This window comes from Acomys russatus, chromosome 6 (assembly GCF_903995435.1).
Source record: "Acomys russatus chromosome 6, mAcoRus1.1, whole genome shotgun sequence".
In the NCBI taxonomy this organism is placed as follows: domain Eukaryota; kingdom Metazoa; phylum Chordata; class Mammalia; order Rodentia; family Muridae; genus Acomys; species Acomys russatus.
In genome coordinates, this window is record NC_067142.1 from 33,568,816 (window position 1) to 33,710,956 (window position 142,141).

A 142,141-nucleotide genomic window follows, 5' to 3' on the forward strand; every position below is an offset into this window, starting at 1 on the left:
GTAGGAAGGAGGAAGGGAGGAAAGAAAGAAGGAAGGAAGGAGGAAAAGAAGACGGCACCTGCAGAGATAGCTCAGTAACTAAGGTACTTACTCTTGCAGAGAACTGGGTTTGGGTCCTAACACCAAGAGCGACCTGGATGACCTGGTTCACAGCCTGTAACTCCAGGTCCAGGGGATCCAGCATCCTCTTCTGGCCTCCATGGGTTCCTTCACACGTATGGTATAAGCACAAACATGGAGGCAAACACTCATATACACAAAACAAAAGTTAAAACAAAAAATATTGTCAAACTGACATTTGTGATCTCATACTTTTGTTTTTTGTTGTTGTTTTGGTTTTGGGTTTTTGTTGTTTGTTTGGTTTTTTTTTTTTTTTTTTTTTTTTTTTGAGACAGGTGTTTCTCTATATAACATCTCTGGCTGTCCTGGAACTCCCTCTGTAGCCCAGGCTGGCCTCAAACTCACGGAGATCCACCTGCCTCTGTCTCCCAAGTGCTGGGGTTAAAGCCACCACCGACTGGCCCTCATACTTTTCTGAATGGTGTTGCATGTTCCTAACTAAAACATTTTCAAAATGAAGTGGAAAATGCTGCACTGATCATTCTTATACCAGAAGATAAATCTAAATTACCCAAAATACAGTTCAGAGAGGCAAGGAGATAGAAAAATGAAAGAAAGATCAAATTGGGCTCTAGGAGACCAGAGGAAGTTAAAAGGTGGAGGCAGTAGGTGAAAAGTAAATGGCCGAGAATTTCTCAGAATGGAAAAGCAGGTAACTAGTGATACAGTCTAACCTGGGGACAGGGGGAGCAGTGTAAATAAAAATCAGTACCCAAAACGTCACAGAGAAATGTCCAGGATGTCTAAGAGAAGATACTAAAAAGCAGTAGGAAAGTAAAGTACCCCAGTATGCATCACTCCAATGGGAAGGTGTTTTAGAGGCTGTATCACTAGGGTGATATCATCATTGTGGGACTTTCACAAACTACCCAATATGCACCACTCAGATGAGCATGTGCTCTCGAAGGTATATCACTAGGGGTGATGTCATCATTGTGGGACCTTCATAGCATTCTTGTATACAAACTAAGTGTACAGGTCAACCACATGGCATGGCCTTCTGATGCAAAATTCACTTGCGGTTTTAATAGCAGATTAAAAACAGTGAAAGAAAAGATTTGCAAACTGAAATATGAATCAAGCTGGGCGTGGTGGCCCACGCCTTTAATCTCAGCACTCGGGAGGCAGAGGCAGGCGGATCGCTGTGAGTTCGAGGCCAGCCTGGTCTACAAAGTGAGTCCAGGACAGCCAAGGCTACACAGAGAAACCCTGTCTCGAAAAACCAAAAAAAAAAAAAATAAAATAAAATAAAATAAAATAAAATAAAATATGAATCAATAGAAAATATTCAGATTAAAATCCATAGGGCGCCTGTAATCCCAGCACTCTGGGAGGCAAAGGCAGGCAGATCTCTGTGAGTTCAAGGCCAGCCTGGTCTACAATGTGAGTCCAGGACAGCCAGGGCTATACAGAGAAACCCTGTCTCAAGAAGAAACAAACAAACAAACAAACAATAACAACAAATCTATAGTGAGGGGCCTGGGGCAAAATGTAGCTCAGCTGGTAAAGAGCCTGCTGCTCAAATGTGAGCACCTGAGTTCAAGGCCCCAGAATCAACATAAAAAAGCCAAGAATAACAACACACACTTGTAAGCACTATGATTCAGAGGAGGAGGCAAAAGGATGCCCAGGGTTCCCAGGCTGGCCAGCTAGCCGCTCAGCAAGCTCCAGGGCAATGACAAATATTCTCTAAAAAGCAAAATAAAGGCAAAAAGCTCCCAAGGAACAAAATATACAATTGTCCTCAAGCTGGTACATACACTTGCACACACACACACACACACACACACACACACACACCACACCCATACACCAAAATAAATAGAATACACAGTGAGAAATATGAGAGAGACATGACTAAAAGCCCAGCACACACAGATAACTGGAATACAAGAGGAGAAGAAAAAATACACACAGGATTTGGAGATACCTAGAATGTTCCAGAATGAAACCATAGGTTCCAGAGTATCTGTAACACCCTCCCAACTAAACACCTAGGCCCAGCATAGTGAGACGAGGAAGAACCCAAAGGGAGAGACTTTCTTAAGAACAGGAAGCCAGGTGCTGTGAAAGAGAGAGACTGACCGGTGACTTTTCAACAGAAAAGACAATGAAATCCAAAAGAAATAAAATAGCAGCTTTAAAATGCTCAACAGGGGCTGGAGAGATGGCTCAGCTGTTAAAAGCTAGGCTCACAACCAAAAATATAAAAGTTTGGTTCCCAGCACCCACGGCTATCTCTCCAGCCACCAAAATAAATAAATAAATAAATAAATAAATAAATAAATAAATAAATAAACAAAACAATAAAATAAAATAAAATGCTCAGCATGAGCATCACGCTGGGCTGGAGAGCACAGGGCTGGGGAGATGGCTCAGTCGTTAAGAGCACTTGCTCTTGCAGAAGACCCAGGTTTGGCTCATAACTGCCTGTAACTCCAGCTCCAGGGTGTCCAGCACATGCTGCTCATACAAGCACATGTAATATAAAATAAAATAAACCTTTAAGATGCTGACCACCAGTAGCCATAAACATGGAAAAGAATAAACAGCCAAAAAGAAACCTTTAAAGATCTCCAAACAAAGTAATTACTGTTTATCACTATCCGGCCGACACTTAAAGCACGCCTGAGAATAAAAGCTAACAGTCTAATATGGAATCTGGCAGTGCAGGCGAAGACACCCAAGGCCAAGAGGAATAAAATATGAGCACAACTTCATGTAAAAGCGTGGTCTGGTGCCTTGTATGTGATGCTTAATTATTTTGCTCCCCGAGGTCTGCTTGCTGTCTTTTATGAGCAGACACTCACGAGACCCCAAAATGATGTTTGTAACCTTGCCTAAGAAATGATTACTGATTGGCTGAATAAAAGGCCTCCACCTGAGCTGGGCAGAAGTGAAGGAGGGGCGGAGCTAAGGTTCTTGGGTCTTGGGAACAGAAGGATCACTGGAGAGAGACAGGTACCAGAGGAAAGGGAGGAAGCAGACAGCGGTGGGTTAGTGTGGAGAGAAGCACACGGCCGGATCGGCTTGCATGGGGGAAGAGGACCAGATGAGAGGCACAAGCAAGTTTTTGGGTATTATGGATGGGAAGTAGCCCAGATAGAAATTATTAGAGCAGATGGCCTGGGATGGGGGCTGGGAGAAAACGAGATAGCTTAGGTGAACATATCTGCCCAGCCCTAGGTAAAATAAGGCTTATTCTAAAATATAACAGGTGTCTGTGTCTTTTATTGATTATGATAGTGGGTTAGATAACACTGCCACATTAATTACAGGCTATTTAATAATAAACGTTATTAGCCATTTTTATTTTCTACAACACCCTTACAAATAGTGCCTGTGAAAAAGTAATGTCTTGGAAGCTGTTACCATGGTGAGCTGGCCGAGGGGCCTGTAGGTTTGGTCCTCAGTGACTCCTCGTTCTTTCTCTCCCCAGTGCTTTGCACTGCCAGAGCCACTCGGAGCCTGTTTACTCTGAATAGGGCAGAGAAAAGCAGTTGCCCTACACGGTTCCCCCAGAGTGCCGGTTCTTTAAGGTCCCTATCTGGTTCTGCTGCGGCAGGGGATCACCAGGCCAAGCTTTCCACTCCTGAGCGTTCACGACTTCCTCGGGCCAAAATTCCCTAATATGTACCTAAAAGCCATTATATCTTGTGTGGCTTCATGTATGTACATGTAGACATAGGACACGTGATAATGGCATAAGATGGGGGTACCTGACGTGGCAGATCTCTGTTGCCTTGTTTGAAAAGCATCAACACCACTGTGGCAGGCTGGAAAGATGGCTCAGAGGTCAAGAGCGTGGGTGGGGGAATGGAGAGCGGTGCATGTTTTGAAGTCTTGTCCTCTAGTAAGTGGCAGTGTAGAAGAGGGATAAAGAATCTTGGGGGGGGGGGGGTAGAGTAGCTGGAGGAAGTGCATCTCTAGGCAGCCCTGGTCCCTGGATCTGGCCCCTGCCCCAGTGATCACCCTGTCCATCTGGTCGTGTAGGTATGCTGTAGGATAGGCGGGGCCTCCAGCATGTGCCTGGAACTCCACCAGACCAAGCCTCTCAGAGGCCATGAGTCAAAACAAGTGTTTCCTTCTTTAAGTAGGCATTCTGTCATGGTGACCCAAAGCGACAAATACAAACATCAACTGAAGGTAATAGTAAGCCAAAGATGTGAGCATACCGTAATCCAAGAGAATAAAATAGTACAAAACTGATAAGCCATATGCAATAGAGAATAAGGAAATAAATTGATTAAAAAGAAAACAAGAAATGTTTGTACACACAGGAGAAATAGAATACATATATATATATACACATGATAGAGTTTAACTTCATATCTGCAATTGTTTGAATAATAATGAATCAAATGCTTCAAACAAAGACAGGTTTTTAGATGCTATGTGATATGCTTTGTAAGTTCAAAGAAAAATTAAAAGGATGTAAAAACCAAACCACACAAACGCTAATCAAAAAAAAGTTGGGAGGCCAGGCACAAACAGTCCGCTCCTTTAATACAAGCGCTTCAGAGGCAGAGGTCTGTGAGTTCAAGACCAGGATGCTCTAAACAGTAAGTTCTAAGCCAGCCAGGGCTACATAGTGAGAGCCGGTCAAAGAGAGAGGGGTTGGGAGGCAAGCTGGTGTAGCAATAGTAATACCAGACAAAGTAAGTCTTAAAATACAATAAAGAAGTGAACGGACATTAAAAGAATAAGTTCAACAGAAATACTTTAAAAATCTGCGTTTCTGTATCAGTAATACAGCCTTGAATACACTAAGCACTACTCATCTCAAATGAACAGATAAACAACACAACTGTAGTTAGAAATTTTGCCATCGCTCTATTGGTAGGTGACTTTGCTCGTTAATTTTTATGTCAACTTGGCCAAAGGCTAGACCTATTCGGGAAGTGAAAACATCAGCTGAGAACATGCCCCCACCAAACTGGCCTGTGGGCAGGCCTGTGGTACACTTTGTTGATTGGTGATGGATGTGGGGAGGCTCAGCTCGTTGTGGGTGGTCCTGGCTTGTAGAAAAAGAACAAACTGAGCATGCCAGAAAAGCAAGCCAGTAAGCGGCATTCCTCCACGACCTCAGCATCAGTTCTGTCCTTGAGTTCCTGCCCTGACTTTCCTGGATGAAGGACTATAAACTGTAAGATAAAACCCCAAGTTGCTTCCTGTCACGGTGTTTTCTCAGGAAACCTATTATACACGTAGACCATATGTGTGTGTGTGTGTCTGTGTGTCTGTGTGTCTGTGTGTCTGTGTATATATATATATGTACTATAGGATATATATATACATACAAGTAGACTTAAGATGGATGCCATTGTCATACCCTAACTTAAACAACAGTAAACAAAAAAGTTAAAAATACTACAAAGCTTAGAGAAATTTTGAGTAGAATGATTAGCAATCCTGACGTACACTCTAAACCCAACAGCTGCAGGATGCACTCTTCGAACACACACAGGGCAGCATATTCTGACCAGTGAGGCAGGCCTTAGACCATCTGCTGCTGTGGCAACAGATTACCGCAGGCTGGGGAAATGATAAATGAATTCTTTACTATGATCTAAAGACGAGGAAGCCCGAGATTTGGGGGGGTGGGGGGGGGCCTACTTGCCAAGGGCCTTCTTGAAGCTTCCTAACACAGTGGAAGGCATAACGAGGAAGGGGAGGAAGAGGAGCAGGGCCACCCGTTATTAAAAACTGATCTAACCAGGGGCTGGAGAGAGTGTGCAGAGGACTCAGCTTACGTTTCCAGCACCCACACCAACACTAATGTAAATAGAAACAATGATTCATTCTGTTTCTAGAAAAGAAACAAATGTTAGCAAAACGTTCTCACAAAGAGAACGGTGGAGGATCCAGGCATGCTAGATGGTGCAGTACCCTCGGCACTCCAGAGCATTGGCCAAAGGAGCAGGAGTTCAAGGCCACCCTAGGCTATGTATGGATTTCAATGGCAGTCTGGAGAACAAGATCCGCTTCCCAAAACAAAACCATCACCAGCAAAGCTCTGGCACCACAAGGGTTCCCAGGGGGAATCGTCTGAAGAGTTGATGAAAGACTGAGCATCAACCTGCTTAACAAATTCCCAAGCTAATAGAGAGCACTTCTAAATTTATGAGAGTAGCACACTCATGGTACTAAAACTTTGGAAGAAAGGAAAATCACACATCAATCACTTATGCACACATAACTGAAACCCTAGATATAATATCAACTTATCAAACACAATGATATATAAGATAAAGATTATAAAAGTTATGGGTGAACGTGATTCAACATTTAAAACTCAATGCACTCATGATAATAGAACAAAACAAAAGGGGCACATTCTCAATATATGCAGAAAATTATTTGATAATATCCAAATACTTCTCCCTCTCTCACTCTTTTTTTTTTTATTGGTGTTTGAAACAGGGTTTCTCTGTGTAGCCTTGGCTGTCCTGGACAAGCTTTGTAGACCAGGCTAGCTTCAAACTCACATCAATTGGCCTGCCCCTGTCTCCCGAGTTGCAGGTGGATGTGAGCCATACTATGTGGGTGTGGGAACCAAACTCAGGTCCCTGGTAAGTGTGTGTGTGTGTGTGTGTGTGTGTGTGTGTGTGTGTGTGTGTGTGTGTGTGTGTGTTTTGACTGCAGGTATGTCTGTGTGAGTGTGCTAGATCCCCTGGAATAGAAGTTAGAGACAGTTGTGAACTCCCATGTAGGTGCTGGAAATTGAACCCCGTGTCCTCTCGCAGAGCAGCCAGTGTTCTTAACTGCCCATCTCTCTCTCCAGCCCTCCTCCCCCATATCTCATTTATAAAGTACAATCACTATAAAATGGAGCTAGAAAAGAAATCCATTAATCTGATTTTTTAAAGTCTCTCTATAAAAAACAACATCAAATATCTTGCTCAGTAGTAAAATATACAAAGATTTCTCCTCTGAGACCAGGCATAACACGAGAGCCAGAAGCAGTGCAATAAAGGAATACAAAATTAAAATGGGTAAAACCAAAAAGTAATGAAATGTGGCATGTGCCTTTAATTTCAGCACTTGGGGAGCAGAGGCAGGTAGATTTTTGTGGAGTTCTAGGCCAGCCTGACCTACATAGTGAGCCCTCGGCCAGCAGGGTTACATAATAAGACCTTGTCTAAAAGAAAAAGAAATAAAGAAACAGATAAGAACACTCAGACAATAAGAACACTTGCTGTATAACCATAAGGACCAGTGTGGAGAAAATGGGAGCCTCAGACTCAGGGAGAGATCCTGCCTCAAAGCACTAGGCAGAGAGGGATGGGGAGGGCACCTAATGCCCTCTTCTGGCCAGACGCACACACTCACATGTACACACTAATTCTTAAAAGAAAACAAACATTTCTTTTAATCAAAGAAGGAAAAAATGGGATAAAAATGTAAAAGGAAAATCTTGACTGTTAACATAATGTTTCCAAATACTGTGTATGGGAACTACTAAAACTTGCAGACTCGTGTAGAAATGGGATATGTAAGCCAATGAACTCTTCCTTCCCAATGATGCCTTTGGACATGGTGTTTCATCACAACTATAGAAAGCAAACTAGTACACAGAGCCAAAATGACACTTTCCTCCACTTAAGTTTCGTTATCTTAGGTCTTTCGTACAGTGGCAGAAAGTTCAAACCAATAAAACTAAACAAAATACTTTAAAATGGATTTCACAGAAAAATCTCTATGACCAATGAGCATCCAAGCAAAAGCTTGGCTAGAACATTCAGCCAAGAAGTTACCTTATTCCCTTTGGATAAGTAACAACAGCGAAGATCTAAGGCTGGGGCTGGGAGATAGACAAGATAGCTTCGGGGGTTGAGGTCTGCCCAGTCCCAATGTTTAAGGCATACTAAAATTCTAACAGGTGTCTGTGTGATTTATTTATATAATAGTGGGTTAAGGAATAGCCACTGTATTAATAATCCTATGAATCAATATTAAATATCAATAATTCTTCAACAACCCTGCCTCAAAGAAGCAACAACAAATCGAAATGTAGTCTGACAAAATCACTACCAATAGGGTCGTTGGGACTGGAAGATGCCTCAGCAGGTGAGTAAGAACTTGAGTTTGGATCCCCATCACCCCTAAAAAGTCAGACATGGCTGCACACATCTATAACCCCCAAAGCTGGTATGGGTGGAAACAAAAGGATGCTTGCTGACCACCAGACTTGATCAAAACTGGTGAGAGACCCAGCAGCTCCAGAATAAGACAAAGAAGGATAAAGAAAGACATCTAATGTCATCTCCAGCTTCCAGGCGTGGGTGTAGGTGCATGTGTGTGTACGTACTTTGATACACCACACACATGCACACATAAAAAGTACGCATTCTAAATTGGTAGTCACTCCAGGCAACAATGTCTACAGAGTCTACTCCAACACAGATATCCTAGATAATTCGTCCACACAGAAAATCAGGCAGCCTGAAACTGAATACTCACTAAAACACAGTGTCCTATATTCCAAAACTGGAAAAAAAAACCCTACAAAACTCAGTAACTGTGGGGTCATTCCCTTGACAGGATTCATCCCATAATATAGAAAAGAAAACAATTGTAACACACAGCACAGATGAAAAATGCTAGTCATAAGAGAAAACACGCTTTGATTTCCATAATAAATTATTTAGAAACACATCAACTGAAAAATACGCCATTTGGAGATAAAAATGGGGCAATCTTATAAAAGAATCATAAGCACAAAATTAACTGAGTCACCTCAACTCACAGAGAGGACAGGGAGAGAATCGTTCAAAAGCAACAGTTCTGGACCCTTTCTCAAACTGACTCATAGCCCCTACTGTGACCTGTGATGGTCCATCTTGAGTGTCTACTTGACTGAGCAATGCCTAGGAGACCAGTAGAGCACATCTCTGGCTGTATCCATGGGGGCATCTCCACAGGTGATTAGATCCTGAGAACACTGGCGAGATGGTTTAGGTCATCAATGGGTCCAGACTCTGGCTATGCTATTAGAAAGTAGGGAGTGGGACCTCTTTGGAGGGAGCCCATCATTGGGGGTGCACCCTTGGGGGCTATATGTTTCCTGAGTCTATGCTGTTGCTGTTCTCCTCTGCCTCCCATCCACCACCATATAAGCTGCACCTGCCACGCCTTCTCCATCTCATGGATGGAAACCTGACCTTACATCCCTCTTTCCCTGTAGAAATTGTTTCTCTTGGGTACCTGGTAATACCAAGGAAGAAGTTTAGTTAGACCGCGGTTATTCTTGACTTGTTGTTTTGTGTACTCTGACTTACAAATATCCTTTTCTTTTTAGTTAAACTTTTAAACATGTGTGGTTTCTGTTTGAGTGGCTCAACGTGGAACAAGAGCATCGCAGCCTCCACCATAGGCGTCACTAATGGAATAGCTACAGTCATCAGCACTGTGCCCAGGAAGCCCCCGATAGCATACTAGGAACACAGACTACTTGTCTGACCTGACTATTTGATTTCTAGAGTTATTAGTCATCTCAGACTGCCATAACAAAATACCAGTGACCAGGAAGCTTAAGCAACAGAAATTATTTTTCTCATAGTGCTGCAGCCTGGAACTGGACGTCATTGTGCCTGGACACTGAGGTCATGGGAAGGCTTGGGAACTGCTTTGCTTGCTGTTGTCTGCACAGCACATGCAGAGAGAGCAAGCCCCCTAGTGTCCCTACTTATTAGGGCACTAATCTCATCATAAAGGACTCACCCTCTGTAATCTTATGTAACTCTGATTGCTCTCCAGCTTTGCCCCTAAATACCATCACAGCATGTGGATTTGAAGGGTAGGTAACACATTCAGTCCTCAGCCTTCAGCTATTCACACCAACTAACTGTCCCTTTGACAGGTTGAGAGGGACCAAAGCACACAGGACTGCTTAAGGCTACCCTTGCTTAGTGGGTGGAGTGATGGGGCAGAAAGAGCCCAAAGATTTTTACCTCCCCTCCCATAAGATGGAGGAGTCACTTGGTTTTAGGGGCTCAGGAAGCCAGTTTCTGGGCCCTTTGCTGTGTGTGGTCCTTGTCTCACAGACCCTCGCGTTTTTCTGGGCACATTCCACCTACCTTGCAGCTGCCACCCTGCCAGCCATGGGCTGGGGGGGGGGGCGACACACATCACTTTTCTGTGCAATTTCTTTAAATGGGCACTTCCTTCCCGGAGAAGTGTTCCCGGGAGAGTTTCTCCACATCTGCTGTGATGAAACGTCTGCGCACAGAAAGCGGTGCGAGCAAGAGCTTTCCATCTTAAAGCAGAGAAAAATAAAAATCCTGCCAGGCACAGACTAAGAGGAGGACGGATGGCGGCAGGGATCTAGGAACAGTTTGCTTTAGGTCTGACTATTGGCGGTTCAGAGACAGAGAGAGATCTGTGAAGTGCAAGAGGTTTGGGTCCAGGGTAGGGCTGAGGCCCCCCACAGGACCCCTAGGAGGCAAGGGTTTCCCTGTGTGTGTGTTGTAGAGGTGGTGGCAGGGATGTGGGGTGGAGAGCACATGGGAACTGTCATAGAGCCCGAGGTCAGTCCTCCAGGCTGGAAAGTCCTGCAGAGAACCACTACCTTCAGGGATAGTTATAATTGCGCCAATAATAAATAATGGTTAACATTCTATTAGCTAGTGGTATGCCAGGCACCAAGCCAAGTGCCTCATTATCCTTGCTTCCAAAAAAAAAAAAAAAAAACCGGCCCTGATGGGAGTGAATAACCAAAGCAGGGCCTCATGGCTGTAAGCATGAGGTTCTCTGCCTGCTCTGTATGGGATGGAGAGGCAGCCAAGGGCCTGGATATCTTCCACCATGTCCCATTTGCTTCTTGGCACCTAACAGAGGCAAGATCCTCTGCTGTTTAATTGGATAAGCTTTAATTAGAGTGGGGTGGGGACAAAGATCTGACTCTTAGAAAGGTACAGAAAGGAGAGAGAGAGAGAGAGAGGGAGAGAGAGAGAGAGAGAGAGAGAGGAGAGAGAGAGAGAGAGAGAGGGAGAGAGAGAGAGGGAGGGAGAGAGAGGGGAGAGAGAGAGAGATAGAGAGAGGAGAGAGAGAGAGGGAGAGAGAGAGAGAGAGAGAGGGAGAGATCATGTACAAGCATCATCCAGGTAAAGGCAATGTAATTACTTGTGGAAGGCTTGAGCATGTCCTGGCTCTTAAGGACAAGGCAGGCCAACTGCTGAAGACCAATATGGCTCACCACACTCTACCATCTGTCGCCTTAGGCAAGGCACTCCCTAACCAGTTCTCAGTTTCTCCTTGTTAAAACGAGACAGTTGGTTTAAGATGTCTTCTGGCTCTGATGATTTATGCATCTATGATTTCACCGTGCTTAACAAGTGTGGGATGGAGGGTAACTCCAGGTGTCAAAGGCCAGAGGTTGGCTATCAACCTCCAAGGCCAGGAGCCAAGCCTTGGGGAGACAGCCAGCAAGAGCCAAGGCAAACAAGAGCAGGGCAGGAGACGCCATCTGCTCCAGGCCATGCTCAGGATAGGATGGGGGCAGGGAGTGAGGTTCCATAAGTTCTACATCCACCACTGGGGCCGCAGGCTCTGGCACCAGACTCCTCCTCTCGTGGAGGGAGGAATGTTCAGAGATTCACTACTCTGGAAAACTATCTGTCTCTGAACAAAGAAATCAGTTTACCCCCTTTTGAGGTGGCATCTCCCCCTAATGACCAAGGCACTGGTCCCTGACCCTCTTAGTCTACTGTTCTGTGACCCTCTGAATGACATCCTCAGTTTTTCTACTTGGTGAGTACCACCAAGGTCCAAAAGGCAGGAACTGACTAAGATCGAGAGCCAGAGGCTACCGGGAAGTGGGACGGGTGTTAATGCTATAGACTCCATCGCTGAGCTCGGCTAATTAGTAAATATCCACAGTGTGCACTTGCAGAGTGCCTACAGCATATGCACCCTGAAGATAAGCCGGTGACCAAGATTGTCCAAGGCTGGAAGCCGAACACCTTAATGAGGAGGACTGGCATTGTCCAGAGCAGTGGTTCTCGGCCTTCCTAATGCTTTGACCCTTTAATACAGTTCCTCGTTTTGTGCTGACCCCTTAACCACAAAATTATTTTCATTGCTACGCCATAACTGTAATTTTGCTACTGTTATGAATTGTAATGTAAACATCTGTCCTTTCCAATGGTCTTAGGTGACCCTGTAAAAGGGTCATTTGACAGCCCCCAGAGCGGTCGCGACCCACAGGTTGGGAACCACTGGCCAGGCTGGGCTGAAGCATGGATTCAATCTCCCATTAGCACCATTAGCAAACCTCCAAGCCGTGACTCTCAGTCTGAAAATAGTAATGAAACCTAACTCGCAGATTCACTGTGGGAACCAGCCAATGTGTCTAAAGCATCTGCCCTCATGTCCAGTAAACAGGAAAGCCCAAAATGATGATATAACTGTTGGTGATGACAAGGGAAGATGTCACATTGTCAGTGTCCCCTACCCCCATGCATGCCCAGGGTATTGTCCCTGACTTCCCAGCTCCTGTCATGTGACACCAGGAGGCAAATGCAGTCAACTCTGTGTTTAAGACTTCCAGAAACCCCTTGCACCAGGAAGTGTGAGTGCCTTCCTAGCCAAGAGAGAAGCAGCCCCTTCCAGCAGTCTGTGGACAGTGCAGGAACATGGCAAGCCGACCAGGACTCGGAAAGTGTTGGAAGGTCGGCAATTCACAGGCTAAGGATGCCAAAGCTAGGCCAAGGAGATGAAGTCAGGTCTGTGGAGAGATCAGGAGTGTGAGTGTAGCATCTGTGTGTGAGCGCCTTCTGCAAGCCTAGGAAGCAAGTACGGTCACACGCCCACGCCCACACCCACACTCTACCCGAAATACCAGGAGGCCATCTGCTCTCAGAGGCCAGCAGGCCTTGCCACCGGCCACCTAAGTCTCCTATGGAAGGGAATGCAGACAAGCAAGGAGGCTTGGGGAAAACACTCCAGACCTCAGAGTCAGGAGGGTGGAACGCAGCGTTCCCACAGCCAGCTATGCAGGGAACGCAGCAGATGGACTGCCCAGACTCCAGAGAAACATTTGGTCTCACACCGACTCACTGGAAAGGGTGGCAGAGAGGGACTAGGAGAGACAAAGGGAAGACTGGGGAAGTGTAAGGAGCCTGAGCCAAGAAGCTGAGCAGAGATTTCCAGAGATCTTTGCTTTCCATAAGCCTAGTGCAAGAACCGTCTAGAACACTGACTACAAGCTTCTCAATACACAGACCAGGAAACTGTGGACCCTGGAGAATCCCACCATGCCATGGAAAGAGGCTGTAGCGTCAGGGAGCTCTCCATGCAGTCCTCGGTAGCTGTGTGACTTGGTGCAAGTGTCTAAACCGCTCTGATCCTTAGCTTTCTCCTTTGTAAAAGGGGGAGCCTGGCATCTGCCCCACAGATACATTGTGAGATGTGAGTGAGGTGATGTTTGAGGGACGTTCAACTTGGCAGCCAGCAAGCAGTAAGACTCAATAATATCAGCCTCCAACTCGCAAGGTCACACAGGGGGGTTGACAGCAGAGCTAGATCTGAAATCCAGACCCATGAATTATGACACATTGCCCATTCCAGCTACCGAAGAGTCAAAGGAAAGACATGCCTGCCACTTGCCACGGGGGTGACGGTGACGCTGGATGAGATTTTCTCATGACCAGAGCTCAGGAATGCATTACCAAGGGTTCCATTTTGGGAACGTATTTAAGTGTGTGCCTGGGGTGGATTAAATGCTGAGAATGAACTAAATGTCATGTTGCTGACCTGTCCCACCCACGGACACTAGGATTTATCAGAGGCTAGTTAGACCACTCCCAAATTCCCCCAGAGAAAGGAAATAAATATGATTTCTTCCATCCAGCCTGCATTCACAGAGCACAGGATACCCCAGAGAAACAGGTTCTCTGGTTTAGCGTTTGGCCTGTGATGAAACAGGATTCCAAGATATTAAATTTAAAAAAAAAGAAAAAGTCACTCGGCTAGCAAGTGGTGGAGCCAGGGCTCCGTGGGATCCAGCTTCGCTGTGCCCGTGCCACTCAGCATGCCCTGTCTTCTGCACAGGAGTTAGATGTGAGTGGCCAAAAGGATCATGGGAGAGCGCTTCCTTTTACCCGTTCCCGCAGAAGAACAGCCCCTGGAGCAGCTCTATGGCTTGTGCGGAGCTGCTCAAAGGTGGCACTCTACTCTGGTCCCCAGGAAGTGCCAAGCAAGATAATTCAGGGCCCAATGAGAGAGGCAGTGCCTGTGTAGTTGAGGAGACATATGCCCTGCCGTCAGGAAATCCACTCTTTAGGGGAAGCATGGTCCCTCCCTCTCACCAGAAAGTTCCAAGGCTGACAAGAGCTACTAGTGTCTTTAGGACTGTCCCATCTGACAGAGGCCAGGGCAGGAGAATTTGGACCCACTAATGAGGAAACTAGCCCAGAAGGGTGGGGCATGCTTATTATTTCAGCCCAAGCAATGTGCTCAAGAGTCTCTCAAGTGAAATAAAGAAAAGTGGAGGCGCTAGACAGGGTTGGCCAGTGGGCAGACCCTCTGGCTCCTGGTGGAGTCCGGGTAACCAGGACCGCTTGAGTTGTCTGGTGTCTCAGGTCTTTCTCGGAGCTCAGTTCCTGGAATTAGGGTCTTGAGACTCTGTCTGGAAGAGCAAGCCTGTTGAGCTGGGAGTGGCCAGCCAGGAACAGAGGCAGTGGGCAAGACCCCAGGAGGACGGCCAAGACGACAGAGAGGAGGTTGGAAGGAACATCTAAGAAAGTCAGTGAGACAGCACGTGGGAACTGAACAAACATGGGCACTCACTGTGGGGAGCACCCAAGACACACATACACACACACACACACATACACACACACACACATACACACACACACATACACACACCCATGCACACATACATACACACACATACACACATACACACACACATACACACACACACACACACATACATACACACACATACACACACACACATACACACACATACACACACACACACACACACACACACACACTAGGAGCCTTTCCTTCCTTGGGGAGAGCCACTGGAGTACAGACCTGAGATGAGATGGCAGCTGGGGACCTGGTGCCCACACATCAGTTATTGGGATCCAGAACTCACTGCAGCTCCCGTGGGCATCCTCTCCAGGGCACTAGCTAGCTAAGGGTGGCATCAGAGTAACCTCTAGCTGAGCTCTAGCTTGACACAAATTTGAGTTTCTGCTCCTATGTAGACCACAAGGGTCACCCTGCCTGGAGTCATCAGTTTAACACAACTCTATTTCACCCTATTGTGGCCAGGACATAGTTTCATTGTTATGAATATTTAAAATTTACCGAGACCTGTTTTGGGGCCCAGCGTATGATCTTGAAGAGTGTTCAGTGTGCATTTGGGGGGGGGTAGTATTCTGTTACTGTTGGGTGGGATATCCTTCAAATATCAGTTGATAAAATGGGCAGGGCTAGCTAAGCCCTCTGTTTCCACACTTGCTTCAGCTACTTGCTCCATCAAATCTTGGAGGGGTACTGAAATCTGCTTATGTCTGTATCTGTCTGTATTTCCTTTCCTTTCCTTTTTTTTTTTTTTTTTAATATTTATTTCTTTATTTATTATGTATACAGTGTTCTGCCTGCATGTACACCTGCATGCCAGAAGATGGCACCAGATCTCATTGTGGATGGTTGTGAGCCACCATGTGGTTGCTGAGAATTGAACTCAGGACCTCTGGAAGAGCAGTCAGTGCTCTTAACCACTGAGCCATCTCTCCAGCCCTCCTTTCGGTTTTTGTTTCATGGACATTAAAGGCATATTGGACACAGAACCATCACATCCTATTGATAAGTGGGCCCCTTTATCATTACATAATGTGCCTCTTTATCCCTGGTGTATTGGGGATAGTGTATTCCTGTTACTGTTGGCCAGGTAGGAGCAACTTAATGGCGGAAGGCTTCATTTTGGCTCGTGTCTCAAGAGACGTCAGTCCCTCGTGCTTGAGAGGGCTGCGTGGTGGTGAAGCAAGGCTCTGCACATCCTCAAGGATTAGGGGACAGACAGAAAGGGGACCAGAAACAGAGTAAGGCTATGCCCTCAAGGCGGCCCACCCCAGTGGCCTGCAGCAAACCAGTTCAAAGAACCACCGCTGGGGACATTTCACAGTCAACCAATAACACCCTGCCGGCTGGAACCCTTCATCCTCAAGTCACCTTTTACCTGATACTAACAAAGCCACAGCTCTCCCGCTCTCACTTCCGAATGGTGTTTTCATTTTATGTATTCCCCCGTCCTCTTCCTCTCATCCCATCTACATATTTACCATAGTCTCTTATGGACAGCCCAAAGCGGGAGCCTGCTCTTTCAAATCCACCCTCTTCATATGTGTGCATTTACACAGGAGGTTGGGTTAAGCCTACCATCTCACGCGCTGTTTTTTTTTTTTTTTTAACTTGTCTCATCTCTCCTCCTCTTCCTATTCTAGGTGAAGTATTTTAATCATCCCTGTGCATCCTCAGCACGGGCTCCTTAGCTGTGTACGTTCTGCTTTTGTGTAGCTGCTCTCGTGTTAGCAACAGGCATCTTTAACTCGTCACAGTCTACCCTCATTTGTTACCACTGCCTATATAACAGAGAAATACAACCATAGCATACCTCCATTTCCCACCTTCTATTTTTTGTACTATTGTTATTTTATATGTGGGTGTGTGTGTAATAAACCCCTTAATGCATCATTATTATTTTGTTTTAAATATGTAACTATATTTTTAAGTGAATTTTAGAGTCAAAGTAATAGCCTTTTTTATTATTTATTTACTCATATCTACCACTTTGGTTGTTCTTCATTTCCTTTGGGTATATTTAAGTCTCTACTTTTTAAAGAAATCAATTTCTTCTTCTCAGGAAATTCCCTGTGACATTTCATGTAGTAAAGATCTGTTGGTGACAAACCCTGGCAACTTCTCTTGGCTGAAAAAGTCTTTATTCCATCACCACCCTCAAAAGCTATTTTCACTGTAGACAGAATTTGACTCGTTTTCTCTTCTTTCAGCTTTTTAAAAATTTCTACTTCTTCTGGCCTTCCCAGCAGTGAGTGAGAAGTTGGCAGACATTAATCATTTGTATTCCTCCATATAAGACACACCTTCATTTCTCCAGGTGTTCATACTTTTCTCTTAATCACTGATGTTTAGCAATTTGGTTGTGATATGTTTCAGCATGGTTTCCTTTGTATTTATCCTTTCAGGGGTTAATTGAATGCTTTAGATATTATATAAATCTGTCATTTTTAAAATCAACTTTAAAGATTTATTTATTATTATGTATACAGTGCTCTGCCTGCATGTACACCTGCAGGCCAGAAGAGGACATCAGATCACATTACAGATGGTTGTGAGCCACCATGTGGTTGCTTGGAACTGAACTCAGGACCTCTGGAAGAGCAGTCAGTGCTCTTAACCTCTGAGCCATCTCTCCAGCCCCATTTTTATCAACTTTAAATTTTTCATTTTTTTCTTCCTCTTTCTGGGACTTGGTTACATATATGTAAATCTATTTGGTATGGTATTTCCCATAGAACACTGAAGCTCTTTTTTTGGTTTGGTTTGGTTCTTTAACTTTTTTTTTTTTTTTTTTTTCTGTTTCATTTTATACAGCTTCCTCTGCTTTGTGGTCCTTTTCAGTAAATCCTTCTTTAGCAGTGTCTAGCCATATATTAATCTATCATTGAGTGACTACATATGCCCCACTCCCATTCAAGTTGACTACTTAACCCCAGTATAGAGATGGGGCCTTTGAGACACAATTAGCTTAATGAGAGTGGGCCTGGTCCAATGGGATTAGTGGGAAAGACACCAGCCAGATGTAGTGGCACACGTGTGTAACCCCATCACACAGAAGAGCCTGAGGCAAGAAAACCAAGAGTTCAAGGCCAGCATGGACTATGTATAGACAGTGAAGAAGGAGAAAAGGAGGAGGGAGGGAGGGAGGGAGGGAGGGATGGGAGTCCACGAACACACCAAGGACAAGCCACAGCAGCATAAAGGCAGCCATTTTATAATACAATGAGAAAGAGGAAGCCCATGGGAATTTGCCATCCTGGACCTCTGCTTTCAAAGTCAGCCTCCAGACCCGTCTGTTCACTGAGCTCATGCTCTATAAATATAATCATCAAGTATATCAAGCATATTTGTAACATTATTTATAACAGCTATTTTAAGAGGCCTGATTTGAATGAATTTATTCTTCTTCTGGGGTGGGGGAAATCACATTTTCCCCCTTGCTTCTTTGTTGTCGACTGCTTTTTTGTTTGTTTGTTTGTTTGTTTGTTTTTCGAGACAAGGTTTCTCTGTGTAGCCTTGGCTGTCTTAGACTTGCTTTGTAGACCAGGCTGGCCTCGAACTCACAGTGATCCGCCTGCCTCTGCCTCCCGAGTGCTGGGATTAAAGGCGTGCGCCACCACGATTGGCTTCGACTGCTTTTTATTCTAGTTTCACGTGTGTGCATGTTTTGCTGGCTTGTCTGTATACCCACCATACACACCCCTGCAATGCCCACAGTCACCAGAAGAGGGTGTTGTGAGCTGCTGTGTGGGAGCTGGGAGCGAATCCCGTGTCCTCAGCACACACCTTTAATCCCAGCACTCAGGAGGCAGAGGCCGGTGGAACCCTTGAGTTAGATAGAGGCCAGCCTGGTCTACAATGCAAGTCCAGGACAGCCAAGGCTACACAGAGAAACCCTGTTTCAAAAAAACCAAAAGAAAAGAAAAGAAAAAAGTAGAAAGTGCTCTTCACAACTGAGCCACTCTTGACCCTGCTGTCAACTAGTGTTGATAGAATGACCATCATTGAGAACCTCACACTTCTTTCTGACTGTTAGACTTTGCTACACTGCTTTAAAAAGTACTAGACATTATTTTGCAAGCAATGATGGAGCCTTTGAGGCTTGTTTTGTGACGTTTTAGTGCGTCCGGCGTCAAACCCAGGGCCTTATGCATGCTAGTGCTTTATCAGGAAGCTACATCCAGGCTTGCTTTTACACCTTTGGAAGGCAGATGTGGAGTAGCCTTTACTTTATTACTAAGGCATATCCCGCTGTGATCTCTGCCAAACGTCCATATTTTCAGTGAATCTTCTCATTCTGGTTAGTGGAAGTCGGTTCTTGGTCCTACGTGAATCAAGGAACTGCTAGGATGGAGCTTATTGAATGTGGGTGGATTTAAAAGTGAAGAGAGATTATTGGTGAACAGTGGCCTCAGTCAACAATAAAGGTAAAAGTGGAGTGGAGCAAATGTTTAACTTTAGGAGCCTGTGAGAAAGCTAGTGCCAAAACCATGTGTTCATCTGTGACTCAAGGAAGTGATGGGAGCAGAGGAGTGGCGGGGGGGGGGGGGGTCACCAGCCTGTCACAGTTAGGATAAGGAAGTGATGGGAGCAGAGGAGTGGGGAAGGGTCACCAGCCTGTCACAGTTAGGATTAAGGAAGTGATGGAGCAAAGGAGTGGGGGAGGGGAGTCACCAGCCTGTCACAGGATAAGGAAGTGATGGAGCAGAGGAGTGGGGGGGGGGGGGGTCACCAGCCTGTCACAGTTAGGATAAGGAAGTGATGGAGCAGAGGAGTAGGGGGGGGGGGGGGAGTCACCAGCCTGTCACAGTTAGGATAAGGAAGTGATGGAGCAGAGGAGTGGGGGGGGGGGAGTCACCAGCCTGTCACAGTTAGGATAAGGAAGTGATGGAGCAGAGGAGTGGGGGGGGGGTCACCAGCCTGTCACAGTTAGGATAAGGAAGTGATGGAGCAGAGGAGTGGGGGGGGGTCACCAGCCTGTCACAGTTAGGATAAGGAAGTGATGGAGCAGAGGAGGTGGGGGGTCACCAGCCTGTCACAGTTAGGATAAGGAAGTGATGGAGCAGAGGAGTGTGTGTGTGGAGGGGGGTCATCAGCCTGTCACAGTTAGGAGCAACTCACAGTCACAGGTGTGGTCTCTGAAGTCCCGGTGAGAGATGACTGCCAAGAGACACAACAGGAAAGAACAAGAATACAGTGATTCTCCTAGAAAGTGGCTGGAGGAAGAGCAAGAAGACGACAGAAGTGTCAGGAAAGAAGAGAGCAAGAGATAAGACGAGGAGAGCCAAAGATGGAGGGTTACAGGGGCGGACGCCACCGAGCAGTGCAATGAGGTGCAGATCGAGTCTCGAGCCGCCATCTGCCGAGGGTCTCTGCTCAGGCTGGGAAGGGAAATGACCCAGGCCGGGTTGGTAGAGGCCAGTGAGCAGGCAAGCAAACAGGAGGTGAGGACACGTTATCTGCTCTTTGTAGAAACGTGAGGAGGAAGGGAAGGCTAGTGAAGAGCCGCGGCTGAGGGATGGTAGTGGTGGATTCTAGCATATCCATCAGCTCAGAAGAAAGGGCAGCAGAGAAAGACATCCTCAGAGCAGACAAGAGTAATGGAAGATTTCTCTTAGTCTTCACAGGGACAAATTAGCGATAGCCACCGCCTCCATCTTAAAGACGGGAGGGTGAAGCCCAGTGTGGAAGAAATTTATCACAAACCACACAGCTCTGGAATTGACAGAAAAGATTCTACCCTGCCAACTTCATGGGCCAAAGATGCCCTTGGATCACACTGGAGCCCTAGGCAGCCCTGAAGACATCTAGAGAAAGCTAGTGTCTGGGTTGCCAAGAAGATAATGTAAGATGCATTCTGGGAAGGGGTTGTTGTCCGCAGAGGGATAGGGCAGAGGACAGAGCCAGGAGAAAGCAAAGACATCTCCACCCAGGCAGCAGCTGCTCCCAAATATGTCACAACTTGTCAAAGAGGCAGAAATAGAAGCAGTTTGGGGAGTGGAAGGGGGCGGGGTGGCATGCTATGGCTTCTGAAGTCATGTAGGGGTGGCCAAGAGGGAAGGGGGACAAACAAGGGGGCTGAGGCGAGGGAGGGCAAGGGTGGGGGGGTTGGAGGGTGAAGAACGCACGCCCCACAGCCACAGTGAGGTTGAGCATAGGAGCAAAAGTGAATTTGGGACAGTATACCTACCCTAAAGAGGCCTGTCCTTTCAGACCCAGGGGTTCACTCTTCAGGGCAAGACCTGCTTCAACAACATGTAGAACATTCCTCTAGTTGGGCGTGTAGCTCAGTGGTGGAGCACTTGCCTAACATGTATGCCAAGGCCTTGACTTCTGTGCCCGGTGCCACAACGGCAACCACAAAAAGACAACGCCTTTCTACCCCAAGTCCATGTTCCACTCAGAGAACAGTCTGTGTATCCAGACTTCCAGTTTTGAAAGAAAGAGGTTATCAGGTATGCTGCAAACCAAAGTTTAAAAAAAAAAAAAAAAAAGAGGCAGCAGGCTGGTGAGCTGGCTCAGTGGTTAAGAGTACTGAGTGTTCTTCCAGAGGACCCAGGTTCAAATCCCAGCAGCTCACGACCATCTGTGCTCTTAGAGCTGATGCTCATAGACATGCATACAGGTGAAACACTGATGCCCATCAAATAAAAGGTAAATAAATTAAAATTTAAGAAAAAGAACAAGTAACAAGAAGCAAAATGGTTGTGGAGTCCAGGAGAAAGTCATGCTGAGGTTCCCGACAGAGATTTTTTGGGCCAAGCAGGACATTCTCTCCGTGGATGTTTCTGGCCTCCTGTCTCCACTGGAGCATTTTTATACCATGGGATAAACAACAGCGGCCCTTGTTGGAAGCAGTTTGCCTTTAGCCATTCTCAAGGGCACAATGTTTATAACACCCTCAGTCACTTGCTGGACTCCTTGCTCACTGCCGCAGACCCAGGGGTCAGCCTGCTCTAGGATAAGGAGTTTTGAGGGACACTTGAAATCAACATGGGGTTTGAGGTGGAGTGGGGAGGCTCCTCGCTCCCAGAGTCTGCGCTAAACAAGTGCGAACACCATACCATGGTTTACCAACATGATTTCTCATACACCCATTGGCACTTCCTCCAAGTCTACTCATTGAGTTGAGGGAAAGCCCATTTGCTCAAATCGTTGGGTCCAGGATCTTGGTTTACAGATGGGCAAATGGAGAACCAGAAAGAGGACAAGCCAGCACCATATCTCCTTATCCATCCACTCTCCTTCCATTCCTGACAGCTTTTGCTCCAACCAGGAGGTAAAGGGGTCCATGCGATGGGAGTGTGGCATAGTCACAATCCTCATCCTTATTCCCTAAGGTCCACAGGAGCCAGGTCCTGGGTTCACACTGCCATGTGTTCTACTGAGCCCTGTTCCAGTTATTCTGAACACCAGCTCTCTGCTCTGTCCCCAACAGCCACCTCCCCTTGACCCCAAGCCTCCTGGGACCCAAGCTCTTCCGCCTCCAGGTCTGCCCCTTTCCCCACCCCAAAGCCAAAGATTCCTGAAGGATGATCCTGGCTCTGGGCTCCGGATTCCAGGCAAGGATGGGATTTCCCAGTGGTTACCTGATGCTTAGCCTTTATGGAAACAATGTGGTCCAAAAGCCAAGGTCTCTCCCCGCCCCAGCTCTAATCTCTGGTCCCATCCGCCTCCAAACCTCTTGTCCCAAGGCACCAGCCTCTGCTCTCATTTTCCTCTCTCCAGCACAGCTTCCCTTAAGATCTCCCTGAACTCTCCCAAAGTCCACAGGACTGTGTACCCACCTGCTGCACCCTCCCTCACTTACAACTTCACAGAGGGAGAGAGGGGTTCAGCCCCAGGGTCTAAGCTCAGGCCTTCCGAGGAGAGACACCCTGCTACTTACTCTAACACTAGTCCTCAGCGCTCTTGAACAAGTCCCTTTTCTCAGGCTCTGTTTCCTTCTGTATAGAAGAAAGATGGGCCGGCCGATCCTCAACCTGCCTTCCAGCTTTGACTGTCTCTGACACTGTGATCTGTTCACACCCTGCCAGAAAGCGACTGTCTCATAAACCGTGGTTTGCATGTTGTATTTACGCAGACTCGCTGAAGTATATACATATTATCAAGACCCAATCCCCACTTAGTGCCAATACATAATTCTCAGAGACCTTGCGTGGGAAAACAAAAGGTGGGCCTGTTTGGAGAAGCTGGAGGCTTTTCTCTCTAGCCCTTCTCACTCTGTTCCCCAGCACATGAGACTCTAGAATGAGAAACCCGCCTTGATTTTACCAAGCAACCTAGCAGCCCAGGCTGGCCCATCTGTAGGGACTAGAAAGGGGTGATGGCCAGACAGCCATGGCGGTGAGCAGCAGAAGGGGAAGGAACAGGGAGCAGGTGGCGGGGGATTTCTGAAACCCAATGCTACCATGCAAATGAGGTCAGCCCAGCATGCAAATGGACAAAGTCAAGTTGAGATGGGTTAGGGTGGGAGGCCAACAGCCTGGGTGTGAAGCCTCTGCAGGGGCTAGGGGCTTCCTCTGGAGAAAGCACGACTGCCTGAGGAGGCTACAGTAGGGGCAGGGGCCCCCTGTATGCCCATGCAGCAGGGGGTAGGGATTAGGGTTGGACGCCCTGCTGTCACGTCAGAGCTGATGGATCACCACTGATGGTGGAGGACAAAGGCTGCTCTGTGCCTGGCACCAATGTGTTCCCGTCCATCAGAGGGCAGCTTATGGGGTGCTGGGGTGTGCAGGGGAGGAAGACCAAGGACTAGGAATGCCTCACAAGTTGGTGAGAGAACAAGGTGTCTAATGGGCCAGCACTCCCACCCCTGCATTGGGATTTTGAAAGACACCACCACCTCAGTCCCAAGAGCATCATCTTTGACTTCAGTTGGACCTGGCATGACCTTTAGTGCTCCTACTCAGACATACTTAAAGGCATCTACGGACAAGGATTCACAGAAACCCAGACACACAACTCCCATCCCCACCTTCATTAGGCAGGGACAAACGTCCAGTAGTGTTTCCTGCAGACCAGAGCTCCATCCAGTCACTGCCCTCATACCCACTCAGGGGCCAACACAGAGTAGGGGTTGAACAGAGAAAGGAGAAAAAGCATCAGTTTCTCCTCTGGGTTAATCTTGGCCTCTCTCTCAGCCTTCTCTTTTGTCACAAAGCACATTCTATCTTGGTAGGGTGAATTTGGGTTCACAATTATCACACCACTGTGAGCACAGGGTGGTAGACAGATGGCATCCAGTTCGTGTCACCTGGTACCCAGTACAAGTTGACAGTTTCCTGATTGGAAGAACGGGAGGGAAGGGGAGCCAGGAACGGTGGTGCACAACTTTAATCCTAGCATCCAGGAGGCAGAGGCAGGTGGATCTCTGTGAGTTCAAGGCCAGCCTGGTCTACAGAGTGAGTTCCAGGACAGCCAGGACTATACAAAGAGCCAAATACTGTCTCAGAAAAAGAAAAAGAAAAAAAAAAAGGAGGGGGTTCCCTTCTCCAATCCTGATCCTGTGGCCAATAGGATCATTGTAGACACCTGATTCAAGGAGCATGAGACTAAGAACAGGTGGCGAGACAAGGACTAAGTCTTGTATTCATTGGACACACACACACACATACATTAACATACATACACATACACACACATACACATACACACATACACACACACACACACACACATACATACACACACACGGTACCTGCTGCCAACTTGAAACGTGCATGTCAAATCCACCCTCTTGTCCCTGAGCCAATGGTTCAGACCTTTTATCATCTCACCCGTGAATTACTGTCACTGGGAGTGGAGGGTCTAACATGGCTTCTTTGTCTCAGTCTCCATGTCCCTCCATGCCCAGTTGGGCCTTTTAACCTTACAGACCTGCTTTCAGTCTCCCTCTGCCACCAGGACCCTGAGATCCACACAAACTGCTCGACCCACTGCACCTTCCTCGTCCTGTCCTCGGTTCAGGTGATTGCTCAAGACCTGATCCAGTGCTTGCCTCCTCCCCAGCCTTCCTCAGGGGTTTAGCCTTCAGCAGCTCTGTCGTTTGTCTGTGATGGAGCCATGTTGTCCTAGTTTGCTTTGTGTTTTTATTTTGTTGGAGACGGAGTCTCCCAACTATCCTGGGACTGGCAATCCTCCTGTTTGGCCTCTCCAAGTACAGAAGTAAAGGTACGTGCCACCTTGCCCACCCAGCTTTCAGCCATCTCATTGGCTCCAGCATTAACAGCTTTGTAATGGAGCGGTCTCTGCTCAGGGCTCAGGATCACCTGCTGGGCAGAAGGGTCCTACAAGGCATCTAGGAGCAAGTCCTTCCTGCACCCACTTCAGAAGAGGAAGACAGATTGTCTAGGGGTAAGTTGGACTGGGTCCCACAAGGACAAAAGATGTGACATTCCTCTCTTTTTGGGGCTAACAGGACTAGAGTATAAATTGAAGCAAGGTAAATTTTCAGTTGTTTCTTTCTTCGTGTAGGGGCAGTGGGCAGTGTGTTGAATGTGATTATTCTCTGGCCAGGCTTAGGACCCACAATGCTGTACTGTACTTTGTATGCCACATGTGAAGTCAAGAACTGAGTCGAAGCCTCACTGTGTCCCAGTTTGCTTGGGGCTCTTTTATTGCTCAGCTTGTCGGTGTCGCCCACCCCCACCCCTGACATCTGTTTTCTCCGTCAAAGGGCAACAGTATTTTCATGGCTCTTCCCTGTGGCTTAAGGGAGAAGAAAAACCCAGCCCTTCAAACCACACACAGAGCTCACCTCCACTAGCAAGTGAGTCCCCCCTGAGACACCATCACATACATATTGTCCTGACTGATAGTCATAATGTGTCATCTTCCCCTCCACTGGAAATTGAGGATAGCAGGACGGACCACACTTAGGCTGCAGGGTTCTGGGGGAAATCCTGACCCATGGGTAAAATTTTGTGCCTCGAAAGCCAGAATTCTTGAAGCTACAGGTCATGTGACATCCACAGAAAAGGGAGTCAGGAATCAGAGATTGGGAGAAAACGTGGCCAGGGACCCGCACACTGCTCTGAGCACTGGTCCTCCCTGCCCACCAATGCCTCTGTAACTACTGACCGATGGAGCCCAAGATTAAATGGGGCTGGCCCCTTCCCACCCTGGCGTTCTAGAGTTGTATGGTGCATACAAAGGTGATGGCTCAGGCAGGGAGGGATAGAAGAAGCCAACCTGATGGCCCAGGATGGACACAAGCAATATAAAAGACTATTCTCTTTATCATCCCATCTGCAGAACGGAGTCAAGATGGCTCTAGTGTCCAAGCAGGGCAGGAGACGTCACTGAGGGGGAAAGCACAGGAGAGATGCCTAAGAGTGACCAAGAAAGGAGACAGAGGAATGAGTAGCTCTTGACTGGGGGAGAAGATGGCAATGTAGAGTCTGTGAGTTCTAATCCTCGCTCGACACTGACTTCCCCTTGACACTTGCCCCCCCCCTTACTTAGAAGTCCTCATGTCCTCTTGCCTCAATCTAACCCCAACTATGTAAGACCTAAGAGAACATATAAAGTCAAAGGTGCTATGGAAACCCAGAACTTGAATCCATTAGCCTTGCTGAGTTTCTGTCTTTTGCCTCCATAAACCCTAGGGGCACAAACACACACACACACACACACACACACACACACACACACACACACAGACATACACCAAATTTCGAGTGGTCCTGTTGTGGGGTGGGTCTTTCGGGATTTCATGGGACTGACAGTATGGTTTAAGGTGCTGCTGAGCAGATAGACGGACTCTGAAAACCCCTTCCAATGCAAGACAACCCGGTTCTTGTGGCCTCTTGCCTTGTCCACCAGCTGCCTTAGACCATGGAGGAGATCAGGCAGGCGGCCCGGGTAGGGAGTAATTGAAAGGAGCAGATGAGAGGGGGAATGCACCCACCCCCACCTTCCCTGCCCCACAGGGGCTGTGAAGAAATGAAAACTAATCAAATTACAGCCGACGGCCTCCCGACCCGTGCACAGGAGCCGCCTGGGCCAGGGGCAGGCTGGCAGGGTGGGGTGGGGGCAAAAGGAGAGGGAAGGAGAATCACATGTAATCCACTGTAAACGTCTTGATGTGCAGCAACAGCTTAGGGGGGGCTCAGGTTTCTGTGGCGTTGGCTATATTTATCTCTGGGCCCATGCCAGCAGGGAAGGTTTAAATGGCACCCAGCAGTTGGCGTGAGGGGCTGCAGGAGCTTGGGGGCCAGTGGCAGGAACAAGTCTTTTCCGACCCGATGGAGCTGTATGAGACATCCCCCTATTTCTACCAGGAGCCCCACTTCTATGATGGGGAAAACTACCTTCCTGTCCACCTCCAGGGCTTCGAGCAACCGGGCTATGAGCGGACTGAGCTCAGCTTAAGCCCTGAAGCCCGAGGGCCCCTGGAAGAAAAGGGACTGGGGACCCCTGAGCACTGTCCAGGCCAGTGCCTGCCGTGGGCGTGTAAGGTGTGTAAGAGGAAGTCTGTGTCTGTGGACCGGCGGAGGGCAGCCACGCTGAGGGAGAAGCGCAGGCTCAAGAAAGTGAATGAGGCCTTCGAGGCACTGAAGAGGAGCACCCTCCTCAACCCTAACCAGCGGCTGCCTAAGGTGGAGATCCTGCGCAGTGCCATCCAGTACATTGAGCGCCTACAGGCCTTGCTCAGCTCCCTCAACCAGGAGGAGCGAGATCTCCGCTACCGAGGCGGGGGTGGGCCCCAGCCCGTGGTAAGTGGCTGGTGCGCCAGTCCCAGGGATAGGGCCAGAGGGAGGTGCCTGGTCAGCCTCGGCCACCAGAACTGGAACAGGTGCAAAGCAGAGCCCTGGGGATCCCGGGACCCCATTGCTTGTCAGCTAGGCTGTCCAGCAACCTTCTGTGCTCATACTGTGTCCAGACCAGACAAAGGCAGTGGGTGGTAAATACAGATGGGGTGGGGGTGGACTGGCACAAGAGAGCAGAAGAGGCCCAAAACCAAACCTGCAGCAAGCTCGCAGGTGAGCCTAGGTGAAGGTGAGAAAAGGCCAGGCCGAGAGGCCAAAGAAACCTGCTTTGTCCCATGTAAGTCCACAATCTTCATATTTGAGCTGACGAAACACATTAGAATCCCTGCTGGCCTGCTCTGGGACCACTATAATAAAGTACTCTGGCTTACCACTCTTATGGCCCCCAAGGCAAAATGCTCACCCTAGCAGGCAGGAAAGACCTAGAAGCAGAGTGTCTGTGGTAACACTGTAGATAACTTACCTTGTAAAGCAGGCAGAAAGGTACACCTGAGAATGGTAGTAGACTTGACCTTGGACTTTGGTTTTGTCTTGCAAGCAGGTGCCCAGTGAATGCAGCTCCCACAGTGCCTCCTGCAGCCCAGAGTGGGGCAGTGCACTGGAGTTCGGTCCCAACCCAGGAGGTAAGTGAATCTTGACCCTAGTTAACAACAAGGCTCAAATCCCTTAGTCCCTAACCAGGCTAGGCTGTTCCCTGACCTTATTCCGTGTCCCAACCTTTTCTGCGGCTTTTCCAGGAACCTGAGGCCCCCAACGGGTGGGCTGGAGACCCTGTGTCTCCCTGTAGAATTGACCAGCTAAGGAAAGGAGTACTCAGAGCTTCCAGCAGCTTCCCAGCTGGTGTCCGACCTCAGGGAGAAGAGCCTGTCCCTGCCCCAGGGGTCCCTGGGAATTGCTGAGTCAATGTTGCAAAACCGGGCCCAGTTCCCTAGGATACACTATCCTGGCTTTGCCTTGGGGGAGCCACTTCCAAAACCTAACTGTGTTAGAGGCAGCACACAAGTACACACACACACACACACACACAGTATGGGGAGTGCTAGTGGCTGGAGAGTGGGGCACTACACAGCTCGTGAGTCTTTGTCCTGTGTCATCTCAAGGGTCCCAAACCCCTTGCCCAGGAAGCATTCCCTACCTTTTCCTTACAGATCATCTGCTCGCAGCCGACCCTACAGATGCGCACAACCTGCACTCCCTGACCTCCATCGTGGACAGCATCACAGTGGAGGATATGTCTGTTGCCTTCCCAGATGAAACCATGCCCAACTGAGATGGTCTCCCAGGCTGGGTGTCCATGTGAGCCCCCAAGTTGGTGTCCAAGGCCACCAGTTCTGCAACAGGGGCCTTTTAAGTGGAGTTGTCCTACAGCTCTGGGGCTGCCACAGGCCAGACTACCCACTCCCCATTCATAGAAGGCTAACACCCAGCCCAGCAAGGGAATGGATGCCCTCACTTAAATGGCTCCTTATAGCAAGGAGCATCCACTTCCAAGGAGAGAAAGACGGAGTTCAAAGAGCCCTCTTGTTGATGTCCCCCAATGGGGCACACTCAGGAGCTTCCTTTTTTTTTTTTTTTTTAATCATAATATGCCTCTTATTCCACACACACCCCCAAATGAGAGACAGTTTGAGGGGCGGAGACAGTGCCCTGACCTGGACAAGTGCGCACATGTCTCCCCCTGGTGTCAGTGGCTGGGCTGGGCCTGCCCTGAGTTAAGGGAAAATGGGGGTAGGGGGGGTGGGGAAAGCATTTGCAGTGGGTACTGGGGACCTCCCAGTGGTTTGTGTATTGTTTATTGTTTTGTGTGTTGTTTGTAAAGCTGCCATCTGACCAAGGTCTCCTGTGCTTATGTTGCCAGGGACAGGCAGGGAAAGGGGTGGGGGCCCTTGGGGTGACTTCTTTTGTTAACTAAGTATTGTGTGGTTTTGCCAACTCTTTTTGTAATTCTTTTGCTAACTTATTTGGATTTCCTTTTTTAAAAAAACAAATAAAGACCGGTTGCTATCAGAGTGTCTGCAATGATGTATCAGGAGGGGAGACACTGAAAACAGCACGCCTTCCCCCTTGGAGGTCCAGATACATGAGGGGAGTGGGGAAATTCATGGGAGTGGATCATGCGAGTGGAGTTGAAGTCCTGAACTGGTCATTAGCTGCAGAAACAAGACCAGATTCCTTAGAAGTCCTGAGCACCCAGGGGCAGGCCTGCAAAGCACTCTGTTGTAGTTTAATTTTAACTCAGCATCATTCACAGTCTGCTGTGTTCCAATTTACAGCCCAGTGGGCCCACTGAGCATGCTCACTTGCCTTGCGCTCAGCCCACAAGCTAGGGGTGTGGAGCTGGGTTTGCAGCTGGACTTCTCTTCCTCAGCTCTGTCTCTCCTGGATCCACATCACCTTAAGCTCTATAGAGAAGTAGGAAGTGACCACACAGAGCCAATGGGTGGGGCCAGACACTGTTATTTCTTCATAGGACCAATAGCATGTCCCCTTACCACTTTCTGCCCTTCCCTCCAGAGACAGAGGGATATTCCTGTTACCCCCACCCACCCACCCCCACCCCACTCCCCCCCTCCCGCCTACAGCTCAAAGATGGAGGGGGGGGGGAGTCTGCTGAGTGAGCTGGGAGACAAAGAACATTCAGAGGAGAAGGCAGGGTTCTCATCACTTGGAATGCTACTGTTTCAAAGACCAGCTTCCCAAGGGCAGAAGGTGGGTGGGGAACTGAGCGGGAAGCTCATGGCTGGAGACTGTGTAAGGTTCAGCAGAGGGGTTAAAAGGACCAAGGACACCAACTCCGTGCTGCTCGTCTGGTTTACTGTAGGATGGTCTCCAAACCATTGCAGACAGGGATTCAGTGCTTGGTATATCCTGGGCCCTCTCCAGTTCTCTTGGGCCCTTTGGCAACTGACCCGAGCCAGTTTAAGAGAGAGCAGTTGCTGATGGCCATTCTGCACTTGCTCGAGCTCAGCTGGGCCCCTCCTTACCTGGAGAACTATACCTAGAGAAGATGGTATGGGAAAGACTTGGCAGAACCTTGGGCAGCTTGAGAGGGTGAGAAGTTGGGTTGCCATCAAGGTCTGTTTGTCTCATATAAGCAATCATCCATCCTGCTTGTGAGGTTTGCTTTGCTTTGCTTTTTTCTTTCTTTCTTTTTTCTTTTTACTTGTGTGTGTGTGTGTGTGTGTGTGTGTGTGTGTGTGTGTGTGTGTGTGATTGAATTTAGTCTTCCAGATAGCCTGGAGAGGAATACTATCAAAATCTAGCCTTGACCTGCTTGTCCTTGGGGTGAACTACATATGTGCATTAACTCACTTTACCTCCAGTCTAGTGTGCTCCCTTAGGACCACCAAACTGCGGAACTACACAACCAGAAGGGGCTTTTCTCGGATTGCTGTCTTCTGTCCCAGTGCCTCCCAGTGCTCTTGAGTTGCTACCACCCCACTCACTGCCTTCAGTTGTGTCCTCCTAGGCCCCTACATGGTTCTAAGTGCTGGCCAAGAGCAAGGGCACTCAGTGAATACCATGGAGCTCCTGGGCTCTGGGGTTGTTGGGTATCCAGCGAAAGCCCACTCTCCTCGGTTATGTCAACTGGAAACAGATGTATATTCACACTTGAAAGAATAGCAGTGGCCGGTCACTAGAATCAAGTGACCCCTGCACTGGCAGGTGTCACCCACAGCTTGAAAGTCCTCACGTCAAACTACGGCAGCACAGCACAGATGTGAGTGACTAACCCGGCTGTATGGGAGCCCAGACTGCTTTCACTAAATAAATGCTATTAAGCATAAGGGTTTCCTTAGATTAACAAATTCTCGACCCTCACAATAGAATTACAGATAACAGCCAAACGTTAATGAATAACAAGGTGGAGTTCTTTAGGGAAATTAACCTAAATTCCTTCATCCGTGGAAGTAACTACAATAAATCAAACCGGGTTAATCAAATCTTGTCTAACAATGGACGCTAAGCACTCCACAGGAGTAAAAAGACAAGAATTACTTGAAATTGGCATGCCAAGTGTTAGTGGGGACACAGGAACCTGTGTTTGGCTAATTATTATGAATTATATGTCCTATCTGAGCCCCCTAGTAAACATTCTAAGGTGTAACTTCCCAGAAGATCCGGGTGGCAGGCCAGAAAACCTTTCCACTAGTGCTCGCAGGGATAAGTGACTGTCCCAAGTGGTGCAGAAGAGCAACAGTACGAGAGAAGAGTCCCCTCAACTCACGTCCACAGGTGAAATGCTACTCTACTATCCCTCACATGTCATGTCCCATGGACTTTAGTTCCCTGGCTTCTTGGGCTCAAGATGGAGTACAGATGCCTAAGCGGAGCGAGAGCTCCAAATGAGATTGGCTTAAGAAGCACAGTTCAGGCGTTGGTAGGGACATGTGTCGGCTCCCTTGGTAACACGAGATGTACCTCCTCCCTGCACTCTCTCAGCAATGGGTGACCATCCTGACGCAGACTCCTTGTCTCTCACTCTGTTTAGAACATTTTCAGAGAGAATAAAGGAAAATATTCTAAGGATCCTTCCTTGGTTTCTACAAATGCTGAAGAAACAGGATGCTAGGTCTTATCTGGAGCTCAGCATGCCTGAACTTCCATTTCCATACTGGACTGCTTTTCCTATATCCCCAGCCCAGTGGCTGGCAACACTGGGAAGTCACGGTGCTCTAGACCCTTCAGACCTCTCTCCGGCTACTAAAGTTCATCAGTTCCACCTTTGACCATGACCGGATGGGGCATTGAGAGGCTTGTAGACACTAGACTGACACACCTTACTGCTTCTTCTTGCCTTGCCTGGGCTCTGCCTCATTAGGTATCTGCCTTTCTTCCTGTCACCTGTGCCCATCGACTCTGTCGTTCCTGCTTCATCAGTGTTTGGCATGCCAATGGCTGTGGAAGGGACACAAGAGCGCAGTGTGTGTTGTGCCACATGGTTCATCACTCAGATGAGTAGACTATGGCCTCAGGATGATTGGCAGGTGCCAAGGGCCACCTGAGTGGTTACAAACAAAGGTGTGAGGAAAACAGAATTGGGATAGCTATAGAAATGAGGGTGCTCCCTCTTAAAAGCAGCAGCTACCTTCTGGGTACTGGGTCAGGAATTTACCATTTGCAGGTTATAGTTAGGGACAAGGCACTGGGCTCAGGCTGAGATTTGACCTCAGCGTGACAATTTCCTGTTCTTTAAAATGACAATGATCCCACCTTGATGGCTCTGAGGATGAGGCAAATTCATCTGTTTACTACAAATTATAATTTGGATGTTTGGGTTTCTCCAAATTCATATTCAATTCATGTTCAGGGCTGGAGAAATGACCAGAGGCTAAGAGAGCTTGCTGCTCCATCTATCACAAAGACCCAAGCTTGGATCCCAGCACCCATACCATGATGACACAGCTCACATATGCTATTCCTCCAGCTCTGAGGGACCCATGTGTCTTCTGACCTTCACCAGAACCCACACACACATGTGCACATTCACTTAGATTTTAAAAATTAATCTTTAAAAATACCTTATCCCTAATTGAATGGTATCAACAGATAGGTCTTCTAAGGCGCCTGGGACATGAAGGCTGTGCCCTCATGAGAGGGGTTAGTACCCTCATGAGTGGACTGACAGCCCGTCCAACCCTTGTTACCCCTCAACCTTTCTAGCATGCGGGAACACCTTGAGAGTACCATTTCTGAGAATTGGGCTCGTGTTGGAGATTAAGTACTAGTGTTTTGACCTTGGACTTCTTCAACTCTGACATTGTGAGAAACACATTTCTGCTGGTTAAAAATGACCCATGTAAGGCTATTCTGTAACAGCAGCAGTCAAGTGTCTGGCACACAACGGTGCTTGGTGACTTGTCGGTTTTTTTTTTTTTTTTATGAATATTAATCCTTTCAACAATTCTCCAAGACGAGGCCAGTCAACTCACTCATTCAATGTAGAGATGGAAGAGACTGACCTGAGGAGAGCTGTCGCAGCCCAGTGCAGTAGACAGTCAAGGAGACCACACGTGTGTGTGTGTGCAGCATGCATTGACTGTTCAGGGAGCTGAAGGGTGTCAGTTAACCTAATTCTACTGCAGTGCCAGCTACTGCCTCCCAGGAGAGACTCAGAAAGGAGTTAAAGGGTCAAGGCTCCAAAGGCAAGAAAAAAGAGTGGTGGAGCATTCTCTAAGCTAGGTGGGGAGAGGAGAATGCCAGGGAATAGCTTTCTAAAGGCAGGCAGTAGAGAGGAGCTGGACCCTGAACTAAAGCAGTGGAGACCTAACGGGGTGGTTTAAATAAGAAGTGCCCCCTGGGGCTCCTGTATTTGAATGCTTGGTCCCCAGCTGCTAGAACTGTTTGGGAAGGGTAAGGAGGTGTGGCCTTGTTGGAGGAGATGAGTCACTGGCCCATGCCATCTTAGGTAGCTCTCTTTCTACCTCTTGGTTGTCGTCTCAACATGCAAGCTCTCAGCTACTTCTCCAGCGCCATGCCTATCTGCCTGCTTGCCTGCCTGCCCTGAGGTTGCACCCTTCGCCATAATGGTCATGGACTCTAACCCCCTAAAACTGTAAGCAAGCATTCAAGCAAATAATGTGTTAATTTGGTTGGTCACGGTATCTTTTCACAGCAAGTGAAAAGTAACTACTGAAAAGGAGAGATGTTCAGAGGAAGTTGGGCGGCGGCGGCTACTCCAGGCTACTATGAAAGGGTCTAAGTAGAGTAAGCCTGGGAAGATGGATGAAAGAGGAAACTGACCGAGCCTGACAGCAGGCTTCTCATCCCTTCACCTTGTTCTCTTAACCCTTGGCACAAGCCACTCAACCCCTAACTTTCCCATCAACCCTCTGAGTGAATAATAAACAGAAGGGTGTTACCTATATGTTTCAAACGGATACTTCCTTCCCAGGGGATAGCAGCCCAACGTCCATGAAGTAAGCTGGAAACATCAAATGAACTTAGCATTGAAAAAAGAAACTGAGGCCATTTGTACATTGTCTTAAAACCAGGTTGTTTATTGGTACGTACACACCCATTCACCCACACCCACACACACTCACACTCACACACTCACACTCCTGAAGCACTGAGCCGATACAGTACTGAGAAGGGACCTGGTGAGACACAGGAGGCTGGCAAGGAGAGCTTCAGTCACTGGTGACTCTCCAGAAAAAAAAAAAAACAACCCACATATATATTGACAGTGAGGCAGGGGGTACACCACGACAGCAGCCTTTCATCACTGCATGCAGACTCCCCTATTTCATCCTTCCTGCTGACCCTGAATGTACCTGGATCCCCAGTTGCTACCTATAACATGGCAAACCATGAAAGGATTACATGGTAGAGGAGGGGTAGGGCTGACTCTCCCACATAGCTAGCCCCATAGAGTCCCTGGGAGTCAGATGGTACTGTCATGTTCAACTCCTTCCATCTTAGGATGCTGGCACTTCTCTGTAACTCCAGCACTTGGGATGGGGGGCGGGTTCTTTCTCTCTAACTGATTCATGGTCCACTCAATTGTTTCTCGTCTCCACTCCCAGCAGTCTCACTGGCGGGGAAGCAGAAACAATGGCATCAAGGACAGATGGTTGCCTGCCCCAGCCAAGGTGAACCCATTCGGTCACCTCATTAGCCAAGCTTTCTTCCACTGAGTGGCAGGCAGCACAAGGCCCTGAGTCCTTTTCAGACAGGGAGTTCCAGCTCATGTCTCCACCTGTTAGCCTAGGCGCTGCTCAGAATCCCAGTGGATGAGATGGTGAACCAGCTACCCCATCACCTAGAGGACAGCACTGTCCCCCACAGTCACAATCCAGGCACTTTCCCTTTCCTCTTCCATCAAGTGTCGGGTTCTATCAAGCCACCCTGATGGCAGGTCCTGAGCTTTCCCAAGATTAAGGAATTGGTCTGGAAGAAGGCTAACTGACAGTCCTCCTAAATCTGTCCTGCCCTGACCATCCTGCCTGAAAAGGCAGATAAAACGGTGGAGGAGCGGAAAGATCAAGAATGTCTTGAGTAGTTAGCTCTTTACCCCCAAAAGAACCCTGAAGGAGGAATGGATGGTATGAAGACACACAAGGGAGGCTGCCTCAAGCCACTTTAGATTTCCTGGCCCTGGGACATGATTCGCTAAAGGGGAAGCTGTTTTCCCCTCTTCAGGGCAGAGGCAACAGTTCACAAACTGATCCACTCGACCCAGTAGTAGTGCCATTTGTGGCTGGGGCTAGAGGCATTCCTACCACCCTTTGGGCTTAGGTTCCTAACCATACCTCCTACTGGGCAAGGGGCTAAGGCGATTCCTTTGCCCTCACTCTTGGCCCAAAGCTCTGGGGTCCGTTTTTCCCACATATTTGGGATTCTGCGTCAGCTTGGGCACAGTTCCTACCTTAGTCTTCCTCAGTTCCCCTCCGGGCTTTATCCTGGAGGGGCTAGGGTATGCTACACCTCTCCTCAACTCACAAGCAAGACTTGGAGGCATAGCGACCAACACTGGAGATCGGGTTTGGGGAAGAGGGAATGATACTTCGAGAGGGGGGTGCCAAAACCACTCAGACCATCCGGCACAGCCAGAGTGGGGGGCGGGGGGACGACCAGAAGGCCAAGTAGTCCAAGCAGGACGGAGTCCAAAATGGCCTTTTATTGGCAGGGCCATCTCAATCCTTAGTCGGGGATCCTGGGCCTGATGAGCCCATAGTCCAGACCAAACTAGATCCAGAAGAGGGAAGGTGGCGGCCCTTCTCTCCCTCCCATGGAACCCGGGTGCCGCCACACACAGGAGACCTTGGCCACATCCACTAGAGACTTACAACAGGGGTACGGAGTGGGACTCGGATAGTGGGGTGCCGAGGGAGTAGATGAGCATACTCTGAGATCCCGGGCAACTGGAAAGTCACAGAGGAGAGACTAGGAGCCAAAGGAGAAAGGGAACGAGCAGGAAGGGTGAGGGCCGGCTGAGCCTGCAGAATCAGGACACCGCCCTGGGGGCCGTGGCTAGTCCCGGAAGGCGGAGAGCATGTGTCCGTAGAGATAGTGGGAGTGAGCTACGAGAGAAGAGAGAGAGACAGGCTCTGTGAGTGGAGGTGGTCCCCGGGGCGGGTAGCGGGTAGGTGCGACATGCGTCCAAGCACAAAGCGAAGCGGGAAGGGCAAGCCGGGCGGTGCTGCAGCGAGGGTGCGGCGGCAGGGCGGGCCGGGGCAGCGGCAGGACGGTTGAGCGCAGCCACAGCCTGGCCCACTTACCCCGAGCCGGGGGCGCACCCCCGTCAGACCCGGGGCGGGAGGGTGGGGGGGTCAGCAGGAGTAGGTCCGGACCGTGGAGGGCTCCAGTCTCTGCGCCCCCGCCGTCCCGGCTGGCAGGAATCGGCAGCGGCGGGAGAACACACAGAGCGCGGGTTAGTGCGCGCCCCCACCGCAGCGTTAGTGCAGCTCAGCCTCGGCCTCGCCCCTCTCCAGCCCGCTCGGCCCCAGGGTGCGGGAAGGAACCCCTGGCCAGCCTGGCACTCACCTTCCGGCATGATCTTCTTGGGCGGAGCGGGTGGGGGCTGTAATGGGCCCAGCGTGGACACTCGGAAGCCCGCCGGGAGGGTCTCCGCTGAGGTGCCCAGCATGCCACCGCTATGGTGATCCCGCGGCCGGAAGCGTTTCCTCCAGGAGGGTGCTCTGCGGAACACCTTCTCTTCGCCCTGCACCAAGAGGCACATTGGAGTTGCCATCCGGGTCCCTGGAGCTCCAAGTAGTACTACTTTCCTAACCCTCCCTCCCTAGCCCTTAGTGTGTCTCCTGTAGAATGGATGGGGAGCTGAGGGGGGCTGATTACAGGAGGTCCCTCCTATCAGGTCTAGTCCAGCAGTGAACTCCATTGCTCTACCCACCCCAACCTCCCCAAACTGAGCTCAGAGAGTCCACTGCTCTTCCAAAGTGTTTTCCTTTTCAGGCTCCCTTTGGGCCAGTCCCTGTACAGCCCCGGCACTGCTCCCCTGCTCCTTCTAGGGCCTCAATAAGTGATCAAGACTTGTAAGCTGCCGTTCTTGGTTCAGCCACATTATTGCGCACCACGGCCAAACCCAGCTTCCGTTTTCTTATCTGCACAATAGAATCCCAACATTTGCCTCACCTATTTATTCTCAAGTTACCAACCCCAGTGGGAACAGAACACAGGGACAAGGGTGGGTCAGACAGATAACCAAGGGACATGCTCCTCCAGGGGGACTACAGGGAGCAACTCCCACCATCTGCTCCCCATCAATGCCAACCAAGTCTCCAAAGTCACTTCCTTTGCCAGTGGGCTCCCGGAGCCACAATGCCACAGGATGCCTCACTGCACGAGCCACACACAGCTCGACCTTTCAGAGGCACAGCTCACTGCCTTGTGGCCAAGCCTTATCTTCCACCCTTGTGTTTTCAGAACCGCACAGGACCCATGATAAGAGGCAGAATGAGCAGGAACAGGACCAAATAGCCCTGTTTTTGCCTCAAGGGCTCCTCCCATCTCTCTTAGGACCTGTAATCTGTGCCTTTGGGATGGCAAATGCTGTAATTACATTTTAACATGCCACAGATCTGTCCTAGAGGCATTTCACATGCATTTTCAAGATTATTTCATTACTATTTCTTTCCCCTCACCCTCTCCCCTTGGTCCCCTCAGTTCCTTCCTGCCTCTGCCCCTTCTGTTTTCTTCTTTTTCTCTATTGTGTTCTATGCTCCGTGGAGAAAAATACATGATTTGTTGTTGCTGCTGTTCCAAAGAACATCTCCCCTGATCCTGAGTAGTGTCTGGGAATGCTGTCTGCCTCAGTCACAGCTTGTTAAATGAATGGTTAGCAGGAGTCCCGTTCCTTAATTTAGCAAGATTGGAAGATAGAGAACCTAAAAATAAGCCTGGGGGGGGGGGGGTACACGCATGCCTCAGTCTATCCGTCGAAGTCAAAGAACAGCTTTGTGGAGTTGGCCATCTCTTCCTACCTTTACACAAGCTCCAGAGATCAAACTCTGGTCATTGCCTTGTACAGCAAGAGTTTTTACCTGCTGTGCCATCTCACCTGCCCCAGCTCTTGTTTTTTTTTTTTTTTTTTTTTTTAACTTGCTTAAAGCCAAGTCAGCTAAGGAGGCCCTGACCAGCAAGGTGAAGGAAGGTTGGTGGCAGGAAAACAGGGAGGGAGGGAGAGGAGGGCTTGCTGGGAGGGCCAGGCTGTGGCCTCAGAACAGTGAAGTCTTCCCTGAACCCAAGGGGAAGGCATGATGAAATGGAGGTCAAAGGGCTGTTTGTTTCTGAGACCCAGAAGGGCAGAGAGATAGCTTGGATGCAAAAGTTAAGGCAAAAGGGTGAAGCTACAGGGAGACTAGGGGTGACAAAAGCCTGAACTTCTGTTTAGCAGTGTCTGCCTGAGGGGCAGACAGCAGAGCTATCGCTCTGTTCCTCAGCAGAGCACCTGTCCTCAAATGCCACACATCTGGAGGACAGGCTGCTGCAATCTTCACCAAGCAGGAAAAGGGTCTGAGATACAAAGACGCAAGGACCATTCCAAGGAAGACTGTCAAGTCTGTATAGGTGAGAGGGCTGAGCCTTGAGGTTGAAGACGCTTTGAGGTCTTATGCTTTAAGTAAGTTTCATAGAGACTTCTCCCCGGCTGCCAACATGCCTCCCCACCCCTTACCTTCCCCATCCCTTCCGGCTTTCCTCCCTTAGGCTAGCCACCACGCACTACACCTGGGCTAGGAGAGTTCATGACCCTCAATCCAACCAGCCAATTATGACCAAGGCTCTGAATTTGTATCCCAGTACTCACGTCATCCAACTTCCTGTCTGTGCCTAAGGCCAACAGGTTATTGAACTCTCTCTCCATCACTTGGCGGGCCTGAAAACCACAGGGTGAGAGGGGAAAAGAGAGGCTCTAGTTAATAACATTTATGCTATCTTTTTTTAAATGTACATTAATTCAGTTTTTATTATTATACATTATTCAGTGTGTGTGAGAAAGAGTGTGTGTATGTGTGTGTGCGCGCGCGCATACGTGTGCGCGCATGCCCGTGCACACATTTGCTTCTGTGCACTGTGGAAGTCAGAGAACAACTTGCAAAAGTTGTTTCTCTCTTCACCATGCAGGTCCCAGGAATCAAACCCAGGTCACCAGGCTTGGTGGCAAGTGCTCTAACATGCTAAGCCACCTCACCAGTCCCATCTTTTTTTTTTTTTCCTTAAACATGTGGGGAAGAGCAAGTACACCACGGTAAATGTATGGGGTTAGAGGATAACACGCAAGAATCGGTTCTCTCCTACCATGTGTACTCTGGGGACTGAGCTCAGGTTATCAGGCTGGGTGGCAAGCACCTTTACCCACCCATCCATCTCCACCTCCCCCTTTGTTGAATCTTTCTACTGTTTCCTAGAGTCTAGGGGCAGAGAAGGGGCAGGCTTTAGTGTACTTAGCCCACTGGGAACCTCCTACCCTTCCCTGAGGCTGCTGCCTCTGGCAAATCACTAATATTTCGTATCCTACTAAACTGTTAACCTTGGGATTCTTTCATATGGGGCAAATTAGGAGGGAATGTCATTTTAAAGAACAGGAAGGCAGAAGCCATGAAGAGGCAGGCTTTACCTAAGTGGGGGGGGGGGGTATTATTTTCATTAACTGGACTCAGAGAGTAACCAGTAAGAAAAGACAAAGAGGGCACGAAGCTGAGAGGGAGGGTATCAGTAGACAAAGATGATTAAAATAAATTGTACAAATATATGCAAGTTCCTATGAATAAGTAAAAATTATTGTTTTAAAAGTCTATATTTTGTCTGTAAAGAAGGACAGGAGGAAGAGAAATAAACACTCACACCATGGGTAAGCAAAACTTCCTAGGAGTAAGTAAGCCTCGTCTGACAGAGTCCACATCACAAACCCAAACTAAAAGAGTCCCAGTCATGGATAGTGGGAACCCTGAGCTGCATGGCACACAGACACTTTTTCTAGACTCCTCAAAATTAACTCATTAAGGAAACTGCCAAAGTGAGCAGAGAGGTGGCTCAGCAGTTAAGAGTACTTGCTGCTTTTGCAGAGGACCAGGGTTCAAATCCCAGCAACCACATCAGGCAGCTCACAACTGCCTGTAACTCCAGTTCCAAGGAACCAGCAATCTTCTGACCTCTGCAATGCCTGCATGCATATGATACACCTACATACATACACACATACATGCAGGCACACACACATAAACTAAAAAATAAATAAAAAGAAAGAAGAAAGAAAGAAGAAATTCTGTCACCAGATATTTTCAACTACTGTCCATGGAGGATTCCATACCAGATCAGATAAATGGGTCAAGAAAATATTGGGCGGGGCTAGAGAGATAGCTCAGTGGTTAAGAGCACTGGCTGCTTTTCCAGAGGACCCAGGTCCAATTCCCAGCACCCATATGGCCATCTGTAACTCCAGTTCCAGGGGACCCAATGCCCTCACATAGACATACATGCAGGCAAAACACCAATGCACATAAAATAAAAATAAATAAATCTTTTTTAAAAATTTTTTTTAAAGAAAGAAAATGCTGGGCAGTGAAGGAGCACACCTTTAATCCCAGCACTCCTTGAGGCAGAGGCAAGAGGATATCTGAGGCCAGCCTGGTCTACAGAGTTCCAGGATAGCCACGGCTACACAGAGAAACCCTGTCTCAAAAAAGAAAAAGAGGAAGGAAGGAAGGAAGGAAGGAAGGAAGGTGCATTCTGGGATAGGAAGCAAAAGAAAGGAAAAGCCCAATTCTGGGGAAAGCATTAATGGCAGAGCTCTATCGGGACAATGTTTGTCAGAAGTGGGAATGTCGTGTCTTACAAATTACCTAAAAGGAAAACATTTCCTTTTGTTTGTTTGTTTGTGTTTTGTTTTGTTTTGTTTTGGAGACAGGGTTACTCTGTATGGCCTTGGCTGTCCTAGACTCGATTCGTAGAACCAGGCTGGCCTCAAACTCACAGAGATCCGCCTGCCTCTGCCTCCCTGAGTGCTGGGATTAGAGGCATAGGCCAAGACACTTGGCTGAATGAAAAGATTTCTGGGCAGTGAACGGTTAAACGGACAGCTATCAGCTGCAGAAACACTAGTGAGAGCCCTGTGCAGGAAGGAACCTGCAAATGAAATTAGAGGTGGGAAACTGTAGAGAAATTGCATTTGGAGGAAATCCAAACTTTTACTAGAAAAGAAAGGTTCCACGGGGTGTTTTGACTGGTCAGTAGGAGTCACAACAGACAGTCTGCAAACACACTGGCCCTCTGCTGCCAGTGGCCCCACGGCCAACACACTGTCTAGGACCAAGACACCACGGCCCCACCCTCCCTCAAGCCAAAAAGCATCTGCTCCCAGAATAGGGAGCACAGCTAGTGGCTGGATCTCAAAAGCAATCTGACAGCTGCAAACAGTTCAGACAAGGGCAGCTAAAATGATCAGGGGCAGCAGCTAGTCCACGAGGGAAGGCTAAAAGAATTAAGCCCATTCTGTCTGGAGAGACAAAGGCTTGGGCCCAGAAGCAATATAATCAGAGTTTATGAAATTCACAGTTCCTACAAAAGGGGAAAGCTGGTCAGATACACACATCCTCACCAACCTAAACTTGTAAGGAAGAAGCGGCTCTTTCCCCAGGGGGGGAGCCTGGCAGAGGCATATTGAGGACAACTAAAATCAGGAAGTGCTTTACACAACTGTGAGTGCATCTAGGATCCATTACCCACAGGAAGTCAGAAGGGCCAAAAATATAAATAGAGTCAAGAGAATTTAGATATATTTTTAGGTAACAGTTGAAGTAATAATTATGAAATGTAATTGAAGGAGATGGCTAATCTTTTCTGCTGCTGACAGGGAGACAAGGCCTGGTATGGCGAGTCTCTGGACTGTGCCTACTGGGACTGGAGCAGCCCAGGAGCCAAGAGCAGATCCCTAGGGTGCCAGACAATAGAGATATGGGCTCTCTGGTCTTGTGAGGCCCAGAGTTCATTCCTCCCTGTGAAAGTTGGGACAGAGACACAGCTTAAGGAAAAGGAAAATCCCAAGCCTCAGCAATGAAAGAGGCTTGGGAAGAGCTGGGGTAACCAACCCACAATGGTGTGGAGACAAGAAAACATCTCTGCTTGTGAAAGACACATATTCCACAGGAGCTTTGGCAATGCACGGGAACCACTTGAGGCCTGAAGACATAGCACCCCCCTTGAGACAGAAACACACACACACACACACAAGAGTTGGGCTGGGCGTTGACTGAAGAAGGGCTGGCTGGCTACCTGGGTGTTCTGGGTGGGGATTTGCAGAACCAAGGCCAGCGTGTTGTGGTCGAAGTTCTCATCCAGAGCCAGCAGGGCACCATGCACACCGCTCTCATGAAGGTTTCCTGCATAGTCCCTTAGCCCTATAGACTGGACCCAGTGAACCACCTGGTCATTGGTCCAGACCAGCACATCTGGAGGGCAGAGGAAGAAACAGACAAAAAGGAAACACGCGTGGTCCAGGCTCTTCTAGGTGTGGAAGTGGAGTTCTTGAGACGCAGGGCCTCAGTTACTCTGCTCTTCAGCTCCCACCCCATCCCTAACTTCCCACATCTTTCCGTCCCCTCAAGGCACCTGGGCTCCTGCAGAGCCAGCTCCACCTCACCACATCTCTGCCAGATGGAGTCCCAGCATGGCTCATTCCCCAACCCGAGGCCAAAGCAGTCTTGCTCTTTTCTCTTTCAGAGTCTTGTCTAAAAGCTGCCTCTTTCCCACCCAACCTTCCCCCGGCCCCCAGATCACCACACATGAACACATCAGTCAACAGCGCCACCACTGAGGTCGCACCTGTCTGGTTGGTGGCCACTGTCTGAGGGACGTGGACTATGTCTACTGCATCCGACAGGCTGCGTGCGGTTAGATTCGCTTCTCGGGTCTGCGGCTTCCCCAGGCTCGGGGTTGAAGCAGGCTTCCCCAGGCACAACCAGCTTACCTTTGATCTCATGCTGGCTCTCATCCCGCCTCTTCTCCAGCTCTTTCCGGTCATAGTTCAGCCTCTTCAGACACATGATGCCATACTGAAGACTGGTTCTGCAGGCACACAGCACCTGAGCCAGGGCCTCGGCGTGACCATATTCCTGCCCACACAGCCCCAGTTCTATACCAGCCACAATAGGTACAGTGCACTCAGACACCCTGCATCCGGCACGAAGAACACCCTGGTACCTCCCATGTTCCTGCTGCCAGGGCCTGCACCTGATCTGAGGTTACTTCCACCCCCTGCTGCTCACATTCCCCCCCTCTTCAGGTAGGAAGGGCCTGTGTGGCTTGACTGTCACCTTGGTTAGACCGTGACACCTAGTAGATGAATCAAATGCATCCCTGGGATGTCTTCGAGGGCGTTTCCAGGGGTGATTAAGGGAGGTGGGTTCATCCTGAACATGGGCAGCTCTATACCACAGGCTGGGGACCAGATGGGATGAAAGGGGAGAAGAAGCCAGGCAAAGAGGCCGGACATTCTCCCTGATTTCCCCTTCACAGTGGCCTCAAACAAGGAACAAAAATAAATCTGTCTTCTCCTAAGTTGTGCCAAGTATTCTGTTATAGCAAGAAGACGCTAACAAAGGGCCTGGCTGGTGGGAGGGCTTTGGGTGAAACCAGCATGTCTCTTCTTTGCAGACCTTAGAACGATAAAGACTATTACCACTCAGGAGTCAAAGAAAGAGGAAGTCCAAGATACTCCTTCATCTTACCATTTCACTCAGTCTTTCAATAGCCTACAAGATGCTAATGGATTTGCCCCCTTCCCTGCCCAACTTGTTCTCTCCGCTGCAGCCACGCTGACACCCACGTTGTCCCTCAGACACAGCCGGCTTCTGAGGCCTGGGTACCTCAGGGCCTTTGCATTACAGTTCACTTTCTCTCTCTCTCTCTTCACCTTTATGCCTTTGTTCAAACATCTCCTGCTCAGTCCAACTCAACAGTCACCTAAAGTAGACCCACACAGTCTCCACCTCCACCCCACGTGGACTCCTGCATTAACTTGCTCTAATTCCCTCCCCACTCCTTAACTGTCCTGTCTCGCCAAGTCATGGTGGGGAGGGGGAGAGACACTGTTATCTCACTGGTCACAGATCTCTAGCACGTCATAAGTGCTCAATGATGACGTGAAACAATTTACACAATTTACTAACTATACCAAAACAGCAGCAGACCATAATAAGCAATGAATAAGCAATAAGCCATACAGAGAACCTTGGGTTAGAAGGGACCCCAAAGCCCTTAGTCCAAGCCCCTCCGAATCTAGGACTCCCAAAGCTCTTCTGCCTGGACCGCTCAGAGGCACATGTCTAGGCTGCCTGTCTTTATTGCTTGAGCTGCCATGGTAACTTCTGGATGACTACAAAGAGACACAAGCCCACACAGCCCACAATGGGAACTGCCCCTGACATCGGTCTCATTGTAATCCTTTACACAGTTCCTGTGACTTTCAAAGCTGCTGTACAACACGGCAAAACTACGAAGCCCTTAAAGTTAGGTCAAGATAGGTTTGACAGCCAGCACTGCCACATCCTAAAAGAGAGCACGAGGCATCTGTAAGATGGAGTGCTGCCTCTCCTTCAGGGTTGTCGTGAGGATGAAAAGTGAGAATGACAGAAAGCACATGTCAGGGACTCAGAAACAGGACCACCATTAGGAGGCTAGGTGTGCTTAAAGTATGTGCAGGATGGGATCTACTCAAACAGCAGAGCCTGACTCAACAGAATACCCCCATTCAAGAAGCACGGAGTGAGATATCAGAAGATGAGGGTGTCAGCTGCACCTGGCTAAGTGAGCAGGTCGAAACAATCTCACCTGGATTTGCTACCTCTGTGGGTAAGACGTAAATATCCCTTTCTTGCCATAAAAGCAATGACTTGTTGCCAGGTGTGGTAGCACCTTTAATCCCAGCACTTGGGAGGCAGAGGCAGGTGCGTCTCTGTGAGTTTGAGTACAGCCTGGTCTACAAAGTGAGTCCAGGACAGCCAAGGCTACACAGAGAAACCCTGTCTCAAAACAAAACAAAAGACTTATATAAGCATCTCCAAAAGCGTCTCGGTCGTGCAAGCCTATAATGCAAGCTATTCAGGAGGCTGAGGCAGAAGGATCCCAACACCAATGGTTACTACAGAATGAACTCAAGACCAGACAACTTAGTGAGACCCTGCCTCAAAATACAAAAATCTCACAAGACAGCAGGGAGGCCCGGCACAGTGGCACATGCCTATAATCTCTACACTTGGAAGTAGAGGCAGGAGGGTCAGAAGCTCAAGGTCATCTTGGCTCCATAGAAAGTTTAAGGCCACCCTGGGCTACATGAGTCCTTGTTTCAAAAAAGACAGGAGTGGCTGGGGGCATAGTTCAGCACAGGCATGTCAGATGCCTGTTTAGAGACCATACACGCAATCCCACATGTTGCAACAGACGGAAAAAAAATCCAAGCCAGGCAGTGGTGGTGTACATCTTTAGTTCCAGCACTCAGGAGGCAGAAGCAGGAGGAGCCCTGAATTTGAAGCCATCATGGTCTATAGAGAAACCATGACTTGAAAAGAAAAAAGAAAAAGAAAAAAATATCCAAACCCAAGAGTATACTTTTGAGGCCAGGCATGAGAGTTCACATCTGTAATTCCAATGCTTGGAGGATGAGACAGGAGGAACGCTGTGAGTCTGAGGGCAGCCTGAGCTGCAGAGTGAGGCCTTGTTCCCATGCTCCAAGAAGAAAAAAGAATGTGTTATTGGGCTGTTGAGTAGAATAGAAGCAGCGTGAACGGCAGAGGTGAGTTGTGTGGGGACACCTCACAAACCTGAAGACCGAGACCTATGGTACTACTCTATACCCTGATGGCAGGCTGGCTTTCTTCCTGTTCCTCGCAGCAGGGCTGTAGGAGGGCTCCAGCCGTCCTGGCAAGTCTGGAGGGCGTGCTCCAGCAGTCTAGGCACATGTCAGCCTGGCAGAGGAGTAGCGCATCTCCCAACCTATCAATCACTCAGGAAGAGACAGGTGCAGCTGGGCCTGGCAACCTCCCAGGCCAAGACAAAGACTCCCTTTCAGCACCATCGAGGGGTGAAGGGCAGCAAAGACAGAGCTTCACTTCCCTGCCGCCCTTACAAGCCACTGTGGGGTCAGAAAGGCTAAGTAAGGGGCCCAGGACTTAGTGCCACCTGTGCTCTGCCATCATCCCTAAGCTACTGCTCCTTCCTGTGCCTCAGTTTCCTCAGCCATGAAGAGGTTAACTAGATCATGTCCAGATTTTCATTTCTATGATGTATCAACTGGAAGATGTCCACCAAGTCCTGGAGGAACTAGAAAAGCCACAAACACTCAGTGCCGCCTGCCATCTTACTATTTGAGACAACGCCAGGGTTTAAGCAGCAAGTGGAGCTACAGAAAGGTGGATAAGAACTTTAGATGCAGTCATCCCCAACCCCGCCAGCCTCACTCTCCAGTGCTGCTGAGACCAGACAGTGATACTGGTTGTTGCTAATGAGCTAGTTGGGAGGGAGGCTGGAGGGGCTCCTGTGTCCAGGCTGCAGCGTGCCCACAAAGCTTTCCATCTTTCAAAAGAAGGCAAAGCTGGGCATGGTGGCGCACACCTTTAATCCCAGCACTTGGAAGGCAGAAGCAGGCAAATCTCTGAGTTCAAGACCAAAGCCAGTCCAGGACAGCCAGGGCTATACAGAGAAATCTTGTCTTGAAAAAAAAAAACACACACAAACAAACAAACAAACAAAAACTCAAGAGGCCAGAACTCCAGACACTCAGAAACTACTGTTAAAACATTGGCAACAGGGGCTGGAGAGATGGCTCAGCAGTTAGGAGCACTTGCTGCTCTTCCAGAGACCTGGGTTCAGTTCCTAGCATCCACATGGTGACTCAACAACTGTCTATGACTCCAGATCCAGGGGATCAGTTGTCCTCTTCCGGCCTCCACAGGCAATAGGCACACGTGCGGTTCACAGACATGTATGCAGGCAAAACACCCATAAGCATAAAATAATAAAAATTTTTTTAAAAAATGCTGGTAACTAAATTCATGATTTAAAAAAAAACAACAAACACATGGGCCAAACAAAATGTATCTATCAGTCAAATTCTACTCACAGGCTGCCAGCTTGGGACCTCTACTGTGACACGTTTGGACAGATCTTTTCAGTCAAAAGAAGTTAAGGATTAGGTGGCATCCTGCATAAAGGGACATGGGTCCGAAGCAGAGGAACTCCCATTGAGGATGAGAAAGCGCAGCAAGCTCATTGCCCCTGTGACGGTGGCGGTTTGAACACTTGGTCTCCAGATGGCAGTACTGTCTCTAAAGGTCACAGCACTCTTAGGAGTAAAGATGAAGAAAGTTGGGGGTGGGAGGTGGGGGGGGGGGGGCATGGGGGGGTGCTGAGCTGAAGTTGTACAGCCTTGAGGTATGAAGGCCCTCACTAAAAGTGGGAACTACGAACCAAAGCAAGCCCTTCCTTCCTTCCGACGCTTTTGACAGGGTATTTTATCACACACCCTAGGAGAAACACTGTACCTAAACTCAATGCCAGATTCCCTGTAAGCCTTCTTGCTTAACACAGAGAACGCAGCAAGCCCAAAGACAGGCAAGGAAATCCAGAGTGAGAGGAAACTCAGACACGATGCTATTACCATCCAAAACAGGCCCCGGAAAGAGGCAAGGGGCCCCACCATCTCTGAAGACAGAGCCCCAGGGCTCGAGGGAATGCCACACACCAGGGAAGGTGGCCCCCGGCTCCAGCCTGGCTCACCGATGAAAACTGTCCACCATCTTGAGGTGGACCCGCAGGTCCTTCTTGGTGAGGTGATCCAGCATCCGGGCATCCACCAGGCACTCCATGAAATAGCTGCGGTACTGAGGGAGCCCCAGGCTGGGCAGCCACTCATTGCCGATCCACTCGTGGTTCATGTCTCCGTAGGCCAGGGTCTGCGGACGTGAGAAGGAAGAGAGCATGGGAGGCAGGGAGGCAGGGCCAACAGGTTACAGATGCTGTATCTATTTGGGAGAAACAGCAATCCACCGTCCACTCATGAGGGAACTGTTCAATTAACATTTCAGCTTGCAGGGCAGTGGTGGCACATGCCTTTAATCCCAGCACTCAGGAGGCAGAGACAGGAGGATCTCTGTGAGTTCCAGGCCAGCCTGGTCTACAAAGTGAGTCCAGGACAGCCAAGGCTACACAGAGAAATCCAGTCTTGAGAAGCCAAAAGAAACAAAACATTTCAGCTTATTTGTACAAAGGAGCTGGTAGTAATAGGAGATGAGAGACATATTTCAGGGTCTCAAAACAACCCAGCTCTACTAGGTATCAACGGCCTACAGCAGCGGCTCTCAACCTTCCCACCACTGCCACCCTTTCTAGTTCCTTAGGCTGTGGAGAGCCCAACCCCAAAATTATTTCTTTGCTATCTCAAAACTATAATTTTGCTACTGCTATGAATCATAATGTGAATATCTGATATTTGACCCCCAAAAGTGGTTGCAACCCACAGGCTGAGAACTTCTGGTCTATACCGATGAATGAGAGCATTTGTCCAAGGAGTAGAAAAGACAGAGTCCTTCCTGTCACCTCTGGAAGGCAACGTGTAGGGGGGTGTGGACAGCTTGCCGACTTATCTCCCTGAGCCTCAAACCTGCTGACCCAGCGCGGAGGTCAGAGCAGAGGGAATGTGCAGAAGATGACAGCCTGACTCTGGACAATGACTATCCCCGTAGCCCAGGGAGTGACTAAATGTTCACTGGAGACAAGAAAAACAAAACAAACAAACAAACAAGCAAAAAAAAAAAAAAAAAAAAAAGCAGAGGACAATAGCCTGTACCTGGATAGCCAGATTGTTTCCCTAAGGCCTGATCATCACTAGGAATTCTCTAGGTCCTTTGTTGATGTTTCTACTCCCACTGTTAACTTTTCTTATGAAGCCCACTCTACAAGGCATTGACTCTGGACGAGAGCAAGCCGGGGCTCCCTGACGTTCAGTTTCAGAAAGGCTCAGTGTGAGCAGCAACCCTCTACTACCTTTCCCTTGCCCTGCTTGATGTTTTCAAACTGAAAAATCCTATTTTATAAGGAAAATTTCCCCTGCCCCCTGTTCCCCCTGCCCCTCCCAACACAAAACTGCTATGCTCTATTGTCTACCATGTTTCTACTCTAAGAAAGAAGGCTTTAGCCAGGCGGTAGTGGCGCATGCCTGTAATCCCAGAACTCAGGGAGGCAGAGGCAGTCAGATCTCTATGAGTTCAAGGCCAGCCTGGTTTACAGGACAGCCAGGGCTACACAGAGAAACCCTGTCTCAAAAATACAAAAGCCTTTACAAACTTTGCGTGTCTTTTGATTTATCAAATTCTATACAGCCATCAGGATTAGCTTTTTTCACTTAACGTTACATTTCTGATTCCTCTGCCTCATTCTCCACCATAGTAGCCACAATCCCACACTGTCCCTGTGTTTGTAAACATTGTCCTTTTATTCCATTAAACTGTTGGTTAATGTCATCCCTTACTCGTTTAGAAAGCTTAGAAAGGCCAATCCTAGTAGACGCCCAGTAAATATTTGTTCATGGGGTACATGAACCAAAGACTCATTCGCCAGAGTGTCCCTTGGAAGGATTAGAAATGGAAGAGGAGCGCATAAATCTAACACTCATCATTCATGAACAGCGGCAAATCGTGAAGGGTCCGGCATGCTGGAGGCCCTGCCCCCAAGCACTCCTCACCTGCCATCCTATGAAAGCAGAAAAGGATACCAGGCACGGTGGCACATGCCTTTAATCCCAGCATTCAGGAGGCAGAGGCAGGCAGATCACTGTGAATTCGAGTCCAGCCTGGTCTACAAAGTGAGTCCAGGACAGCCAAGGCTACACAGAGAAACCCTGTCTCGGAGAAAAAAAGAAAGAAAGAAAGAAAAGAAAGCAGAAAAGGAATGAAAAAGGAGTTTGAGGTGGTAGCGGGGTGGGGGAGGGGAAGGAACTTTGTTCAGGGATTCACATGTGACAACAACACACACACACACTGGGCTGAACCAGCTGTGTCATTCAGAGAGCCTGGTGGAGCCATGTTGCCCTGACCTTCTGAGAGTAGTTCTAATGAGGGAGGGAGAGATCTTACCTGGGCCCAGCTGCCCTCGTCACTGTCCTAGCAGGAACCAGTGCCGCATGTCAGGGGAGACACCAAAGTCAAGAGACCTGGAGCCTCCGCCCAGGCTCCACCAAAAGAGGGAAAAGACACCCCAGTAGCTAGTGGGTGACCAGGCAAAGCTTGTCAGGACCACTGAGAAAGGTGGTGTATACATGCATGTTTGTGGCAATGGGGAACAAATTTGTGTAACCAAAACACACTTCCCGGTTCCCAGGCTTGACTGGGGGGCCAGCAAGATGCCAGGCATTGCCAGTCTCTTCCCTCACACTCCACCAGGGACCAAGCCAAGAACATGGAGTTTGTGACTCAGGCCCATAGCGGGACAGAGCCCTCTGTTGCCCAAAGCTGCTAAGGGGCTTATGACCCTGAAACAGAACTTCCAACATACACAACCCTGGTTCCCAGTCTCATCCTGCCCTCCCACAGTCCTCCACCCTGAGAACAGAGCCAGGCAACATCAGGGATGCTAGGTCCCTGCCAGCCCCTTGGGCTTCCTACACCTTTCACTTAATCGTCCCATGTGTCACTGGTCCTTGGGCCAAGGGGCAGACTCACTGTTTTGGTAGATGTTGCCAGGGTTTCCATCTCTTCATGGGTCACCCAGACATTCCCTGAAGACTGCGGGCAGAGAGGAAGGCATCCTGGTCCCCCAAGATCCCCAGCAGGAGGTTCCAAGTACAACTCTGCCTTCTCCTGTCACCACCCATGGGCCCAACCCATAGCTCCCCCACGGTCTAGCTCTAGGCAGTCCATCCCAGAAACTATCCAGAGATCTGCAATCACTGTCAGGTAGGCAAGGGGAAATGGAGCCTACCGGTGGCTCATGGGAACCAGACCTGCTGGGACCCTCCCAGAATCCACTGTACTCTCCTGAAGACCAGTGGGGAGCCCTTTTGTGCAGATGGGAAGTTAAAGTACCAACTCAACGCTCCCAACTTCCCAAAGACCAACGGGAGAGTATGCAAACACTGTGTCAAGGCCTCTGTGGATCTGAGAGTGAAGGAGGCTACTCACAGTCCTGGAGGTAGGCGGGGCGGAGGGGCTGGTCAGTGACACCATCTCCTGGATGGCCAGGCGGAGCTTGAGCCTGTGCAGGGCGTTGCTGATGCCAATTTCCCGCTGGATCTCTGTGTCCGACAGGGCGGACATGATGGCGCCACTCTTGACATTGGCTCGGCAGGCTGCCACATACCAGGCCGGCATCCCCACCCAGAGCTACAGACACGAGGCACAGAGGAATAACTCAGCATCATTTGGGTGGTTACTCCTGGGGCAGCCTGATGGAAGAGTCTGGCATCTCGGTGATCTGTTCCCTTTTTCTTGGTATGCCACATTCATACTTGTCTGGGAGAAATGCTCGGGTAAAATTAGAGGGGCATCGCACCTGCTGTGTGGGAGTCCTCATCCCACCAAACCAAGATGTGAAGCAAATGAACCCGGAGGGCAGTCCCAAGTGGCTTAGGTTCACAGAGGACTATCCTGACTTGGGAAGGAATGGAGAAACTGACCCCGCATGGGCTTCCCTCAGATCCCAGAGCATCTCCCTGCCCAGGCTCACCTCCAGCCAGGAGACCACCGTGGGGCCATCCCATTGGGCAAAAGGCATTCCTTTTCGGCGAGCATCTTCAAGCAGCTGGTGTCTTGGGGGAGGAACAACAGGCTCACTAGCATTCTCTCTCTCTCTCTCTCTCTCTCTCTCTCTCTCTCTCTCTCTCTCTCTCTCTCTCTCTCTCTCTCTCTCTCAACCAATCTACCAATCTAGGGACCACTCCAGTCTGGGCCAAGAGCTGGCTCTCGCACTTCCCCACCTCGCCACCCTTGAGTTCTTCTGCTCTCTGTCTGAAGCAACATGAAACTTCAAAGTGGGGCAGGAACCCCCTTCCATGCCCACAGTGCTCTCACACCTCACACACACTGACTTAGCCATCTCCATGGGCCCCGCCCTGCAAGAGAACCATGGGGTCCCAGATTACTCTCCCATAGCCTTCTTGCTTCCTGTTCCCTAGGATCAGCCTAAGGCCTTGCTCTCAATGCAGAACTGCTCAGATGTGCCTGCTTGGACCAAGCTCTGTCTCTCTGAGCTCAAAACAGGCAAAGCAAAGCAGCTGGGGGCTTGGGCCACCCTCGTAGCACCTGACCTGAGGCTCTTACTTCTTTTTCAGTCGCCGGTCCTTCTCTGCCTGGGTCCCCAGCTTGGCAGGTACCATTGGTTCCTGCAGACTGAGCTCGGAGTCTGTGAGCAGAACTGGAAAGGAAGACACAAGCATGTCAGCAGCTCTTCTGCTTCTGCCTTGGCCTGGACCAAGAGAACAGAGAAGCAGCAGCAGGTGCCTCCACAGCACACAGCAACCGAATCCGATGGCTCTCCATTTTATTCCCAGGGCTGCCTCCTTTAGACTCTGCACTCTGCAACCAGGGACACGAACTGACCCATCCCCTGGGGAGCCTCAGCCCTGGGAGTGTTTCCCAGTGAGATGGATCTGAGTTGTCACACTCTAGAATTCTAGACAGAGCCCATTATTTCTCTAAGCCAAGGAGCTAAGCAAACCCCAAGAGAAAATATGAATGGACACAGGCAAGAATCCAGAAAAAACGGCCCTAACTTGACAGAGAACTATTGAAGATTTCTGCACTCACTGCACCTTTATCTGTCTGTCTGTCTGTGTCTGTCTGTCTATCTATCTATCTATCATCTATCAGTCATCTATCTCTATCTATGTGTGAGAGACCTATTCTCTCTCTCTCTCAATCTCTCTCCTCTCTCTCTCTCTCTCTCTCTCCCTCTCTCTGTGTGTGTGTGTGTGTGTGTGTGTGTGCGCGCGCGCGCGCGCATGCGTGTGTGCATGTGTACATATTCATACACACTCATTTTATAACAGCCTAGTTCTGTGTACACTCACTGCACACATACACATACACACCCTTTCTGGGTGTCCTCTTGCACACCAGCCTCTCTCTCCAGGTATACTCATTTGCACAGCCTACCAAGGGGAACCCCCTGCACTCTCTTCTATTGACAGTCTCCCAATGAAACCCTGAAGACTTCCTGAGACAGGGCATTGTCACTGAAGTCACCGCAGGCCTGGCCACTCGCGTTTGTGGGGCAGCAGGCGTGGGTAATGCAAAAACTAGTCTGCAGGGCTGACAAGCTTAGGTGATGGTGCTGTGCAGGGGCACAGGACATTATACAGCTTCTCAGGGCATGCCTCTGCCACCAGGCCGACCTTCCTATGGCTGGCTCCTCCGTGCTCCCTTCTCGCCTGCTTCGCCTCATTCCCAGCCCCCTCTTCACTCAGATAGCTCTGTGCGGATTCACACCTTCCCAGGGATGTGGAGTCTGGGAAGGTCTAATTATGCATTTAGGTCCAATGGTTCCTTTCTTCTAGCTGGCCAACACCCCCCCCCCCCCCCCCCCCCAGTGATTCATCAGTGCTCCAACCACTCAGGGGGACTTCTAATTCCCTTCTTAGGCTCTGGTGCTAGTCTGGGCTAGCCATCCACTCCTCTGCCCCATCTCTCCACCTGTCCCTCCTCTCCTAGAGCAGACAGTGGCACACACAGGCTTCTTCCCCACATCGTTCCTTCTTTCCAAGCTGCACCCTATCTCCTGTCCCCCTACAAGCTTCAGCTCAGAGCTGCCCAGGGGAGGGAGTCTGTCCCGTTCCTCAGACTCTCCATGGCTACTTCTGGGTCCTAAAGCACCTGAGCTATCTCCCCTATCACGGTGTTTTGGAATAATCTTATTTTTCCCTTTTTATTGGCTGCCAGGCTCCCTGAGCTATGGCACCATGCCCTTAACACTCTGCTGAACTGGAGTTACTCAATGTGTGAATAAATGACTGGGGGAATGTTGGAAGGAAGAGGAGGGAGAGAGGGGAAAACAGGAAGGAAAAAGTGGAGCAAGTTAAGAGAGAGCAAATGTTAATATGTGCCCCACACACCCTAAGTGTGACTGCAGCTTTGCACTGCCACACAGTGACCTAAGAGCCACTCCTGCCCAACCACCTTCTCCACCAAGAAGGTCACCAGGCCACAGAAACTGTAGTCTCAGCACTCAGGAAGAAGAGGCAGAAGGAGTACCGTGAATTTAAAGCCACCCTGGACTACACAGCAAGTACCAGACTGACCAAGGATGCATAGCACACACACACACACACACACACACACACACACACACACACACACACACACACGGTTATAATAATTAAAACCCAGCCTGTTACCTCAGACCTATGATCCCATCTACTGAGAAACTAAGGCAGAAAGACCATAAATTCAAGACTAGCATTGACTATAGAGTGAATTGTAAGGGCAGTTTGTATAATACAGTGAAACCCAGTCTTAAAACAATCAGAGGCCTAGGAATATAAGCCAATGGTAGAACACTCTTCTAGTACACAGGAAGCCCTGAGTGCATTCCCTAGGAATGGGACAAACAAACGAAGCCAACGATTTCATAGTGAGTCCTGTGAAAACCAGATGCACCAGGAAGTAAGGTCTGGTGGTGAGCCAACTCTCAGGAGCTAGGATACAACCAATGACTGGTGCAGCCCAACTTGAGGCTCAGGCCACGAGAGGGAACCCATGACTGACACTGCCTGGAGGGCCAAAAAACAGGCTGGCTAGCCCAGAGAGAGAGAGAGAGAGAGAGAGAGAGAGAGAGAGAGAGAGAGAGAGAGAGAGAGAGAGAGAGAGAGAGAGAAAGAAGAAGAAAGAAGAAGAAGAAGAAGAAGAAGAAGAAGAAGAAGAAGAAGAAGAAGAAGAAGAAGAGGGAGGAGGAGGAGGAGGAGGAGGAGGAGGAGGAGGAGGAGAGAAAAGAGAGAGAAAGAAAGGAAGATAGATAGAAAGAAAGAAAGAAAAAGAAGACAGTTGCCCAGCAGGTCCTATAGTGCCCATGAGAAATGCTCCAAAGTGAAAACAGTCACAGGGAGCCTACTTTGCCTCCACACAGGGTCCATGCTGCAGCATGTCAGGTCAGAGAACACCAGGCCCTGCTTGGTCCTTTTGGGCACAGGAACCCACCACCTCATGAGGCAGCCCAGTCTAACACGACACAGCTCTAAGAAAACTCCCATCTACTGATGGCATATGGCTCCCACCCACAAGCCCTAAGACAAGCAAATATGGCAGTACAGAAACAGGCCCTCCTGATACAGACTCCCCAGTGCCCACCCAGCCCTCTGCTGGGGAGGGGGCAGAGACCATGGCCTGTGGCATCTCGACTCAGCTGGATCAGCCTGCCCTTCTCCTTCTTCCCAAACAGGCGGCCAATGGATGACTTGATGCCCTTGCGCTTGGCGCCCTTGTGTAGGGAGTCCTGGCTGCTGTTGCTGCTGCTGGGGTTGCTGTCTTGACCCTCCAAGGCACTACAGGATGACAGCCAGGAGGGGCGAGTGAGAAGAGACAGACTTCAATTACAGCCAGAGACAGATGGAAGTCAGAGTTCAGGGAAGGGGTGGGGCTGAAGGGGTGTGGCCAAAGCAGGTGACCAAGGGAGATGTGAGAACATCCATCCCTGATGGTGTCCCACGCTCAAATGAAACAGCCAAGCACCTTGGACCCACCGGTGAGATGCAGCCCCTCAGAGGCTGTGGGACAGAGACCAGAAGAGCAGCCTGCCCTACTTACCTCTTGCCTTCTTCTTGACTCAGGGCGGGGTGGCCAAGCTTCTCTAGCCGCAGCGTCCTGGGTGAGGAAGGAGGAGAAGTCTCACATTTTATGGTGGCTTTATCCTCTCGGTTCTCTTCCCGAGACACTGGCGACTGAACAGACAGTGGGGTTGTCAGGGGGTAGAGGACGAGAGCTGGGACCTGCCTACCCAGCCCAGATGAGGCAGAGGATCCGAAGACCGGAGAGCACTGCAGGGAGGCCCTGTGGCCTCTCAAGGTAAACTCAGACCCCAGGGCCAGGGGTAGAAGCCCAGAGGGAAGGGCCTGGGAGCCAGTAGCCGGGTAACCCACTAGTACCTGGGTGTCGGGCAGCACTCACCAGCAGCTTCCTCCTATGCTTTCTTAGGTCGCTGGGCTGAAAAAGAGAAAGAGGAAAGGGTAAGCCTGCTTAGGATGGGAGCAGAGGAATCAGGGGTGCACACCAGCCTGGAGAAAGGACCACAGCAGCACGGAGGACCTGCAAAGACACATTCCTTCTGAAGAAGAGAGAGCAGCTGGGCAATGGGCATGGCTCTATGCCTACTGTGAGCATCCAAAGGAGGGAGCAGGGAAGATGTTGCAAACCCTTTCCTACCCAGAAGGCCCATTCTGGTGACCTAGCATGTCATGCCACAGGAAAAAGATGCCAGGATGATGGAGACAGGCCTAGGGATCACAGAGCCTCTCAACCGCTGCACAGACTCACCAGAGTCATGACCCCCATCCGGTCCAGATCCTGAGCAGCACTTCGGGAAGTAAGCTTGGGTGTGGAGCGGCCACTGAGTGGAGGAGATGCACTGGCCAGGGACAGTGCGGTCAGGGAGGTGGGGATAGAACCACGCTTGCGCAGCTGTGTCAGGTTGAGGGCCTCCATGCTGCCGCTGGTCACACGGGTCTCAATTTCCTCAGCACGAAGCTCAGTGGACTCTTTCTCTTCCTGGATCATCCTGCAGGTCAGCAAAACCAGACCAGGCCGTTAGCTAGGAAGACGCAGCAGGGGGTGGTGTGGGGTCTGCCTTGCACTCAACAATGTGGCACCGAAGGTGGGTAACACTTACAGGCAGGGACCACAGAGGTTCCCAGGTCTCTTTGGTTAGCCACCTCCTGGTTTAACAAAAGCCAATTTCTGGAAGGAAGCTCTTCGGTCAATGAACTACTAACCATCGCAGTGAGAATCCCTGACCTACACTAGCTACAGGTGTGACCTTTAGCAAGCTTAGCTCTCTTGTCTCTCATTTTCTCAGGAGATGCTGTTTCTGGGGGAATCCTCTTTGTTAGGAGTGCCCAAGCAGGGCTTTTTTAAATGCAAGCCAACCCCTAATGAGGTTTCCTCTGTTCCACTGAGAATGAGGAGCATACGGAGACTGTGTGTTCTGTCCGAGGAGCGTGAAGGGCTGGGGGAGATGCGCATGCGCACTCACATTCACTGATGGCAAGAGGACCACTGCACTTCAAAGACAGGGAGCATGTCCTTATCCTGAGACCACGCCTTCCCCACTCTGAAGCTGTTCTGAGTAGGCTGTGATGGGAAAGGCTAGCTACAGCTACTGATTTCCTCTAAGGCTAAAAAACTGCAGCCCTGTGTTTAAGTGTGTGTGTCTTGACACTGATTTCTCAGTTTTGAAAGTCTGACCTCAACAGCCTGTCAATTGTACCTCGCTCCATGACAGTACCATAAATAAGCTGACTAGAAAACGCAGGATGAAGTAAGGGTTTTGACAACTTACCCTATCTCCGGTTCTATTTGATATGCCCTCAGAGATGAAAAGGCACGGCACTGGGCAGAGCATTATACCTGAGCTTAGACCCTGGCTCAGCCACTTAACGTGTCTCCATGAGCGAATCACAATACCCTCTCAGCTGACCATAACATTGACAAGGCCCCCACCCCCACCCGCAGCTGGCTTCTTCACGATCACATACCATGATCACACCAGGAACACAGACAGCTCCATCTTTTGAAGCCCAGCCACCCTCCAGCCTGGAGGGGACAGATGACACCTAGAGTCATCTGTAGCCCTGCCCCTCTGGGGTCAGTATTAAGCCAAATTTCTGCCTGTTGCCCACAGAGCATCCACAGCTGATGGTCCTAAGCTGTAAGATGGGGACACAAAGGGCCCGTCCTCCCTTGCAGCCTTCAGCCTGCCCCACCTGATCTCCTGGTTGATGGCATCCAGCTGCTCCTGAAGCATCATGGCCAGGGTCTGCGCATCAGAGTGGCCACCGGGTGAGATGACATCAACCTGAGTGCCCACCAAGCCCCCGGGCTCATCCTCGTCCACATCAGAGATCTCAGGGTCACTGTCGAAGGCAGGCGTGGCGGTGGTGGTGGTGGTGGTGGTGGCCAACACCCCCGGCAGTGGTGATGGCTTCCAGTCCTTAGCAAATGAGAAGGGCAGCAGTAAGACCCCCTCCATCCCATGGCATCAGCATCTCTGGAAGCCTGCTAAAAATGGGAGCTGCTGAAAATGGGGGAGAAGAGCTCTAACACAGTCTGTCCACCCAAGGCCGCAGTGTCCCCTTCTGCCTCCTTTGCATGGAGGGGAGCACCTGGGCAGCTGCTGTATTCTTGTAGACAACAGAGTAAACAATCAGGAGAGGGCTGGGCAGTAGTGGCGCAGGCCTTTAACCCCAGCACTCAGGAGGCAGAGGTAGGCAGATCGCTGTGAGTTCCAGGCCAGCCTGGTCTACAAAGTGAGTCTAGGACAGCCAAGGCTACACAGAGAAACCCTGTCTCAAAAATCAAAAACAAAAAACAAAACAAAAAAAGAATGAGGAGAGGGAGAAAAGAAGAGGCCTTCAGACTATGTTCAGACTGACCTGCCAACATGCATACCTGCCTCCCTGCTTGCCCCCTTGCATGCATGCATGCTTGCTTCTTTCCTTCCTTCCTGTCTTCCCTCCCTCCCTCCCTCCCTCCCTCCTTCTTTCCTTTCTTCCTTTCTTTCAATGGGTTGTCATGTTACCCCAAACTGGCTCACAAACTTCCTGCCTCGGCCTTCCAAGTATGCTAACACAGCTTCACACCAAGCTCAGATTAGATTCTCAAAAGTAAAAGTAAATCCTTCCCCCATCAGAATAGGTGTCCCCTCTTTCTCCTTCCGTACCTTCTGGGGCCCCAGAGCATATGAGGACTGACAACTGAGGGCAGCCGGCCCTCTGCTGCCCCTTCTCTTTCTCACTGCCTACCATCTCCCTGGGGCAACAGTGTAAACTCACAGATGCTTCTCAGGTGCCATTGCCCAGGGGCAGCTAATCTGTCATCTCTCTCTTCTCACCACTAGAAGCCACGCTTCTGTTCCAGGGAGCCTGTTCATTCCATTTTACCCCTGAGGCCCCTCTCTGGCCACCAAAAACAAATGGTGCACACCCAGGCACACGCACACATGCTGTGGTGGGCCTCAGGGACCGCTGGCCGTCTTCCACCCCTACCTCTTGCCCACTGGGAGGCTGAGGCAATTGGGGGGTGGGGGGAGCATCACAGCTGTTGCAGCTGACAAGAGCCCCAACCCCAAGGCTGCAGCTGTCACTGACAGGGGAGAAGGCTCAGCGAGGTTTTGCACCACACGCCAGTCGTCTGTGTAACTGGAGCCAGACACACGGCCAAACTGACCCCAAATTCCCCAAGGGGACCCCAACATACATCCCTCCACCCGTTACCTTGGCAGACTCTTCCCTCAGCGCCGTATAGCGGCGATGCAGACCTGGGGGCGCGTGTGTGGCTGTACCCAGAGAGAACCTCACATCTGATGCGCTGCCCACGTGTGACCTTGAGTGGCAGGAGGGAAAAGACAGGCCCTGAAGACTGGCAGCACCAGCTTAGAGGGACCAGCAATGGGGGAATGGCCAGTTGGGAGAGAAGCAATATCGGACACAGCTGTCTGGAACATCAGAAGAGCTGCCATGGAGGCTCCAGGTTCCACTCCCGCTCTGTTGCTCAGGGGTCAAATGGACCCGGAGAAGGAAGCTGTAGAGAACAACGGTCCTTTCTGTATGGACAGGACCGTCTCCTATTAAGAAGTGTGAGGATGCTTTTTAAAAGTTGAGCTCCCTGTCAGAGAGGCATTCAAGTGGAGGGCCTTGGGCTTTGTGATCACAGCCATGCAGAAGGGCTCCTGGCCTGGAGACAAAGAGGAATCCAAAGAGAGGGTCTCTAAGAGCCTTTTTAACTCTGGGGGTCTTTGCTTCTTGGTTTTGTTTTGTTTTAAGATTTATTTATTTTATATATTTTTTATTTATATTAGTGTGTGTGTGTGTGTATGTGTGTGTGTGTGTGCGTATGCTTTATCTGTATGTACACCTGCATGTCAGAAGACAGCATCAGAGCCAAGTATAGATGGTTGTGAGCCACCATGTGGTTGCTGGGAATTGAACTCAGGACCTCTGGAAGAACAGACAGTGCTCTTAACCCCTGAGCCATCTCCCCAGGCCCTGCTTCCTGGTTTTCTCTAGCAGCTCTATGTGGGTTCCCTGATAACCTGAACCAAACACCTGGCTAAAATTCAACCTAGATGCAGCATCCACACCCCCAGGAAGCTCTATCACAGATTCAGGTTGGAGAATCCACTCTGGCTGCCCCACGTGTCTATCCCAGGTACAAGACCTTAGGGTCCCAGGAACAATGTCTGGGCATCTGGAAACCCCCTCTGTGCCACTTCCACGATGCCCGCTCAGCTCAGAAGCCTGGATGGAGCCCAACACAGGCACAGAAGCCTACAATCTATGCCGTGTCCCTGGGAAGAAGGAGCTCCTACCCAACTCCCCCACCTCACTTCTGTGAAGGGTCTAGCGGCTCTACAGGCGAAGGCAAGAAGTCCCAGTCAGCAAGGAAAGCAAGCAGCAGCAAAGGGCTTGGTTACTCTGAGTCAGTTCTCGTTCACTGAGAGCCCGTTCCTTCGGGACAACCAACGGGGAAGGGGAAATCAGAGTGGTCCCGGCTACCTCCTCTTCACGCCCTCCCTACCCAGGAGCAGAATTCCTGGTGAACTGGAAGATGGCACTTGAAGGACACTATCTCAGTCCTGCAGAGGCCTCTCACCTCCAGCCCAGCATCCTTTTCCCTCACTCAAGCACTGCTCATCCACACACACGTGTACACTTCCCCTAACTGCCTTCCCAATAGCTAATGCCCACTTCCCTGACATAGCAAGAACACTGACTGAGGGAACCACGTGTCTAAGAGACTTTGACGTGCAGAGACAACCAGGAGCCAAGAATCTTCAGCACTCACATCCTGTCATCTTCACCCTCAGCCTACCTCGCTGATCTGAGAACTGAGTTCAATGCCAATTGCTTCAAAGAGTATGGCTGCAAGCCCCACACAAGTAACACAGCATCTCAACTTCCAACAGGAAGGAGGGTCCGCTGCCTCATTTCACCCTCCCTGATGTCTCTCTGTCCACTGTCTCCCACCTTGAACTTGGGGTGGTCCTCGGATCTCAAACAGCAATCCTAAATATGGTGTCTCAAAACAACTACAGTGAGCGGTGAACTCTACAGAGGGTCTTGTGGGACAGGGGAGAGTGTGTACCTCAGAGGACCCTTCAAGGGTGTGTCCTCTGACAAGGATACAGGCAGCATGGCCTACTCCCACAGCGGTGGAGCACCACTGATTCCTAGCCTCTCAGCACCCTCTAGAGGACACAGGTTCCCTTGCTAAGCACTCAGATGAGCTGAAGAACTGGCCAAGCTCTCTGAGCAGGGGGCGGGGGGCCTGGCACCCCCATCCCATCCAGAATAGAGGAAGAGCCTGAGGTCCTGGGCAGTGCTTTGGTGAGCAAGTCTCCTTCCTCAAGGTCCATTCAGGACCATTACCCAGCATGCACTGAGTCCCACACTCTAGTACCTGGAGTGGATGCCATCCACAAACGGCCCCCCTCGACCCTTCAGCTGGTCCACCTCCTGGCGCAGCTTCTCAATCTCTTCAGACAGGCGGCCCTGTGCCAGGCAGACCCAGGGTGGGATGCGGCCGGGGAGGGGCAGAGAGGGAAGGGCGGGAGTCAGAGAAGGGCAAAAAGGAGAACAGAGTTGGGGGACAGTAGAAGACTGCACTGCCAAGTCCAAAGCCAAGGGCCCCAAGCTAGGGCCGCAGATGATGCCAAAGAAAACAGGTGCGGCTGGGAAATAAGCAGAAGATTGACAGAGGAGGGGCCAGGCCAGAAACGGACCCTGACTAGAGAAGAGTTCTACAGGCCAGTTGACCTCCTCACCGCCTGACAAAATGCAAGGCAAATGAAGCCAGGCAGCAGGTCTTTGTGCCACACACTTCTGAGGACAGTGGCTGCTGTGGCCAGCATGTAGGATTCTTTCCTCAAAGAAGTGAGAGGCTTCCACCACATCCTTCAGTGGGCCGAGTCGGGGCCGATGCCATGGCCTATGCCCGTGGCCTCCATTTCTCTAGCCTCTGTATGGAGCTACTGTGTTGGGCAATGGTGGAGGGCGATGGCATAATGTGTGCATGAACAACTAAGAGAGGCTCGCAGAGTGGCTGCATGTTCCCCGGGCGCTGTGCCGGAGGCCCTCACACATGGGCAGCTGGGCACCTTGTGGTAGTTAGTGTAGCTCCTCTAAGTGATGCTGGGAGCTCTCCAACTCCTGCATCAACATGTTCTGAGGGAGAGCAGCTGTGATCCAGGGGCCCTGACTAGCCAGTGACCCTGCTCTCAGGTGTCTTCCTCTCCTGGCCTACCTCTTCAGGCCAGCATGACCCTCCCTGGCAAGGAATGCTCCTCCCTTCCGCAGTTGTGGCCCAGGTGGCCTTTACTACTGTGCCTTCGTATGCCTTCCCCGCATACAGTAACTTCTCACAATCCCTCTCCTCTGGTCAGCGGGGCTCCATGCTGACTCAGCCCTTCCAGACAGCTACAGCCACAGCCCCATGCCCTCCCTGCCCACCCAAGCCCCCAGACCTTCTCCTCCAGGGCAGCCATTCTCTCCTTGAGGTGGAGCTGCAGGCGTTCGTTGGACTCACTAAGCAGCCGGTCCACAGTGTCCGACAGCCGCTTGTTGTGGTCTTCGTTCATCTTCTCCCGCTGGCGCACCTGCACGGCCCGGCCATCTGGTACTAGGCCACCTCAAGGCCTGTCACCACCCTCCTCCAGAACCATCCATTTCCACCGGGGTTCTCTGCCTGTCCCTTGTGCCCTTATCTGCTCTCAGGGACCCTTTTCTCTAACCTCCCCCCCCCACCTACAGCCAGCTCCTCCCGATCTGTGAGCCTCCTGCCCCCATGCAAGCTTGTTCCCTGGCCTGTCCCTTCCGTGCCCCTCCACACACCACCCTGTAAGACGGCCCTGGGGGCGGAGAGGAGGTCAAGATGGCTGTCTGGTGCCCTCACCCTTGCCAGCTCCTGGTTCTTCTCTTCCAGCTGCCCTTCCAGCTGTCGCAGATGTTCCTCAATGTTGCCATGACGTTCCTCAGCCTAGGTGCAGGACAGTCAGCCACCTTGGAGATCTTTGCTCCTTTTGCTCAGGCTCCATATGCCACATGCCCTTGGTGTCAAGGTCCCCAGCTCTTTCCCATTGTCCCGAAGCAGAATGGTTAACCCCTTTTCCTGTCTCCTTCCTGCCCAAGGCTAACCTTAAAACTTACTCCCACTGGCCCCTCACAAGGACTAAAGGGAATGACCCATGGTAAACATGAAAATATGATGAGCAGGCCAGACACTAGCTTCCCCGTGGCTAGAACCTTCTCTACTAAATCAGCCCAGGTGGAAGGTTCTTCCTTCCTGGCTGTTATCTCCAGAGATAGAGACCCTGTGGTATTTGTACCCAGAACCCTGCATCCCCTACAGTCAGGAAACCCTTTCTGAACACCCTCCTGCTGTGACTTACTTGAAGCCATTAATCACTTCAGCCCATCCTTTCTCCTCAGTTTTTGCTCAGCATCCCACACACAAACTGTCCTCTATCCTCCACTATGACTGGAATCTAGTGCCTCGTTCTAGGTTTGGAAAGACCACAGTAACTACCCTAGCTGACTCTACCCTCCCAGAGGTAAGGAAACTGAGGCTCGGTTGGGGAGAGGTGAACTTTCCTCAGATCACAGAGCCAATCGGTGTCAAGAACAGACATGGCCCTGGGTCTTCAAAGGCACAGCCAGCCTGAGCTCAGTCCTTAGAGCAGCCATCGGCCACACTGGAAGGCTCTAAACTTCAGTCTCTGGGTCAAGTGCTCATGCAATGCTGGCTCCTTTTACCCCAGCGTTTGGGGGTGGATATGATGATCACATTAGCAACACACATACACAAATACATACACACACAAACACACACACTTATACAAATACACACACACAAACACAAATCCATACACATACACACACATACACACACACACACACACACATGCACATACACAAAAACATACACACACATAAGTTTCCCATCAGTTAAGACTCCTAAATTCTTTGATTAAGCTGCCATGTGTCTAGGTCCATGTAGTTCCTCTCTCCTCCAGAGTCCATAGTGTCTAGCCTACACACCTCTCAGGGACTATTGCTCTACCAAGTTAACCTCTCCATAAGGTAAAATTATGTTCGCCTTTAATTCATTCTAAAGCTGCAGCCATCAAGCGACCAGAGATGGTCTCTATGCCTTGACTGCTCCAATTTGGTAAAGAAAGATGTGCCCAGCCTAAAATTCCACCTGCTTCTCCTTCAGGGAAACATAGACTCTGATGGCATCTCCCCTCAGGCTGTATCCTTCCAGAGATGAAAATCCTACAGCCTCAAACAGAAACAAGCATCAGTTGAAACACTATAAAAAGTACCCTGCGTCCACACAGTGGCTTCCCCTTACAGGACTCTGCCTTAAGCTGAGCAGTGGTGGTGCATGCCTTTAATCCTAGCACTTGGGAGGCAGAGACAGGCGGATCAATGAGTTCGAGACCAGCCTGGTCTACAAAGCGAACCCCAGGACAGACAGGGAGAGCTACACAGAGAAACCCTATTTGTGTAGTGCTAAATGGTGGGGAGCAACTTCCTGCCCTCACCCCCACCCCCCTGCCTGAGGTGCCTCCCCCTCTCCTCATACCCTGCCTGACTCCATAAGAGCCTCAGACACAGGACATGGTAGGAGATCTTGGCCCCCTGGCCCACTTGCCTTGGTGAGGGCTGCAATTCTCTGAGCCAGCTCAGCCTCCACTTCCGGCAGAGTCTCTGCCCTGCGCATCGTCTGCTGAAGCTTCTGCTCCGCCACTTCCAGGAGCTCCTGCAGGTGCCGGGCTTTCTCCTCACACTAGCAGTACATACAGAAAGGAAAGCGAGGCGAGGTGGAGCGCTATGCTCCCATCCCACCCCGGCCTCAGCAGGGAGCAGCTGACAGCCATCCCAGAAAAATCTTGGTTCTTTCCTCTTTCCCAAGGGTACCTGCAGGACCCCCAGGGGTTCCTAGGCCACCAAAGGATAGTTTCCAACGTGATCATCGGGACCCCTGGAGTCAGGTACAAGGTCACCCCGCTCCATCTCCAGGAGCTACCTGGCGGTGCAGGGACTCCTTGTTGGCCAGCTCGTTCTCTAGTTTGTCGTTAAGGTCATGGATGGATGTAGCCTCTCGCTGAGCGGCCAAGTAACGCTTCTCCAGGGTGGTGATTCGTTCTTCCATGTCTTCCTTCTGAGCCAGGGCCTGGGTGGGGCAGAGGGTCACCAACCTTTCCCTGTTCCTCTCACATCTGTACCTCCTCTATTAACATCTGGCTGCAAGAGCCCAGGAAGGGCTGTGATCTGTGCTCCCCTTGTCAGTTTCTGGCTTTGACCCAACCCTCTCATGTCCCTCTTCACACTGGACCTTGCCAAGTGCGAACTCTTACCCTCCCCAGCTGTTGCCCAGACCTCTGTGCACATCCTCCTGTGTGCCACCACCTGTACCCAGGGAGATGCAGGTGCTGAGAGCAGGCCCTTGCCTACCTCACGGAGGTCCCGTTGATGCTTGCTGCTCAGCTCCTCTGACTTGATGAGGTCTCGACGGGCCGTGCCCAGGTCTTCCTCAAGTTCAGTCACAGTTGCACTCAGGGTGACCAGTCGCTCACGGGCCTGGCTCAACTCAAAGTTTTGCTTCTCCAAGAGCCCTTGCAGCTCTTCCACCCGGCCAGTGTCATCCTCCAGGGACAATGAACCATCAGCCGAGGAGCCAGAGAGTCCTACCCCCCACCCCCTCCATCCCAGGGAGGCTGGGGGGAAGGAATGCCCACAGGTCATGGCTCTGCCCAGCTGGAGCTCAGGACCAGGGCCAGGCATACCTTCCCCCACTGAGCCTAGTAGCTCACTCCTGAAAATGGCCAAATCACCTGGCCCTTCCGTGTATCTCTTTGAACAAGCTTATTTCTAGTTTTAATTTCTACCTCCACCTCTTGTCACCCAGGAAGGGACAGATGAGGCTCAGGAAGGCTCAGAGATAGAAGGAACCTTGCCTGATGCTGACACACAAGGAAGATGTGCGGACAGGCATGCCATGTGCAGTAGCACAAGCTGGAAATAGGTGACTTTGCCAAGGGGTGCAGAGGGGAAAGAGAAGAGGGAATATTATATAGAAAGCCCCAGTTTAATCCAAATAACATTCTACTGAACCTAGGCAAGCAGGACCTCCCACTCCTGTCTTGTGGAATACAGGCTCCTGCTAACCAATTACCCATTACCCACTTTCCACAGGCGCTTTGGTCCCAGCTCCACAGCCCCTTCCTCTTCTGCCACTCCATCTCGAATTCCTGCCCCCTGCTGCAGGGCAGATACCTACACAGACAAACACACACACACACAATCCAATGAGTCAAAGACCTGGAAAGTGATGCCTGGGCCTAGCTTCAGGCCCCAGGCCCCAGCCCCAGCAGGCAGAAATCTGAGGAGGAGCACAATGGGACAAAGAGGGTGACCCACCGGACTCCTCAGAGCTGCAGTGCAGCTTACCTGCTGGTGAGCTCCAGCCAGCTGCTCTTCCAAGGTGGTAACACGCTCTAGTGCTGCCCGGAGCCGCTCTCGCACCTGCCCAGGGGAGGAGAGATGGGGGGAGAGAAAGCTATTCCATAGAACTTAGGCTGGGCAGCACAGGCTTGCTCTGCCACTGCCAGGCATGGAAAGGCCTGTGGAGAGGCAAAGGCCCAGGAGAGAACCCAGCACTGGCCTGCAGCTGGAAGGCAAGTTCCCAAACGCCAGTGCAAAGAAACCCACGAAGGAGCACGAGAGAATCAAGGAAGCCTGGGTGGGTTGGGAAAAGGGTAGCGGAGGTGGGTACCTTCTCATCCAGGGCCTTGTGGTGCTCGAATAGTGACTTGAGGGCCTTCAGCACCTCCACCTCACTGGAGACGCCTGAAGGTGACTGGGCCTGGCGTTTTACCACCGTCATCCGCAATGACCGCTCATGGCGGGACACTAGGCATTCCAGATGTTCCAGAAGCAGCTGGTAGAGAGCAGGGGAGGACAGGAGGGAGAACCACGGACATGTGCCCCAAAAGCTACAAAGCAAGGCCCACAGGATCACCAAGTACAGCGTCCAGAAATGGCTGCTCTTCAATTAAACACCCGACCCCAGCTCGGCTACCCTGGCCTCTTCCCCAGACCCTCAACCCAGGAACCACAAGGAAGAACCCAGTCTTGGAGACTACATGGTCTGTCTGCCCAGGATCCCAGGATGGGAGGCAGAACCTACCTAGCCAAGGTGTTGCCTGTTCTTTTGGTCAGGACATATGCACGCATGCACGCATGCACGCACGCACGCACGCACGCGCGCGCGTACACACACACACACACACACACACACACACACACACACACACACGCGCGCGCACACACACAAAGCTGCCCCTTACGTACCCTTGTATTATTCCGTTCTGCTTTCAGCTCAGATATCTCTTCCTCCCGCTCCAGAAGCTGCTCCCGACACATGCTGAGCTCCCGAGTTAATGTGGCAAATTCCTGAAAGGCCCCAAACCCCTCAATGTTTAGAATTCAGCTCCACCTGGGCCTTGCACACCCACATGTGTGGTTGGTAGGCTGGCCTTGCACACCCACATGTGTGGTAGGCTTCTCTCATCCACCTTTTTCTTTTATCTGCCCACTTCCCTCAAACCCCAGCCTGCCCCCCACTGCAGGGCAGGAAGCCTGCACCTAGTGTGAGCTTCCCAAAATGAAGAACAAATCAGAATTCTAGGGAACAGGACTGCACACAGCAATGATTAAGTCACCAAGTCAGCCCTGCAAGGCCTGCCTCTCCAGTCATCGGTGACCAGATTACACTCTCCCTTGCACTCTTTGGAGTTCTCCAATAACTCAGTAGCCATCTCCTTTGTAATCATGGGGGGCAGTGCCAATGCGGGTCTGGCAGAATGAGGCCCACATAGAAACTAATGCGTGTTAGAGAGGGAAAAGATGGGTGCTATAAGGCTCAGGTGTGCATGAGTCCTAGGAAGCTTTCTTCCACGCCCTCCCTGGAGCTCTGCAGGCTGCAGATGGCTAGTAAAGCAAATGGGTTGAAGGAACACGCTACATTAGAGCAGGGAGGTGCACACAGCCCCGTGACGTCAGCCCTGGCTTCTGGGAGCCCTGTTCAATCAGGCTACGGCTGCAGCTCAGCATCTGATGGCATAGACTATCTGTCCCTTCTGAGGGGAAAGTGTCCCACACTGCCATGTAGAGGCTTTTCCAACCCCTGCACTTCTATCAAGACAAGTTACTAGGCGAAAGGGCTTGTCCTTGAAGTTCCAGGCCCACCGCCTCCCACTGGCTTGATGGCATTCTACCATGCCAAAACACATTCTCACATGAGTAGCTGCACCCTGTGGCCATGAAGTCTAAGCATATTGTAGAAGCCAGGGCTCCACTCCTCATCTATGGCCCCGCCCTTTAAACACCAAGAATTCATAACCACAGGAAGAATCCTCAAAGTCCGTGATTTCTCCCTCACTATCATGGCCGTGGCCAAAGTGAAAGAAATTTAAATATCTCATTATCTGGGAGCTGAGCCCTGGGCCTGATGCTGCTTTGCCCCTCAGCTTGCACACATACACCCTTAAGGACACACACAAACACACACACCATACACACACACACTTACCCCTAGAGAAAGGACTTGAAGGCATGTCCACACCTCATGATACCATCCCATCCCTAATGGGCTATACCGCTCTCCTCTCCACTGGCCCCAAGTTGAACAGCTGCCTTGCTTCCCTACCCTAGCAGGCCTTTCCAGCCCTAGCTCATCTGATAGCCTGCTGCCAGGAGAATCCCCAAGGACAGATCTGTCCACAAAGTTAAAACAAAGCACTAACTCTCCTGGCTTTCACACTTTTCTCTCCTGGCTGTTTGCTGTGTACCCTACAACCCCGACCACCTGTGTGACTTACTGCTTCCAAACCCCAACAAGCCATCTAAGAACCACGCCTTCACCTGGCAGGACTCCCTCGCCTTATGTAGCAGCCCCTGAGGAGGTCACAGTCCACTTCCAAGGGCCATCCTGAAAGGGTCCAGCCTCCCCAGGAGCCTTCCAGATTCTGAAATGGAAGCATCTCTCCCCGAAAGCCATTAGAGACTTGTCAATCACTGCCCTCCCCTCATGAAGCTTCGAGCATAAAGGGCTGGGAAGGCCTTGGCTGTGCAACCTCAAATACACGGCCCAGGACTTGCCATGGGCAAAGTAGGTGGAGCCCACATGGCCACCCCTCCTCTCTGCCAGAGTCCACATTCTTATACTCTAAGCCCCTGGGTTGAAACTCACCAATCCAAGCCTAGCTCTGGTTCTCCAAGAATTTGGAGAATGGCCCTGCAACTGAGGCTTGGCTTATTTGGTTTCTCCAGGGTGCTTCTCTCAAGCCAAGCAGCACCCTCACTGGCTCAGGGTGGTCTGTGCAACACATGCAACCCCTCTCTCCTGAGAAGAGGTGAAGAAAGTAGGAGGGCCATGTAGACTAAAGCCCCCCAACCCCCAATCCCCACTCCCCCCACCCCCCCAGCCTGCCCCCCCCCACTGTAGGGCAGGAAGCCTGCACCTAGTGTGAGCGTCCCACAGTGAAGAACAAATCAGAATTCTGGGGAACAGGACTGCACGCAGCAATGATTAATGTAGACTAAACCCCCACCCCCCCCCCCCCACTCCCCTCACCCCCCACCCCCACTTCCCTGGACCTGTTGAGCTGGCAGGCCACACCTTCACTGATGAGCTGTAACTTAGCTCAGGTTCCTGTCTCCAGCCTCTAACTGGGGCTCCCCACTCTCGCCCCCTAGAATATCTACCCACTGGGTACTAAGCAGGAAGCAACTCAGATTTCCAGCCCCCATGTGTTGAAGTAGGAATAAAGCAGGGGGGGCTGGAGAGATGGCTCAGCGGTTAGGGGCACTGACCGCTCTTCCAGAGGCCCTGAGCTCAACTCCCAGCACCCACGTGACAGTTCACAACTGTCTGTAGCTCTAAGATCTGACATTCGCACATAGACATACACACAGGTGAGACACCATTGCATGTAAAATAAAGGTAAATAAAATTTTTTTAAAAAGAAAGGAAGAAAGCAGAGAACAAGACAATATCTTGGGGGTTCAGGGGTGCACAGCCTCCTGCTGCTATTTGCTACCCCATAGCAATCTGCAGCTGACTGATAACCCTGGGCTTCAGGTTCCTCATTGGCGGAACAGGGTGACAGTGCTAAGAGCACAGGCTTTGTTGTGAGCATTGCTGAGATAACCTCTACAGAGAGCCAAGCCCACAGAAGGTGCCCAAGAAATGGCGACTAAGGTTTGGAGGTGCTGTTGAGGACCATGACATGGGATGCTGAGATTCCTGGCTGTGACTGTCTGTGTGGGGTCTCAAAGGCTTCTCCCACCTCTACTTTGATTCTCAGTCCTGTCAACTCTTGGTCCCTGGCAAGAAGATCTCTGTCCAGTCTAGGGTGCCATCTACTGGCAGCCTGGGCTCCCTGCTGTTGGCACTCATGGCTGGACGGCCAGATTGTCTTTCCGCATTCATTTCTCCAGGGGCAGCCAATCTAAGCAGTGGCACTTAGGAGGAAAAAAGTTCATGTAGGAACATGGGGACAAAAGTACTCTGAGATCTCCAGGATCCGATATGCAAATAGATGCAGAGAGTGAAGAGCCAAAGATGTTAAATTCAAAGGGGCAGGGGGGGGGGGGGGGGGGGGTGGGGTTGGAGTCTGTAAATGTACCTGGGGGAGAGCAGAGTTCAGGTGGCGCTGGAGCTGGTCTCGCTCATGAAGGGCATCCTGGAGCCGGCTCTGTGTGGCTACCAAAGTCTCCTGACTCTCCCGAAGGGATTCCAGCAACTTCTCTCGTTCATCCAGCATGTTCACCATCAGCTGCTCAAAGTTGGCGTCAGCATCGGTCCCGTGGGGGGGCCCCAGAGGGTCCCCCTCATTGATTGTGGGCATCACCTCACACATGATGGGGATGGACAGAGCCTTCTTGGAGTTGGGTCAGAGGGGTAGGAAGGAGCTCACAGGGTTGGCACCTGCAGAAGGACCCAGGGCATGGGTCTCAGAGCAGGCAGTGTCAGGCAAGTGGACAAGTGGGTAGAGGCTTCTGCCATGGCATCAGTTGCTTTTGCTCTGACAGGAGCCCAGGGTCTGCAGTGTCCCTGTGGAATGGAGCCAGAAGGCCTGGCTTAACTTTTCAGGGTTGGGGCTGGGTGCCCTGTGTCCCCACACAAGCAGGAGGCATCGGCGTGTGGCCATGACAGGCTGGGCGAGCAGGGCTGGAAGGCAGCCCTTTCTTAGACTGAGCACCCGAGCTTGGCAGAATCCCAGCTGGGTCTAGCAACACCCATGGTTTCTGGAGGACGGTGTGGTCTGTAGGAAAAGAGAGTGCCATGAGGACCAGCTGAAGAGAGAAGGGCACCAGGGGAGGGGCAGAAGAAGCAGGCCCTAAACCAGAGTAAGAGAGGATGGGGGAGGGGTGTTGGCACATGCCCCCTCTCGGGGCATACTCACTCTGCTAGCATCGCATTAGCTTTCCCAAGGAATGCACATGCCTCCCGCCTAACCTCGGTGCCTGCAGCCCCTGCCCCCCACCCCCTGCAGCTGTCAGAAGTGCAGCCGCAGTGGTTCCCCACCCACGTGGCTTGCTGGCCAAATATAGAAATGATTCAGTCAGCGACAGGGGAGCAGCCGGCAGGCTGCCCAGAGTCCTCCTGAGCCCTGAAGGTGGGAGGAGAGGAAACGGGGGTCTCTGTCCTCCCTCTGTAGCCTCCTCTCCCACATTCAAGCCAAGGCAGGTACAGAAGGGGTTTAAAAGGCTTCAGGCATGGGACTCCTTTAACCTAGGCTGAAGTCTGGGAGAGGCTCTGGGAGAGGTGGGCAGTGGGGGGCGACAGACAGCCCTGACCTGCTGGGGTGCCCTTAATTCGAGGATGAGGCCCACTTCTGAAGTCGGCCAAGGAGAAGGCATGCAAACCTAGTGAATCCACAGCCTCCACCTCTTTGTTGGAGACTGAATGAAAAAGAATCCCAGGTCCATACAGGGAATGAAGGGAGTGCTTGCAGAGAGAAACCTTGTGTGAGGAAGCCTACTTGTGGCTGGCAACCTAGTCCCTTGGTATAGGTAACTACCCACTGCTGGTGGTACCGGAAGTCACCAGCCAGGTCACACGCATATGAGCATGAGCAGGCCGGAGGTGGGGGAGGCAGGGTGCGGGGGTGGGGAACAGCGGTCACAGCAAAGGCAGGCTGGACATGGAAGTTAGGACACAGCTGGGAATTTCTCTGCCTGCCATCAGTTTTCAACCTCCCTGTCCAAGGCTAGGCCACTGGCTTCATCAGTTCTCAGAGGGAGTGTCCTCGGGCTGCCCACTGTAGGAGAGCTCTGAGACCACATAAGGGTCCCAAACAATGGTAGGTGCTCCAGAGACCTATATATGTGTTGCTGTGCCTTCCTCAACAGGTGAAGATAGGCAGCTCAGGAGGGTCAAGAGCCAGTATGAGCGATCAGACATGGTCTTCTGGCAGGGCAGAGTCCAACAGGGAAAACTGAGTCCTGATAAAGCAGGCCAAAAAACACAAGGAAGGGGGGGGACAGAGAAGCAGCCATTTCCAGAGGTGCCACAGCTCAAGCCAGCAACACACACACACACACACACACACACACACACACACACACACACACAGCGGGGGCGGATTTAGAAGGAGAGACCTAGGGCACATACACATCTTCCCAAATGGAGAAGCAGACAGGAACTCTTTCCACCAGCTGGACGGAGGTGGAAAGTTGTGGTCAGACGGCCCAAGCTCCCTCCCTCCCCACCTCAGAGCAGCAGGGGACACAGGAGCAACTGCTGCTCCAGGTTGTCCACTGCCCTAGGGGATGCTAACAACAGTAATTTCTTTTTCCTGCCCAGAGCTTCAGAGCCCCTTCCCCCTGCTCCAGGCTGTGAGACTGACAAGCACACACACACACACACCTGGGGGGGGGGGGTCCACCTTCCCTCTCCACAGCCATCTCACATTCTCTCTATGGCCCCACACAACCACTTAATTTTATTTATTTATTTTTTCTTAGTTCTTGTTTTTGTGTTTTTTGAAAGCTTGGAAGAGAAGAGCAGGCTGGACAGAAGTCCCCTTGTGTAGAAGCAGTCCTGTGGACAAGAGCAGTACCGAGCCTGAGGCGTGGCTCGGTGGCACAGGGCTTGCCTACTAAGTGCAAAGCCTTAGACTTGGTCATTAGAGGGGGCTGTGGGGGGAGAGAAAGGGAAGGAGGTGGGAAGGGAGTGGGGGTGGGGAGGGAGAGTATTCTCAGCAACTGAGCTCCCTGCTGATGGCTTCAGCACCAGGTTCCCAGGGAGCCTGCAGCATGCAGGAATGAAGAAGCCTAGAGCCAGACCCTAGGACATCTGGGGCGCAGCGCTACCAGGGTCCAGCTGCGGGAACCTGGGCGTGGTGCCACACCCGAGGTCTGGGCTGTAAGATGGAACTGCAAGCCTAGTTTTTCCCAGCTTTGAGGACAAAGCACCCTACGGTGGCAGAAAAGGAACTGCCTTCATATTAGGCAAAAGAAAGCCTGGGGGTGGCGGCTGAGAAGTGCCTTCTGTTCACGCCCATATCACGTGATGGCACCTCATCCCATTTGAAAAGTTTCTTTTAAGAATGATGCTGCAGCCTGGTCTACAAAGTGAGGCCAGGATAGTCAAGGCTACACAGAGAAACCCTGTCTCGGAAAAAGAAAAAAAGAAAAAAAAAAAAGGAAAAGAAAAGAATGCTGCTGGAGTAAGGAGGTGAGAAAGTTAGAACAACAGTATAAGGTGAGGGCCATGTGGTCCAGCCCAGCCTCCCTACATCCTCCTAGCCACTCTGACAACTGAGAAACTAATTTTGCAGCCAGAAACCTTTTCCCAGCCTCCCTGCAAACCAGGTGCCAGGTGGCAACTCTACTTCCTCTGGCGAAATGGCAAGTAGAGCTGGCTGGAGATGAGCCCAGAGAAAGATGCCAGGCAGAAAGCCCTAAAGGACCACGCAGGACCTCCCACCCGCCCACCCACCAGGTAAGAAGAAACTTTAGACTAGCCACATGGGGACACCTGGCTTCTCTGGCTCCGGGGCCAGCTTTAAATAGTGCAATTATCATCTCAGCTTAGCAGAAGCTGCAACTCCCAAACTCACAGGTCTTGATTCAGAGACGAAAGTGCCAGGCCCCAAAGCCAGCATTTGCGAGGGGCTTTGCCAGGAAGGGTGTGGGGCAGGCTGTGAATAACAGAAGGCTCATGAGTGAGTGAGTGAGTGGGTGTGTGTTGAGAAGGGAGGGGGGTGCCTGAAAAGTAGGCCTCTGGCTCTCTAAACATAAAAGGCAATCTCCCAGGCATCTCTGGCTCTCCCAAAGTCACCCCCATTACCCCCTAACTAACAGGAGAGCTGAACACCCCAGTCTGACCCTCTGGCTGTATATGCACACAGACCTGGCTCCCTACTGCCCTACCAGATGGTAAGCCCCAGCCCTTGCCTGGCTCAGCAAAGGATACAAAGCCACAGCCAAGCTGCTGTGAACTGTGCTCATGCCCGAGTGGACCCTGAGCCGGACAAAGACGGAGCATCGGGGTAGGAGCCTCTTTAAAGTCAACAGGACGAAAGGAGGGTCTTTCTGACATGGGACACTCTTTACACCATCTCGATCTGCTGGCCCTAGGCCCTACATAAGAACCCCAGGCAGCTTTGGAAGCTCTAAGGCCAGGCCTTCATGTGAGAGAAACTGAGCACATGTGTGGTTTCTAGAAGTTCATACCTGACAAGACTTCAAAGAGAGCTGAGAACGCTGTCGCGTGCCTATAATCCCAGCACTCAGGAGGCAGAGGCAGGTGGATCTCTGTGAGTTTGAGGCCAGCCTGGTCTACAAAAGTGAGTCCAGAACAGCCAGGGCTACACAGAGAAATCCTGTCTCAAAAAACCAGAGAGAGTGAGAGAGAGAGACAGAGAGACAGAGAGAGGGGGTGGGGGAGGGAGAAAGAGAAAAGAGTTCAAGGAAGAAATCCTGGCCCAGGACTAGGCTCATTTAACTTGCCCTCTGAAAACCACAGCCCCCGCACCAGCAACCTGGGGGCACTCCTTTCTCTAAAGGCAGACTCTGGAGCCCGCTGTTTTCATGACCCTGGGAAGACACTTATTCTCCCTGGGCCTCAGTGTCCCTCTGTGAGATGGGAGTGATAGCTAGCAGGCCCCACTTCAGGCAGCTAACAGAGATTTACACGTCTCCATTCATGAACTGCAAACATCACTTCCTGGCCATACAAACTCTGTACCAGCTCCTAGCTCCTGAAGCTCTCAAGGCTGGGCCCACCCAAATAACATCAGAAAAATCAAAACCTTACTTCAGGAAGCCATTCCCAGAGAATAAAGTCTTGGACAAGATTTACTTGGTAGTTGCTAGGACAAACCCTTCAGAGGGGTCCAGTTCTCTTCACCTCCTATAAGACCAGCAGTGAAGGGGCTGGAGAGATGGCTCAGTGGTTAAGAGCACTACCTGTTCTTCCAAAAGACCCGGGCTCAATTCCCAGCACACACATGGCAGCTCACAACTGTCTGTAACTCCAAGATCTGACACCCCCACACCAACGCACATAAATTAAAAATTAAAAAAAAAAAAAAGACCAGCAGTGAAATTTTGCCTCTGTATTTTGGGTTTCTGAATCTGACAAAGGAAGGACATAGCACACAACGCTTTAGGGAGCTCACGGAATGCCAAGGGGCTCGCAGGAGACAACAGCCAAGAAGGGGTTCTGAAAGGGTGTCAAGTGTGACCCAAGTACAAGTTGGCAGCAGCTTCCAGCCTCAGCACTCAGCATTCCCAATACTGGCACATTCAGGTGGGCACTGGCTTACTGCACAAGCTCCCCTGGGCTCTCTCTGAACTCCAGATTTCCAGTTACTCCCTAAAATAACAATGATGGGTCTCTTTGTCCCAAGTTAGCTCCTATCACCTCTGTGAGCACACAGTGTACTGCCCAAGCTAAGTCCTTGACAATGAAGGGAAGCTCTGAGGACCATCACACCAGGGCACCAGGTCTATCCTGGACACACCTGTCACTTTAGTTCCTCCTCTGCAACACCCAATTCCAGAGATCACGACTCCCAAAACTGGATTCTCTGACCTAGTACTTTCTTCTTGTTTTAGTCCTTCGAGACAGGCTTTCTCTGTGTAGCCTTGGCTGTCCTGGACTCACTCTGTAGACCAGGCTGGCCTTGAACTCACGGAGATCCACCTGCCCCTGACTCCCTGAGTGCTGAGATTATGGGCGTGTGCCACCATGTCCGGCTTTTTTTAGTTTCTGAGACAAGGTTTCTCTGCGTATCCCTGGCTGTCCTGAACCTCCCTCTGTAGACCAGGCTGACCTTGAACTCAGAGATCCATCTGCCTGTCGAGTAGTGCATTTATAGGTGTACTTTCTTTTCTTTTCTTTTCTTTTTTAATAGGTGTACTTTCAAGGACAGCCAGGGTGGAAGCAGTGTGACAACTCAAAGGGCTCTAAACTCTCTTCTTTATTGATCTTTTAAAATCCTATGTATTTTATGTGTGTGAGTCCAGGTGAGTGTATACCATGGTATACTTCTGGAGGTCAGAGGCAACTCTCAGAAGTCAGTTCTTTCCTTCCACTGTCGGGTCTTAAGCTGTTATGTCTTCATGGAAGGAGCCTTTAACCACTGAGCCAGCTCATCAGCCCACAAACCCCTTTTCTTATTTGACTCTCATTGATTATAAATGTGTCCTTTTTACAGAACACTTGCCTAAGGATGTTAGTCTAAAACATGGCTTGACAATTTCTGGCTTAAGTACTATCTGTTAAGATACTAAATACAGGGGCTGGAGAGATGGCTCAGTGGTTAAGAGCACTGCCTGCTCTTCCAAAGGACCTGGGTTCAATTCCCAGCACCCACATGTCAGCTCACAACTGTCTTGTAACTCCAGTACATCTGACACCCTCACACCAATGAACATAAAATTAAACAAAGAAAATAAAGCCCTGGTCCATTCTGATCTTTAAAAAAAAAAAAGATATTAAATACAGTTCTCCTGTTTTGCTAAAATGAAAAGTTTCAATCAGAGAGCCAGAACATCAATGCAACAGAACAAAAGACCTGGCACAGTCACAGCTAATACTGCATTCTGCCGGCCATTTCCTACATTCCAGCCATCTCAAAGACACTGAACGCAGCCCTCGGCTCCTCCATCCCTCATCACTGAGTACAGACATTCCAGGCATCTCCTATTCATCAGAGCTGTCAATTGAAACAAGTGTCCTCAAATAGTTTTCCAAAGACGAAGCAAAGCAATGTGTATGGTATATTTGGAAAATAAAAGTCTTTCAAAGCCAGGGATCTGTGTGGGACAAATGTCCAACAACAGGGTTCTCTGGCATGGGAAAAAAATAAATGCTCAGAAGTCACTGCATTAGTGAGTCAGTGTTAAGATTAAGGAGCTATCACATTGCAGCAAACAGTCCTGGTCAGAGCGCTGACAGGTGTCAGGGTGAAGCATCAGGGTACAGAACTACTGAGAAATACAAGCACTGTAAAAGGGGGGGAGGGTGTGTGTATGTGTGTGTGTGTGTATGTGTCTGTCTGTCTGTCTATGTGTCTGTGTATGTGTGTCTGTGTGTGGTGTGTGTGTGTGTGTGTGTGTGGTCAAAAACAGCATGCATACATGTGTTTATAAAACAGAGAATGAGGAGGTCATGTTCTTTACACAGTCAGGTATGTGAGCATGTAGTCATGAGAATGCTTAGTATGTATGTGCAGCCATGAAAAAGTTAGGATGGGAATGAGAATATGGTAAGAGTTTACAGCCATGACAATCAGGGCCTGACTGTGCGCATGAAAGCCAGTGAGTGTGTAAACATGCCCTAAACATCAGCAGTGAGTTATAGACACGTGTGATTATATGTCAGCGCTCACGACTGTATGTGATTGTGTGTGAGCAGGTGTACAGTCATGAGAAGGAGAGTGTGTGGTAATGACAGGCATATGATATGCATCTAGGAGACAAGAAATCTTGTATGTGCCTGACAGTACAGTGAGGGCCATGAAAGCTCGGGCATATATGTGTGACCATAGGTGTGCACTGTTGGTCATGAAAGAGTCTAAGTGAGCCTATGTGAGAACACCTGAGCAGAAAGGATGGGGGTGGAAGAATGTTGTTTCCGGTAATCTGCCCCTTACAGGACCAAAAGATGTAGACACACCATGCTGGTCTTGTGTGAGTTCAGGTCATAGGAGAGGGCCCACCCTTCCTTTGATTACCTCAGCCTATTTAGGGATGCATTGCAGGGTCTCCAAGCCCAAGTCTCTATGCCCATGAGAGAATCCGGGGTTCACCCTCTGTTCACTCTCAGAATGTCAAATAGCATGGAGCAGCCCTAGCCAATCTCAGGCAGCCAGCCTTCCCAGCTCTCCACTTTTCTAAGCCAAACATGGAAAGGCATCCTTTTAAAGCAACCACCAAGGGCCACTACACCTATCACCTTCCCCCTCCCCACGCCCCAACCCCCCACCCACACCTGTAGCTTTGCATCCCCCACCATGTGTTCCCTTCACATCTTACTCAGGAATAAGGAGCTCATTACCACAGGAGAGGACTTCCATCATTCTGTGGAAGATTTTCTTAAAGTGAATGGAATCCTATCTCCCCTCTGAAAAGACAGCTATCCATCTGAAAACAATGGCCATGGAGACACATCAGCTATGCACAAAACTGCACACCTATAATTCTAGCATTTGATATAGGGGCAGAAAGATCATTAATTCAAGCTCATCCTCAACTATACAGCAAGTTTGAAGCCAGCCTGTGCTGCATGAAACCCTATTGAACACACACACAGAGTGTGTACACTCATAATTCATGAAACTTCAACTCATTGGATTGGCTGGGCAAGATAGCAAGAAAGGTCTCTAAATGCAAACCAACTACTTCATGTGACAATTAAAAAATTACTTCGATTACGCCTATAATCCCAGCACTCTGGGAGGCAGAGGCAGGTGGATCGCTGTGAGTTCAAGGCCAGCCTAGTCTACAAGACCAGAACAGCCAAGGCTACACAGAGAAACCCTGTCTCTGGGGTGGGGGCGGGAATGGGGTGGACTACTTCAAAGCTGGGCACACACCTTTGATCCAACACTCAGGAGACAGAAGCAGGTGAATCTCTCTGAGTTTGAGACCAGCCTGGTCTATGTAGTGAGATCCAGACAGCCAGGGCTATGTAAAGAGACCTTGCCTCCTGTGTGTGTGTGTGTTTGTGTGTGTCTGTGTGTGTATTTCAGAGGAGTGTGGAGAGATAGCTCAGTGGCTAAGAACATTGGTTGCTCTTCCAGACGACCCAGGTTCAAGTCCCAGCATCCACATGGTGGCTAACAGCTGTCTATAACTCCAGAGTTCCAGGGATCCAATGCCCTCTTCTGGCTTCCAAAGGCACCAGGGACACAGATGGTGAATAGTTGTTCTTACAAGCATAGCACTCATACACATGAAATTAATTTTTCTTAATTTTTAAAACTATAAGTTCTTTTTTTAATTGCCTTACAACATGTTACATATTTCTATAACTAATAAAGTACATATAAACAAGATATACTAAATCTATACATTTGTAGTATTGTTCAAGGTCATAAACATAAACCAACCCAAGTACTCTGCTTTACGACAGACTTAGGGATTTTCATGTCATCTACAGGCAGTTCCTTCAATGGAATGTAACAATATGGTACCAGGTCCCCAGGCACAGCTCTGCTGCAGGTTAATATCATAATTGCAAGGAGAGCCTGCTTCATAAAACCCAGGGGACCAGAAGACAGACCATTTCAATTCAATTCAACATCGCTCAGAGTACTGTTACAGATACAGAAAACCTGCAAGGCACATCACAGGCTCCTCAGGAGAAGACAGACATCCTGTCCTTGATTCAGAACAACACAGAACAGCAGTTGGCCAGCCTCTGGTCTGGGGTCAATGCTGGGCACCACCTGGAGTATAAGCAACTGAAGCTCTCAGGAAAAGTGACCCTGAACCAAGGCCTCTCAGTCCCCAACTCTCTCAGGCACATAGCTGCTCTGTGCTAGAACTGACTTCTCCTGGGACAACAGAAAACACAGGAAGGAAGCCCCGCCACAGCCTCAGGCCATCTGCAATCTGAGTGCTAAGCCAGGCTGCTGTGGTCATGCCTGTATGGTGAGGCAGCAGCTAGGGGAGGACAAAAGCAGAGCCTTAGGGTCTGCTGGCCTCACGTCTCATATAACCTCGCTTCAAGCCCCTTGCCCCATTGCTGCTCCACCACCCCGCCACCAGCTCCAGCTCATTACCAGTCTCATGTCCCTAAGGCCTCCTTCCCACCTTAGCAATACAGAACCCTTCTCAGACTGGAGAATTCAGATGGGTTGTGGTCCTGGGTATGTGTGTGTATGTATGTGTGTGTGTGTGTGTGTATACATATATATATATATATATATATATATATATATATTATATATATATATATATAATATATATGGCCCTCAGCATAGCGCCACAGCCCCTCTGAGCGTTCTTGACTCTGCTGGCCACCTGAAGTGCCACACTCCTGTGAGCCAGCACCGTATGCCCTCCAGAGCTAATTATAGGTCAGTGAGCTAGCAGGCCAGAGAGAGGGGGACAGATGGTGACTTATGTGGTTGCAATACACACTTATCTCTCCCTCTGACCCTGCTCCCTCCCCTCCATCTCTTCCAATTCCTTATGTGGGACCCAGACTCCATGGCAGGTTTTACTCAGTCTTTCTTACTCATTACCAGCACACTCATTTGCACAAGCACACCCATGCACACCATCCATGCGCGCGCGCACACACACACACACACACACAAACACCCTCTCTATACTGCTCAGTCAGCACAGCACACCTTGTTCATAGGGCAAACCCTCTACCAACTTAACATAATACAGCTCTTGAAGGCCCAGGGGAGAGTATTCCTGGCATAAGGAGGCCAGTTAACTTCCCTGTGTCTGAAGGCCCCTTTGGCATCAGCTTCTTGGTCCTCCCAAGCCTTGGTCCCTGCCTCATCACCAGCCATCTGTGGTCCAACTATCCATCGTATTCCTAGATTTAGCCCTACCACCCTCAGAGGTTTGGAAGGGACCCCTAGCAAACCCCCATAAGTTTTTTCCAAGTCTAAGATTCCAATCATGACTGAGAGGTGACCCCCACGAGCAGACTGCTGCCCTACTCTGCCTCTCCAGTCTTCCTTTCCAGGCCAGCTGCCGGGGCCGAGCTCATACGCTGACATCATGACACACTCAGCAGCACAGACCCAACACCTCCTCATGAGAAGTCCCTTCATGCCAGCCTCCGGTACCCACTCATTTCTGGAGATGGTGTCTCTACTGCACAGCCTATGGTGCCCCCATGGCCCCCCAAAAAAGTGTGCTATCCCTCTTGTCATTACTTTGAGACATCAATTTATCTTAGGAAGCCTCGTCAGGCCTTAGCACAAAATCTAAGAAAATAGCCAAAGCAAATCAGTCAAGCTGTCATTTGTACTAAAGACTACCAGGACAGTTAACATTGGTTAGTTTTGTTGCTGTTGTTTTGTGGATTTTTGTTTTGTTTTGTCTTTTGTTTTTGTTTGGTTTGGTTTGTTGGTTGGTTCATTGGTTGATGTTGTTTTTGCCAGTCCACTAGCAATGTAACTAAATTGTATATAGGAGAATGTGTGCCTACTTGGGGTACCATTCAGTTGTTCCAAATATCTAGCATGGTGTCTGGCGTGCATGTAGTAGGTGCCCAATAAATGTTGACTCGCTATTGAAAAGAGTACTAAGAGCCAACTCCAACAACTCTGGAAAGGACTGGAGTCCCTGAAACCAGGCTCCTGGAGCAGCCTCCTGAAGCTCACACCAGGAGCGACTCAACAAGCTAAGCACAACCCCCTTAACCACTTGCTCTCCGTGAGCAGTACTGAGGAGCTGCCTCAACTCTCCTCCTTTCCAACACATCTCTCTTCAAAGGTGACATCAGCACCTAGTGGCACTTAGTCCTAGATCCCTCCTCCTTCTCAAAGAAACCACCTATAACACATTTCCAAGTCTTCCAGCCCGACCTCCCTTCCTACCCACCATAAACCCCTCAAGATCCGTGCTGGGAAATACCTCTACTGCGATCACTAATCGGCTCCTCACCCCCACCCCACCCCAGTTCAGGAATCTCTATTATGACAGTCCTTTCGTGTTGCGCCCACCCTCATCTCCACCCCAACCAGGCCGCCGGCTGCCCATTCCTTTCACCCCACCGCCCCAGCACTGCGGAGATGGGGGTATCTGACACCCTGACAGTTCAAGGAATGCAGAGCTGGCGATAGTAGCCAAGGGCGTAAAGAGGCACGCAGAAAGAATGAAGACCCCCGGGAAGAACTAAGATCTCGGTCTCTCACAAGTGCTCGCCCAAAGGAACAGAGTTGGCCTCCAAGCCCGAGGTGCTTTTGCTGACTGTCCTGGAGAGGATGTGGGGGGCGCAGTGCAGCCGGCTGCCCCCTTCCAAGGAGCAGACGGAGCTGAGGGCGAACTCCACATCCTCCCTGCAAAACGGGCATCGACCCCCATCCTCATCCCCAAGGGCACAGAGCACAGCAAAGGCGAGGGGCGACGAAACCCGCGCCCCGCAGAGACATGTCCAGACCAGAAAAGGCTGTTTCCCAGAGCGCACTAAGAGACTCCTCCTCTAACTGTGCAGGGGAGCTGAAGCTAGAGAAAGAGATATTTTTCCCCGTGGAGCGGGTGATGGGTGCTCACCTGTGTGGAATAATCGAAGGCCCAGCGGCAGAAGGGCGCCGCCCCCGACCTCGGCAGAGCGAGGAGTCCTAGAGGCCAGAGCGCAAAGGTAGCTGCAGCCTCCGCCGCCCAGTACCGAGGCCTCGAGGACCCGCCCCCTTCCTCCGCGGATACCCCGGCCCCACCCCCAAGGGCGGGGCCAGGCCATCTCTCCCAAGGCCCCGCCCCCGACACCCAGGCGCTCCCCAGCCCAGGTTCACACGTGACAAGGGCGCTGCTTTGATGCTGTTCGCCATCTTGGTTGGGCCTGAAAGGGCAGGGCAAGCATTTAATGTGGTAGGCATTTAGGCCTCAGGACTTGGAATGCAGAGCACATCCTATTCACTTCTATCTTCTTGAACTCACCTACCGAAATCTAACCTGTTCCTAAATGGCCAGTGTTTGTCACCTTTTACACCTGTTCTCTCCCACATTTTTAAGAAACTGGAAACCCAGACACTCTCATAGTATGTGACTTGCTTTTAGCCATGTGATTGTCCTAACACTGTTACTATAAAACGAAGTGTTTGTCTGATACATACATCCTATGAAAACATGCTCAAATGCCAAAATTCTGACAAGTTTTAGCTAAGCCTGCTTTTCTGAATTGCTTCCTTTCCCTGCCCCCATGGCTATTAATGTATCTTTCCCATCTGGCTTGTGAAATTTCATTACAGTGCCTACTCAAATCCTTTACAAATACCCCATATACACTATCGTAAGTGTGAAGAACTGTTTGGGGCTTTTTTCTTCTTCTATTTTAGGTTTTTCCAGACAGTGTCTCTGTGTAGCTCTGGGTACCCTGGAACTATGCAGACCAGGCTGGCTTCAAACTCTAGAGATCCACCTGCTTCTGCCTCCTGTGCTGGGATTAAGGTGTGCACTGCAGCAGTGGGGGCTAAGTGTCCTATGTATGCACATAGGTAGTTACAGCAGTGTGTCCTGTAAGGGATGCAGGTCTGAGGTCAGTTAACACAGCCTTTCACTCACTTTCTCCCAATGTGTTCAACATTCCCTTGCATCTTTATAGAGAAAGGGATGGAAATGTCATTTTAACAGGGCTGGAAGACACTCAATTTGTAGTATTTGTCTGACACTCTGAGCAAGAATATGTAATTCCAGAAGTGAAAAATATTTAAATCCAGGTGCTCTAGTTTTTAGGAAAAAGCAATCCTTGAGATTCTTCACACCCTTTCATTAACAAAACATGATGATGCCAGAAGAGACAACTCAGTCAATGCTGAGTAAGACGGAAGCTATGGATGGCAACCATAAAGTGAAGAGTCACTTTACCAAGCGTTGGCAATGTGTTAACAACACAGCAGAGCAGTAATTTCAAAGGCAGAATGCAGCATCGATCATCACACCATGGAGTTTGGCACAAAAACTCAGAAGTTGAGCCAGAAAACAATTAAGCCACGTTTATTTCACCCCTTAAAGTAAACCTAGATGGGAGACACAGTCCTCAAGGACAGCCGTCCCCTGCTCCGTGGCGCCTTTTGTTGGGGGAATCCAGAGTCTGTGCTTCTTTTCTTCTACTTCAGAGAGACAACTTTTGATTGCAGAGATCTGTGGCGTGCTTTTATTGTCCTTGGGTTTTTGTTGGCTTTTGTTAATTAAGTACCCAAATTCTAGCTGTTTTTTACTGACCCAGGCTCACTTTCTGTTCAAACAGCAATATTCCCCCAGTGTGGGGTAGGCTAGCTGTCAGCAGCAGCATTAAACAGGTGCTTCTTAAGAATGTTCCTTAAATAGCATGGGGGTGAGGAGAGCGATCAAAACCAACATACTAATTTAGCAATTTAGCTCACAATAGTATCTACCCCATGATATTTTTATGTTTAAAAAATATTGCCTTTGTCCTGTCTGGTGACTCATACCTATAATCCCAACACACCAGGTGGCTAAAGTAAGAGGATTAAGTTCAAGGCCAGCCTGAGCTACACAGCAAGACCCTGTCTCAAGAGATTGCAGTGCTAGGGGTTGAACTCAAGATCTTGAGTGTAAGACTACCATCTTAAATGTCTACCTCCTGCCACATCCCCATGTGGGAAGCAACAAGATTTTCTTCTTAACAAAAGAAACATAAACCCACCTATGATCCTTTTCTCAGAGCATGCCAGTAACAGTAAGAACTTTGACCAATGAGGGTGTCAACGCTTCTGTGAAGACAGAAGACCAGGCTCCTGAAAGCACACAGGATGATTTTAAACGGAAAAACAAAGGTTGCAAAGTACAGGACAGGGCAGGGAAGAGCCACTAATTGCTCTAGTTTAAGGCTGGTTTCAACATGCAACACATCTTTTGAAAATGACTTTTAGTATAATAAAGCCTAACAATTTAATGCAAACACCACAATTCTTCTTAAACTGTTTTACCTTTCAGTTAATATTGTCTATCCAAAAGATTCAAATAACTCATTCTTTCAATTTTTTATTTATCACACTCTGCCTATTCCTTTTTACCACTATATACCACAAGAAAACTGAGACTGGCCTTTGAAGTTGTGGTATAGCAACAAAAGGCCTGGGTCAGAATCCTAGCTCTGCATGTAGCAGTACTTCTGGCCTTGGGTAAGTCAATGATTCAGTTTCTCAACCATAAAACGGGAAGGGTTTCAACTACCTTGCAAGACACAAGGATTAGAGACACAATCTATAAAGTTCTTACGACAGTACCAGGGGCACATAATCATTACCATCACTATCAATCTCATGCAATGAAACAGAAACTCAAAATACAAAATCAGCAAAACAATCAATATTCATGTAATAAATATCCAAAAAGCATTTTTTTTAAAGATGCATAAGTCAATCTTGTAAGATTCTGACAACTCTGTCACCTGCTTTATTTCTGGAAAAGGGTAAAAGGAAAAGAAAAAAAAATATTCATTTCAATTTGAGGAGCAACACTCTGGAGCAACCTTTTTAAGCCTCTGGGTTCCTCTGATCCACAAGGGGAAAAATTTCCTTGCTTGAAGAGTAATAAGAGCTTGATTTTCCCCTATCAAAAGATCATCCATTTGCTGAGATAAAAGAATAAAGAACAAACTCAACAGCACCAACTGGGACTTAACACAGAAAATGACCAGGCGTCTCCTTTCAAATATGCAAATTTTACATGAAAATGTTTATAAATCATAGTTGTTTTTCCTCTTGATTCAACCTCCTCACCTCCTGTAATAGGATCCGCAGGACCAAAGAGTGTGTGCATCACTAATCAGCTACACCATCCAGCTGCCCCTTCCCAACAGAATCTGATCTCTAATGGATGGGACTGGAAGCTGTCCCAGGGGAAGGGCAGCATAACTATGCTCTCAGGGAGAATGGATACTGTGGATGCCACCAGTCAAAGAGCCGAACGCTGTGCACTGGATCCAGGACAACTTGTACACCCTGTTCACCGCGCAGATTCTGACCACCACGGACAGGAGAATCTTGGAACACCAATCTCACTCGATGATGTCGCATATCTGTACTCACATTAATAGTAAACTAGAAGAGAAAGGGACATTAGCATTTAATCTAAGTATGTTTAGTATTTGATGTGATTTTGGTTTCTCTGGGCTCTCCTGGTGATGGTCTACACGTAATATACCTTGGTTCAGTCTCAAGATTTGTCTATTAAGTTGTATCATCAACACATTTGTAAAAACACAAAAAACTCAGGATGGCTTTTAGAAGGTTTTCTCTGCTCTCTCTGTAACATGTTAAAGGGCCTTACAGATCAATAGGATACATGCACACACTACCACAAAAGCCATTTAATCATGCTATACATATAGGATAAAGATGGAATTCTGGTAACACACTGATGAACAAGTCAAGCAAGATATATGAAACCTAAGCCTGATGCCATTTTTTGGTAAAAATCTTAAAGTATTTATATGTGGGTTTATACAGAATTAGTATGGCATATATTGACTATGAATAACAGTGAGGTCATTAATGCAGCTTAACCTGAAAGGAGGGAAAATGCCTGTGATAAAAATAGCATTATGACACATTTTCAACTACAATAAAGTATCTACAAGAGGATGTATACTTGACACACTTTAGAAACAGTCTCCAGAAAGTTAATTGTAGTTACAGGACTGTGGCATCTAAGTCACCTCTACTGCCTCAATAAATGTAGGTATTATTTAAATTCTTTATGATACATATATTATCATTAAAAATTAACCAGAGCGGAATTCCACACATCTCTGAACATAAGCCTAAGACACAGAGAAGACAAACAGCAAATAAAATTAACTTTCTGGCTGCCTATCCAGTTAAATATTTTTAAACATGGAAAGTATAAGCTACAGACACATATATTACTTACTCACGTAATTATTGGCCAAGTTTTGAAGACTCAAAAGCATCACACAAGAACAAAGCTAGTTACCCTCTATTTTAATATTCCATTATGGCAGCACATAACGAATGGCCAAGGTCTTGACTGCACTCAAGTGTATGTCTGTCAATGTTCCCTTCAAGACATGAAGGAAGATGGGAACGCCTTCCCTTAGTACAGAGGAGGCAGGCAAAACAGCCTCAGACATAATTAGCTTCTCCCTGTATCTGTCTGTCTTTCTAATATGCAAATCTGATTTCAGACTTTGTTTTGTTTTTATTGGTCTGAGGAGGTGTTTGGGGTTGTTGTTATTATTACTACTACTACTACAACTACAACTTCTACTGTTTTTCTTTTGTGGGTTTTATTTTGGTTTTAGTATGTGTGCAATCACTTAATGGGGGAAGAAACGGTACACCCATGTGTTATTCTAGTTTTAATTTTGGACTTTATTATTCTTCAGATATTTTTTCCCCAATAGTTAAATCCACAAATCCTTTTTCAAACCATAGAGTGACAGTCTACAGAAGAGTGGAATCCCCACTTACCAAGGTAAATATCATCCCCATGACAATAGGAATAAAGATGAAATTGAGGGTGGTGACCTGCAGCAGGCAGCAGTCCTGGTCAGGGTTGGTATGAACATCTTCATATTGAATGGGTGGTTGCAACCGGTCCATACACTTGCTCTTTAATCTAGGGGACTAAGGGGAGGCAGGCATTAATCTAGTGGCTTAGAGAAAATATGTATGCTCTTTAAGATGCTGTGAAGAAAAACCCAACAGGTAAACTATAAATTATATAAACTTTTCTGTCATCTCCTTTCTGCATGTGTACTAGCTTCCATGCAGAGATTAGAGACAATCTACCAGTTAAGAAAGGGAAAGTGAATGGGCGTGGTGGCACACACCCTTAATCCCAGCACTCGGGAGGCAGAGCCAGGCAGATTGCTGTGAGTTTGAGGCTTGCCTGGTCTACAAAATGAGTCTAGAACAGCCAAGGCTACAGAGAGAACCCTGTCTCAAAAAACAAAAGAAAGAAAGGAAGGAAAGAAGGAAGGAAGGAAGGAAGGAAGGAAGGGGAAAGTGTGTGTTTCAATTAGCAAACAGCAGTGGGTGGGGTTTCATTTAGATAGTATTCTGCCACCTGACAAGAGTGACTCTGTCAGCCACTCTCCAATTTGAAAACTTCAAATTCCACGTGATGTGTAAGACTTCAAAGAGTATCGACTGCAGAAGAGGTCAGATGTAGAAGCAACCCCCGAATTCCAGGAACCATAAATCTGGGTTCACAAGCTTCAGGACTAAAGGAACTCTCAGCATTCAATTTCCTGCAGTAATTCTAGTCTCCTGTCCCATTTCTCCACTGCTAGGGCTACCCCTGAGTAGAGAAAGGTATCTAATTGATATCACAGACTGTGAGGTTTTTTTTGTTTTTTGTTTTCCCCCCAAGACAGGGTTTCTCTGTTTAGCCCTGGCTGTCCTGGACTCTGTAGACCAAGCTGCCCTCGAACTCACAGCAATCCGCCTGCCTCCGCCTCCCAAGTGCTGAGATTACAGGCGTGCTCTACCACGCCTGGCTCTAGACTGTGAGTTTCGTACAAATTTCTGCACCAGAACCATGTTTTTGGTTTGGTTTTTTTTTTAGATTTATTTATTTATTATGTATACAGTGCACATTAGGTCACATTATAAATGACTGTAAACCACCATGTGGTTGCTGGGAACTGAACTCAGAACCTCTTGAAAAGAAGTCTGTGCTCTTAACCACTGAACCATCTCTCCAGCCCCCAGAACCATGTTTTTTAAAATAAATAACAGAGAAACATGATGTAGAACTCTTGGCTACTTCTCCAGGACCATGTCTGCTTGCATGCCACCATCCTTCCCACCATGATGACAGTGGATAGACTATGCCTCTGAAACTGTAAGCAAACTGCAATTAAATCCTTTCTTTTTAACTGCTGATGTCATGGTGTCTCTTCACAGCAATAGAGCACTAACATGCCACAAATATTTAATTTTTCTCAGCTGCCCACAAAATGTGTGGGGGTGGGGTGTGTGAAGGTGGATGTGTGAGTGCACATACGTGTGAAAGCCACAGGTAAATGCTGAGTATCTCCATGCCCCCTCCCCCAACCTACCTCCATTTTAGTTTTGAAATGGTCTCTTACTGAACCTGGATGAACTAGCTGGCTGGTGAGCAGCCCCTCCCACCCCATCCCCAACCCCCCGCATTCTGCCAGTTCCACTTGCCAGCAGGTTTTGAGTAGCCAAATTCAAGTCCTCAAGCTTATGGCAGGTTTGTTTTTTTGGGTTTTTTTTTTTTTTTTTTTTTTTCTTTTGGTTTTTTGAGACAGGGTTTTTTCTGTGTAGCCTTGGCTGTCCTGGACCTGCCACTGCCTCCTTAGTGCTGGGGATTAAAGGCGTGCACCACCACACCTGCTGTGGCTTTATCTGAGCCATAGCGCTACACACACACACACACACACACACACACACACACACACACACACACACACACACACACACACACACACACACACACACACACACACACACACACACACACACACACACACACACTCTTACTCAGGCCCTCAAGCTTGTGGCAGTTATTTTATCTACTGAGCCATAGCTCTATACATACACACACAAACACACACACACACACTCATTCACTCACTCACTCTTTATAGCTCTGTTCTCTGATCTGGCAATTTGTCATGTTTAGCTTTGGTAACAACTGAAGTTGCTATCTTTTTTTTATCCAATATAAAATAGTTCCCTCCAAAATTTATTTTGAAATTTAATCTACTGTCATATAAGAGATGGAGACTTTAGAAGGTGATAATGTCACCGGGCATGGTGGCGCACGCCTTTAATCCCAGCACTCGGGAGGGAGAAGCAGGTGGATCACTGTGAGTTCAAGACCAGCCTGGTCTACAAAGTGAGTGTAGGGCAGCCAAGGCTACACAGAGAGACCCTGTCTCGGAAAAAAAGAAAAAGAAAAAAGAAGGTGATAATGTCATAAGGACTCCTCTCTCATGAATGGGATGAAGGCTCTCACTAAAATAAGGACTTTAAAATGGATTCGGCCCCTTTCAGCCATCCACCAAAGCTATATGAGAATACACAGGGTACAAAAGGCACCAGAGCCTCATCAGACATAGAACCTACTTGGATCTCCTGGCCTCCAGTATATGAGGAAATTAATTTCTGTTCTTTGTAAGTAACCCAATCTCCAGGCGTGGTGGCATATGCTTGTAATCCCAGCACTTGAGAGGAAAAGGCAAGCAAATCTCTGTGAGTTCGAGGCCAGCCAGGTTTACAAAGTGAGTCCAGGACAGCCAGGACTGGGGGTGGGGGTGGGGGCGAGTAACCCAATCTCTGGCACTTTATTACGGCAGCACAAAGGGATTAAGACATGGTGAAATTCATTACGTAAGATAGTTGATGGAATGCAGAGATGCTCAGAGTTAAGAGCTCTTGCTTCTCTTGCAGAGGACACAGGTTTGGTTCCCAGCACCCATATGGAAACTAACAACTGTCCACAACTCCAATTCTAGGCAATCTGACACCTTCTTCTGGCCAACACAAGTACCAGGCATGCATGGTGCACATGCATACATGCAGGCAAGACATTCAGTCGACAAGCCAGATATGGTGGCACAGGCCTTTAATCCAAGAGACAGAAGCAGACAGATCCCTATTAGTTTGAGGCCTTCCTGGTCTACATGGCAAGTTTCAGGACAGCCAAGGATATATAGATACATAGGCTCTGTCTCAAAAAACAAACAAACTCATACATTATGTTTAAAATTTGATTTTAAGGTGGGTATGTGCGGATAGTGGTTTGAACATATGAGTGTGCTGCCCTACAAGGCCAGAAGTGGTATTAGATGCCCTAGAGTCCTCTATAAATGCAGTATTCTTGCTTATCCTCTGAGCCATCCAGCTACCCAACTAAGCAAATCTTAAAAAAAAAAATAAAATTAAATTTATAAAAAAAAAAAATAGAGACAAAAAAGGACACATGCCTGTTTTTTAAACTTGAAGTTGAACTCCCACATTGGTTCTTGTCTGTTCCCAACAATCTTTCTGCACCAGAAAAGTAAGCACTGTAAGAAAGCACAAATAAACTAAGGGAATGACATAAAAATGTATTATAAACAAACAAACAAAACAAAACAAAACAAAACAAAGCAAAAATATCTGACAGCTCTAAAGCCAACTACAGTCCCAATGCAGAAGATTTACTTTGGCACACACAGACCCCCAAGTTGACCCTGGTGCAACATAAAGACAGTCACATTGCTATTCAGGAAGGACAAGAGGGACCAATACAAGTCAACCTCAGAGGCTTAAGATCAACCCCTATTGTTCTCATCTTTGTGGGGCATTTTCTCTGATTCAGCAGGCCACTGCTCTACATTAAAATATAAAGGCAGCAAGTAGCCACCAGGCAAGATGGTAACAAGGCCACAAAGCAGGCAAGGAGGGCTAGCCCTGTAACAGGGACAAGCCACTCAGGACCTTCTGGGAACAGACAGCTGTTATGGAACCCAATGAGCTAAGCCAAATTCAGTGTAAAGCAAGCCCCTCAATGAAGTCAGGCTATAGCTAGGGTTAAGCACAAGAAGTGAAGTACCTCCCAGGGGACAAGGGGTGGGTCGTCCGCCGTGCCAGCTGTCCTGCCTTCAGACATGCCCTGTACGTCCTGCTGCTCCATCAAAAATAATGGGCTTGGCTTTTAGGGGAAAACATTTCTGCTGCCATCACAACGGCTCCAGTGTCCCACACAAGCTATGCTACTGAAAAGAGAGAGAGGGGATCAAATACGAAAAGCTGGAGTCCAGGAAATGGGACAACTTCCCAGGCATGCTGGCAACTGAGTGCCATGTGATTACAGGCACATAAGTAGTGAGGCCATGCACCAGGCATCTGCCACTACAGGACCCATATCCTCTTCAGAGGATCTCTAACAACACAAAAAAGGCTGCCAGGTAGCCTGTGCTGACTACCTGGACTAAGAGCTTATTTTTTTCAATCCACTTTGGCTTCCTAATCTACTTTAAAAAAAAAAAAAGACACAGTAACAAGAATATAAAGATATGGGTGTTTTAGAACTGAAGCAACAGTAGCCCTTGCATTGTGCACTGGAGCCGCTAAGATGTGTCAAGCATGAGGATTTGCCCACTCAATGCTGCCCTGCTCCACACCTGGCATGGCTAACTTTGTAATGGTTATCACTCTCTTTATAGTTAATTGGACAATATTAAATGCATCTAGGAGGAAGACATTGTAAATGTGCGATGGGACACTGTCCACTCACATCACAAGCAGAAGCAGCTTCAGGGTGCTACTCTACTCACACAACACACTATCCCTGCCCTGAACCCATCAACTGTCACTAAATTAAACAGAGTCAGGCCGAAGGTCCTGATGACCTCCATTTCTAAGGGGCGGGGGGATCTTGATTACTTTGAAACAATAGTACATTTTAATTCCTGGAGTTACTATAGGCTGAGAGCCCAACTAGGAGAGAAGAGTCATGTAACACCTAAGAGCATAAAGGCAAAGCACAAGAGAAAGAAAGTGCTACAGAATGGATTAGAGTGGGTAGAACAGAGCTGTAAACATTACCTACAAATTCAAAAGATAAGAAATTTATACAGTATCAGTTGAGTAAGATAAGGGCTGAGACAGCAACTTGCCTAAAGAACCATAATAACTATATTCATCTAGCTAGGTAAAGGTGATTTCAGCAGGGAGGAGAAAACAGGCCAACAACTAATAGACCTACTTATGATTCAGAACACCAGAAACTTGAATACAGTGTGTGAGTATAAACTATGTGGAAAACCCTAAGATAAAGGCAGCCTAAAGCATAGAAGACTTTGGAATCCTAACATCTGTGAACTGGAGTACCTTAGTGTCTCTGAGACAAATACCACTGAGCCTGGCACAGCGGCTGAGCAAGTGATGTCTATCCCACAGTCCTTAAAGGAAGTCAAGGAAGAAGTGGAATCTCAGAGGCCGGGGTTCCAGCAGAAACAAAATCAGTTGAGTTCCTCATGTTATTTGTGTCATGACTAAGTACTTGGTGAGAATTGGAATATACATCTACTATTCAAGTGTTCTTCCTAGCCCAAACTTTCAAAACTATTCTATCTGCAGTGGTCTAATGTAAGTGCATAAAAATAAGCTGAAATAAAGAGACTAAGAAGTACACTAACAGCACAAGAACGTTTTAAGGAAGGATAGCACAGCACAGCCCAGCAGGAACGTGTGGGAGAAAGGAGACTTCTGAACCCTACAAGTTTACATTAGCCCCCTAGTGGGTTGGGACCAACAACCCTCCCCATCAAGAGGCTACAAACAAGCCACAGGAACAGGCCCACCACACAAGAGTTCACTGGCCAAACCCCAACAGCAATTTTTCACTTACTTTGGAATTCTTTAATGTGCTGGGAGTGCTTTCTGGAATGGCTGGATTCTTGGAGATTCGAGCAGCAAACGGTTCATACATATGGTACAGAGATCGGATCACACACGCCCGGAGACAACGCAGCTTCTCCATGGACTCTGGTCGCAGGCGCAAAGGCAGAGAAGCATCCAGCGTATAGTGCCTGAAACATGACACATGACTCCTACCAATATGTGACACGTCTCTCCTGCTCTTACTCAGTCTCCCAGGACTCCTGGTTTCCATGTGAACTTTATTCCACTAGTCTACTAGCTTGGCCAGTTCTTACAAATACAATCACCATCTCCTTAAATTATCAGTGATTTTTGCTTCTTTATCTTGTAACCCTGTGGTCCTCCACCTTTCTCAGTTTCAATTTGGACTACTTCAGATTCTAAAAAAATCACAAGCCTCTAGTGAGTGTGGGGACGCATGTCTTTAATCCCAGTACTCTAGAGGCAGGCAGATCACTATGAGTTCAGGGCCAGCCTGGTCTACAAAGTGAGTCCAGGACAGTCAGGACAAGAGAAACCCTGTTTCAATAACAAAAACAAGCCGGGCGGTGGTGGCACACGCCTTTCATCCGAGCACTCGGGAGGCAGAGGCAGGTGGATCGCTGTGAGTTCAAGGCCAACCTGGTCTGAGTCCAGGACAGCCTGGTCTACAAAACAAGTCCAGGACAGCCAAGGCTACACAGAGAAACCCTGTCTCAAAAAACCAACCAAACAAAGGAAAAACCCAAGCCTCTGAATTGGTGATAATGTGATATACTTTAATTGCTCAAAAACAACCTGCCATGGAGAAGAGCCACTGGGTTTCCCTGTCAGACATGTTAACAAATTCTCTACTCCATCCTAGCACAGCCCGATAGTTCATGAAGTCCACTACCCTTCTGTACCCCACACTAAAACCTAGTGCTTTTACTGATCACGTAATAAAATAAATCTCTAAAGTAAAGTCTACGTTCTTCCTGGGACCTGAAGTAGTATCATTTGGGTTAAAAAAAAAGAAAAAAAGACTCCCTGTGGCTAGGGTGGCAGCCACGGGGAAGGCCATCACCTGCAGGGATCAGTAACATAAGATGTACAGGGTATCAAGAAGTCCACAGACAGGGGCATGCCAAGGGATGGAAGAGAGGAAGTGACAAGAGCCTATCACCTCAGGCATAGCTCCAAATCACAAAGAGGAACGAAATCAGCTACAGAGAAAACACTGTGGCACTCTGTGGTCGCACCTTCGGTACAACCTGGTCCAAAAGGCAGCAGTGCAAGTGACAGTCCAAGCATTCTTACAAATCAGGGAAAAATTCACAATGTCCTCAGGACGGATATAAGAAGCCAGCAGCAGCCAAATATCCATAGGATACTCTTCTCCTCCAGCCCCACCCGGGTCTTCTGAAACATAAAAAGAACAAGACTTTGTGTTCTACTACGGCACACACACCTAAATGCACTCATTCCAGCTCTCCCATAGCTTCACATTCAAAACAATGCATTTTTGTTGTTTCTTTTTTCTTTCTTTCTCTGTGTAGCCAGGCTATCCTAGAACTTACTCTGTAAACTGGGCTAGCCTTGAACTCAGAGCCTGACCTACCTCTGCCTCCAGAGTGCTGGGATGAATGGTCTATGTGCTACCACACCCAGCAGAGAAAAGGGTTTTAAATAGGTCCAAGGACCCCTCAAGCTGACAGTTTCCTGATAATTTTTGCTGCTAAAATCCTTTTGACTTCTGTTGCCCAAGAAATGAGTTAATGTTCTAAAGGCCTTTGTTGTATGTGCATGTGTGTATGTATTTTCATGTGTGGCCACAGATGCATATGTGTGTGTGTGTGTGTGTGTGTGTGTGTGTGTGTGTGTGTGTGTGTGTGTGTGTCTCTCACAGAATCAATATCCAGCATGTTCTTCAATCATTTTTCTACCTCATTTTTTGAGGTATGGTCTCTCACTGAACCTGGAGATCACCAACCGGCTAACCAGGCACTCTTCTAGTTTTCTTGTCATTCAGTTGCTATTTGGTAACATGTCCTTACTATCTCCTCTTCCTCCTTCAGACCTCATTACTGCTAATTCCCTTGATTCCTAAGGTCCAATATACATCTCAGGTTTAAATAACAACACATACGCCAGGAAGACACCTTAATTATAATTAATCCTAACCTTTTTTTTCTTAGCATTTCAGATTTTCTGTTGTTTTTTAGCTTTTTCAGACAGGGTCTAATGTAACACAGGTTGGCCTCTAACAGGTAACTGGGCTTGGCCTTGAATTCTTGATCCTCCTCTCTCTCCTGAGATTATTGAAAAATAACAATAGTACTTTTGAAGAGTATATCTCTTTTGAGGAAGCCTACATTTACAGAGATAATGATATCTAGGAATCGCTTAAACTTATCTACAGTGGATGTAACGGGAGAGAGGAGTAAGAGTTGAAACATAAATAGCAATGAGTTTACAGCTGTTCAATAGTGGTTACAATGGCTTCATTAAACTATCCTCTTCTGGTTCATTTAAAAAAAACTAAAAGGCAGAGGCAACCAGATGGCTTTGAGGTAACAGAGCTTGCAGCCAAGCCTGTCTATCTGAGTTTAACCCTGGGACTCAGATGATGAGAGGAGACAACTACCACAGCATGTCATCTGATATCCACCTGCCCACCCTGAATACACACTGCTGTTACTGTACCCCCTACACACACACACACACAGAGAGAGAGAGAGAGAGAGAGAGAGAGAGAGAGAGAAGAGAAGAGAAAGAGGAGAGAAAGAGGAGAGAAAGAAAAAGTTTTAAATTTTTTAAAAGAAGAAAAGGAAGAGAAAAAAAGTGATTTTTAAAATATTTTTAAAAGAAAAAAGGAATATCTAACTAGAAGAGGTACGTAACAGATACAGTAAAGCAAAAAATGAAAATGATGTTAAATAGTTTGTAAAGCTACAAATCATTTATATCCTGGATATATGGAGTCTTATAATACAGTATTTTAATTAAAGAGACAAATGAATGAAGAGCCAGGCATGGAGGTATATTCCTTTAATCCCAGCACTTGAGAGGCAGAGACAGGTAGATCTCTAAGAGTTCAATGCCAGCCTGGTCTACATAGGAGTACCAGGCCAGCCAGAGCTTTATAGTGAGGCTTTGTCTCTAAATAAATAAATAAATAAAATTTAAATAAACCCATAAGAAGATACTATTTCATATTCACGGGGCTAAAGAGATAACTCAGGGGCTAAGAACACTGCTGCTCTCCCAGTTTGGTTTCCAGTCCCTGTAAGGGCATGCACAGCCATCGGGGGTCTAACTCTTTTCTGATCTCTGAAGGCATACACGCACAACAAAACATTCACAAAACACACACACTTCTAAACAAGTTTTGTTTTGTTTTTGTTTTTGTTTTTTGAAACAGGGTTTCTCTGTGTTAGCCTTGGCTGTCCTGAACTCGCTTTGTAGATCAGGCTGGCCTTGAACCACAGTGATCCTCCTGCCTCTGCCTTCCAAGTGCTGGGATTAAAGGCCTGAGCCACCATGCCCGGCTTAATGTATTTTTAAAGATACTACTTCATACCCATTATAGTGCCGTAAGTAAAACAATGTTGACAAGGATGTGAAGATATTACAATGTTCATATGCTATTGTTAGAAATGTTAAAGGAGAGGGCAGCCTGGTCTACACAGCAAGACCAAGAGAGCCAAGGCTAACACATAGAAATCCTGTCTCAAAAAAAAAAAAACAAAATGAAGACAAATACAAAAAAAGACAGAAACATCAAATAACAGAACCATTTGGTTAAGTCCAGAAACCTTAAGCGTAGAATACCACGCAATCCAGAAACTGTGCGACTGCTCCTTACCTATCAGAAGTGGCAGCGTTTACCTACACAAAGCTTACCCCTGAGCTTGCCATATAATGAAAAATGGCCAAAACATATTTCACATGCATGAACCCTAAACACATTAAACCACATGAAAGAAACCAGACCTAAGAAAGCATGCTAGCATTCCATTTGCATGGAATGTCCACACAGGTAAATGTGCAGAGAATGAAATTAGATCAGGCAGGGGTGGTGTTCATCAGAAACAGTGATGTTAATGGTTTGGGAATTCTTTTTGAGTGATGGAAATGTTCTATACTTAGCTCACAACGAGAACAGAACAACTGGGAAAATAGCAAAACTACTCAACTATATACTTAAAAGTTGTCTTGCCAGACATGGCAGCACACCCCTTTAATCCCAGCACTGGAGAGAGACAGGCATGGGGGTCTCTGTGAGTTTCAAGACCAGCCTGGCCTACACAGTACGACCTCATCTCAAAAAATTAAAAAAAAAAAAAAAAAAAAAAAGGAAAGAAAATTGTCTTGAGGCCCAGCTTGGTGGCACACACCTTTAATCCCAGCACTTGGGAGGCAAAGGCAAGCGGATCTCTGTGGATTTGAAGCCAGCCTGGTCTACAAATCGAGTTCTCCAACAGCTGGGGCTCTGTTACACAGAGAAACACATCACAAAAAAGAAAGAAAGGAAGGAAGAAAGAAAGAAAGAATGGACATCAGAGTTCACAGTCATCCATTCAACCATCCAAGGCCCAACTCCACTCTAGTTCCAGGGAATCTAATGCCCTCTCTGACCTCTGAGGGTACCAGGCGTACAAGTGATGCACACATATACATGTACACACACTCATATTCAGTACCTAAAAAAAAGGCTTTAAGCTGGGCACAGTGGTACACACCCAATCCCAGCACTCAGGGAGGCAAGGCAAGCAGATCTCTGTGAGTCCGCGGACAGCCAAGGCTAAACAGACAAACACTGTCTCAAATAAATAATTAAGTAAGCAAACAAACAAACAAATAAAACTTTTCAAATATAACTGGCAAATTTCCTGAAGAATACATATACACACATATGCATGAACAAAATTGCTGCTATCAATTGTTGGATCCTGAGAAAGAGTGAGAGTGAGAGTGAGTGTGTGTTTACATTCATAACAGATTTAAGAAAGAATAAAATATAACAAGTATTGCTATCAATTTTTGGATCCTGAGAAAGAGAGTGAGTGAGTGTGTGTTTACATCCATAACAGAATTAAGAAAGAATAAAATATAATAAGCATTGCTATCAATTTTTGGATCTTGAGAAAAATTAACACTGACAATAACTGGCATAGCACCACCATTACCTCTTAGATTCCCCTATGTTGAACGGCACCAGGAGCGATCACAGACAGAACTCAGAATGCTCAGAAAAGCAAGCCCCATACCTTTGTGTCTCTTGCTTTTCTTTTTTCTGGAGACTGATCTTTCACAAGTGCTTTCCTCCTGGGCATCCATCTCATCACTGCTGTCCATGACGTCACACGGCTCACCCACGCCCGAAAGAGCCTCCTCTGCAGGCACCTGGGAGGCTTCCAAGCCACAAAGGGATTTTACTAGGAGGAAACAAGTAAAGATTTAAACGCACTTGGTCCCCGCCAAAGATACTTAGCCAATGGATCAGCTACCATGGAGGAGAGAGGCAATCTTGAAGAAAGCTGAGGACCTATAACAAAAGATGACACAAAATGGTAGCATTTTAAGAACCAAAAGAATTGGAAAGCAACTGGCAAACTGTCTCTAAAGATGCAGAAATTGATTTCCTTCCAAGTGCCAACTTCAGTGGAGGGTGTGTGTGTGTGTGTGTGTCTGTGTGTCTGTCTGTCCCACTGTGAACCCTGCAGGACAATAAAAGCAAAAAGTCAAGTCTCTAGTCATGCACCTCAACTCTGAGGAGCAATGGCTTAAGAAAAATGAGATCCAATTTAACCCTGTCCTGCGCTGGAGACGAGACATGTGACATAAACGGATGTCAACTGCGTGGTTAAAATATGTATAAATTACAAAAAAAAAAAATAGACTGATATCAAGAAGTGACAGTGGAAACTAAAGAGAACATAAAGTTGTGGGGGGACTTCATTCTTATTTTGGTTGGTTGTTCTTTTCAGACAGGATCTCACAATGCAAAAGGCTAGGTAGACCAGGCTAGCCTTAAACTCACGGAGATCCACCTGTCTCTGCCTCCCCAGTGCTGAGGTTAAAGGAATGGCCAACTCACCTGGTCACAAAGTTGTTTGAATGTTAACTCAAAGAGGAAACAAAATTATCTCAGCTCCGGAACCTGCTAGTCCTGGCTACACACACCCATCCCAGGAGAAAGTAAACAGTGGAAAACGCAAACACGTTCGTGGCCAGATGCCCAAAGGGCTGCAGGAAAAACAGCGGGACAAAATTCCAGGAAAATACAACACCTAAAGCTACCTTAAACGTTTGAGCCTAGAAAGATCCGCGAAAAGCCTACCTTCCTGCTGAACAGCGTTGGCCACGGCTTTCTTAACCCGTCCAGACCTCACCACCGCCGGATCCGAGTTGGCATAGTCGGCCACGGTCACTGAAAGAGAGCAAAGTGCCAAGACCTCCTTAGACTCCGGGCAAAGTCTCCCCAGCCGCTGCCCGCGGATGCTTTCCCTGGCAGACCCTGCTGCCCAGCCCCCTCCGCCGCCCGGCCCCGCCCCTCGCCCACCTCGGCCCGAGCAAGCGTCGTGGGCCCGGAACTTGAGCCGCTTCCCTCTCTTGGGCATGGCTACGGTGTCCGGACGAGGCCCTCCTAGCTGGCCTGGGGCCCGGGCCATGTCTCGGCCCCGAGAGCCGGCTCCAGGAGCCGCGGGAGACCTCCACCCGGCTCCGCGGCCATCCCGCACCGAGGCCGCGGCTATCGCGAGGACTTAGGCGGAGGCTCTGGATCCCGTCGGTTGCCGACGCTCCTCTCGGGGAGCCAATCGCCTCCGGGCCCGAGCTACGTCATCAGCCGGCGCCCTCAGCGAGAGCAGAGGCTAGGTTTCTGTAAGCGAAGCTGGCTGTTGAACAGGGTATGTTCGTTATGATCTTCGCTGGGGTGTTTGGTGTATCAGATCCAGTCCAGTCCTCCAAACGTGTTAATTAGGACCAACAGTTTACATCCTGGTCTCCCTGATTATCCCTGCTGGTTATTCTTTCCACACTAAAGGTCCACTTCAATATCTAGATTGCATATACATTGTTCATTCCATTCTCTCGTTCCCACTTACGCCAAGTACGTAAACATCAAAGTGTTCGCCATAATTTTGCTTACAAAAGCTTTGGAACTCTCCATCCAGACCGTAGCTAACGCCCGTAATGCCAACACAGAAGAGGTAGTAGAAAGGAGATCAAAAGTTGAAGGTCGTCCTCAGTTCGTAACCGGCTGAGCTACATGAGGTGCTGTCTCAAAAATAAATACGCAAATAAATGTCTGAATTCTCAACGTAGGAAGGATTCTTAAAAGGCTTTCCCATCACCATCATCCAAGCAGCTTCTAGAAGGAAAGATGAGAAAAGAATATCGTATTTCCTTTGTGTTGTAAGAGAAGTCCCGAGTTGCATCTGTATTCTAATCTCCTTTCAGTTCCCAGCGTGTAACAGTCTTTGACTGAGGAAACAGTTCTTTTGACCCAGGCATCCAACTGGTAGCTCGATCCGGACAGTGCCCTCTAAGACACCTCGAAGGGAGCTTCATTTTAATCTAATTAACTGGGACTGTGCACAGAAGTTCATTAAGAGCAAGCCACATAATTTTTACTAGAATTATGAAACTACCAGGGATTGTGTATTAAAGCCTGGCTCAATTAGGAATGATAATTGAAGCAACATAATTGGTTATAATTATAACTCTAATTTATCTAGAATTATGACAGGAAGCAAGGGTCTAATAGACTAGAACAGACTAAAATGGTTGCAAATCACTTTGTGTATACATAATTCATGTCTGTAGTTGGGCTCACAATACAGCTGCTCAGCACCGAGTCTTCTCATCTCACATTACCAGTAAAAAATTAATGAAGCTTTCGTGCGCGTAGACGTCTGCTCATGCGGCACTCCTGAATCCCCACATCCGGGAGCCTGGAAAGAATCAGAGGTGCAAGAAACTCAGGCCCTATGAACACACCGTCACTGCTTTAAAAACATGAAGATTTTGGCTGAAATGTTCTCATTTTAATGCTTCGGAATGAGAAATATACTAGATCCCTCCCCCACCCAAAAATTTATTCTCTCAAGGTTTGACTGAGAAAAATCACAAACAAGGTTTCTCGGAGTATTTAGCCCCTTCAGAGGAACAAAGGATTCATAAGTCTTTTATTCCTCCTTTCAGTAAAAAAACCAACAACTGGTGGCTGGAGAAATGGCTCACTCTATAAAGTGCTTGCCATGAAAGATGCCTTGGCGAGAACTTTATCATCTCTCCCACTCCCACATAAAAAGCCAAGGGTGGTTGGAGTTATGGCAGTGGCTATGTGGGCTCACTGGGGAAGCTGAAACAGGCTAATCCGTGGGGCTTACTGGTCACCCCCTTACACACACACACACATACACACACACACATACCAAAAAAAAAAAAAAAAAAAAAAAAAACTTCAATTAGTTGTATTACTTATCAGACCCAAATTTACAGGTTTTTTCTCAAAAGATAATAGGTAAAGTTACATAAGCTGCTATTGTATTTAAATGGAAGTTGCTTAACCTGGCTATTAGGAAAAAAAGTAGGTCTTTTCCAACCAAGCAGGAAGCAGGAAATGTAAGGACAATATGTAGACAGGTAAAGTATTAATATGTGCTATCTTTCTAGATTATGTACACAGTGCCTCTGGTATTACATTGTATTTTATTTTGTGTTAATAGTAAGTAGTACTGTGTGTGCCTTTTAAGATCCTTCCTTTAAAACCTATGCTGAAGCCGGGCGTGGTGGCGCACGCCTTTAATCCCAGCGCTCGGGAGGCAGAGGCAGGCGGATCGCTGTGAGTTCGAGGCCAGCCTGGTCTACAAAATGAGTCCAGGATGGCCAAGGCTACACAGAGAAACCCTGTCTCGAAAAACCCAAAAATAAAATAAAATAAAATAAAACCTATGCTGGTAACCAGGCATGGTGGCGCATGCCTTTCATCCCAGCACTCAGGAGGCAGAGGCAGGTGGATCACTGTGAGTCCAAGGCCAGCCTGGTCTACAAAGTGTCCAAGACAGCCAAGGCTACACAGAGAAACCCTGTCTCAAAAAAAAAAAAAAAAAAAGAAAAGAAAGAAAGAAAGAAAAAACCTATGCTGGTTCTATACAGAATCATTGGTCAGTCCTACTGAAGGCATCCACCACAGTGCAACTTCCTACTGAGGGCAGTTCAGTAACATGAAGTTAAAAGATTTGTCTTTTCAGTGTCTTACTTTTCAAAAGAAAGAATATAGCCAGGAGTGGTGTGGTGTCCAAGAGTGGCTTGGTGTGTGTCCAGGAGTGGTGTGGTAGGTGTGGGGGGGGGGGTGTCCAGGAGTGGTGACATGTACCTTTGATCCCAGCACTTGGCAAGCAGAAACAAGGGATCTCTGGAGTTTGAGGAAACCTGTCCTACCCTACCAAGTTCCAAACTAGAACGTAGCAAAAGCCTTCTCAAAAATAAAAATAAAAATAAAAATAAACAGAGTATTGATTGTGAAGTTAGACTTGCTTGGGTAAAAAAACTACAGATGTAGTACACACCTGTAAGACCAGCATTTCTGATGCAAAGGCAGAAGGTCATGAATTCAAGGCCAGTCTGGATGAGACTTTGTCTCAAAATCCAAGATCCGGGACTGGAGACTCAATGGTAGAATACTTGCTTAGCATATGATCCTGAGTTTTATTGCCAGAAGTGAAAATAAAGTCCCTGCTGATTACCATATGTGTAACATTATCCCTTAACTACAGAGTACAGGCAATATCATCTGCTTGACAGGATTACCAAATGATTACATTAACTCATAAAAAGCATTTAAAGTAGCATACAGCCAGCACCCAGCAACTACCAGCTATCGTTATTGTGGTGGTGGTAATGATAGCTGACTTGTAGCTGATGTACTTTAAAGACACTTATGTGGGCTGAGATGTCTCCGTGGGTGCATTCCACAAAGCCTGATGACTTTTTGCCTCTACTTACAACACAGAGTCACAGTCAAGACAGTCCGTTCCAGTAGATTAAAATCCTGACAGACCAGCTGGCAAGTGGCAAGATGAGACTTTCAAACAGAAGACTGCCTCCCCGAGTCCACATCTAAAACCAGTACACTATGTCACCTATAAAATGAACATTAATAATCTAAGAAGAAAAATCAGGATCGCAAGCAGAAATGGGGCCAAACAGTGGCATCTTGGAGAAACTCTGTAAGACAGAAAACAAATGGGAAGGTTACTTAATACATGGCAAAGCTATGGATGAAGTCTAAGAAAAATTTAACTCTGAGTAAGAAATTGGTGGCACCAGGAAAAGTGTATTAGTTAAATCTGGCTAAGAGTGCCTGTGACTGGCTTTGTAAGCCTGATTTAATCTATATAGGGTTTTTAATATTTATTTGTTTGTTTGTTTGTTTAATTATTATATATACATTGCTCTGCCCACATTCCAGAAGAGGGCATCAGATCACATTATAGACGGTTGTGAGCCACCATGTGGTTTCTGGGAATTGAACTCAAGACCTCTGGAAGTCAGTGCTCGTAATATCTGAGCCACCTCTCCAGCCCTATGGTTTTTTTTTTTTAAATAGTTCATTTGGTTAAGTTCAGGTGCTGAGTATTAAGATTGGTATCACCTCAGGGCCCCCAAGACCAAGTTCTTAGCACAAAGGAGCGTTATTTGCCTCAGGGGGACAAGAGAGCATAGGATAAGGGACAAAGACAGGAGATAGCAGATGAGGGAGAAGGGAAAGGGAACTAGGGGAAAGGAAAAGGGATATTTGTCTCAGAGCGACAAAGGACTACCTCTGAATAGAGAGGAAGCACATGTGGCACACAGGAAAAATGGCAGTTTTTTTTTTTATTTAAATCTTTTATTTCAAAGTAAAAGTGATATGTGTTAAGAAAGTAATTCAGTATATACCAAACATGCGTCTTTGTTCTAACACATGGTAAGAGGAACAAAGATGCATAAACTTTTTTCATAAAGTGTATAGGATATCCTTATACCCATTGGTAAGAGTAGTCCTCACCCCTCATTAGGAAACCTTCTCTTTACAAGAGACAGAGACCATTTCCAAACACTGAAACTAATCAATTGGCAGAGTTGTGGAGTCCAGACCCAGCGCACACATCTACAAAACAACCCTGGCACGTAAGCTTCAGAGACCATCGATAAAGAGATGAAACGATCATGAGAGCCAGAGGATCAAGAGGTTTCTGTGAGATTGTATCTCCAAATAAGAACAGAAGGAACAGGAACATGACTACTCAGACATGAAGAGAACAAGAACTCCCCGAAACAGGCCAAACTCCGTGGGAAGAGCCTGCAAAGCCTCAGCCCTGCAGAAAGAACTAGAGGCCACTGAGTAAGGCTGGGGACAGAAGAGGTCACCTTCCCAGGAAAGAACATAGCAATTGGTTGTCCAATGTTAACTGGCCAGTCCTGAAAACATACACATAAGTAATATTATATAGATTCAACAGGTAATAATTAGGAATATATGTGTGTATACAAATACAAATATGTATGTAAATCACAAGTGGTTACAAAGATGGGCATGAAGTTGAAAGAGAGCAGGGGGAAATTCATGGGGGGGTGGGGTTGAAAGGAGGAAAAGGAAGGGGATTGTGGTAAGCTTATGGGAGCAACCAACCAATAACAGTGTGACTTAAGGCCCACTCCAAGACATGGAACTTCTGACACCTCTTGGGTGACCAAGAACCAAAAACTAAATGACCCAGGGACCTAGCAGAAAACCAAATAATACTGTTTTGCTTTGTTTTGTTTTAAGGAAAACCAAACCAACAAATAAAATGGCTCCTAATGATATCCTGCTATACTCACAGTGCCTTGTTCAGCCAACAGCAGAGAAGCTTCCTCCTGCAGCAGATGGGAACAAAAAAAAAAAGAGACACACAGCCAGACATAATGCAGAGAGTGAGAGACTCTGGAACACTCAGCCCTAAATGGGATGACTCCATCAAATCTCTCCCCTCAGGGCTTAGGTAGCTCTGTGGCAGAGAGTCAGGAATAGTGTAAGAATCAAGGGGGATAGATAACATCAAGAAAGCAAGCAAAACTCATACCACCTCACAGAGATTGGCGCAGCATGCACAAGCCCTGCTCCTGTTTGCACCGGATCCCCCGTGTACGTATTGTGGCTTCCAGTTTAGTGTTTCTATGGGACTCGATGACTATGTGAGTGAATGGGTCTCTGATTCTTGTGCCTTCTCTTTGACTCTTTTCCTTCTGTTGTTTTGTCCTTTCCAAGGACAAATAGTTTTTGTTTTTCTTTTTTTATTTTATTAATTTATTCACATTACATCTCAATTGTTATCCCATCCCTTGTATCCTCCCATTCCTCCTTCTCAAGCTGTACTATAGAGCAACAGTAATTAAAACAGCATGGTACTGGCACAGCAATAGGCTGGTTGATCAATGGAATCGTATCGAAGACCCAGAAATGAATCCACATACATATGATCACTTGATTTTTGACAAAGAAGTCAAATCTATTCAATGGAAAAAGGAGAGCATATTCAACAAATGGTGCTGGTCTAACTGGATGTCTACATGTAGAAAAATGCAATTGGACCCATATTTGTCACCATGCACAAAACTCAAGTCCAAGTGGATCAAAGACCTCAACATAAAACACTAAATTGGTTAGAAGAAAAAGTGGGGAAGAGCCTGGAACACATTGGCACAGGAGACAACTTCCTGAACAGAACACCAACAGCCCAAAGCCTTAAGGTCAACAATTAATAAATAGGACCTCATGAGGCTGAGAAGCTTCTGTAAGGCAGGAGACACTGTCAACAGAACAAAGCAACAGTCTATAGACTGGGAAAAGATCTTCACAACCCTACATCTGACAAAAGTCTAATATCCAAAATATATAAAGAACTCAAGAAATTAAACACCACCAAACCAAATAACTCAATTGAGAAATGAGGCTCACAGCTAAACAGAGAATTCTCAACAGAGGAATATAGAATGGCTGAAAAACACTTAAAGAAATGCTCAATGTCCTTAGTCATCAGGGAAACGCAAATCAAAACAACTCTGAGATTCCATCTTATACACATCAGAATGGCTAAGATCAAAAATTCAAGTGACACTACATGCTGGCAAGGATGTGGAGAGAGAGGAACACTCCTTCATTGCTGGTGGGAATGCAAACTAGTACAGCCACTTTGGAAAGCTATCTGGTGCTATCTCAGAAAACTGGGAATAAGGCTTCCTCAAGACCCAGCTATTCCACTCCTTGGAATATACCCAGAAGATACTCTACCACACAACAGGGACATATGCTCAGCCATGTTCATAGCTGCCTTATTCATAATAGCCAGATCATGGAAACAGCCTAAGTGTCCCTCAGTAGAAGAATGGATAAAGAAAATGTGGTACATTTACACTATGGAATACTACTCAGCTATTAAAAACAAGGAATTCCCAAAATTTGTGGACAAATGGATTGAACTAGAAATGATCATAATGAGTGAGTTAATCCAGAAGCAGAAAGAGTCAAATGATATATACTCACTTATATCTGGACACTAGCCAAAGGGGCATGTCCCATGAAAGTCTTCACTTACCCGGAAAGTGGGACAGAGGGGGAGGACATCCTATTGGGACTCTAGGTGAGAGAAGCATGGAAGAATGGGGAAATAGAAGGATCCAGAGGGTCCTAGAAACCTACAAGAAGAACATTATGATGGGTAGATCTGGGCCCGGGGGTCCTGCTCAAACTATGGCACCAGCCAAGGACAATATGTGCAGTAAACTTTGAATCCCTACCCAGATCTAGCCGATGGAGAGGACATTCTCCACAGCTGAGTGGAGAGTGGTGTATAACTCTCACATGAATTCTGGTGCCCCATATTTGACCACGTCCCCTGGATGGGGAGGCCTGGTGGCACGCAGAGGAAGGATAGCAGGCTACCAAGAAGAGGCATATACAGGGGGAGGAGGTCCCCCTCAGTCACAATCATAGGGGAGGGGAGTAGGGGGGAAATGGCAGTTTATAAAGATAAAATGGGAAAACAATGTTAGGATGAGATGTTTCATTTTCATTGGATATGTTAATTAGGTGAACCAAAGGGAGCTTTTGATTACTGGACTTCAGTACATTGATATCTGGACCTTGGTTGTCAGCCTCAGGAGGAGGAAGTACCAATGAGGGACTAGACTTTGGTAGCCAGCTTTAGGAAGGTAATAGGGTTTTTAGCAAGGCAGAGGGAATCAGGGAGAAGGGCAAAGCCTGCCAGAGACATGCTCCACGGAAATGTTTTCCTGTTAAAATAAGAAAAAGAGGAGCCTAGGGATGGGGCCTTAGGGCTGTTGTCGGAGTTAGAACTGTTGTCCTTCTTGCCAACAATGGCTTACCTTAAGTAAATTACTTCATCTCACCCTCTAAATATGTAAAATAGGTGGAACCGTAGTACCCAATTCATAGAGCCGTGGGGGATAAGAGAGAAAGTATATGGGAAGCTCTTAGCTTATTAGTATTTGGCATGTACTATGTACTCAATAAACATCCACTACAATTACAAGCAGAAGTATGGTCTTTGAATTAACATAACAGATGCCTTGGTGGTGAAATTTTATAACAGGCAATTGATCTGACCCCACACCAAAGATTCTAGGCACCTAAAATTTTAAACCTTATCTCTGTTGGGGAAGTGGTGGTGCACACCTTTAATCCCAGCACTCGGGAAGCAGAGGCAGGCAGATCTCTGCGAGTTCAAGGCCAGCCTGGTCTACAAAGTGAGTCCAGGACAGCCAACGCTACACAGAGAAACCCTGTCTCAAAAAACAAAAACAAACAAATAAAAAAGCATGCACATGGTACACAGACAGACAGACACGCAGAAAAAAAGTTATACATAAAATAACTTACTTTTTCATTTAAAATCTTTTCTCCAGACCAGCAAATCAAGTCAGAACGACCCCTAACTGCCTAAAGTTTCATTGGAACGCATCTTTTTTTCTTGTGGCTACTTGATCCCTTTGTAACTCAGAGAGAAGGTGTCAGGACCAGCAGAGCAAACCAGCTGGTGGTTAAACCGGCTCTGGTTCTCATGTGAATAATCTTGGATCATCCCGAGTCGTTGCACCTTCATCTCAAGGAGTTTCTCTCAAGAAGTCTAGGACTCTTGTTTGGGATCCAACGTATCTCTTTCACTTTCAGGCCCTTTAGTGTGACCTGTAACGCCATCATCACCAGTCCCTCTCCGTGTTTTTCCTGTCAGGCCTACTTAGGAAGAGTCTAATTCTGGGACTTCACTTCCGCCGGTCTCTTTCCGTGCTCTTAAACGCCACATCTGCTAATGAGCAGAAGCTGACAAGGCCGACCAGAATTCTGCTGCAGCTGTGACCACATCTTCCTCGATGAGTGGCTGTGTTCACTCCACACCACAAAGATCACAAAGCCTCAGGTGTCTAACATAGTAAGTACCCTTCTATCTCTTTACAGACGTGTCTGGGCAGGCTGCACCACATGGGGGCAGCAGAGCCTCAATAGAGCATCAAAATGCTCGGACTTCCTGAAATCTGACTGCAAAACTGAGCGCGCCAACTGCTACAGGATTATGGTTTTGATATTAACAAGCTTATTTTTGTGATTTTCGACCCCCACTCCTTCTATCCCTAACCCTCCTCCCCATTCCTCTTGCTCCTCCTTGGCCGGAGGGTATTACGCATGGCCTGCCAGTGGGCGATTGGGTAGGATTAACGGTGCTGGACTATCTTGAAGGAGCAATTCAGGAAACCTCAGCCCACTTTGTACAGAACGGAGCCCTTCAGCTTCTTTTCCGTTTCGGCAAGACCACTATTCTCTGGGGGACTTGAAGTCTCTTTCGAGTGTATGACCTAAGACCCACCAGAAAGCCCACATGACTGCGATGGACTTAGTGCTCCAATTGTGGGGAGGGTTTCCAGAGCTGGGAAACTTCCGGGTGCCCTGCAGTTTGCTCCCACGGTGGAAATGTGACGCGGGAGGGAAAGGTTTGTGCCCTTTCTGAGACTTTCAGGTATGTCTCTCCAAAATCCCTGCCACCGTGGCAAAACATAAATTTGGAAGGAGACGTTAAGATGAATCTTGAAGAATCCGTCAACCTTGCAGGGAGATAGGGAGAATCAACAACAACAACAACAACAAAAAACCAAGAAGGAACTGTAATTGACATTGAGACCATCGAGCCAGAGGTTGGAGAGCTTGCTTGCCTAAGCATGTGGGAGGCCCTACTGCCCATCCCCCAACACTGAAAAAAGAAAGAAATGGTGTTTTATAAAATATCCCAGTCTCTGGGCATACAACTCCTTAACTTCCTGGAATATACAAGAATATCTTTTATATGCAAATGAGATGATTAGTAATGACAGTCTCCCGATTGGGGGCTCGTTACAGAAGGTGTGATTGAAGGATTATGTGTTAGGATAAGTCAATAATCAACAGTACATGCTTAGCCAAGCATGTGGGTGCATGCCTGTAATCCTAGCACTCAAGACAGCTAAGGCAGGCTGGACATGGTGGAGCACACCTTTAATCCCAGCACTCAGGGGACAAAGGCAGGCGGATCGATGTGAGGTCAAGGCCAGCCTGGTCTACACAGGACAGCCAGAGCTACACAGAAAAAAAAGGAGGGGGCGGTGGAGGAGAGATGTTTGAAGCTGAAACAGTGAAGAGGGAGTTTCCATGGTATCTCCAGGATGTTGGAGATGCGTGAAATCTGGGACCCACGCTGAAGAGATCCCCAGCAACGAGTAGAACCAGGCCCCATGTACTGCAACAGGGAAAGTGACACTGGTGGAGCTATACACAGTACCGGGGCTCAGATGATGTCACCATGTGCTCCAGATTCCGGACATGGACCTACAGCATTCCATGCGTGCCATGCTGGGTTTTCCTGCTTTGGTCTCATCCTTCCTTCTAGGCCTTCAAGGTCCCATTTTGGAATGGGGACTGTTTACTCTGCCCCATTGGATGTTGGACATTGGAATGACATAACTTGTGTCTTGATTTTTTAACAGTATCTTACAACTAAGTGTTTGCTTTGAGTCTCTCTCTGTGTTTGTTTTTTGTTGTTTGGTTGTTCATCTGTTTGTTTGTTTTCTAGACAGGGTTTCTGTATGGAGCTCTGGCTGTCCTGGAACAGGGTTTCTGTATGGAGCTCTGGCTGTCCTGGAACTCGTTATGTAGACCATAATGGCCTAGAACTCAGAGTCCTGCCTGCCTCTGTCTTCTGAGTGCTGGGATTGAAGGCATGCTCCGCCACCAACTGGCTGCTCTGAGTCTCAAAGAGATGTTGGACTTAAGTTTTTGAATAATGTTTAAAATTTTTAAGAGTTCAAAAACTCTTGGAAATAAACTAAAAATTTTTTTTCATCATAAGATGGCCATGAGCATTTCAGGGGCAAATGAAGAATGTTTCGATTTTGAGTTTGAAATGTCCTCACAGGTTTGTGTATTCAAGGCTTAGTTGCCAGAGGGTGAGCTTCAGGAGGTAGCTGAATCCTAAGGGATCGGGCCTCACCATAATCACTTGTTTGATTATAAAAATGATGTTATTGCTAAGAGGTAGTGAAAAATAGAACCTAATTAGGTCTCTGGGAGCTTGTCCTTGGGGATTTGGTTTTGCCCTGGCTACTTCCCACAATCCCTTTCTCTGCTTATCAGCCATGCAGTGAGTACCTTCTACGATGTGAACCCACAGCACGAGGCCCTGCATCACCCCGAATCAACAGAGCTGACTACCATGACCAGACTCTGAATCCGTGGCCCCAAATAAATTTTTTCTCCTTTAAGTTGTTTATGGCAGGTATGTACAACAATGCAAATATGATTATTACATCAAGTGATGCTTCATTGGATGAAATATCATGTTTTGTTTATACATTTTGTTTATCAGTCACAGGAAATTTGAATTGTTTCTGTTTTGCTGTATTTTTGCTGTTTTCAAATGTTTAAAATGCGCATAGGTGTTTTGCCTGCATGTGTGTCTGTGTGAGGGTGTCAGGTCTTGGAGTTACAGTCGTGAGCTGCCACATGGGTGGTGGTGGTCCTCTGGAAGAGCAGTCTGTGCTCTTAACCTCTAAGCTATCTCTCCAGCCCCTGTGGTCAATGGTTTGTTTGGGATTTTGTTTTGTTTTGTTTGAGAGAAGTCTCATGTAGCCCAGGCTGACCTCAAAGGGATCACCCTAGCCAAGGGTAGCCTTAAACCCCTGATCCTCCTTGCCTGCACTTCCCAAGTCTAGGGATTACAGGTCTGCACCACCACACTGGACTGGGCTTTGGGCTATTTTGCACAATGCTCCCTGGATATTCCTGGGAAAATCTGGGGTGAGCCTATGCTTCAGTTCTCTTGAGTTTATACAAGAAGTAAAGCCGATGTGGTAGTGCTAACATTTGTTGTGTTTGGTTTTTGAGATGGTTTCCTGTGGAGCCCTGGCTGGCCTCCAGCTCACAAACGGTCTTCCTCAGGCTTTCAGTCCTGTGCCCTGATGTCTGATTTTGTCTTGATCTTTTTTAATAATGGACACTAACTACCACAGCAGCGGCACCATTTCAATCTCCTACCAACCGTGAAGGCATCTAATTTCCTCGACTCCTCACCAACACTTGCTACTGTCCATCTCTCTCATCGGGGCTATCCATCCTAATGTGTGTGTGAAGTCATATCTCACTGTGGTTGTGGAGGAGAGCCTGGTGTGGTATTTGTTTGAGTCTGTGCACATACATACATGGCGAGGGGTCAGGGTGCATTATGTATGGAGGCCAAAAGTCAATTTTGAGTAGGTTGTTGTTTTGTTTTGTTTTTCCATCTCTACATAATTTTTAAAGACACGACCTCTCACTGAAGCAGGAACTTAACTGATTCCACTAGACGGGCTGGCAATGAACTTCAAGTATTCACCTATTGGTACCACCCCCACCTTTCCTAGCACTGGGGTTCAAGCATGCTTGAGTTTTATGTGGGGCCTGGCGACCTGAACTCAGATCCTCAAGATTGCATGGCTGGCACTTTGCTGAGTGGGTGACTGTGCGAACCTAAGGGTTGTCATTTTCCCTAGATGCCTGGTGATGCTCAGCCATGGGTCACGTAGTCTACCATGTTAAGTCCAAAAGGCCTCCAGGAACTGTGTCTCCATACCTTGTTCTGCCAAGGAAATATATTCTGCTTAGCATATTAAACAGTGTGTGGGCTGGAGATAGGGCTCGGTGGTTGCTACTCTTCTGGAAGACCCCGCTTTGGTTCCTAGCACATGAGGCTGCCCTCTTCAGTTCCAGGGGATTCAGCGCACTCTTCTAGCCTCCCCGGGCACCAGGCACACTCGTGATACACATACACATGAAACAAAACCCAACAAATCTATTTTTAAAAGATGGGCTGTAGCCTGGCCGTGGTGGCGCACACCTTTGATGCCAGCACTTGGGAGGCAGAGGCAGGTGGAACTCTGTGAGTTCGAGGCCAGCATGGTCTACGGAGCGAGTTCCAGAACAGCCAAAGCTACACAGAGAAACCTTGTCTCAAACAAACAAACAAATATAAAAATAGGCAGTGTTAAAAAAAAAAAAATTAAAGGCTGTGTAAGGCCACAAGAAGCCTCAGCAAACAAAGGCCCTTGCTGCCAACTCTGATGACATGAGTCCTCTCCCCAGAATCTACGTGACTATCCTCTGATCGCCAAACACCCACAGCACAGGTTGTAGCATGACCATTGCAACTGCGGACGGAAGTAACTGGAAAGATGACATACCGGTTCCTTTACAGGTTGATCAGAACAACAATGATTGTGGAGATGCTGGATTGTTTCATGTCCAGGGCCTAACTACAGATTATCCGGAGCAATCTTGGCCTCTTAAAGCCACTTACTAAGTACCTCTGAATGTGACCTAACATCATTGTGACTACTAGGTAAGTTCTCAGGAATATACAGAAATCCCTTGCTTCCACCAATCAAAAGGCTAGGAATGCCATTAGATAACATCAGAGGCCTAGTGCTCAGATGGGCCTGCTTTCTGTGACCTTCTTACCTGATGTTTCCACCCGTGTATTTTGTTGGTTTGGTTTGGTTTTTCAAGACAGGATTTCTCTAGTTATCTTGGCTGTCCTGGAGTAACTTTGTAGACCAGGCTGGCCTCGAACTCGCAGCAATCTGCCTGCCTCTGCCTCCAGAATGCTGGCATTAAAGGCGTACGCCACCACCGTCCCAGCCACCCGTGCATTTTAAAAGCACCTTGATTATGATGTCTCGGTATTACTATAAAAACTTTGAGAAACTGTTACCATGTAGGAACATGGAATTCAGGGTAACCCAAACCTGTGTTTCTGAGCCATGGTCATTCATATTTGGCTCCAGAATAAACACCTTCAAGGTGAGAGTTTTCATGTTGACGTAATCATGAACTCACAGCAGCTGTGGCCACTCACCCTGGGCTGCCACAGGTGGGTCTGTTATTAGTCAGTGAGGGGCTCGTGGAGACCTACACCTCCCTGAGGATATAGTAGCTCTTGGTGGATGTAAGGGTCAGAGTCATTGTCTTGAGTTGTGTAGCCACTAATGAACCCACCATGCTCGGATGGACAGACAGACCACACCTGTGCTCACATGGTTAAACTCAGTGGGTCACAAAACAGAACAAAAAAACATGAACATGAAAAGGGGCCGTGTAGTGAGGAGGAGGAGCTGGTAGGGATGGGAAGGAGCTAAGAGATAGTAAGGGGTAAGAATTATCAGAATGCACTATACATTTGTATGCAATTGTCAAAGAATAAATTTGCCGGGCGTGGTGGCGCACGCCTTTAATCCCAGCACTTGGGAGGCAGAGGCAGATGGATCACTGTGAGTTCGAGGCCAGCCTGGTCTACAAAGTGAGTCCAGGCCAGCCAAGGCTACAAAGAGAAATCTTGTCTCAAAAAACCAATAAATAAATACATAAACAAATACATAAAATAAAAATAAAAATGGTCTGATGGTGGTGGTGCATACCTTTAATCCCAGCACTCAGGAGGCACAGACAAGACAGTCAGATCTCTGAGTTCAAGGCTAGCCTGGTCTACAGTGTGAGTTCCAGGACAGCCAAGGCTACACAAAACCTTTTCTTGAAAAACAAAACAAGCCAGGCAGTGGTGGCACATACCTTTAATCCCAGCACTTGGGAGGCAGAGGTAGGCGGATCTCTGTGAGTTCAAGGCCAGCCTGGTCTACAAACCATCTCTAGGACAGCCAGGGCTGTTACACAGGGAAACACTGTCTCAAGAAGAAAAAGAAAAACAAAACAATTTTATTTTTTAAAAAGACTTATTTATTATGTATACAATGCTCTGCCTGCATATACACTCACAGGCCAGAAGAGAGCATCAGATTACACTGTAGATGGTTTGGAGCCACCATGTCATTTCTGGGAATTGAACTCAGGACCTCTGGAAGAGCAGTCAGTGTTCTTAACCACTGAGCCATCTCTCCAGCCCAACAAAACAAATTTAAATTGGCAATGTAAACGATTGTATTGCCTTCCACCACTTCAAAGTCTAGTTCTTGTCCCTGGAATTCTTCTGTAATAGCTGCCTCTTCATCCATGCTGTCTTGGAGGGGCTTCCCACAGCATTGAATTCTGCAGCAAACAGCTTTCTCAGGGCAACCATCATATTTCTACCCTGCTTGTGGCAGATGCCCAGCCCTGTTCCACTTCCCTTACTGAAGGCAGGTACAAGATGAGGCCTCTGCAGTGTCATCCCCTGCCCCACCCCCACCCGCAGCTGGCACGGTCATCCTCTCCAAGTGCCAAGTCCACTATACCCTAGGGCTGAGGCTAAACCCACCCCTTTCAATATGAAGCATAAGAAAGGATAGCAAAGACCAAGAAAGGGAAGAGGAAAAGGGGCGGGAAAGTGCAATCAATAAAGAGGAAAAAGCAAGGAAAGAAGAGCGAGAAAGCTAATATCCTCAGCAAATGATTTTAGAAAAGTAATATCAATCATTGAAAGTTGACTCATTGCAGAATTAGTTCTTCAGGAGAGATTGCTACAGTGGACTACAATCCTAGATTCATTAAAGTGGTAGGAAGTTAGCACCACCAGCTTCTCTTTTCCATTTGTTTGTTTGTTTTTGAGCACTGGCTGGCCTGGAACTTACCATATAAACCAAGTTGGCCTCGAACTCACAGAGACCTACCTGCATCTGCCTCCCAAGAGCTGGAATTAAAGGCCTGAGCCAATATGTTCTTTGGATAGTAACTAATGAATATATCCAGAGCAGTCCACAACCAGTGTGTGTCACTGGGGGGTGGGGGGGAGCGGGTGGAATACTAATTATTTGGGATTGCATGGAAGAAACAAGTTAAAAGGGATGACAGACATTTTTATGGGAAAGAGACGGCACATCTGGGATACAGATGGAGTTGTTGGAATTCTGCTTCAGTCAGATTTCTGTGATGTCATTGCTTACCTGCCATGGGGGGTGGCCCTGCCGAGGGCTATATGAAAGGACAAACCCTCCTGGTGGCCTAGGAAAAACCCTCCTGGTGGCCCCTCCCTCTCTCCTCGCTACTCCTCTCCTCTCCTCTCTCTCTCTCTCTCTCTCTCTCTCTCTCTCTCTCTCTCTCTCTCTCTCTCTCTCTCTCTCTCTCTCTCTCTCTCTCTCTCTCTCTCTCTCTCTCTCTCTCTCTCTCCTCACTCTTCTCACTCTTCCTCTGTCTCTGTCTCTCTCTGGGGTACCCCTACTCTCCCCCCATGCTCATTTAATAAACTCTTCTGTAATATAATATCTGCTGTCTGGTATCTCTTATTGCCTTATATCTTATATTTTATTATTAAACACAAAATTGGTGCCCGTGACTCGGATACGAAACCCAGCCTTTCTCTAAATACTGCCCGGCTCTCCCATTTCCTGCGCTTGCCCAAAGTCACCTGTGAGGAAGGAAGCCTTCCACACTAGCTTTCAAGTCGGCCACTGAGGTAAATAGGTGCTCTCTTTGTCTCGGTCCCCCAGCCCTCCGGAGCCTAACGTTGGCCCCTAGAGCACTCAGGCACTGACTGGGCTTCCTGTCCCTACTGCCTGCTCACAGGAATGGTCTGGGAGCTAAGCCTAGCCAGGAAAAAAAAGACACTGCTGTACTGCTACATTGCAGGGTTCATTAGAGGCAGGTGGAAGCAGAGATTACACCCCATAGGGTGCGCGCTAGGGCGGCCAAACGGTGCCTGCTACCCCCAACGCCCTGCTTCATGGTCAGCTTGTGCGTCCGGGCTGTTCCAAAATGATCCAGACCATTTTTGGGGTGCTAGAGGACTGCCTGTTCACTTCCATTTAAAAAACTCTTACACATGGCCTGGCCACATGACGGCTAGCTTCCCGCAGCTGCCCCGGCCCCTCCCCCTTCCCACGGCAGGTAGGCCGGCGATTGAGTTGCTATGCGCATGTGCGGCTCCTACTCCCCAGCCCTGAATGCCCAAAGGCCGGCCGGGGAAAGCCAGGGGCGGAGTCTACCTCCACCTGGCGACCAGTGACTTACAGCTGTGATAATTGTGGGCTCATATATAAAATTTACCGTATGTTTATCTCCCTTTAAAGAAAACAAACAAACAAAAACATTTTATTGTACCCTACTTATAATGTTTCTTATTTCAGAGTTATAAAGGTCTACCCAAATTAACAAGATAAATGCTGTTTTTTCCACAGGGGCTCCTGCAAGCTTCCTGGTCAACTGACCTTGTGTAATGGTCTGCTGTATTAACGTTCATTTGTTTACAATGCTAAAACTTGGTTGTTATGCTCTACCTTCATTCTCAAAGTCTAAAATCACTGGCCTAAAACATGTTTAACTTTATTTTCTTCCTCTTCTTCTTCTTCTTCTTCTTCTTCTTTTTTTTTTTTTTTTTTTTTTTTTGTTGTTGTTGTTGTTGTTGTTGTTTGAGACAGAATCTCTGTGTAGCCTTGGCTATCCTGGACTCGCTTTGTAGACCAGGCTGGCCTTGAGCTCACAATGATCCACCTGCCTCTGCCTCCCAAGTGCTGGGATTAAAGGCGTGCGCCACCATACCCCACTTTTAACTTTGTTTTCTAAAGATGTTACTAATCATACAAAACTGTTCTGCTCTTTTTGGATTGTACTTATGGTTTTTGTGGGGTTTTTTCCTTTTTTTTTTTTTTTTTTTTTTTCTAAGATTTATTTCTTTCTTATTATGTATACAGTGCTTTGCCTGCATGTACACCTGCAGGCCAGAAGAGGGCATCAGATCACATTATAAATGAGTGTGAGCCACCTTGTGGTTACTGGGAATTGAACTCAGGACCTCTGGAGGTACAGTCAGTGCTCTTAACCTCTGGGCCATCTCTCCAGCCCTGTACTTATGTTTTTAACGTCCCAACTTGACAGATATAAAACCTAAAGTCTTCATCTTTAAATATTAAGATAAACTATAAACAAAGTTGTCTATTTAAATATTCTCAAGATAGACAAGACTGTGGTCTCGCTGCCATCTTACTTAAAAGGCTGAGGATGTTTCCTGAACCCCTATATAGGAACCGGTACAATCATTAAAACCTGAGAGGAACCTTCCCGACAGGCTCAGCTACAGCAAAAACTATTCTCCAGGCCTTAGCCACTACCCCTGAGGGAAAAAATAGAGGTCTGCAAAGCCGCTCTTGCCGGGGTCCAGCCTGAGCCAGCTCTGCCAGGGACCTGTTTCAGATGTAGCCAAAAGGAGACATGGTCTCACAGCTGCTACAGCCAGAATGGGACACTGGTCCCACAGCGTAGCCTGTTGGCGAAACTGGCCTATGGATGTCAGAATGCTCACACGCAGACTTGTCCTCTGTGCCTAGTCACTGGAGGTTCAACCAGCTATAGACACTTCCAGCCTTCAAGTTCCTTGACCTGGTGGAGTACAGACGGCTCAGATTTAGCAGCCTCGCCACACCCAGGGCAACGCTACAGGTCTGTTTTAAGCTCATACTCCGGCTACATAGTCACATAGCCAACTTCTATCATGGGAGGCTTCAGATACCTTCCCAGCCCTCTTCATATGCAGACCAAGCTTTAACTGTCAGGTCTAGATACAGTCTATCTTATTACCACTCTTTTGGCTAAGGGCAGTGACTACTTACAGCAATTTCACTTATGTGTTAAAGCTACCAAGAAGTGTTCCGTGAATGTTAAAGGGGCTAAGAAGGTGTGTTAAGATTGATCCATGTGGGCTGGAGAGATGGCTCAGTGGTTAAGTGTGCCGCCTGCTCTTCCAAAGGTCCTGAGTTCAATTCCCAGCAAGCACGTGGTGGTTCACAACCATCTGTAATGTGATCTGATGCCCTCTTCTGGCCTGCAGGTGTACATGCAGACAGAACACTGTATACATAATAAATAAATCTTAAAAAAAAAAAAAAGATTGATCCATGTAAGTTATGAATATTAGAAGGTGTAAGAATGTGTTTTAAGTTGGTAAATGTGAGTTGTGAAGGTCAACATGTCTAAAAGGGTGCTGTATCTCTTCCTGTTGCTATCCTGTTGCTATGCTCTGGTTGGAATAACTGTCCACAGTGTTGACACTGATCAGTGGAGCTCTAGTTTATTAGTCTATGGCAAAACATTCCACTATAAGATCCTATCATAGTTCCAAGATTTTAAATTTCCTTCGGATCGTCTTTTCTTAAAATGTTTCTCATTGTACTAAAATTATATACTTCCAGTCTTCTCTGGACAGACATCTTTCATGATGTGTACTGATGCTAAACTGAGCTTTTGCCTTCTGCTCTACAGATTTCTTCCCTCCCCATGTTACTGTTGCACAGAGGCTAAAAGGCTTCTGCCTTCCCTGAGCTCACCTCAGAGTATGTGTGCTTTTAACACAAAGTTCTTTTCCCAAGCCTCTACCCTGTTATATGTCTACTGGCTTTTCCTACAATGTGTTCATGTCTAACAGTGTATATTATATTGCAGATTTCAAACAGTGATGATGCTAACATGTCTAAAATTTATCTCCCTTTATGAACTTAAAAGGCTCTTGTAAGATACAGGAAATCCATCTCTCAGGTCAAATGGAATCCAGATAAGTACAGCCAATCAACAGTTTCTCGTAGAGGGTGGGGTCCCTTCTCTTTTTTACTGGTTTTGGGACTCCCCTCTCCCTAACCACCTGATTGCCACCTTTCTGCACCCAACGCCAGCTACATTCTCCCTTCCTAGTTGTGTAAACACCTCCCTTTGCCCAAGAGACTGTCACCACTTCTTTGATTCACTGGGAGTGGAAGCACCCAACCCTGGTCTGCATGACTGTGGCTGGTCCTCTTCGCTGACCTACAACTAGGACCGTTTCCACCTGGTGAGTTTTCAGATGTAGCTTCCTTCCCTCAGCTGTCCTCACCATCCCACAGCCACTGTCCAAATCCAAGTGCACTGGGTAACTATGTCTCCAGACCAGCTCTTGGTTGCTGGTCAGTGCTGATGAGCTACTGAGCAGTCTGTACCTGTTCCTTGGGTCACTATGTTTTGGGGGACACCCTAACGGGTTACTGACCTCCCCTCCCCATGGAAACCGTCCAAAAGCCTGTTCCTCCTAGCATGCCTTTGGGATGTGTTTTAGAGAAGCTCAAATCCCTACGCCCACACAAAGGGCTGCTAAGCTTACACGCCTCTGTAACCAAACTTGGACAGATCCAAAACTAAGCCGTTTTAACTATGGCCAGCAATCGGGTAAAATGGAAGGAAGTTCCCCAAGGAAGTTCAAACCTTTTTCTTTGCTCTCCCAAATTTTTCAAGCATTGTCAGCATTGTCTCTTGCCTTTTCTCTTTGCTCTCCCAAGAGTTTCAAACATATACCTAAAGGGAATTTTCTCCCTAACCTACTTTGTCTTCTGCCCACATATATTTCAGTATCCTGCCAGACTTCCTACATTCGGGACATCATCAAAGAAGCTACCCACAATTGCTCCAGTCCAACCTCATGGATCGTGCCAGCTGGACCTGCATTGCCCCTCCTAGTTACAGAAGTTCTCAGACCCTGGACAGCAAATCAACAGCCTGTTCTTGCAGAACCTGGCCAACATTTCAGCCTTTTAACCACCTGTCGCTGCCCTACTGTCTACAGGAAGTAGTTAAAATGATTAATCCTCCCCTTATCCATTTGCAAAGGCTGAGATGGTGTGCTCCAGACCTGGGGACAAATAGCTCCAGCTTCTCCCAGCACTCCTCAGTCCCTATCTGCTGCAGGACATGGTTGACATGCCCTACCCTCTACCTTGAACTTTCAAGGCCGAACCTTTCCTTCCTCTTCACCAAATAATCTGAACATTTTGTTGCTATTGCTTTCTCTCTCTCTCTCTTTTCTCCCTTACCTACATTTATATACTTTAACTTACCTTATATAAAAACAATCCAATGTTCTTTTTTTTTTTAGCTTTTTTCTTTCTTTTTAATTTATTAATTCATTCATTTTACATCTCAATTGTTATCCCATCCCTTGTATCCTCCCATTCCTCCCTCCCTCCTGCTTTCCCCCTACTCCCCTCCCCTATGACTGTGACTGAGGGGGGCTTCCTCCCCCTGTATATGCTCATAGGGTATCAAGTATCTTCTTGGTAGCCGCGTTATCCTTCTTCTGAGTGCCACCAGGCCTCCCCATCCAGGGGACATGATTAAATATGGGGCACCAGGGTTTGTGTGAAAGTCAGTCCCCAGTCTCCACTCAACTGTGAAGAATGTCCTGACCATTGGCTAGATCTGGGTCAGGTCATTTTTTAATTATAGGAAAAAGTAAGAATGTTAGCATTGCTTCTGTCTGCCTGCCTGTGATGTCATTGCTTACCTGCCATGGGGACGTGGCCCTGCCCAGGACTATATAAAAGGACAAACCCTCCTCATGCCCCTCCCCTCTCTTTGCTCTCTCTTCTTTTCATTCTTCCTCTGTCTGTCTCTCTCTGGGGTGCCCCTACCCCCTGTTCTTCCCCCCATGCTCATTTTATAAACTCCTCTATAACATAGTATCTGCTGTCTGGTATCTCTTATCATCTTACTGCCTTATATCTTATATTTTATTATTAAACATAAAAACAAGTGTCCCTAGGAAACTGAAAATGACCTATTTGTGGAAACAGGCTTACTTCTCCTTTACTTCCTGAGAAGTGTCAGACTTCAGGAATTCTGTTCCTCATATGACAGAGAGCCTCTTAGGGACTTGACCTCTCTTACCATAAACCCAGATTTCAATCTGTCTTTTTCATGGTGACTTAATATGTTCAGTCAGATATTAGCAAGATGTTATCTCTGATTGTTTGGATTTTGAGTCACTTTTGCTGTTCTTTTTCATTTGTTTCAAAGTTTTACACTGAGAGTGTCCAATATTAAAAATTAAGAAATAAGCTGGGCGTGGTGGCGCACACCTATAATCACAGCACACAGGGAAGCAGAGGCAGGCAGAGATCTGTGAGTTTAAGGCCAGCCTGGTCTACGAATTGAGTCCAGGGCAGCCAAGGCTACACAGAGAAACCCTGTCTTGAAAAACCAAATACTTAAACATTTTAAAAGTTAAACATTTTTACAATTGAGAAACAGTGCTAGAGACATGACTCAGTGGTTAAGAGCTTGTACGGCTCTCTCAGAGGACTGTAGTTCCAATCCTAGCACCCACTTAAAACAGTTCACAACTGTTATGGAAATCTTTCTAGAATAAGCACCCCAAAACCAGTGGGAGTGGAGGAGAGGTGATGTCACTGGTGGACCAAGCCAGTACAGCTCCTGAAGGCTTCCATCTGGGGCTAGCTCATATTATTTTACGCTAAAACAACTACAGTGGGCTACGGAACTATAGTCACACAGTCTCATGGAAGTGTTCCTAGGAATAATTTGAGTGCTGAAACTATCTCGAGTAAACTGGTCTCTGGTCAAGTAGATCAGTGGTAAATTCCTAGAGTTAACTGGTCCCTGGACCAGCCATAAATTCCTATACAATGTGTCCCTGACTTGGTGGTTATGAGAGCACCTGATCACTTAACTGCTATCTCTCCACTTCTGTAAACAATGCTTGCTTGCTGCAGATGGATGCCCATAGTTGCCTTTCTGTATACCTCCTAACTGTGAGTTTGCCCTTCAAAGACTTGAACAAATTGGAAGTTGACGCTGCTTCTGCCTACTCTGCCTGGGACAGCCCCATCAGTGGTGAGTAAAGACTCCACATAGTTTGACTTTTTCCAGCCTCGTGTGTTGTGGTTTTTTTGTTTGTTTGTTTGTTTCGTTTTGTTTTCTGGGTACCCCATAACACTACAAGGCGGGATGAGCAAGCAAACAAGATTTCACAGAAGCAAAAGTGGCGATCAGTGGGTGGTTAAGGGCAACGACCCATTGTTTTAGCTGTTTCTCCAGGTCATCCTGTTCCGGGTAGTAGCAGATGGAGTTGTGCTTGGCAAACAGGCAGTGTGAGCCGTGCTTTAAGTGAATCACTGAATAAGTCAGTGTCTAATCATTGGTCTTTTCTACTTGGTTCTACGTCAGCAACCACGTGTAACTCCAGCTCTGTGGGGGTCCTATGCCTCCCAAGGTGACCAAACTCATGAACACATGCCCACACACAGTGCCCTCCAGCCTTCTCACACACATACTTAGAAATAGTAAAAGAAAAAGATTGAGCATGATAGCGTATACCCTCAATCACAGCACTTAGGAGGACATGGCGGGAAGATGACACAAAGTTCCAGCCCAGGACAGTCTGGGCTCCCTGGGGAGGCTCTGTCTCAGAAAGTGCTTTTGAGAAAAATATTTTTAACAACAACAAAAAAAAAAAAACTATCTCTATTTGGAGAAAAAAATAAATGTGGCCAACTTCATCCCCCTTCCCTGAGACAGAATCCACTTTCCTGTCTATGTCTATCTCTTTTCACTTGGAGCTGGAGTGGGTCGGGGCTGCTGAACCGCTTCCATTCAGGGTGAAATGTGGTCTTCAGGGTAAGACCTGAGTGTGGTGGACACTTGGTCTTGCCTCGGGGGTGCAGATTCTGGCCTGCCCCAGGCTTCCCAAGCATCTCATTTTCTTCCTGTCCTAGGGGAGCTCTCTGAACACTGAAGTGGGGGTAGGGGTGGGGGGGGGTGGGGCTGAGCTGTATAGCCAAGGCAAGTCTCCAGGAGGGCCCCAGCCCCAGGAAAGGGACAATTGTCACATGCTGTGGTTGACATTTCATCTTCCTTCCTTCCTAGTCCTAAGCCCTGGGTCATCCAAAGCCTCCTGCTGCAAAGACAGGGTTCCTCTGCTCTCTGCTCCCTCCCATTCATACCCGTCCTTGAAGAAGAGTCTCACAGCTAGGATTTTTTTTTTTCCCAGTGAATCAACTGAAAGGACAAAACAAAAAGGAAGCGAGAAAGTAAGGAGCAGTCAGAACATGAACAGATAGCCTAGCACTTGAGAGGCAGAGGCAGGTGATCACTTTGAGTTCAAGACCATCTTGGTCTATAACGTGAGTCTAGGACAGCCAAGGCTACCCAGAGAAATCCTGTCTCAAAATACCAAGAAAAAAAAAAAAACAGATTTGCACCTCAATGCTGTGTCCCGAGTCTGTGTCCTGGGCTGGGGACTCTGTCTCTCTCCCTCCTGGTCCAGTTCCCACAGCTTACAGGACATTCCTAGATTTTGATAAATTGTTCCCCAAAATGAGCTTACCAAAAAAAAAAGTGCACGGGGGGGGGACGGGGGAGCGGCAAACTCAATCTAAGCATGGTCACACACATGCACCTTCAGTCTTAGCACTTAAGAGGTGGGGGCCCAAGGATCAGGAGGAAGTCAAGGTCATCCTCAGCTCCATATTAAGTTCAGGGTTTGTGGTGACCAAACAAAAGGCATCTTGCACCAAGCCTCTGTCTTGCCCCCAGAGTGAACTCCCCTCCCCCTTTCCCTCATGGTCCCCAAGTTCTCGGAAAGCCCACAAAAGTATGCCTAGTAACACCTGGAGTTAACACCTATGGGCCAGCTCATAACGTGAAAACCCCACAATGTTAGAGTAGATAAAAAAAAAAAAAAGATAAGATTCCCCTTGCAGTTTGGCCCAAACCCCCACCCTATCAGCGTTAAGGCCAACTTCCCTATAACCTTGTTACCCAATCATGTAACACCAAGGCTTGGAAGTCCCCTTTGCAGCTACTGCCTTTATAAACCCTGTATCCTAAGGGGTCAAAGCCGCCACCTTCCTCAGTTTCTGGGGGAACTAGCAGTCCTTGCTCTGGAGTTTGCTCAATAAAAAGACCCTGTGGTGTGAATTGCATCCGGCTGGTCTCAGGTGGTCTACGGGGGTCTTGCAACTTTGGCATAACAAGTTATCCCAGACTATAGGAGCCTTTCAAAAACAAACAAAGTTTTATTTGTTCTCATTTTCCCTAAAATTATTTTACCACTTTCTATTCCCATAATTAGGAGCTAAGGTCCCACTGGACCTGCAGTCACACACCTGTGAGACAATGCTGTGGATGTCACAAAGGTCTCCTGGCTGATGCAGTGGGCTTCTGGCTGATGCAAGAGTCTCGTGGCTGATGCACATGTGTCCTGCGTGGTGCAGGGGTCTTTGGTTGATGGAGGGGTCTCCTGGCTGATGCAGTGGGCTTCTGGCTGATGCAGGGATCTCGTGACTGATGCACGTGTGTCCTGCGTGGTACAGGGGTCTTCTGGTTGATGGAGGGGTCTCTTGGATGTCTCAGGGGTCTCCTGGCTGATGCAGGGGTCTTGTGACTGTCTCAGGGGTCTCCTGGCTGATGCAGGGGTCTTGTGGCTGATGCACATGTCTCCTGAGTGGTGCAGGGCTCTTCTGGTTGATGGATGGGTCCTCTGGATGTCTAAGGGGTCTCCTGGCTGATGAAGTGGGCTTCTGGCAGCTGCAGGGGTCTCCTGTCTACTGCAGGGGTCTCCTGGATGTCTCAGGGGTCTCCTGCCTGATGCAGGGGTCTTGTGGATGATGCACCTGTCTCCTACATGGTGCAGGGGTCTTCTGGTTGATAGAGTGGTCTCTTGGATGTCCAGGGGTCTCCTGGCTGATACAGTGGGCTTCTGGCTGATGCAGGGATCTCGTGACTGATGCACGTGTGTCCTGCATGGTGCAGGGGTCTTCTGGTTGATGGAGGGGTCTCCTGGATGTCTCAGGGGTCTCCTGGCTGATGCAGTGGGCTTCCAGCAGCTGCAGGGGTCTACTGTCTGCTGCAGGGGTCTCCTGGATGTCTCAGGGGTCTCCTGCCTGATGCAGGGGTCTTGTGGATGATGCACCTGTCTCCTACATGGTGCAGGGGTCTTCTGGTTGATAGAGTGGTCTCTTGGATGTCTCAGGGGTCTCCTGGCTGATACAGTGGGCTTCTGGCTGATGCAGGGATCTCGTGACTGATGCACGTGTGTCCTGCGTGGTGCAGGGGTCTTCTGGTTGATGGAGGGGTCTCCTGGATGTCTCAGGGGTCTCCTGGCTGATACAGTGGGCTTCTGGCTGATGCAGGGGTCTTGTGGCTGATGCACATGTTTCCTGAATGGTGCAGGGCTCTTCTGGTTGATGGAGGGGTCCCCTGGATGTCTCAGGGGTCTCCTGGCTGATGGAGGGGTCTCCTGCCTGATCCAGGGGTCTCCTGGCTGATGCAGTGGGCTTATGGATGATGCAGGGGTCTCCCGGTGGCTGCAGGGGTCTCTTGGCTGTCGCAGAGGTCTCATGGATAATGCAGGGGTCTCGTGGCTGATGCACATGTCTCCTGAGTGGTGCAGGGGTCTTCTGGTTGATGGAGGGGTCTCCTTATGTCTCAGTGATTTCCTAGCTGATGCAGTGGGCTTCTGGTTGATGCAGGGGTCTCCTGTCTGCTGTAGGGGTCTCCTGGATGTCTCAGGGGTTTCCTGGTTGATGCAAGGGTCTCGTAGCTGATACACTTGTCTCCTGAGTGGTGTAGGTGTTTTATGGTTGATGGAAGGGTCTCTTGGCTGTCTCAGGGGTCTCCTGGCTGTTTCAGCTGTCTTCTGGCCAATGCGGGGGTCTTGTGGCTGATGCACATTTCTCCTGGGTGTTGCAGTAGTCTCTTGGCTGATGCAGGGGTCTCCTGAATGATGCAGTGGGCTTCTGGCTGACACAGTGGGATTCTGGTTGTTGCATGGGTCTCCTGGATGTTGCAATGATCTTTTGGATGATGCAGGGGTGTCCTGGATGATGCAGGGTTCTTGTGGTTGATGCACGTTTCTCCTGTGTGTCATAGGGGTCTCTTGGGTAATGCACATGTCTCCTGGCTTTTGCAGGGGTCTCCTGGCTGATGTAGGGGCCTCATGGCTGTCCCAGGAGTCTCCTGTATGTTGCTGTGGCCTCCTGGATGTCTCAGGGGTCTCCTGGCTGATGCAGGGGTCTCGTGGCTGATGCACATGTCTCCTGGGTGTTACAGCGGTCTTTTGGCTGATACAGGGGTCTCCTGGGTGTCGCAGTGGTCTCCTTACTGATGCAAGGGTCTCCGGTCTAATGCAGTGATCTCCTGGCTGTCGCAGGCATCTCCTGGATGATTCAGAGGTCTCATGGCTGTCCCAGGAGTAGCCTGTCTGTTGCTGGGGTCTTCTGGCTATCTCTGGGGACTCCTGGCTGATGCAAGGGTCTCGTGGCTGATGCACGTGTCTCCTGATTGTTGTAGGGGTCTTCTGCTTAATGGAGGTGTCTCCTGGCTGTCTCAAGGGTTTTCTGGCTGATGGAGTGCGCTTCTGGCTGATGCAGGGGTCTCCTGTCTGTTGCAGGAGTCTCCTGGTTGTCTCAGGGGTCTCCTGGCTGATGCAGGAGTCTCGTGCCTGATGCATGAGTCTGCTGGATATTGCAGAGGTCTTCTGGCTGATCCAGGGTTCTCTTGGCTGTCGTAGTGGTCTCCTGGCTGATGCAGGGGTCTCTTGGCTGATGGAGGGGTCTTCTGACTGATACATGGGTCTCCTAACTGATGCAGTGGGCTTATCACTGATGCAGGGTTCTCCTGGCTGTTGCAGGGGTCTCCTGGCTGTTGCAATGATCTCCTGTATGATCCAGGAGTCTCCTGGCTGTCGCAGGGGTCTCCTTGCTGATGAAGGCATCTCCTGGCTTATGTAGACATCTCCTGGCTGATGTAGGCATCTTCTGCCTGATGCGGGGGACTCCTGGCTGATGCATTGGTCTTCTGGCTGTTGCAGGTGTCTCCTGGCTGATGCAGCGGCCTCTTGGTTGATGCAGGGGTCTCCTGGCTTTCGCCTGGGTCTCCTGGGTGTTGCAATGGTCTCGTGGCTGGTCCACATGTGTCCTGGGTGTCGCAGGGGTCTCCTGGGTGTCACAGGGGTCTTCTGGCTGTTGCAGGGGGCTCCTGGTTGATCCAGGGGGGTCCTGGATGATGCAGGAGTCTCCTGGCTGATGCAATGAGCTTCTGGCTGATGCAGGGGTCTCCTGGTTGATACAGGGGTCTCCTGGCTGTTGCTATTGTCTCCTGCGTGATTCAGGGGTCTCCCGACTGATGTAGGCATCTCCTGGCTAATGCAGGCATCTTCTGGCTGATGCAATTGGTGTCTCCTGGCTTTTGCCGGGCTCTCCTGGCTGATGTTGGGGACTCCTGGCTTTTGCCGGGGTCTTGTGGCTGATGTAGGGGTCTCCTGACTGATGCACATATCTCCTGGGTGTCCCAGGGGTCCCCTGGCTATCACAGGGGTCTTCTGGATGTCACAGGCGTCTCCTGGCTGATGCTGGAGTCTCCTGGCTGTCGCAGGGGTCTCCTGGATGATGCATTCCTTAAGAAATGCAGACATTAACAGTCAAGTTTTTGTCAAGTGACTTCCTCAGTTTGAACAGACTTTATTTACTAAAGTTGCAGACAAAAATCTAAAGCAGAGCCGGGCGTGGTGGCGCATGCCTTTAATCCCAGCACTCGGGAGGCAGAGGCAGGCGGATCGCTGTGAGTTCGAGGCCAGCCTGGTCTGCAAAGTGAGTCCAGGATGCCCAAGGCTACACAGAGAAACCCTGTCTCGAAAAAAAAAAAAAAAAAAAAAAAAAAAAAAAAAAAAAAAAAAAAATCTAAAGCAGAGCAACCACTCCAGAGCAGATGGAAGTGGGTAGCCCACAGTGGGGAGCAGCAAAGTGAGTTCTGTGTTGTGAATTTTTAAAGTGTTTATGAATATTTATGATATGGGCGGGGCATGATTACCCTTTTACTATCTTAAATCAAGGTGGACCAGGTTTCCCTTTTTGAGTATTTCCTCCTGTGATCCCCACAAGAGGGGAAGGGGAGAGAAGGAGAAGGAGAAGAAGGAGAAGGAGAAAAATCACAATATAGTGATATTATAATGAGATCAGGTCTTTGAGGATCAGGCCCTGTGTTAGCTAGCATACTTGCATGGGCTGATACAGAGGCACAACTGTTGGGTTTCGGAATAGAGACAAACAGCTGACCTCCAGGTTCTCCCAGCATCCCTCACTCTCTACCTGCTGTATGGCATAGCTGGCACATCCTCCTGTTTATCTACCCTTCTGAAGTCTCCAGCCCAAGGGCAGGGAGCAGGGAGATAGGGGCATCCCCTCCCCTAGAAGCTTTAGTCCAACCTTTTTGGTTTCTTCCTCTCTCTCTTCCTGTATTTCCTCTCCCCCACCCCCTCTCTCTTTCCTCTCGCCTCACTCTGTGTGCTTTCTCTTCAGCTTTTCTGTCTCCCCTGTATGGCAGTTTCCCTGGCCTGGTTCCTTAGGACCAGGTGAACCTGCCAAGAACTGCTCCTAATAAACCTGCATTTATATACCTTAACTTGTCTTAAATTAGGTCATTTCAACGCAGAATGCTATCAATAACCTACTTGCAGCTTGGAGGATGCTTAACCACAAAGGTGCACCTTGGCCATCAGGAGACCGCTACCAACCAAACCACGTAGTTTCCCCCGGCTGCCTCACACCTAACTCTTGTGATGGTCTGATGGTATCCTTTCTGGAACAGATACAGGCCGTGGTTCTTAAAAATATATTTTTAAAATTATAAGGTCAGGCGTGGTGGCACATGCCTTTAATCCCAGTACTAGGGAGGCAGATGCAGGTGGATCTCTGTGAGTTTGAGGCCAGCCTGGTCTACAGAGTCAATCCAGTTCAGCCAAGGCTACACAGAGAAACCTTGTCTCAAAAACCATAATAATAATAATAATAATAATAATAATAATAAAAGTAAAATATTTTAAGAAGCCTTGTTCATTTTATACTATGTGTAAGAGTTTCGCCTGCATGTGTGTCTGTGCACCAAGTGCATTCTTGGTACTCAAAAAGGTCAAAATAGGGCATCGATCCCTTTGAACTGGAGTTACAGTTGGTGTGAGCCACCACTTGGGTGCCAGGCCTCAAAACCTGTTTTGCAAGATTGGAAAGGGCTGTTAACTCCTGTGCCATCTCTGTAGCCCGGAGGTCTCAGAGGCTATTCTCAAGCTCCTTGTGGTGGCGCAAGCCTTTCATCTGGAGGCAGAGGCAGGTGGATCTCTCTAAGTTTCACACCAGCATGGTCTAAAAAGGAAGTCCAGGATAGCTAAGGCTACACAGAGAAACCTGTCTCCAGATAACAACACCCCTTTAATCCCAGCACTCGGGAGGCAGAGGCAGGCCAATCATTGTGAGTTTGCGGCCAGCCTGGTCTACAAAGCAAGTCTAAGACAGCCAAGACTATACAGAAAAACTCTGTCTTGAAAAAAAAAAAAAAAGAGAAAGAAAGAAAGAAAGAAACTATTGTCACTCACAACTTAGTCTACTGCAATTAGATAAATATTTTCCAGAGGAATGGGGCTTTGTGGGAGCCAGCCTGGAGCCTGGCAAGACCACTTTGCAGTTTGGTGTTTGTTCAAAAGCCCTGACTCTTTTTTTCTCTGGCCAGATAAGCTATCTCATACCTAGCTGTAAACCCTTTCGTCTCATGCCTACTTTCCCTCACCTCACCAGTTCAATCCTAACATTCATTTGAACTCACACATTTGTTTTCATCATAACAGCAGGAAGATCATGAGTTCAAAGCCAACCTGGGGCTGCACACCAAGACCCTGTCTCAAGCTGCTCCCCAGATGTCCGTCAAATGCTCATTGCTCTCCGTTTTTTGCCATCTGTTACTGTTGTAAGATTTTTCTTCTTTGGTATTACTCTGTGCTATTTTTTTTTTTTAATTTGGTGCGAGAGAGAGAGAGAGAGAGAGAGAGAGAGAGAGAGAGAGAGAGAGAGAGAGAGAGAGAGAGAAGGGGCGGGGGAGACAGACAGACAGACAGAGACAGAGACAGACAGACAGGTGGGGGTATGTCTCATAGTCTCATGTAGCCCAGGCTGGCCTTGAACTTACTATGTAGCCAAGGATAACTTTGAACTTTCTGTTGTTGTTTTGTGACAGGGTTTCACTGTGTGGCCCTGACTGTGCTGGAACTTGTTTTGTAATCCAAGCTGGCCTCGAACTCAGAATCTCCTGCCTCTTTAGTCCCATGAATGCTGAGACTATAGGCATGTTGCCACCACACCTGGCTGACTCTGTACTTTTTTATTTTTTAATTTATGAGTGTTCTGTGTCCATATATGGTGCATGCCAGAAGAGGGCATCAGGTCCCATTATAGATGGTTGTGAGCCACCATGTGGTGGCTGGGAATTGAACTCAGGACCTTTGGAAGAGCAGCCAGTGCTCTAATTCGCTGAGCCATGTCTCTAGCCTCCCTAACTTTAAACTCTTAGTCTTCATGTCTCTGCCTCCCAGGTGCTGGAATTATAGGCATGAACTGTCATGTCCTGTTTGGTTGTTTTGTGTTTTCGTTTTCTAAGATTCACTGCCAGGGATTGAACGCAGGGCCTCCTGCACCTGCTGGTTATGCATGCTGACACTGACTACATCCCCAGGACTCCCACCTCGTTTTGTTTTACGTTTAGTTTTAGACATGGGCTCACTAAGTTATCCAGACTGGTCTGGAATTCGTGACCCTCCTGTTTGGTTTCTGGTAGCTCCTGCCTGTGCCACAGCCTCATGTTTAGGATTATTAGAAATTGAGTGTTTCAGATAGGAACAACTTTGGATGTTTTACCGATATCACAGTTTAGCCATGAAACGTTTTTAAGTTTTTGTTTTGCTTTGATTTGGTTTTTTGTGTTTTTTATTTTGTTTTGTTGTTGTTGTTTTGGTTTATTGAGACAGGGTTTCTCTGTATAGCTTTGGCTGTCCTGGACTCATTTTGTAGACCAGGCTGGCCTCGAACTCATAGAGATCCAGTGACCTCTGCTTCCCAGAGTTCTGGGATCAAAGGTTTGTGCCACCACTGCCCAGACTGCTTACATTTTAGAAAGGAGTTTATTGTAGGTTTATTATAGGTGGGACCTTAAGCAGGCAGAGATTCTGTCTCTCAAAGATGGGTTGCCCTGAAATCCTTCTTACCAGAAATCTGAGCTCTAAACTCAGGTGTCTACTAGTGTACACAATCAGAGCAGAGGTTTTTTCTTTTTCTTTTTCTTTTTAGTGTGTGTATGTGTGTGTGTGTGTGTGTGTGTGTGTGTGTGTGTGTCTGTCTGTCTGTCTGTCTGTCTCTCTCTCTCTCTCTCTCTCTCTCTCTCTGTGTGTGTGTGTAATATGTGTCCTTGTTCAAGTATTTGTGCACCTGTGCATGCAGGTGCATGAGCACATGTGTGTGAATGCATATGGAAGCCGGAGGTCAATTTTAGGTATCTTCCTCTATCACAGGCTTCTTTATCAGGCCATTCCCACAATCACACTCTATCGTCTGTCTGTCCATCTGTCTGTCCATCTGTCTGTCTGTCCGTCCGTCCGTGTGCCTACTTACTTAGTATTTATTTACATTTGGGTGTTTTGCCTGCGTGTATGTCTATACACTACATGCAGCATGTGAGGTGCCTACAGAGGTCAGGAAAGGCATTATATCTCCTGGAACAGGGGTTGTAGGTAGTTGTGAGCCACCATGTGAGTGCCAAGAATCCAACCTCGTGGTGACTGGACACTTCAAGCTTCTGCCACCATGATTAACCCTTGAACTTCAAGCCAAAATCAGCTATTCCTTCCTTAAATGTCTTTTGTTAAATATGTTTGCTCCAGCAGCATGTAAGATAATTAACAATTAATTATAATAATTATTAAGAATCTATGGGGAAAATAAAGAGGATTAGAACCTTATGGTGCCTTCTATATAAAAATTCACTCTATACATCTGTAAGAAGAGTACACAGAAACTACCCATCATTACAACCTTGAGGAGGGTGCAGACATCGTGTGTGTGACCGTAAAGACAATCAAGTAGTTCAGTGAAACTAAAATAGACACAAACATACTCAGTTAACAGATGTGACTAGAATTAAGAGAATCTTTCCACAGTGGTGCTGGAAGAATGGAGTATTAGTTTAAAAAAAAATAAATAAAGGAATTCCAGCACCTACCCTCATTCCACACACAGACATTATTTTGAGATGAATCATAAGCCTAAAGGTAAAAATGAAAACTATAGGTTTCAAGGTGGTGGTGCCATCTTTAATCCCAGCACTCTGGTGTTGGTTCTGGTTCCTTAACAATTTAACTTTATTATGAATTTATTAAACAAATATATCTCCCTTACAACCCGACTATCCTAAACAGGGAGGAAAGGAGATTAAGGAGAACAAGCATGAGACCTTCTGGGTATCAGTTCCGCGGGGTGAATCCCCTGGCGTAATTCTCCAGGAGTCTCACAGATTCTCTACCTGACAGAAGAAGCCGTACCATTCGTGGCCTGAACATACCTTCTCCGTCGTGCTCGCAGCTCGCTTGTGAATCCTCCAATCCCCTGCTCCACGGCCGCGCTGGAACCACTGATGCCGCTCTCTGGTTCCCTGCTCCCCTCGATGGTTGTTTTTTAATATACTAGCCTGGCCAGAGTCCCCGGCCCCTGGCTTCAACCCTGGGCCCATATGGCTCCTCTCAGGCTATCACAGATGTCTACCTGGGTCTCAGTGCGGTCTCAGTGGGCTAAAGCCATCCAAGACGGCTTCCACCTTGGGCCCAGTCTAAGGCAAGGTCACGTTCCTTTCACACTCTAGAGACAGAGGCAGGCAGATCTCTGTGAGTTTGAGGCCAGCCTGGTCTACAGTGTGAGTCCAGGACAAATAGCCAAGGTTATACAGAGAAACAATTTCTCAGAAAAAAAAAAAAAAAAAAAAAAAAAAAAAAAACAAGGAAAAGAAAAAAGGAAGGAAGGAAAGAGGAAAGGGAGAAAGGAAGGAAGGAGGAAAGAGAGGAAGAGAGGGAGGGAGGGAGGAGGAAAGGGAGGGAGGGAGGAAGGAAGGAAGAAAGGAAGAAAGGAAGGAAACTGTCAGAAGGCCACCAGACACTGGATATTTGAGTACAATTTCGAGGTACGGTACCAGGTAGCACAGACAGCAGTGACTAGTCCGTGGGGGTCTTCTGACGAGGAAGGGGCACCTCAGAATCTATTGACTCAAGCTAGCAGGTAACAGTCAAACTTCAAGTCGCAAGACTGAAAGACTGGTCTTGAACCTGTGTTCTGACCTCACCTAGAAGCAGTGCTTGACGTAAGGCCAGGTTGACGCATAATAATACTTATTCAGACTGCACAATGGTTGTCAGGGGGTGCTGCCTAGGAGGAGTGACTAGTCTCAGAAGCCTCGGAGAAGACATTCTGAGACTACATCCTTCAACATTAAGTTTTTTCTTTTCCTCTCTCAGAGAAAATCCTGTTCCAGTTAAGCTTCAAAGAGATTTTCTGCTAGCCAGAAAGACTTCGATGGACATTGCACCCAAAACATAGTGAAGATGTGGTCCTGATTAGAAATTTCTGGTTTCTTCCAGGTTTCTATGGATCCTGGCAGCCTACCATGAAGGAGATATACCAAATCCTTCTGACTTCACTCAAAACCTTGTCTGTCTGCCTAACATAACCCTGGAAAGGACCAGACCCAAAAGTAAGCATGGAGTTGAGAGATGAGATCTAATTTATTTATCAGTAATCCCCACCAGGAGATACTGGTTTGTATTTGACCACTTGGGGGAGTAATATGATTAACACTTAACCTTAAATTTTCTCTTCACTTAAAAAAACTATTACGGGGGGCTGGGCAGTGGTGGTGCACGCCTTTAATCCCAAGACTCAGGAGGCAGAGGCAGGCAGATCTCTGGGAGTTCAAGGCCAGCCTGGTCTACAAAGCGAGTCCAGGACAACCAAGGCTACACAGAAAAACCCTGTCTCAAAAAACAAAGGAAATAAAAATTATTATGGGGGATCAGCCGTTAGTATCACTGGCTGCTCTTCCAGAGGACCCAGGTTCAAATCCCAGTACCCACACCGTGGCTCACAACCATCTATAACTCCAGTTCCAAGAGACTCAACACCCTCTCTGGCCTCTACATGCACCAGACACATATGTGGCACACAGACTTATATGCAGGTAAAATACTTATATACATTTTTAAAAAAATGTATGACTATCACAACCTGCCCGTGGCCATTGCTGAGGAATCGAAGTTGAATCTTGAGATTCAACAGAAGCAGAGGAGCCTAAGCTGGTGCCTTTCCTGGCGTTCTGTGAAACTCTCATTCCAGACAGCTCACTGAGAAACAATGCCAAACATACCGAGTATTTGTCTTCATTATCACAGACGTGCTCAGGATAAGGAAGGTCTCACGGCAAAATGGGGCTGGTTATGTAATGCCTGGAGCACATTAAGTTGCCCTGCAGAGGGGCTGGAGAGATGGCTTAGCAGTTAAGAGCACTGACTGCTATTCCAAAGGACCTGGGTTCAATTCCCAGCACCTACATGGGAGCTCACAACTGTCTGTAACTACTAGAACTGACACTCTCATACAGACATACATGCAGGCAAAACACCAATGCACATACAATAAAAATAAATAAATTATTTTTTAAAAAGTTGCACTGCAGAAGAGGAGGAGATGTGTCACATACAGCATTCCTCCCAGAGGAGTAAACAGAGTTATACAGGAGCAGAGTTCACATAGGGTGTGGGTAGGAAAACCTATCATATGCAGGCTACACGTTACACTTATGTATTTAAGTCTGTGTCCACATATGTGGCATATGCACATCATGGCACACATGTGGAAGTCAGGACCATCTCTAGGAGTTGGGTCTCTCCTTCTGCTGTATCGACCCCAGGAACAGGATTTGGTCACTAGGCTTGGTAGTAAGCGCACACTTTTACCTCCTGAGCCATCTTTACAGCCCCCATTTCTTCTTCTTGGCAGCACGTTCCCTCCAGTTCGCCTGGGAGCATAGAGAAGGCAGGCGCTCCAGAGTCAAGCCCTTGTTTGCTGTCTTTCCTAAGATGTCTAAAAGCAGGAGCAGGGGAAATGTGGGAGAGAAGGGTTAGGTATTGGGAAAGCTTAGTCCTGGAAGGATGGACTCGACGTGGTGAGCCAGCCAGGGATGGCACCCACGGTCTCTGAGTAGGATGCCCTCGAGAACTTACTGCTTCTCACATCCCTTCCACAGCTGCTCCTGGCACCATGCAAGGTTGCCTGTGGAGATGCATCGGAGTCGCAGCATTGTTAGTCGTCCTGAGGTTCTTTCTTCAGGAGAAGGAAGCAACATGTGTGGAACATAAGACATCGCTGGTGAGGACTGGGGATAGAGGCTTCTCCCTCTTCCCAGGAAAGAGATCTTCCCACTTAGGTTAAAGCCTCTAGGTTCATCATGGGAATGCTAAAGGCAAGCAGCTAAGAAATCCAGACACTGTCAGAGAGGACGTGACCTCTGACCTGACTGGGGATTTGGGGAGGGCAGGAAGAGGAGCAGGCATTCCAGGCATAGACTGTGAATCCGAACCACCTGTAGGGCAGGTGCTGACCAGCAGGACACAGGTGATGAAGAACACCTGTCTGCGACCACCTCCTCGCCGCACGTGCCACGAGATGGTTTTCTTCGCCCTTTCCCACGTGGGAAATCGGAAGTAACTTCCCTCAGCACACACACACAGAGCAGCTGCAGCTTTGGGTGGCCAAGCTCTGAGTAGTGAGACTAAAGCCAGCAAAAAGGACTTTCAAGCCCAGGCAATGTGAGGAAGGCCTTCAAGACAGGGCTGGGTTCTGACTTTCAGAACTCAGCAGAGGCCTGAGCCAAGTTGGATCACGTCTGCTGGCTTAACTGTGGGCAGTGGGCAGTGGCTTGGCAGGCAAGTCCTCACTCTGAAGGATTCCAGGGCCACATGGTTGTGGCTGGAAAGTTCTATGGGGGCTCATGACTGGGTGAGAGAGCAGAAAGCTGTGCCCTGACAAATTATATGGAATGGATCCGATCCACCGGAAAGAGGGCTTGCCCCCCCCCCCCCACACACACACACCAGTTGTTTCCAGAAGGTCTAAGAAGCACCCTTGGGGCTGATAATGTATCATCTTGTACTCAGGATGAAAAGATGAAAATAATACAGCAGATAGCTCATGAGAAAATCGGCTCTGAAATGAACAATCACTTGAAATACTTCACAGAAATGCAGAGAAATCCCCCTGCACTGCTGCATGCCAACTACACACTTCTGGCTGGAGACTCTTTTCAGGCAAAGAGTGAGTATGTAGGAGGAGCCATTAGACTTGGCAGTCTACGGCATTAGACTTATCAGTCAAGATCTTCCTTTCTTTTGTTTGTTTTGTTCGGTTAGTGTTTTGTTTTGTTTTGTTTGAGGCCACAAGAGTTTCTCTGAGGAGCCCTGGCTGTCATGGAACTCACTTGAACTCAGAGACCAGCCTGCCTCTGCCTCTTGAGTGTTTGGAGTAAAGGCACGCACTACCATTGCCAGGCTGAGGTCTTTCATCTAAAAAAGAAGAATGGGGTCTAAAGGACTGAGCTGGCAGCTAGTGGGAAACAAGTACTTTGAGTGAGGACCAGCAGGTACAGGTTTCCACCTGATCCAGCCTGATCACCCTTGAATGCCCAGCAGGACCAAAAGGCCAGAGTAACTGTGAGAGCCTGTGGGGGTAATCACTCACCCAGGCTTCCAGGGAGGTGGACCTGGGACAGGGGTGGGGGAAGAAGTGGGTTGTCTTAGAAGAAGGTAGTGTGAACTTACGGGCCACTGAATTCACTGCACAGCCCAGTGAACTGGACTTTGCCAGCCATGAGGCTTTAAAAGGACTTGGAGGTCTTCTAGTACAGACCTGGGTAGTGCACAGTAGCTGTGGTAACTCTTAAGGGCCAAGCCAGGCTAATTTGCTGATAGGGCAGTAGCTACACAGTTCCACTCTAAAGAGAGCCTTATCCTTTGTGAGGCTTCTCCCCCGAGCCTTTCAAAGTACTGAGCAGGGGAGAGTTTATAGCTTTGAGAAGGTATTCGCCTCCCACAATGTTAGGGTTTAAAAATAAATAGAATGTGATGCAACAGAACTGATATGGAGAGATTTATTATAGAAGTGTGGGGGGAGAAGAAGAAGGAGGGATGCCCCAGAGCCACAGAGAGAGAGGAGAGAGAGAGAGAGAGAGAGAGAGAGAGAGAGAGAGAGAGAGAGAGAGAGAAGGTGGCAGGTCAGCCCCTTTATAGTCTGGCACACCTGGTGGCGGCAGGCCATGACTTTATAGGTTGCTAAGCAACCTAGAGGCAGCTTATATGCCAACACACACTCCAGAAGACTATGTGAGCCTGTCTTGGAGACTAGCATTAAGTGAGGGGCTGGGAAGAATGTCCTGGGTTCCATCCGCCTTGCTGAAGTACTGAGAGTGTCCCTCTGTTCCTCAGGGCTGCTGACGGTGGGGATCTCCTCAGAGCGGCATACCAATGAGAGTTACCTCTTGGACACCCTGAGGTCCTTATTTCAAGCTTCCTCAGAACGGGACCTGGAATATATGTTGGTATTGGTTCTCCTGTCAGACACTGATCCCAAATGGCTCCACCAAACAGTTGGCAACATTTCAGGTCTCTTCATGCCACACATTGAATCCGGTAGGCTGTTGGTGGTCCATGGGCTGCTTGGCAGCTCCCTAGCAAAGAGCAGAAATCATACTTCCCCCTGTGGGAAACTTTATTCTAGGCAGAAAACAAGCTCCGTCCTCCTCATGAATTTTGCCCGCAACTTCTCTGACTACTTCCTCATGCTAGGAGATAATGTGAGGTGTGCTCCCAGGTTTCTGTCTGACATCTACTGGGCAGTGCTAGGCTGGAAACAGCTCCCTTGGGTGACCCTGGACTTCTCCAGCATGAAGACCTCTGGAAAAGTTTTCCATACCAGGGACCTCTCCCGCCTGATTTCCTACTTGCTCCTCTTCCCTAAGGACACCCCCACTCACCTGCTTCTCTCTGAATTCAGTCTTCTCCTGTCTCAAAATGTTCCCATTCACTTCAGCCCTTCTATCTTCTACCACATGGGCAGCTACTCTGAGTTTGAAGACACATGCTTTCCTGGGGAGCAAAACAAGGACTTGGGTGAACCAGATAACCCTGTTGCTACCGTCTTCACAGACATGCTCGGCATCTGGCTTTCGGTTCCACAATCTGCCTACATTCTCAATGATGACTGTTTCTGGGCCTTGAACCCTATAGAAGGCAACTACCTGCTGGTGGTTCTGGATAAGCCACAGAAAATCATCCGGGTAGCAGTGGTGACAGGCTCCAAAAAGACTATGCTTAACTTCTTACAACACGGGCAACTGTTGGTGGGCTACAGCCTCATGGACTACCCCAAGCGTTGTGCTCACTATACCTTGGTAGGACCATTGGTGAGAGGTCAGTTGGACCAGATGGTATTTTATGAAGGAGATTCTGTGAAGGAGATGAGTTGTATAAAACTGCTGGTGACAGCATCTCATGACTACCCCATCAAGATCACGCAGATCAGAGTCTGGACAGAAGTGGAGGAAGAGGAGAGCTAGAGGGCACTGTGAGATTTGCACCAGACTGGGTCTAGGAAGGGAGAAATAAATCCATCAATTGATCAAGAATTTCTCTTCCTTGTGAATACAGTGATCGTGTAATTTATTCTTCAAAGTGGGACCCGATGCTGATTGGTTCTTGTCAACTTCATGCCAACCTAGACATATCTAAGAGGTGAGAACTTCAACCAAGAAAATGCCTCCATAACATTGGCCGGTAGGCAAGGTTGTGGAACATATTCTGAATTAGTGACTGATAAACAAACAAACAAAAGTGAAGAGCTCCTAAACAAAGCTTCACAGAAAGTCATGTTCTGGTTTACTACACACACACACACACACACACACACACACACACACACACACACATATACACACACGCATCACACATACAAACACATATACACACACATCACACACACAAACATTTGTATACACACATGCATCACACACACACACACACAAATATTCAAACACACACGCATACTATACTAGGAAGCTAGGAGTCATGGCCCATGTCTGTAATAGCATTTAGGGATGAAGGCTCAGAATATTCTCAGTCACCCTCAATACACAGCATGGGCTATAACATAGAACTTTGTCTTTAAAAAAAAAAAAAAAAAAGGTCTAGATGTGGCGATGCACATCTTTAATCCCAGCACTGGGGAGGCAAAGGCAGAAGGATCTCTGTGAGTTCAAGGCCAGCCTCATCTACATAGGTAGTTCCAAGCTATCCAGGGCTACATAGAAAGACTTTCTCAGAAAGAAAGAAAGGGGGAGAGAGACAGAGAGAGGGAAAAAGGAAACAAGAAAAGATGACATAGATGTCAATTCCCTAATCAATAAAACAGATGAGCCTCAATAAAAAATGTAAATGAGAGTGTTTTTGCATTGTCTACTTTTTTTCCTGCCCAATCCATGCTGGAATTGTAAAAAGTTATTTATTTATTTATTGTTTTGTTTTGGTTTTGATTTTTGGTTTGGTTTTGGTTTTGGTTTTTCAAAACAGGGTTTTTCTGTGTGTCCTTGGCTGTCCTGGATTCACTTTGTAGACCAGGCTGGCCTCAAACTCACAGCGATCCACCTGCCTCTGCCTCCTGAGTGCTGGGATTACAGACTCCTCCATCACCCCTGGTTTGTTGTCTACTTTTTTTTTTACTTATTGTTTTTTTAATTAATTTATTCATATTACATCTCAATTGTTAGTCCTTCCCCTGTTTCCTCCCATTCTTTCCTCCCTCCCATTTCTCTCCTTCTCCCCTCCCCTATGTCTGTGACTGAAGGAGACCTCCTCCCCCTATATATGCTCTCAGAATATCAAGTCTCTTCTTGGTAACTTGCTATCCTTCCTCTGAGTGCCACCAGGTCTCCCTATCCAGGGGACATGGTCAGAAAAGGGGCACCAGAGTTCATGTGAGAGTCAGATCTCACTCTCCACTCAACGGTGGAGAATATCCTGTTCATCGGCTAGGTCTTGGTAGGGGTTCAAAGCTTACTGCCTATATTCTCCTTGGCTGGTGCCTTAGTTTGAGGAGGACCCCAGGATCCAGATCTGTCTGTCATAAAGTTCTTCTTGTAGGTTTCCAGGACCCTGTGGGTCCTACTATTTCCCCTTTCTTCCATGCTACTCTTGCCTAAAGTCTCAATCAGATGTCCTCTTCTCTGACCCACTTTCTTGGTAAATAAAGATTTTCATGGTACGTATCCCTTGGACTAGTGTTTTGATATAAGTGAGTATATACCGTTTGTCTCTTTTTGCTTCTGGGTGAACTCACTCATTATGATAATTTCTAGATCAATCCATTTGTCCACAAATTTCGGGAATTCC

At 48.2% G+C, this 142,141-nt stretch overlaps 4 protein-coding genes across 6 annotated transcripts; 2 read left to right on the forward strand and 2 right to left on the reverse strand.

Annotated features, from left to right (window-relative positions):
- The first annotated feature begins 27,080 nt into the window (after positions 1 to 27,080).
- Myog (myogenin) lies at positions 27,081 to 29,227 on the forward strand. 2 transcript variants are annotated; one of them, XM_051147442.1, is made up of 3 exons: positions 27,081 to 27,662; positions 28,255 to 28,339; positions 28,865 to 29,227. In XM_051147442.1, exons 1-3 carry the CDS (start codon positions 27,117 to 27,119, stop codon positions 28,984 to 28,986), a joined length of 753 nt encoding a protein of 250 aa, XP_051003399.1. In that variant the 5' UTR covers positions 27,081 to 27,116; the 3' UTR covers positions 28,987 to 29,227. The 2 variants fall into 2 exon arrangements, with proteins under 2 accessions (XP_051003399.1, XP_051003400.1); XM_051147443.1 differs by having other exon boundaries at positions 28,258 to 28,339.
- A 7,054-nt stretch (positions 29,228 to 36,281) lies between these two features.
- On the reverse strand, positions 36,282 to 83,868 carry Ppfia4 (PTPRF interacting protein alpha 4). Its single transcript, XM_051147449.1, has 29 exons — positions 83,701 to 83,868; positions 71,622 to 72,260; positions 68,284 to 68,385; positions 67,706 to 67,870; positions 67,381 to 67,455; positions 67,117 to 67,206; positions 66,385 to 66,576; positions 65,957 to 66,103; positions 65,582 to 65,716; positions 63,818 to 63,901; positions 63,390 to 63,521; positions 62,327 to 62,418; positions 60,142 to 60,250; positions 58,633 to 58,859; positions 57,188 to 57,428; positions 56,822 to 56,857; positions 56,462 to 56,595; positions 56,036 to 56,199; positions 52,985 to 53,078; positions 52,392 to 52,473; positions 51,848 to 52,048; positions 51,389 to 51,451; positions 50,804 to 50,830; positions 48,450 to 48,625; positions 43,645 to 43,742; positions 42,951 to 43,126; positions 39,487 to 39,555; positions 37,206 to 37,383; positions 36,282 to 36,742 (listed from the first exon to the last, which is right to left on the reverse strand). The coding sequence occupies exons 2-29, from the start codon at positions 71,853 to 71,855 to the stop codon at positions 36,693 to 36,695; spliced, it is 3,573 nt and encodes a 1,190-aa protein (XP_051003406.1). The 5' UTR covers positions 71,856 to 72,260; positions 83,701 to 83,868; the 3' UTR covers positions 36,282 to 36,692.
- Positions 83,869 to 85,701: 1,833 nt separating this feature from the next.
- Positions 85,702 to 101,266, reverse strand: Tmem183a (transmembrane protein 183A). 2 transcript variants are annotated; one of them, XM_051147430.1, is made up of 8 exons: positions 101,065 to 101,265; positions 100,843 to 100,932; positions 99,770 to 99,937; positions 95,759 to 95,918; positions 94,507 to 94,687; positions 92,096 to 92,176; positions 88,605 to 88,760; positions 85,706 to 87,212 (listed from the first exon to the last, which is right to left on the reverse strand). In XM_051147430.1, exons 1-8 carry the CDS (start codon positions 101,171 to 101,173, stop codon positions 87,027 to 87,029), a joined length of 1,131 nt encoding a protein of 376 aa, XP_051003387.1. In that variant the 5' UTR covers positions 101,174 to 101,265; the 3' UTR covers positions 85,706 to 87,026. The 2 variants fall into 2 exon arrangements, with proteins under 2 accessions (XP_051003388.1, XP_051003387.1); XM_051147431.1 differs by lacking the exon at positions 92,096 to 92,176 and having other exon boundaries at positions 85,702 to 87,212; positions 101,065 to 101,266.
- Positions 101,267 to 136,943: 35,677 nt separating this feature from the next.
- Positions 136,944 to 140,313, forward strand: LOC127190428 (alpha-1,3-mannosyl-glycoprotein 4-beta-N-acetylglucosaminyltransferase-like protein MGAT4E). Its single transcript, XM_051147441.1, has 3 exons — positions 136,944 to 137,072; positions 137,861 to 138,017; positions 139,184 to 140,313. The coding sequence occupies exons 1-3, from the start codon at positions 136,965 to 136,967 to the stop codon at positions 140,311 to 140,313; spliced, it is 1,395 nt and encodes a 464-aa protein (XP_051003398.1). The 5' UTR covers positions 136,944 to 136,964.
- The last annotated feature ends 1,828 nt before the right edge of the window (positions 140,314 to 142,141 follow it).

Coding starts and splice junctions, on each gene's coding strand:
- Myog (XM_051147442.1), top strand. CDS start 27,117: ATGGCACCCAGCAGTTGGCGTGAGGGGCTGCAGGAGCTTGGGGGCCAG. Junction 27,663..28,254: donor GGGGTGGGCCCCAGCCCGTG/GTAAGTGGCTGG, acceptor TTGTCTTGCAAG/CAGGTGCCCAGTGAATGCAG. Junction 28,340..28,864: donor GTTCGGTCCCAACCCAGGAG/GTAAGTGAATCT, acceptor TTTTCCTTACAG/ATCATCTGCTCGCAGCCGAC.
- Ppfia4 (XM_051147449.1), bottom strand. CDS start 71,855: ATGTGTGAGGTGATGCCCACAATCAATGAGGGGGACCCTCTGGGGCCC. Junction 65,717..65,956: donor AGGAGTCCCTGCACCGCCAG/GTAGCTCCTGGA, acceptor ATGTACTGCTAG/TGTGAGGAGAAAGCCCGGCA. Junction 48,626..50,803: donor ACGAGGGCAGCTGGGCCCAG/GTAAGATCTCTC, acceptor TCACGTCCGCAG/ACCCTGGCCTACGGAGACAT.
- Tmem183a (XM_051147430.1), bottom strand. CDS start 101,173: ATGGCCCGGGCCCCAGGCCAGCTAGGAGGGCCTCGTCCGGACACCGTA. Junction 99,938..100,842: donor CAACGCTGTTCAGCAGGAAG/GTAGGCTTTTCG, acceptor GTTTCCTCCTAG/TAAAATCCCTTTGTGGCTTG. Junction 88,761..92,095: donor ACTTCAAGTTTAAAAAACAG/GCATGTGTCCTT, acceptor GCCTCCCCTTAG/TCCCCTAGATTAAAGAGCAA.
- LOC127190428 (XM_051147441.1), top strand. CDS start 136,965: ATGCAAGGTTGCCTGTGGAGATGCATCGGAGTCGCAGCATTGTTAGTC. Junction 137,073..137,860: donor TGGAACATAAGACATCGCTG/GTGAGGACTGGG, acceptor TCTTGTACTCAG/GATGAAAAGATGAAAATAAT. Junction 138,018..139,183: donor AGACTCTTTTCAGGCAAAGA/GTGAGTATGTAG, acceptor TCTGTTCCTCAG/GGCTGCTGACGGTGGGGATC.